This window comes from Notolepis coatsorum (assembly GCF_963971535.1).
Source record: "Notolepis coatsorum genome assembly, chromosome: 16".
In the NCBI taxonomy this organism is placed as follows: Eukaryota; Metazoa; Chordata; class Actinopteri; order Aulopiformes; family Paralepididae; genus Notolepis; species Notolepis coatsorum.
This window is the reverse complement of record NC_140180.1, coordinates 42,848,848-42,993,026: the sequence shown is the minus strand read 5'-3', so window position 1 is coordinate 42,993,026 and position 144,179 is coordinate 42,848,848.

The window sequence follows — 144,179 nt, the reverse complement described above, 5'->3', positions numbered from 1 at the left end:
CAATTCATGTTTTGTTGACCTCAAGGGTGTAGGTTTGATATGCTGTGTGATTGGCATGGTTAGGGAGTAATGGATCTGGATTACAGTTATTACACATATTATTTGGTAACTGTAATCAGTTACTGAGATAAACAGTAATCAGATTACAGATATGTTTGGAATACTAGTGATTACTTGTTGGATTACTCAGAAGCGTGTTTGAAAGGACAAATCAAGTTCTGATGGGGGCAACAGAGGATCTTTAGGTTGAGATAGCACGTCAACAGTAGATGCCATATAGAAGTGGTATAGACCTTCTGGAAGCTGAGCACCTGAAGATTAAAATGCAGCTCAGCACTGTGTGTCAAGTAGTTCTACTCATTAAGCTGTAATAAACATTGGACCTCATGATCGAACATGTTCGTAAGTATCTTCGTAACTATAGTCGTAGAAAGTTTGTATGAACAATTTACAAAAATCCTCCTCCGGATGCCTGGACGTGTGAAACGGTCTTCGTAAGTGGCCAAAATGTTCTATGCTGAATGAATAAAGTCACTCATTCTAAAACTGGAAACGCATTCTTTTACACCTTCATCTACATACAGAAACACCCTGCCAGCTCCATAAGGAGTGCTAAGCATTGCATCTGGTTCATGCTGACCCTTATGGGGGAAATATTCAACAGGTAGCGCGAAAGCAATTTGTGACTGATCAAAATTGTATTAGATTTGATTAAAATGTATTGTCATTATACAAGTACAATACAACAAAAATAAGTTTGGCATCCAACCAGCGTGCAAATGTTACAGTAAAGTGCAATAATAACTTTACTAATATAATGCACAGGTGATTAAACTAAAACTGGTTAAAGGCTTAATTTCTGAGAAATCATGGTGATTACGTTCACGTCGATTCTACAGACATCCTTTGAATTAAATAATTTTAATAATCATAAATACTACAATATTTGTATCATTAACAATTACGCTTTACATTTATACTATTTTATAGCATAGCTGTCAACATTGGGATTTAAAAATAAGGGAGATTTGCCAGCGAGGGAGGGTGGTGGGTGAAGGGGGGGGGTTTCCCACCTTGCTGGATTTTTTTGTCAAATCAGTTATGCAATAGTCACTTTTGGTGAGTTGTTTCTATACAATTCACTTATACATTTAGGTATGACACAGGACTACAAACGCATTTAGTATAGAAATGTGTCAACAGACTAAAGCAGGGAACCACAATATTTTGCATACAAATTATGCTGAGCAGAATGTAATATCATAACTGCAATTGAGCCAATTTTCATTAGGTACGGTTCTGAGGTGTGTGTTCAACAGAATGCAGTATCAAAAACACGTTCACAAAAAGTATTGCATTACTGAATGCTGAACTGCGCTGTTATAATCACTAAGCCATTGTAAGTCCTTACCTGTGTCCCTGTATCACTTGTCTCTGCTGCCCTTTGACTAAAAAACGTCCCTATGTCCATTGCCTTTTTTTTTTGGCATATTTGAGATAGTCACCTATAGTAAAAGTGAGATAATTGACAATATCAAAACATGCTAGGGCTGTACCGAATAGTTCTGTTGTGGAATATTTAAAATTAGCCATGACAGTAAGCTGTAGAAATTGAGATCAAGTCAGTTGTTATACAAATATAGAAACATAGTTTATTAACAGAGCTCAGGTTATAATCAGACATGCTAACATTATAATTTAGTGTCCTTGTCCTTTACAGTAAGCTAGCTAGGATAACTGTCTGAAAACAACGTGAGACCTATCTCACCCATTAATTAAGGCTATACCATTACTAAACAGTAGCTTTTATGCTCTACTTACCACTGTATTTCTTTATTGTATCCTAGGGCTGGGCGATAAAACGATAACGATAACTATCACCATAAATTATTTCCTCGAAATAAACATGAAACGTGGTCGCAAAGTTTCGATATATCGATTTTTCAAGCTTGGATATGAGCACACGCACTAACAACCAATCAGTGAAGGAGATGGCCGACAGCGAAGGAGACCCGCGCTGCACCTCTGGGTAGAGAGGTAGGACTCCAGTAGTAAACAAAGCTGGCTAGGATAATTAGCTTGCACGCCGCTATTTTATAGTTTACGTGTAGAGTGGGTGTGTGGCGTGAATTCTGAGGCCACGGTTAGAGTAGTGTGGGGTATGCGGTGGACGCTGTTGCAATGTATTGGGGCGGAACAGAGTATTTTAGGGTGATATTTAGTACATTGGAAACAAGGCTGGCTAGGATAATTAGCTTGCACGCCGCTATTTTATAGTTTACGTGCCGAGTGGGTGTGTGGCGTGAATTCTGAGGCCACGGTTAGAGTAGTGTGGGGTATGCGGTGGACGTCGTTGCAATGTATTGGGGCTGAATGGAGTATTTTAGGGTGATATTTTGTACATTGGAAACAAGGCTGGCTAGGATAATTAGCTTGCACGCCGCTATTTTATAGTTCAAGTTTCAAGTTTCTTTAATAGTTGTCATACAGAAGTACAGAATACTTTTGTACAAAATGCTTCTTACTGTTGCGCTCCAGAGACTGTGCATGACAAGATAAGTATGAAATAAAAACATAGTAAAAATTAGAAGTAAAAAAAGAGGTCACAGTGTTCAGTTTAGACATATGTACAATGTTCGTAGACGTAGTTACCATACAATATACAATACTGTGCAGTGTACTAATATACAATACTATATAGTGCAAGGCATAAATGGACGAGGTGCAGTTTAGGTACAATTCACAGTAGGTGTACGAGTTGTAGTGCAAATCCTTTATCAATAAATATAAAGTGTAAGTGTGTTTGTGTGATCTAAAGTGTGGAGAGTGGGTGCTGCAGTGTGTTGTTTGTTTGAGTGAGTGTGTGCTTGTGGGTGTGTGTGCTGTGTGCATTTGATGGTTGTTGCATAGTGATTATTGTTCGTTTAGCGATTATTGTTCGTTTAGCAGCCTGATGGCCTGGGGATAGAAGCTCCTTCTGAGTCTTTCTGTGCTCGCCATAAGACTCCGGTATCGCTTGCCTGACGGCAGCAGTTCAAAGAGGCAGTTGTTCGGGTGGCTCGAGTCCTTAATAATTCTCTTAGCCTTCCCCTTGCACCGCTTGTTGTAAATGTTCTGGAGGGTGGGAAGCCCCCCTCTAATTGTGCGTTCGGCTGAACGTGTCACTCTTTGTAGTCTGCTACGGTCTTGTGCAGTGCTATTCCCAAACCAGGAGGTGATGTTGCCGGTCAGGATGCTCTCTATTGTACATGAGTAGAAGTTCCTAAGGATCTTCTGACTGACTTGGAACTTCCTTAGGCGCCTGAGGAAGTAGAGGCGTTGTCGTGCCTTCTTCACAACACTGTCAATGTGTGTGGTCCATGTCAAGTCCTCGGATATGTGGGCTCCGAGGTACTTGAAACTGTTCACTCTCTCAACTGGTGCCCCGTCGATGCTGAGGGGGCTGTAGTCCTTGACCCCCGACCTCCTGAAGTCCACAATCATCTCTTTTGTTTTGCTGACGTTCAGGGAGAGGCAGTTCTCCTGACACCACTGTGACAGGTTCTCTACCTCTTCCAGGTAGGCCCTTTCGTCGTTGGCAGAGATCAGGCCCACCACTACTGTGTCATCAGCAAATTTGATGATGGTGTTGTTGTTCCGCTGTGCTACGCAGTCATGTGTGTACAGGGAGTAGAGGAGGGGGCTCAGAACACAGCCCTGGGGGGCCCCTATGTTGAGCGTTATGGATGAGGAGGTGCAGTTGCCGGCTCTTACCACCTGGGGTCTGCCCGTCAGGAAGTCCAGGACCCACTGGCACAGGTCATAGTTCAAGCCCAGGTCCCTGAGCTTGGCTATGAGTTTGGAGGGGACTATGGTATTGAATGCTGAGCTGTAGTCGATGAACAGCATTCTCACATAGTTCCCCTTCCTCTTGTCCAGATGTGATGCTGCTGTGTGCAGCACATGGGCTATGGCGTCCTCCGTGGACCTGTTGGGGCGATATGCAAATTGCAGAGGGTCCAGGTTGATGGGGAGGGAGGAACAGATGTAGCCCTTCACTAGCTTCTCAAAGCACTTCATGGCTATGGAGGTGAGGGCTACAGGGCGGTAGTCGTTGAGGCAAGCGGGCGTAGATTTTTTGGGTACAGGGATGATGGTGGACTTCTTCAGACAGGTGGGGATGACGGCCTGTTCCAAGGACAGGTTGAAGATGTCAGTGAATACCGGGGCCAGTTGGTCGGCACAGACTTTTAGGACGCGGCCGGGGATGCCGTCCGGTCCTGCTGCCTTCCTGATATCCACTTTTTTAAAGATCCGTCTCACCTCATGCTCTGTTACCCTGAACACTGAGTCTCCATCAGCAGACCCCCCCCCCCCCATTGCCGTGGTTTGTAGGCTGGTGTTGTTATTCACAGCCTCAAACCTCGCATAGAAGGAGTTGAGATCATTTGCTAAGGAGATGTCACTGTTCAGTTTGAGGGGGGTTCCTTTGTAGTCTGTCATTGTTCTGAGGCCCTGCCACATGCCTCTAGAGTCAGCCTGTTCAAACTGAAGTTCAACTTTATCCCTGTAACGCCGTTTTGCCTCTATTACTGCTCTCCTGACGTTGTATCTTGCCATCTTGTGTTCTTCCATGTTGCCTGTCACCAGCCCGGTGTTGTATGCTGATGTGCGCACTTTCAGAGCCTCACGGACGGATTTGTCTACCCAGGGCTTTTGATTTGGGTAGATATTAATTTTGGTGGTGGGGATTATTACTTCTACCTGAGTACAGACATAGTCAATCACCGTTTCGGTGTATTCGTTAATATTGGCTGTGTTATCACGGAATACACTCCGTGTATACACACCCACGTGCCGAGTGGGTGTGTGGCGTGAATTCTGAGGCCACGGTTAGAGTAGTGTGGGGTATGCGGTGGACGTCGACGTCATTGCAATGTATTGAGGCTGAACGGAGTATTTTAGGGTGATAGTTAGTACATTGTCATGGGATACACCGCTTGCTCTGGCTAACTGCTAACGTGCGTGGACTGATGACGACATCAACGTGAGACATTCGCAGCAGCAAAACAAGTCTATTTAATAGCCCATCCATCGGCGCCGGGCATAAGAAGTTAATTAAACTTGACAGAAATTATATTGACGATAATTATCGATATCAAGTTATATGAAAATAATTTTATAATTTTATCGCGATAAAGTTTTTGGCCATATCGCCCCAGCCCTATTGTATCCTCCTCATTTTTTTCTGCTCCAGATGGATAAATCCTCTTAATTTAGCTTGTTTATTATACGTAGGTATTGCTGGCTCAAAGTTTCATTTACACATGAATATTTTCTTTTTTTCCCCAAACACACGTGCCATGGGGCCCCTAAGGGGGTTTCCTACTGTCGTTTCATTGCATATCATCCATTTGAATTGCGGTCACTTTTGTTGAGTACAGCCATTATGTCAGTCCTTGGGGGGGGTCCCTACTGGCGGGGGCTCCAGGCAGCTGCCTGTCATATTCACAGCGGGTAATGTAGCCTTTTTAGTAAGAACTGAAGGGCAAAATGAAAATACGGGACATTTACGGGAAAATATTGAAACGGGAGGACGGCGGGAAAGAAGTGTCAAATACGGGAGAATCCCGGGAAAAACGGGAGGGTTGACAGGTATGATTTATAGTCATGACTCAATGAACCATCGTGATGTCAGAAAATAAATAAATAAGAACTAAACCCAATTGCGCAGATATAGCTATAGTGGAATAGACTGTATTAATATTCCATATACCGTCTTGTTCTCTATGATATTGTAGACACCTGAAAATGACTGACTATTATTCAATGTGACTAACGCTAATTCTTTGCATCCCCTGTGTTCGCAAGGACGTTGTGTAACCGGCTGACCGCTCTTGATCATCCCTATCCTGACATTGACATTTAACTTGCTGATCTCTTTGATTCTCCCTATCCTAACATTGACACTTCATAGTGGGACAGGATACAGGTGCCACCAGGGGCGCTGGTGGTCACGTTGGGCAGGGAGACACAGGTGAAGAAGGATGGGCTCAGAGTGCGGTGCCGAGGGAGGGGCTTCCTCTTCATCGTTTTCCACAGAGGGAGGAGGACGAACGGAACGGGAGCTCCGGAGATTCAGCACGCGAGAGATAAACTCAGTTACAAAGCGGGTTATTATAGAAGTATGCGATAGTTTAGCGTTTGGTTAATGCGGAAGAGACATTGTGAATGAACCAGCAGACGAGCGACTGCCGAAGACCAGGTGGTAGATATTGTCCACCTTGCGTTAGCTGTGTATAGGCGTCATGACAGGGGGTTCACCACGACCCACAGCTTAGCTTCAGTTATAGGCTAGCACCACAGTTTAGCCCGCGTGTCGGCCACCTCTTCAGCCCAGCAGCGGACGTCACTACACTGCACGCTCCTCCAGCCCCTCCAAGCCGTTACCCCAGCAGTCACCTGCCCAGCGTCTACCCCGCCCCGCTGCCTGTTATCGCGGGATCTCCCGACGGCCATCTTGGATAAGTACAGCGGCGCTCCGAGTGCTGAAACTTTATCGGTAGACATTTCCACTGTGTGGCGCAGGCTCTCTAAGGGCGAAGATAAACGGTGCTTTGAACTAACGCTGGCAGCAGTGTCTAGGGGCGCCCCGACCATTTATTGTTTTGGGGAAAAGCCGGCTGTAGATAGGACTTTTATTTGCTAACGTGGGCCCACTGTCAATTTCTTTTGAGTGTACTAATAACGTGTGGTTCTTTATAAAAATTGACCTCCACTTCAACATTCCTGGCCTACAGTCGGGGACCCAGCTGGACTCAGCTCTGCTGCGCTTCTGGCTACCAGGTGGCCATGTACAACCACTCCCATAAAGCAGGGATAATCCACCCTGCTACAATATTATTTATTGTTGGTTTTAATAATTTCTTACATTGCTTAGTGTGCACATCATAAGTGCCAGTGGAGAAATGGCTTGGTGAGGATACATAAGGCAACTGTATACATGCGTAATGAATCATTCCAGCAACAGTAGGCTTCTATTATTCTAATGACTTTTTATATTAGTGTAGCACCCTGAAAATATGGCTATTATTCAGAAGTGCTGACTTGCCTTATTATCTCCCCTGGTGCACCAAGACATTCTAATTAGTTTCCATTAGTATTCCCTCGAACAATGACGCAGGCTCCTCCTTGTTCTACCCGCTGGAATATGGATTATGAACAGTATCACTGGACCATATTCACTCACCCAGTTTCCCTGTGTGGCTAGTTGGCGACCAGCAGGGGGCGGTGGCAGGCAGAGAGCGTACCAGAGAGCCGGGGAAGCAAGTAAATGGAGGCGGAGGAGGGAAGACGAGCCTCTTCAAGTCTGGACTTTGTTGTGAACAGACGTGTCTCGGAGAGCCCCCGTTGTGAGTACAAGGCTTCAGTCTACACTCTGCGCAAGGCTGTTAAACTTGCTAAGAGGACATATGCTGAGAAACTGGAGACACAAATGGCACAAAACGACACAAGAGGCTTGTGGAGGGGACTGAAGACAATAACTGACTACAAAGTCAGCGCCCCCTCAATGGGGAGCGACGACGCCTCTCTAGCGGACAAACTCAACTCCTTCTACGCTCGGTTCGGTGTAGACAGTGTCGCCGCTAGCCCTCTGGCTAGTGACGTCACTGGCGCACCGGCTGTTGTGGAGGGGGGGGGCAACCGCGGGGGGGCGGGGGCGCTCTCTCGTTGTCGGAACACAGTGTGAGAAGAGCATTTATGCAGGTGAACACCAGGAAGGCTGCAGGCCCAGATGGTATAACAGGACGCATACTTAAGTCCTGTGCAAACCAGCTTGCCCCGGTGTTCACCGCCATATTTAATCAATCCCTGGCGGAGTCAGTAGTCCCTGCCTGCTTCAAGATGTCTACCATCATCCCTGTACCGAAGAAACCCTCCCCAACATGTCCAAATGATTACAGACCGGTGGCACTCACCTCTGTGGTCATGAAATGTTTCGAGAGGCTGGTCAAGGACCACATTTGTGCCTCTCTCCCCAGTGATATGGACCCTATGCAATTTGCATACAGGACAAACAGGTCCACTGATGACGCGGTCTCCCAGGTACTGCACAGCACTCTCTCCCACCTTGACCGTCAGAAGGGGGGCTATGTGAGACTGTTGTTCATTGACTACAGCTCAGCGTTCAACACCATAGTCCCCACCAGACTGGTGGACAAGCTGATCGAGCTAGGCCTGAGCTCCGCCCTGAGCGCCTGGGTACTGGACTTTCTGAGTGAAAGACCCCAGGCGGTCAGGGTGGGGGGTCAGACCTCCAACACCATCACCCTGAGCATCGGGTCCCCCCAGGGCTGTGTTCTAAGCCCCCTGCTGTACTCACTCTACACACACGACTGTGCGGCCAAGTTCAGCTCCAACTCCATTGTGAAGTTCGCCGACGACACGGTGGTGGTGGGGCTGATCTCGGACAACGACGAGAAGGCCTACCGAGAGGAGGTTGAGGTACTGGAACGTTGGTGCCAGGACAACAGCCTGCTCCTGAACATTGGTAAAACCAAGGAGCTGATCGTGGATTATAGGAGAGGACAGCAGGAGACACACACACCACTGACGATTAACGGGGCTACCGTGGACAGGGTGAGCAGCTTCAAGTACCTGGGGGTCCACATCTCAGAGGACCTGACATGGTCAACACACATAAACACAGTAGTAAAGAAAGCGAAGCAGCGCCTCTACCACCTGAGACAGTTAAGGAAGTTCAGAGTATCGGGGAAGATACTCCAGTCCTTCTACTCAGGAGCTGTAGAGAGCATCTTGACCGGAAACATCACTGCCTGGTATGGGAACAGCACGGCACAGGACAAGAAGGCCCTACAGAGTGTGGTGCGCTCAGCCGAGCGTACCACGGGTATTGAGCTACCTCCCCTGCAGGCTCTATACAACAAGAGGTGCAAATCCAGAGCCTGCAGGATAATGAAAGACCCCCACCACCCCAATAACAGCCTGTTCCAGCTGCTGAGGTCAGGCAGACGCCTGCGAACTCCAGCTACTAGGACGGAGAGGCTTAGGCTAAGCTTCTTCCCCCAGGCCATCAGAGCCTTGAACAATGAACATTGAGAGACACAGAAACTGAACTATCCACACACAAGCACATACACGACACGCACGCTGAGCACGCTCACACACTAGCAGCCACTTTAACACTCATGCCGCACACACGCACACTTATGGCCAGAGGAAAGGCCACTTAAAGTAGTATAGCATCAGGAACAGTGTATTGCACTACTAAAGCTACATGCATGTCCTATATGCTCTGTAAATACTAATGTACAGATACCGAGATGGCACACCATGTACCTGTTTATTGCACTGTTTTATTGGATTCTATTAATATGTTGTACCACTGTATTTTATTGGATTCTATTATATGTTGTACCACTGTATTGCACATCGTCGCGGGCAAGACCAGCCGCATTTCATTGTATACCTGTATGCCGTGACAATTAAAACTCTTGACTTGACTTGACTTGACTTGTGGAGCGCACGGGCGGACGAACTGAACTTGAGTATGTGACGGGTTATTTTAGCAAAGTAATCGTAGTGGAGCATTGCATGTTTTCCCCACTGAATAACCCTAGTGATATACAACGAGTTATCCTAGAAGAAAGGCGGTATAGCCAAGTGTGGCTTAAGTTAAAGATATTCCCTCTAGTGAGGTGCCCCGCCAGTGTGGCGTGAAGAGGACCGGTGTTTAGAGACACCCTGCGTTATTATATATCACGGCTAGCAGGAGGGCTGTTTGGGACCCAGAGTGTAGCTTCAGTGTTAGTGAGGGCAAGTGTATGGATGCGCGTCGACCCAGCACCGGCTGTCTACAACCAGTCTTCACCGGCGTCAACGTTGGCTCTGCACCGGCTGTCTTCGGGCCAGCACGGGAGTTCTTCCTTACCAGCAGAGGTCGCCATCACCCAGCACACTCTCTCAGCCAGCTACTGTCCCTCTGCTCCAGCCCCGCTTGCTAGCACCCGCGACGAGAGCGTTCGACGCCATCTTGCTACCTGGACGGTGGTGGCACGGCGAGGCCGCCATTTTGGTTGAGTACAATGAGAGCGTCGATGCTCTGGATCTATTACACAGTACACAGTGTGGTGCGGCCTACGGGCAAAGCTAATGGTTGCTAACTACAGTTCATAGGGGTACCCCATCAACAATATATGCCGGCATTAGTATAGGACTTTTTTTTGGTATTGTGGGACCACATTTTTGATTTCCTTTGAGTGTGATGACGTGTGATTCTTGTATAATAATTTCCCATTCAATTAATCCTTTCCCTTTGGGGGGGTTCTAGACCTGTGACTCCATAAGTATGCATTAGAGAGGTAATGTACATGGAACTGACCCAGACGTGGGTGATGAGTCAAACACATTTGAACCACATTATTCCTGATAGGAACCCAGAGGTGGGTGTACAATATAGGTGGTTATAAGGTGTTGAGTTACAGTCGGAGTAATAGTAGGGATTTATTCTAATTGACTATCCTGACTAAATCGTTGTACCTGCACCGTATTAATTAATATAAAACATTGACTGGGGTTCTGTGTGCGTGTCTCTTCTTGTGCCCAGTCTTAACCATTTTGGTGTGGGTAACGTTACTACGATTAACCCCTTCCTATTCAACCTTCCCTTTCCTACTGTAAGGTTTCTAGTGTCAACGAGGGAGGGTACTGTTTGCGGGGGGAACCAAGTTATTTATTTACAATTCAGTCACTAGGTGTGGGAGGGTTAGAGGAGTAATTGGGGAAAGTGAGAGCGTGTTGGGGAGTACTGCTGACCGCCCTGGAAGGGAGAGGAAGACCAGAGTACCGGACCAGGTTGGTAAATCCCGGGCCCCATCCACTCCCGCTGCCAGCCTCCAGTGGACGCTCCAGACCCAAAGACGGAGGTGCAGCTAGCCAGAGATCTACTGTGTCTCGCTACCCAGTGACTGTGCACACCCGTTCCCACGAAGCAGGGATAATCCACCCTGTTACATTCGGATATCGTGGATATGTGCTGCCCCCTTGGTTCATGACTGCAGATGGAGCAGGAGGTGGCCTTGTGAGCCAAGCGCGCAGTAGTTCCGTATTGACACTACTAAATAAGATGTCACGCTAACATGTCATGTTCTACAGTATGACGTACTACTATAGGACAGCGCATATCCGCGATCGGAGTTTGTAAGTCGAGTTATGAAGAAAATTGTTGGTAATTTTCTCATAAGTCCGTTCGAACATGAGGTTCATTGTGTTAGGCGTCCATTACGATTTGGAACATTCAGAATGTATAAAGGCTTAGAATATTATGATCGAAGGGTATGATGGCCATTTTCATGCTCAGTTATGTCTCATAAATTGTTGTAGCACTTTTTGGGTTGATACCATTTGCTACTCAGATTTGTGTGCAAAGTGTACATATAAAACAAAATTTTAAAAAGTATTCTATTTATTTTTGGGCTTTCTGTATTTTTTCACCCATTCCAATTTAGTCGTTATGCCAATTCCTTTCTTGGTTGTTGTGCGCATTGCCCCACTGTCGGCCTGGGGAGGGTGTAGAACTACCACATGCTTCCTCTGATACATGTGGAGTCGCCAGCCGCTTCTTTTCACCCGACAGTGAGGAGTTTCACTGGGGGAACGTAACGTGTGCAGAGGTTCACTCTTTTTCCCCAGATCCCCTCCCTGCTGAACAGGCGCCCCATCCGACCTGCAGGAGTCGCAGTTTACAATGGCCAGGACACATACCCCACCCGCTAACACTGCCAATTGTGTTAGTAGGGACGACTGACCAAGCCGGAGGTACCGCTGACAGCTGGATTCGATCCCAGAGTCTCTGCAGTGGTAGGCGAGTGCTTAGTCCAGCCGCACCAAGTGTAACTATTTTTGACGAATCAATCAAGAACTAATAAACATGGTAAAAATCCTTTCAAAATACCACATTAGGACACTAAGACCTTGAGGAACACCATAGAAAATTCATGCCGTGATTTGGTATCAAAAATTATTTGGAGATTTCTATAATGTCCCCCTTATCAGTGGTGAACATAGGCATTTTTTTTCTGAATGATGACAATCGCGCAATATATTTTCTATCACTCATTGCACGTCACGTCAGGTCTATTAACCTTGTCGGAGTGGGCCCTGTTTGTGACTGTGATCCAGACATGCAATTGCCTGGGAAGGTCCCACTCACTCCGTACTACATGGGGAGGGGGGTGGGGAGGTGTATTTGGGAATCAATTCTACTGTATCTATCAAAATAGGACACCTCTATAATGCAATTCGTAAAATGAAATCAGACAATGCGAAATGCTACCAAATAAACCACAGTTAATTCATAACACTGTAGACTATTGTTGCATTTCTTTTCTGGTTTGTGCAAAACCATTGACTTTGCATCAAAGGAAGGCAAGAAAGGTCAGGATTTAGATGGCAGTTGTGTACAGTCAATCAGTCAGATACAGTAAGATGAAGATACACATACAGTATGTTGTTTGAAATGCAATTATTTAATACAAATAATATTTGTTTGATTCAGGATCTGTCCAATGTAGCATTTACGGGCAGGATATAAGCAAGGAACGCCATTACCCCTTATGGTCAATAAACCTAGGAAATTCATACATTCCCTGAATGCTCTAGGCCCTAGTTTGTGGTTGTAAAGTTGTGGCTGTGATTATAGAGGTCACACTCACAATAGTTTTAAAAGTGATGCTCTCACTACAATGAAATGGCTACTATGGGGACTAACATCATGAATACAGTTGGGCTCATTGGATCCACAATAGTCTTAGATTTCCAGTCATGCCTAATTTATGCAATTCCGAGACTGTTTAGGGACCCCAGTATGTAGAAATGGATACACAATTTTTAGGATAAGCAAAACTGCATGGGGTTAGCATAAAAGTGTGCAATTGTGTAAAGGAGGGACTTAATTCAGATATCTTGAGGTGAGAGGTCTCGGGACCCATTTGAATATGGCCATGGGCCATACTTTGGAGCATTATTTAGGCCCCTTTCCGACAAGCTAGCAAGTCATGGATACCCTAGGTTGTCTAGTTTCATATGGTATCAGTATTGTCACTGTAAGCCCACCACCTTCTCTGAAAGACAGTCCAGGAAGGACACAAACGTAAAAAGTAAGTAAAAACAAAAACAAAAGTAAGTACGAGGAATATACAATATACATATACACAGTACTCAAGCTGTGAAAAAAAAACAGGGGGGGTGGTCAGAGCTGCAGATATCATGACAAGTTTGGGGGGGACACAGAGTAGGGGGGTCCGGAACATTTGAATGATATTTATACGCAAATGAAGCTTTTAGGAGTATTTTGAAACTAGAATTACAGAGCGGGAGTAGATACACTACTCTTGATAGCACATATTATTGGGGGGGACAATTCATATTTTTTCAAATTTTGGGGGGGGGGGGGGGGGGGGGGGGCATTTCCCCCCCAAATTTGAAAAAATATGAATCTGCAGCCATGGGGATGGTGGATTTTATCATATGGGGACATAATTTGTGCTGATAATGGCACAGAGGGTAAGATCGACTATGTACCGTAACCTTTGATTACTGTAAGCAAAAGATAATATACTTCTAAAACAACATGCATGATGTTATTATGGATGTTTGGCACCTCAGAATTGGAGTCAGACCCCGCCCGGGCTGCCATGGCACCACTGCTCTTACAGTTAGGGTCAAAAGTGGTTGTAATGGAAGTCTATGGTCTTGTAGGTTAACAGTCCCAATTTACCATTTTGTTCAATCCAACAAAGTCAAATGTGTTTCTAGAATATTTAATTATAGTGTATTTAAAAAAGCAGTTACTGGTATGATCAAAACTGGTATCTAAAGGGTTGATTTTCAATTGTGATTCATTAAATTATTATGTAAATTAAACAATAACCCCTTCTGAAAAAAGGAGGTAAAGAATGAGACAAATATTGATCCATCATAATTTTATTGCTGTTCAAATACAAATATTCAATCTTACCATTCCCAAAATGCTAATTGAAACTGCTTAGAAAAACAAATTCAAATATTCAAAAGTATACAGAAAATACAAAATAGGACCAATCTTGTCAATGGCTGCCAGTGCCTACCCCACTCTCCCCCATCTCATAGACGTTTCCAAAGATTTCCATAATCATGCTTTTTGTCCTCAAACTTTCTTTCGGTATAAAGATTCAGCACTAATACTAAACTAAATACAATACGAAATGAACGGAATACTAATGGTGAAAAATACTGTTATGTCTATGCCTTATTTCGGGTTTATTTTCCCCTTCCTGATATCTGCCAACAGTGCTGTCAGGTGCAGAGTGCTTCACGAGCCAACTGCGCTGGAGCATATCAGGAGCAAACTGCACACATTAGGGCATGTCTGCGCTAGTATCTCATCCGTGCAATGTCCTTTGTGGATAGCTCGCAAAGACGGAGCAGATACCGCACGCTAAACTTGCACAGTTAAGGGTGCAATTAGCACTGCGCAATCCATTATTTGAGCCTGGTTATTGAACCTTGATGAGATGTCGTTTTGTCTGAGACCTGGCAGGTTCAGTTCCAGGATCACTCTATTACATTTCAATTTCAGTCTGTAGTGGCACTGTGGAGCTCACATCAAAGAGGCATGGGTCTGTTGGCAATGCTGTTTTGAGGCTATTATGGGCCATGTTCTACATGCTCAGTTTGTAGTTTCATAGTATAACTGTTTAGGCATTTTAGACTCTTTTGGCAATGGGCTCTGGTTTATTCATTGAGCACGTATCTTCATGCTTATAGGCACAAATTTTTTATTATTATTATTCATTCTTACATTTAGCACGTCATTTTCTCCTTCTCCTGGAACACAGTCAGACACAGTCGTCTAAATGACCCACTGAGGACTGTACCAATCACACGGCCACTGAGCACTAATGCAAATGGATAGTTTCATTACTGTAAAGTGGGACAACCTTTTAATTAGTGGAAGCTGGCAGAGGTTTTGAAAGTGGCCCATGGAAATGTGGTGTGACAGACGTTGACATGTATCGCTGACTTCTCAATTAATGTGTCATATTGTCTTGTTAACTGTGATGAGATTTAGCATGGGAAACATTCTGCAAGGTGCACAAAGGAGTTGAAATTAGATCAATTTGCCCTCGAAACTTAATTTGGTTAAAAACCTGCAAAGTGCTTTTTAGTGGGCTAACTAATGGATGTATAAAATAATATATTTCACATCTCTGGAATCTTTCAAGAGTATAATGTGTACAATTTGCAAACCATTTGCATAATTAAAATGTCATAAACTCCCGGGTAAAAATACTCTTTTTAATTAGATTATTACAATTTTCTTTTTTTTAAGAATTTTGGAATTTCTAGCTCCATATCACCCACCATATTGTATACAGTGTAATCAGCAATGGTTACTTATTTATCTGAGAGACATAGTAATAAAAAAAAATGTACTCTCACATGTAGCTATAACCAACCAGTGTCCTCCGACCCGGCCGCACAGTACCATGTGACCTAGCTCTATTGAGCTATGTATGTATGTATGTATGTATGTATGTATGTATGTATGTATGTATGTATGTATGTATGTATGTATGTATGTATGTATGTATGTATGTATTGTGGCAGATATCATCCCCTGTCCCATGGCTACGTGGAGGAAGGGAGATACTACTACCACGGGCAGAGGAAAAAATGGAGGAGTTGATTGGGAGTGGGACTGATTGAATACACCTGTGCACCACGTGATCCCACGTGGTGCCACTTGTACCACGTGATCCCACATCCCACACACAGAGACACCCATAGCATAAAACCCTAGGAGAGACAGAGAAGAGTTGAGTGGAGGTGAGAAAGGAGCAGAGTTCGAGGAGAGAGTGTGAGATACTGAGTTTGTGAGGTGAGAGGTAGTTTGAAGGAGAGGTTAGAGCAAGAAGGTGTTCATGTTACTGGACCCTGGACTGGCTGAGATACCCCCTTGTGAAACTGACCCTGGACCGGACGACAAACCCTGAGTATTGAACATTTTGTACGAGAGCCTGGAACGTGTATTGGCCCTGGACTGTCATATGAGTACTTTATTGCCCATCGGACTTGTACTGCTGATCAATACATATAATTTGTTTATTGAAAGTGTGCTTGTGTGGACATTGGAATTGTTTGTTTTGGTCCATGTCGAGCCTGAACACCACAAGGCTCGTCACAGTATGTATGTATGTATGTATGTATGTATGTATGTATGTATGTATGTATGTATGTATGTATGTATGTATGTATGTATGTATGTATGTATGTATGTATGTATGTATGTATGTATGTATGTATGTATGTATGTATGTATGTATGTATGTTGAATTATGTACATTGGAGGTGGAGGGGGGGGGGGGGGGGGTTGGGGTTGGGTAGGGGGGGGGGACACTGGTGTTCTTTGAGAGTGTTTTTGAAAGTGGGTAGTGATTCACATTCCTTTACAGCTTTGGGTAGGGCGTTCCACATTGATGTGGCATAATTGCGAAACGTGTTTAGTCCCTTGTTTGAGCCGAATCTGGGTTTAACATGATTTGTGTAGCTCCCTCTGGTGTTGTGATCGTGGTATTCACTGACCTTTGGGAAGTATTTTGACATGTACATGGGTACCTTGGTCGTGTAGTGTATCTTGTAGACCAGGCCCATTGCAAGTTGCTGTACTCTGTCGTCTACTCTAAGCCATTCTAGGTTGTCAAAGTGGGCAGGGGTGAGGTGGGTTCTAGGAGTCAGGTCAAGCAGTAGTCTGACTAGTTTGTTTTGAGATGTTTGTAATTTGGTTTTTAGTGCCTTTGAGGTGCTTTGGTACCATGAGGTGCAAGCATAGTCGTAGTACCCTTGAATGAGTGCTCCTGCCAGAGTATTCAGGGTATTCTTGTTTACCAGAGAGGAGATCCGGTACAAGAATCGAGTTTGTTGGTTGACTTTTTTTATTACATTGGATGCCATTTTGTCACAGGAAAGATTAGCCTCTAGGATGGAACCCAGGTAGGTAATTTCATCTTTCCTTGTGACAATATTGTCACCCACTGTAACTGAGAGGCCGTCGGTCTTGCTGAGTTTGTTATTTGAACCGAAGAGAATGGACTCTGTTTTGCCCATGTGTAAAGGAAGCCAATTTTCTGTCTTGGAGGCAAGGTTGTCCACATGGAATTTCAATGTAAATTTATCATCGAGCCACACACCAAGATATTTATATTCAGACTCGCTCAATGATAGAACCACTTATGGTAGATATGTGTACACTATCATATTCAATGTTTCTGGCTCTAGAAAACAAATTTAGTTTTACTAGCATTAAGAACCAATTTAAGTTTAATAACAGCTTCCTGGAGGGTAATAAAGGAAAGTTGTAGGTTCCCAATGGCCAATTGTACAGAGTCAGCAATGCAATACACAACAGTATGATCTGCGTACAGATGGGATTGACAACCATTCAGCGAAGACACTATCATTCATATAAATAGTGAAGAGGACAGGACCTAGAATTGAACCCTGTGGTACACTTTTATTGTAATATACTATTGATAGAAATTCAGATTGGGCATAACCCGACTTTACACACTGACATCTCCCTGACAGATAATCTTTGAACCAATCACATGCATTTCTATCCAAACCAATAGTAGCTCATCTTTTTAAATGGTGATTGACTGTATCAAAAACGTTTTACAGATAAATAAAGAGGGCAGCACAGTGTTCCTTCTTGTCTAAAGCCAGTCTAATGTCATTAGTAACTAAAGAGATGACTGATAATGTACTACGGTTGGCTCTGAACCCGGATTGGTGTGGGCTTAGTACAGAGTGAATTTAGAGAAAGGACTTGCATTGATTATTCACTAAAGACTCCAAGACTTTTGCTAAGCAGGGTAACTTGGAGATAGGATGGTAATTATTTATTTATAAACACCACCTTTATGCAACGGGATCACATGGGCATATTTTCAGACACTAGGAAATCGTCCTGTTGAGATAGAAAGATTAACAATATGCGTAAATAGTCCACATTATCCTCACCAGTAGAGGTTGTGGGATCTATGGATTGATGATCTATGGACAGATAAAATATATGATAGAGAACTGTAGGTTACAAACACAAACACGTATTAGTCAAGTCAAGTCAAGAGTTTTATTTGTCACAGCATAGTATACAATGAAATGCGGGGGTCTTGCCCGCAACGATGTGCATAATACAATAGTAATATAGAATATTACACAATTAAACTAGGCACACTTAAAATAGAAAACTATGGCTACAACTCCAAATGGTGTGAGATGTTTGTGAGTATTTCATGTAGAAACGTTGCCAATTAAACACTGATGGGGCATAAGGGAATGCTGAAGATGAAGATCTCAGATAGCCTGCGCATTACCTCTGAGAAGTTGTGGACGTGTGGGCAGAGCCAGAGGGCTTGGGAATAATTATCTGTTGAGGTTGGACCATTACTTTGGCAGAAGCCCATACGGTAAAGTTTGTGGGTGGTAATGTGGGTTCTATGAAGGACTTTAAATTGTATTAATTGGGTTTGGAATTGCATGTCATATATGTTTTGCCAATTGATATATGTTGGTAGATTATTTATGTCAGTGGGGATTTTTTTAAAGGGTAAAGTGTTAAATAGCTCTACATTCTCACAGCCATCACTGATATAGAGTGTTTGGTCAGTAACATGGGTCTCCCAGTCCCTCCTGCTCTGCAGTAAACACAAAATAAATGTTCTGGTATCCCTTCCGCGTGAATACTTTCGGCAGCCAACATGCCCTTCCGCGTTGCTCTGATTGGCCGAGCGCGCGCATGAGCTGCGACGCGCTCCTCAGCCAGGCAGGAATACTAAACTCCGCTTAATGCAATTTATACAAATGGAAGTATTGATTACGCCGTAACGAATCATTAAAAAAATATACCGTTAACTGGAATATGTTGTTTCTTTACACATATGTTGGATTATGTAATTGGTTTGTCATGACAAACCAATCAAAAATTGTGAATTAACCGGTGGCTACAACAACACACATGCATCATTGTTTACACCCTCCAGAACACCCTCCAGAACATTTACAACAAGCGTTGCACGGGCAAGGCTAAGAGAATCATTAAAGACTCCAGTCACCCGAACAACTGCCTCTTTGAACTGCTGCGGTCAGGCAAGCGATACCGGAGTCTCAAGGCGAGCACAGAAAGACTCTTCTATCCCCAGGCCATCAGGCTGCTAAACGAACAATGAACGAACACAACACAACAACAACCACCAAACGCACATAGCACACACATCCACACGCACACACTCACTTTAAACAAACACACTGTAGCACCCACTCCACACACTTTATAGCACACACCCACTTTAAACAAACACACTGTAGCACCCACTCCCCACACTTTATATTTATTGATGAAGGATTGCACTACAACTCGTACACCTTACTGTAAATTGTACCTAAAATTGTACCTCATCCCATTTCTGCTTTGCACTAGATAGTACTGTACATTAGTACACTGCATAGTATTGTATATTATATGGTAACTCAGAACATTGTACATATGTCTATACCGAACACTGTGAACTCATTTTTCTTCTTCTAAATTACATGCTATATTATGTTATTTGATACTATCTTGTCTAGCACAGTCTCTGGAGCGTAACAGTAAGAAGCATTTTGTATGAAAGTATTCTGTACTTCTGTATGACAACTATTAAAGAACTTGAACTTGAGGTTTTGTCCGCTGCTCACCTACTCGCTCTGTTCCTTTAAGCCTGTTGCTCACCTACTCGCTCTGTTCCTTTAAGCCTACTGTTAATCAATTGCATTCTCCTCACCTCACTAGCCCCCACCCTCGCGTTCGTTACTCTCGTTTTCTCTTCAGCAGCCACACCCTTGGACTACCTGTCATTATGTGTTTGATTGGTCTGGTGCCGAACACACACTTTTAGTTCAAGTATCAATTACCTTCACGCACCTGATGTTTATTCTAATTAGTTCCCCTGTGGGCTTTAAGTACCTCGCTCTTCCCCTCTGTCCCTTGTCGGGTCGTGCCGTATCATTCCGTATCATATCTCTATCACCTAACTCCTTCGGGAGTTACTCTGTCTATAGGCTCCTATGGGAGTTCTGGTTCTGTCTGCTGTTTTATCTCCGGCGTGAGACGGGGTGCAAGCTTTGGCCTCCTGTCGCTGTTTGCCTGAATGGAGACATTGTTACTACGCTCTCTAATCCTCTACGGGAGGTATCCCAGTGTTCCACTTCAGACCTCCGCGCAGCAGACGTCCAGACGCGCATCCAGACCTCCGTGCAGCAGACGCCCAGACGCGCATCCAGACCTCCGCGCAGCAGACGCCCAGACGCGCATTCAGACCTCCGCACAGCAGACGCCCAGACGCGCATCCAGACCTCCGCGCAGCAGACGCCCAGACGCACATTCAGACCTCCGCGCAGCAGACGCCCAGACGCGCATTCAGACCTCCGCGCAGCAGACGCCCAGACGCGCATCCAGACCTCCGCGCAGCAGACGCGCTCATCACTCCAGACGCGCATCGCTTCCTAATACTCTACGGGAGGATGCGTCTCTCCGAGCCGGCGCGCTCTTCCGCGCAGACGCGCTCTTCACTCCTGACGCGCATTCAGATGCACTCCAGATGCGTCCTCCGTACCGGCGCTTACTCCAAGCAGTCGCGCACCACTCAGACCTCCGCGCCAGATGCGCCCTCCGTACCGGCGCGTACTCCAAGCAGTCGCGCACCACTCAGACCTCCGCGCCAGATGCGCCCTCCGTACCGGCGCGTACTCCAAGCAGTCGCGCACCACTCAGACCTCCGCTTGGACAACCCGTTTCCCGTGGTGACGCGCTCGCCCCGTTTTGATCCTTCTCTCTTTACGCACAGCGCCTGGGTGAGTTTTTATGACTGTCTTTGATCCTATTCGTTTTTCGTGTGTTTATGACACTGAAGATATCCTGCTTTTTGTCAGACAGTCACTCACCCAGCGTCAGCTTTTTGGATAGTTCATTGGGATAATCTTTGGCCTTAACATCGCTCACTGTGTGTATACTCACCGAAGATATTATTCACTTGGATTTGTATTTTGGGACTTCACTCACAGTGTGTATATACACAGAAGATTCTGTCACTTGGATTACTCTGTTTTTGGGACAAGTCACCTCTCCTGTCACCTGCTCTGTTTCCCAACTGAACTCTGAGCTAACCCGCTCCCTCTCTCCCTCTCGGTCCCGTTTACCACCCTCGGAGATCTGCCGAGAGAGATCTGCAGAGCGGTTCTGACGTCCACCGTTTGCTTCCTCAGACGAACCATCCCGGGAGAAGCTGCAGAGCAGCAACATTCATTATTGCTTGTGTTCCAAGGCCTTACCCTGTTTTCTCTGTCCCAGTATGCAGCTCCAGCCCTCGCCCTGTTCCAAGGCCTTACCCTGTTTTTCCCTAGTCCTCCCTATCTAGTCCTTCCAGTCCTTCCTCTCCCCAGCCCGCCTCCGCGGGCCTCTGTCCCTGTTTTCCCCACTCTAGTCCTCCCAGTCCTCCCTGTCCCCGGCCCGCCTCCGCGGGCCTCTGTCCCTGTCTCCCCTCTCTAGTCCTCCTAGTCCTTCCCGTCTGGTCCTCCTAGTCCTCCCTGTTTCCTGCCCCTTCCCTTGCCCCGGCCCTGTTCCGTTAGCCTTCCCTTAGCCTTCCCCTTAGCCAGCTCGCCTCTTAAAGGCACTGTGCCTTTTCCCTTTCTTGTTATCCAGTATTTTGTGTTCTCCCTTAAAGGGACAGTGCCGTTTTCCTTGTGTTTCAATAAATGCCCAGTTCTTGGCTTACTCTCATACCTGTCTTGTGTTGTGCGATTGGGGTCGGTTACAAACCATAACAACAATGAACGGTGGCGTTAATCGAAAGGACTAACCTAAAGTTAGTTGTTCACCAACAATCTACAGACACAAACAAACACAGAACCGGACTGTTATATTAAATTAATTGATTGCTGTTTAACGCGTCCGTGTCCAGTCCTTTCGATTAACGCCACCGTTCATTGTAAACAATGATGCATGTAGTTACTGTGTGTTGTTGTAGCCACTGGTTAATTCGCGATTTTTTATTGGTTTGTCAAACCAATTACATAATCCAACATATGTGTAAGGAAACAACATATTCCAGTTAGCGGTATATATCTTTTTAATGATTCGTTACAGCGTAATCAATACTTCCATTTGTATAAATTGCCCTAAGCGGAGTTTAGTATTCCTGTCTGGCTGAGGAGCGCGTCGGGCTCATGCGCGCGCTCGGCCAATCAGAGTAACGCGGAAGGGCATGTTGGCTGCCCAAAGTATTCACGCGGAAGGGATACCAGAACATTTATTTTGTGTTTACTGCAGAGCAGGAGGGACTGGGAGACCCATGTTACTGACCAAACACTCTATATCAGTGATGGCTGTGAGAATGTAGAGCTATTTAACACTTTACCCTTCGCGGGGCTCCGTGTGACATGTCTGTGCCATGCTGCGTTATGTGCAAATTACTGTTGCATAATGTAGGCTATGCATATATAATTTATATAGGCTATACCTAATACCGACAACAAAATAGATTGTATGCCTCTACAAATCATATTATAACCGGTAGCCAATCGAACAAAACTAATAAAGGCATTCATATTCCAGCACGGTTATAATGACATTGACAGTTTGACACCAACGCCAAACAGTGGTTAATGGTCTTTATTAGTATTTTGAGCTGTCCAGGCAGAATTGCAGCAATGGTCTTAGGGAGCCGTTGATATCTGACATCACTGTGTACAAGTCCGACAGCTTGTCGCGTATTTCTCCCATAACACGCGTTGTGTCTTCTTGGTTCGACAGCGCATTAAATTATTTGCTTAGACCTCCGTGAACAATCTCCCTCTCAGTGAAGTTTCTCAGAGTTCGCTCGGCTTAGACCATTATTTCACATCCCATGGGGGTGTTTCATTACCAAATATGGATAATCATGCACAAGCATTGACGGTAAGAATAAATGGTATTTATCAACACGGAGGAGCGTAGGACCCGTGTACGCACGGTTGATAAATCCAGATTTTTCTGTGCGTACACACATTCTAAATTCCGTGTGTATGAACCGAAATAGAACACTTTCTACGCATTGTTGATAAATGAGGGCCCTGGAGTTTATAACCATAAAATGCCGACCTTTCTTTCTTCCGAGGGAGTTAACGTCCATCATCCTGATCGGAGCGTATATTCCACCACAAGCAAACACGGGAATCACGGAGGTAAACAAACTCCAAACAGCTCATGTTGACGCTGCAATTTTGGTTTTGGGCGATTTCAATAGCGCCAGTCTTAAAAAGGTTTTGCCGAATTTCTATCAGCATGTGACTTGTCCCACCAGAGGGGAGAACATATTAGATCACTGCTACTCGCAATTAAAAAATGGGTACAAGTCACAGGCTCTTAGCCCATTCGTTCCTGTAGTAACGCGAGAAGTGAAGCATTGGTCTGTGGAATCGGGGGAAACACTCCAAGCTGCACTAGAGTGCACAGACTGGAGCATGTTCCGCGAGAACACAGACAATATAAATGACTACACTGAAACAGTGCTGGACTTTGTTTGTACTCAGAAACAATCCCCTCTACCACAATTAGAGTTTACCCAAACCAAAAGCCCTGGGTAGACAAATCCGTCCGTGAGGCTCTGAAAGTGCGCACCTCAGCCTATAACGCCAGGCTCGTGACAGGCAACATGAACGAGCACAAGGCGGCGAGATACAATGTCAGGAGGACAGTAATAGAGGCAAAACGGCGCTACAGGGATTAGGTTGAACTTCAGTTCAAACAGGCTGATTCCAGAGGTATGTGGCAGGGCCTCAGAACGATGACAGATTATAAAGGCACCTCCCTCAAGCTGAACAGTGACATCTCCTTGGCAAATTATCTCAATACCTTCTATGCGAGGTTTGAGGCTGTGAATAACAACACCAGCCTACAAACCACTGCAATGGAGGGGGGAGCCATTGCCGATGGAGACTCAGTGTTCAGGATAACAGAACATGAGGTGAGGAGGACCTTTAAGAAAGTGAATATCAGGAAGGCAGCAGGACCGGATGGTATCCCCGGCCGCGTCCTAAAAGTCTGTGCGGACCAATTGGCCCCGGTATTCACTGACATATTTAACCTGTCCTTAGAACAGGCTGTCATCCCCACCTGTCTGAAGAATTCCACCATTATCCCTGTACCCAAAAAATCCACGCCCGCTTGCCTCAACGACTATTGCCCCATAGCTCTCACCTCCATAGCCATGAGGTGCTTTGAGAAGCTTGTGAAGGGCTACATCTGTTCCTCCCTCCCCATCAATCTGGACCCCCTGCAATTTGCATATCGCCCCAACAGGTCCACGGAGGACGCCATAGCCCATGTGCTGCACACAGCAGCATCACACCTGGACAAGAGGCAGGGGAACTATGTGAGAATGCTATTCATCGACTACAGCTCAGCATTCAATACCATAGTCCCCTCCAAACTCGTAGCGAAGCTCAGGGACCTGGGCTTGAACTATGACCTCTGCCAGTGGGTCTGACAGGAAGACCCCAGGTGGTGAGAGCAGGCAACTGCACCTCCTCATCCATCACCCTCAACATAGGGGGCCCCCAGGGCTGTGTTCTGAGTCCCCTCCTCTACTTGCTGTACACACATGACTGTGTGGCACAGCGGAACTACAACACAATCATCAAATTTGCTGACGACACAGTAGTGGTGGGCCTGATCTCTGCAAACGATGAGAGGGCCTACCTGGAAGAGGTAGAGGATTTGGAGCGGTGGTGTCAGGAGAACTGCCTCTCCCTGAACGTCAGCAAAACAAAATAGATGATTGTGGACTTTAGGAGGTCGGGGGTCAGGGACTACAGCCCCCTCAGCATCGACGGGGCACCGGTCGAAAGAGTGAACAGTTTTAAGTACCTCAGAGTCCACATATCCAAGGACTTGACATGGACCACGCACATTGACAGTTTAGTCAAGAAGGCACGACAACGCCTCTACTTCCTTAGGCGCCTAAGGAAGTTCAAAGTGAGTCAGAAGATCCTTAAGAACTTCTACTCATGCACAATAGAGAGCATCCTGACTGGCAATATCACCTCCTGGTTTGGGAATAGCACCGCACAAGACCGTAGCAGACTACAGAGAGTGGCCCGTTCAGCCGAACGCACAATTGGAGGTGGGCTTCCCACTCTCCAAGACATTTACAACAAGCGTTGTAGGAGTACGGCTAAGAGAATAAGACTCTAGTCACCCTAACAGCTGCCTCTTTGAACTGCTGCGGTCAGGCAAGCGATACTTGAGTATCATGGCCAGTACAGAGAGACTCAGAAGGAGCTTCTATCCCCAGGCCATCAGGATGCTCAATGACAATAACACTATGTAACAAATCATCAAATACACTCACAGCACACACATCCACACAAGTACACACTCACTTAAAAAAAAAACTCACTGTAGCACCCACTTTACCCACTTTAGACACTTTAACACATTATATTTATTGGTAAAGAGATTTGCACTACTACTCATACCTCATTGCACCGTACCCTATGTTGTACCTCATCCCATTTCTACTCTGTATTGTATATTGTCGCTGCTGTTTGGACAAAACCTCATAACTCAATTTTTTTATTTTTCTTTTTTTATATAAATCAACTCCGTAGATCATCCTCCATATGTGTGTGTGGGTTTTACAAAGTTTAAACAATGGGAAAGCATTAAACCGATCATCTGTCTAAACCTCCTAACTCTATTCACCCTCAAATCTGTGTTATTTTTTTTCATCTGCTGAAAAGTTGGGTTTTTGGAGTTATGAGGTTTTGTCCCGACACCAGCGATATGTATATTGAACACTTTTGTTTACACTTGTTTACATACTTTTGACTTTCTATTTTATACTTTATCTATTTTTTTATCTAGCACACTCTCAGGAGCAAAACAGGAAAAAGCATTTCATATAAAAGTATTCTGTATTTTTGTATGACAACTAATAAAGAAACTTGAAACTTGAACTTAATTGGGGAGGAAGCCCCAGTGGATAGCCTATTGTGACAGACCAACAAATTGCAAATTGGTAAGACAAAAATGTACTGTGTTTTTTTTGGGGGGGGGGGGGGGGGGGGGGGGGGGGGGGGTCCTCATGCTAGGATGCAACATATGATTTGAGCCACTTAGGATAGACAGGCACTTAAAATATTTGTCTATAAACCTTTTCAGACAGAAATTGTTGTGTCTTGTTGGTGGTATTTAGAAGGTGTTGCTGTGGGGCAATTTAGTTTTGTGGTGAGATGCTGCAGTCTGATTTCAATAGCAAAGAAATAAATGTGTGTGTGTGCATCCAAAACAAAGGCAAAGGGGGGAAGCAGACTGGCCTGCTGCAATAGAGGCCTTGGCTTGCAATGCACATAATGTTTGTGTAGTTCTCTTCTGGCATGGCTGCCTGTAATATAGCAACCATTGTTTTGTACTGTACATGGCAATGGAAGAAACATGTGCAAAACAACAGTTGCTATGTGTTGAGAAATATATCAACAAAAACATAATAATTTTGTGCCGTATTACTGGATATTGTAAACAAGTCAGAGTAGAAAAATACTATGATTTTCCAGTGTTTTACCTACTACTCTACCTGCACTGCACAGAAATTAGACATTTCCTTTTAAAAGTATTTGCCTGTGGTTACAGGCAGCCATACTGGATGAAAAATAACTACACAGACATTCTGTCCAAGGCCGGTATGTGTGGGTCAATTTAATTTCTTGATACCTCGATCATCTCTCTCGTCCAGCTTCCCACTCTCTCTCTCACCAGGTAAAGGACAGTGTTGGGAAAGTTCACTTTCTGCATGAAAAAAAGCCCCCCCACTGAACACCCCTCCAGAACTTGCTGAGGAGTTGTTCTGCAGCCGGACATGCAAGGTGTAAGGACCCCATGGGTTCCTACACACCGTAGCCCTGCAGTGATATTACTACCACCCCAAATCACGCGTGCCTGCGAGACCACTGCCAATTTTTCAGGAGTGGGAGGCACCAACATGATACCTGGCCTGGCGAAGGCGAGGCCGGGGAAGCCCGCACTGTGTGCCTCAAAAGGTTTCGAGCCCCCCTGCTGACAACACTTAAGTTGACAGACGTAACACCAGGCTCAACCAACACAGCTTATGGTGTGGGAGCCGCTTGACAGCACAACATTCTCACGGACAGACCCAGGCTCAGCCATCAACTGGGTGTCAGCCCCTGTCCCCATGAGAAGCGAAAAGTGGGGCCGCCCGCGCTTCAACGAAGGCACGCGGCCCGCAGCCAAAGGAAACAATCAGAGCCCACTTTTTCCGCTGGTGTTGGGGAAGGGAGTGATCGGAGAGCGGGCTGCTCGCGACAGGACGGTGACGGCTTGTTTGTTCAAGCCGAACCCATCCAACATGGCCGATCCCTCGGCCGCCAAGGCTGTCGGCCTTGTGGACACCTGTCGAATCAACGCCCAGGATACCTCCGGCGGGGGAAAACATGGCCGCCTGTCGAGGGCCTCGTCATCGCCGCTGACGAGGCCGTGCTCTCTCTTCTTCTGGCTGCGCGGTGTGAGGCCTAGGACAATACCGCCCGCGCTCCAGCAGAAGACCAAAATCCCCTGCGGAGAGGGGAACCCTGAGCGGTTATAGCTTGCGGCTGGGTCAAAGCTAATAACGTCAACAACCTCGCGCGATGTGTCGACGTCGGCTGCACTCAAGGCCCCGCCACCAGACACCATTTTTTTTATAGAAAAAAACAGCAATTCGAACACAGTTCTAATCGCTGCCAATTCCATACCGTGGCGGTACAGGCTTTAGCAGCCCACCAGCCACTCGCCAGGCCGACCCACCCATGGCGTCGGCCGGGCGGGGCACTGTTTCAATATGTCAAAAACAAAGGACTGATGTTAACACGGAGTACCAGTGGTGGTTGCAAACAGCAACCTCCACTGTGGTGTGCACCATGAAAGGGTTAAATGAATAAAAGAACTAACCCACAAAATACTGTAGAATGAGCAAACCCATATACACAACGTTAAGGGGAGGCGGACCAGAGCAAACTAGTCCCGCCTTCATTCAAAATATTCACAACAGCACACCAGCCCTAGCTTAGCCCATTTACCAAAAAAGGTAAACAAAGCCCCCCCCGCACTACTCCCCCAGTAGACACCGATTGACCGTCAGCATAAATGGTTGAGAGGAGAGAAAGCTGTAGCAAAGACAGACCTTCTCATAGCAGAGTGACAGAACGAAACAGTAGCCCCCTACACTACTACAGCCTAGCGTGAGGCGATGTGGGACCCAGATCAACAACCGCCTGCGCACAGACACGCAACATGTTTACCATGTCGGCTGGACCCATAGCCCCACTACCCGACGCCAATGTGGATAGGAACTAGCCAGCTGAGCCATAACCCGCCGTTAAGTCCCATCCTGCAGTAGTATAGCTCTACTGCTACACCGCCGAGCTCACGCATCGGCCCCAGATGGGGACACCGTTCCACAGACCCCGCCGGAACACAAAGGTAGCGTACCTGGCTAGGCTACCTAGCCACGGCCTACCCTGTGTGAGGTAAATAGGACTCAGCAAAACCCCCACAACAGCTACCGACTGACCTTCATTGATGAACCGGGCAAGAGGAGGGAGAAGTGACAACATCTCACGGCGGAGACATTAGAACAGCGTAGCAGTTAGCATGTAGCAGTAGTGTTAGTATGTAGCATTAGCGATAGCATGTAGCATAGCATTATATGTTTAACAGCACGCCCAAGACCGTTTGGAAACCGTTCACTGCAGTGAAATGTTCAACAAACCATCCTGCCCCCGGCGCCAACACACAACATGGTTGTGTAACAAAACAAACCAGCATTACTAACACTAATACCCATGCCTGAAGACACAGGGCCTACCTGGGTACAAGCTGGCCCGACAGCCAATCTTGCACAGCTGAACCTTGGTCTGCTGCCATCAGACGAGGAAACATCAACATAGGCCCGTCGTGTCGCTGAAAACATGCTTCGAAGATGCCAGGGGCCAGCAACCTCCGGTAAGCTTTCAACATTACACAATTCCTCCAATCTTTTTCATACTACTAGTTACATACGGTGCACGCAGGCGATACGATGGAACGAAAATAGAGGAAGAGTGTTTGGTGACCATGACCATGGTCTTATAGGCTACGCCTCCATAGGGGCGGGGCCCGATCAGGTATGGGTGCATTAAGTTGTTCGTGTTGGTGTACAGTAGGTACTAGGAGATAAGGGGTATCTCATTAGGGTAGAGCGGGACGCGATAGCCATACGATATATAACTTTGCTTGAATTGTCTTTATTATGAAAAGAAAAACAGGACTTTTGCTTATTCTCAATGTGCCGTTTAAGGTTTGCTGTCGACGTTGTCGATGTACGGACTTGCTTCTTCAAACCGGGTGGACAAAGTTTACAGACAAACGTTCGATTTCTTTCCGTCTGAGTCAGTACTGACTTTAACGTTAAACTCTTTTAAATGCTCATGACGTATATTTTAGTGCGACAGCCAGGGGTGACAGGCGCGTTGCCAGATTGGGTGGTTTTCCGCATTATTTTTAAGCCTGTTTACGGTGTGTTTTATCTAGGTTTTTGGCTGAAAGGCATATGAAATCTGGCACACCTTTGAATGCCGTTATAATAGAGTGCTGAGAATGAACGCACTTTTGAACGCCATTATACAGCACTGAGAATGAACACGTTCTCAATTACGTTCATTTAGCGGATATACAGTACGTTCAGTTCACGTTCGCCCAAAATACGAACGCGTTCATGAACGATCGTTCATTGAACGCGTTCAGGTACATCACTGGTAAAGGAGTAACCAGAAGTAAATGCTCAGGTCTCCTTGTGTGTGTTTAGGAGTGGCTACCATTGACTGTTGTCTGACACCCTCCCTTTTTTGCCTCAGTGTAGTCCTTTGTGAAGCCAGAAGCTGGAGCATGCACAGTAGATTATGGCTATATTTCGGGCCCAAGGATATGTACAGATACGATCTAAATGCAGGACAGTAAACCGATTTTGCGGGACATTAAGTTCAAGTTTCAAGTTTGTTTATTAATTGTCATAGTAAAATACAGAATACTTTATCATGAAAGTAATTACATTAAACATTTAATAATAATAATAACAATGCAGGACCTCTTTAGAGACGTCTTTATTCGGCATGCAACGACATGGGACATGCAATAGGCGGCACATACACACATGCATTGTCTTTTTCTCAGGGTCGCTGATGCGATTGAGCTCTGCGCTTAACCCATCCCGGGCAGCCAGGAGCAGACAGGGCGTCGGCGAGGTACCGTGCCCGGGGACCAATCCAAGTGCTCCTGGCCATCTTCGTCAAGAACGCAACAGCGTCAGCGATCTGTTGTGCATGTTTTTCCATTGGGTTTCTCCTATCGGGGGGGGGGGGGGGGGGGGGGGGGGGGCATTGCAAGTGTAGCGTGATGAATTCTGCGTTGTGTCTGGTGTGAGGTGGACGTAGACACTCAGACAATGGTACCCATTTGGTGGTTGTTTATTTGGCAATCCTGTTAATCAAAACAGCACGCACACAAGACACGGCGGCGTTATCGACCGTCATCAAAGTGCAGTCCACCTCTGCTCTCGTACTCAGCCATACTCAAAGAGAGCGCGCGCGCACATTTAAAACAGCGCGCCGTCTACAGTCACGACCATTAGATACATTTAGCTCAGTGCAAGTTAGCTTCAGCAAAAACATATGAAACAACATGAAATAAAAGGCAGTGTGTAAACATTAATTAAACCAAAATACAAAAACAGCGGTTCATACCTGTTAATCAAAACAGCACGCACACAAGACACGGCGGCGTTATCGACCGTCATCAAAGTGCAGTCCACCTGGCATTACCAAACAGAATACCGAGTTAGTACACGAACGTACTATGGCTGTTTTACCCAGGGCGAATTAATGTCATTACACAACAGGGTATTTCAGTACCAAAACCAAACATAAATCAATTTTACAAGTTATACAAAGCAATTAAATCCAATATTAGGTAAACGACAGCGCCTACCTCTGCTCTCGTACTCAGCCATACTCAAAGAGAGTGAGCACTTCCGTCAGCGTGTCGCTCGTCAACAACCCGGCGAAACCATTTTGTACCTTAGTTGAACGTATTTACAATACAACAAATATTCAATGGAAAGATATCCTATCTTCTCTAAACCCATTATACAAGACCCAAAAGGGATTTCGTTTGGAGAATTGGTAACTCAATGTGAGGAAATTAATATATAGTAGTCCCCAAGACACCCCTCCATAACACTAAAGTGGGCTCGGTCCACTTTGTTCCACTTTGTTCCTTCAAAGTAAGAGTGTTTCCGTTTTGACCTACTTATTTAAGATAAAGTATAACAGTTTCTGTCCATGATTCTAGCATAACAACTTCACTCTGCTACATACTCCCCCACTGACTTATGCCAGATCATGGACAGTGTTCCCTCAATCAACTCAACAGCGTAAATATAAACCAAAGAAACAGAAAATACAAAAAAGATTACAATAAATCAACGCGTCACATGTAATTCAGTGTATTCCCTTAATTCCAAACCTAGAAAATAGGTTGACCAGCTCAAAAGCTATCCGATAAAGGATCAGGAAAAATAAAGGGTAGCGAGCCCCTCATCTAACCACAGGCAAAAAAACATGCCATGTACATATTTATACCATGGAATACACCAAAATTACCAAATCATGTCTAATGCAATAGACAACCGTAACTACCAGTATGACTCAAAGAAAACCAAACAGCAAAATCAATGAAAGAAAAGAAAAAAAAATTCCAGTAATAAAAATAATTACTCAAAAGAAAACAAAAAAATTGTGTCATCTTTTAGGATGACAGCAGAGCCCTGACCTGTACAGCCATCGTCTGAATGAGCCTGTTAACTGGCCTGATTAGTCTCCCCCGCCTAGTGTAAACCCCTTGAGGTACCTCCACTACACTCGGTGTGACATCGACAATGGCCGATTCAGGTTCACTCACTGGTACAAATAAGGATGCACTACAAGGGGCCTCCTCCAAAGCAATCATGTCTCCAGTAAATGATTCCACAGTTGTCGTGTCTGACGACTGATCACTATCCTGATAAACAATTACAGAGTACGACTCCTCTGATTCAACATCTGCATCTGGTCCCTCCATCCAAAAGTGGCGTGGTTTCTTCAGTTTACACTCCTGCTCCTCACCATTATGTGACTCAAGTGTAATTCTATGATGTTGATCACTACTCATGCTCCCCACCTGCTCCTCTGCTGGCTCTGATACACCCCTCCCTGTCATGGTATCTACTACCCCCTCCACACTGGACTCAGGAAGATGAGCAACCCACCGGGCAGTCCTCAGCTCATCCTCAACAGAATCATCTGTCATTTCCTCACTCGGAACAGTGCCAGGAATAGACGCCTCAATCTCTGGCTCATCTCATGACGGCAGAGGCAGGAAATTGACGGGCATAATCAAGTTCCTATGAACAGTCTTAATCCTCCCTGTGACAGGATGACGGATACTGTATACATTCAGCCCACTGTTTTTACACACTACAGTATAGACGGCGCTCTCCCAGCGGTCAGCTAGCTTTTTCTTGCCCGCTCCCCCTTATTTGCCAGTAAGACCCGATCCCCCTTCTCTACTGCATGTCCCTTTAACTGTCTGTTATACAACTCAGCTTGCCTGGTCTGTTGCTTCTCCGCATGCTTTTGAGCAAGTGCCATTGCTTCCCTTAGATCCTTTCCCAGTGACTGGACATACTTATCCACATCCACCGTATCTCCATCCAAAAGGACACTCTGAAACATGACATCGACAGGTAATCTTGGAGTGCGACCAAACATCAAAAAGAAGGGTGGGACCCCCGTGGTCTCATGCACTGTGCAATTATAAGCAAACGTCAAAGTGTTCAACATCTGAGGCCATTTCACCTTGGAACGAGGTGGCAAAGCACGGATCATACTACCTAAAGTGCGGTTTAGACGTTCTACTTGTCCATTTCCCATAGGATGGTATGGCGTGGTATGGGATTTTTCAACCCCTGCCATCTGAAGCATTTCTGCTATGAGTGCACTCTCAAAATTAGCTCCTCTGTCGCTATGAATGCAGGCTGCAAAACCATAAACAGAAAAAAAGTTATTCCAGAGCACTCTGGCCACCGTCTTTGCAGTTTGATTGGGACACGGATAAGCACACGCTAGCTTGGTAAAATGGTCAGTTATAACAAGCACATCAATGGACTTATTATTGGCATCCTCAGCCGACCAAAAGTCAATACACACCAACTCCAGTGGTGCAGTGGTGACTATAGATACCAGCGGAGCCCTAGCCTCGGGCTCAGGTGCTTTGCTCAGTACACACCTCTTACAATGACTCACATATTCTTTGACATCCTTTTCCATGGAGTCCCAATAGAAACATTGTCTAGTGAGCCACAATGTGCGCTGCTGGCCCTGGTGCCCGGCCTCATCATGTACCCCTTGCAGCGCCTGTCCTCTCAGAGCGCTCGGTACAACATATTGAAAGACCTTCTTCCCACTCACAACGTGTTTTGAAACACGGTACAACACTCCCAATTTTGTTGTGAGTTTTCCCCACTGTCTCAGTGTGCGGTTTGTTTCTTTCGACTCATGAACTCTCTCTCTTCGAGATGGGCGGCGGCCTCTATCTACAAAGAATTTGACTCTACCAGTGACAGGGTCCTGGCACTGTTTGTCGTACAATTCCTCATGAGTGAGGACAGGCAATGGGCTCTGTCCCATGGACACCAACCTTTCTAGCTGCTGCACGTGAGAGACTGCTCTCATAGCTGCGCCATCCTCCCAACAGCGATGTGTGTGGAGTACAGCAGATACCTCTTCACGAGATATGCTCCCACTGTCACTACCCACCTCACCACTGGCCTTAAGGGAACTCTGAATGGACAATCCTAGGCCCTTCCTCCTCACCTCTGGTTCCTCACAGGTAAGACGGAACATGTTCTGCACGTCATCCACCTCTAAACCTCTAGCCTCCCTCAACAAGACATCATACGAGGTCCTTGTCAGCCTGTGCATCACCCTAGGTTTAGCAAACGGCTCCCTGCTCAGTGCATCAGCTACTGTATTTTTAGGCCCAGGAATGTACTGAATGTCAAAATCAAAAGGTGCCAGCTTCGCCACCCATCTCTGCTCGCATGCATCGAGTTTTGGCTTTGTGAGGATGTACTTAAGGGGATTATTGTCTGTCCACACTGTAAATTTATGTCCTCGCAGCCAATGGCTAAACTTGTCGTGTATAGCCCATTTCATGGCGAGAAACTCAAGCCTATGAGCGGGATATTTAGACTGAGCATGATTCAAAGATTTACTAGCAAAAGCTAGGGGCCTGGCTGTGCTACACCCTTCCTGCACTTGTGAAAGCACAGCTCCCAGTCCACTAGTGGATGCATCTACGGACAATAAAAATGGCTGAGAAAAGTCAGGGTGAGCCAACAGAGTTTGTCCCACCAATGCGGCTTTTAACGCCTCAAAGGCCTCCCTACACTCCACAGTCCAGTCTGCTGCACTAAGCCTACGAAGGAGGGCAGCTCTCTTGCTTTTTACTTTGCCTCTCCGTGGCTTCTTCACACCCGTGGTCAACTGAAACAGTGGTCTTGCAACTACAGAGCAGTTCTCAATGTAATGCTGATAATACACCATCATTCCTAAAAATGACCGGATCTTATTGGCAGACGGGGTGACCCCATCCGACTCCATAATATCGCTCTCCGTCACACCCACTATCGCCTGCACCTTATCGGGGTCTGTGGCTATCCCTTCCCGAGAAACAATGTGTCCCAAAAACTTCAGTGACTTTCTCAGAAACTGACACTTAGATGGAGACAACTTCAGGTTGTGTTCTCGTAAACGCTGAAATACCATCTCCAGCCTCTGCAAGCTCTCTTCTTCCGACTTGCCAAAGACCAGAAGGTCATCTAAGTAACAAAGAAGACTCAGTGAGTTCTGATCACCAAAGATTGTGAGCATCATTCTCATGAACGTAGCTGGACTGTTACACAGCCCCTGGGGCATACGGTTATATTCATGTAAACCGAGAGGAGAGGAAAACGCAGTGTATTTCTTATCATCCTCATGCAGTGGGACATTGTAATACCCGGATGTCAAATCCATGGAACTGAAAAAGGCATTGCCTCCCAACGCTGCAAGTACATCTGCTTGATGAGGTAATGGATGTGCATCTTTCACGGTACGAGCGTTTAACCACCTGAAATCTGTGCACAATCTCAATTCCCCATTCTTTTTCCAACAAAGAACAAGGGGGGAGGCATACTCACTACTCGACTTCCTAATTATCTCCCTGTCCTCCATCTCGTCCAGAGTCTCTCTCAACTTTTGGTAATGGGCGGGGGAGAGCCTCCGGTAAGGTAACCGGAAGGGCCGATCGTCAGTCAGTCGGATACGGTGACAAAAGCCACCAGCCTCACCACAATCCAACCGGTGTCTAGAAAACACATCCTCATAGTTCTCAATTAAATCAGTCAGTCTCTCTTTCCAGACTGGTGAGACCTGACAGTCATCAACTGACAGGTTCTGGAGCCCTAGACTAGCCAGTCTATCGTTCCCTCTAGCTACATTGTTGCTATCACAACTCCTAGCCGTGAGAGCTGCCACTACTCACTCTACCGGCATTCTGGTGGACTGAAGTGTCCGTATCATTGTCAAAATCTTCTAATGCAATGCATGGATATACGTCAGCCACTTTTGCATTTCTTCTCAAGGTGATAGCCTTGTTAGTCGGATTTATAATCTTGACAGGAAGCCACCCATCCCCCCAGAGAGGTGTAACTACCCTGCCAACTAGTATGTTACGGTGCACACAACGAGAGGCGCTGGGCTCAACGATAACAGTACTTCCCATAGACAGTTTTGTCTTGGGTGGGAGACGACCCCACACTACATGCTCACTCATTGGTTCAAGTGTTACGGCCTGTTTCAACTTGACTGTTCCCACTTTGTCAGGAATTTCCTCCCCCCTCCATCTCTCAAGATTGGCCATGAACCTGATAAACTGACTGTTTTCATCCTGACATGGTGACTCAGCTTTTCCCAGTATGCGCCAGTAGGCCTCCGTGGATTTGAACTGCCTAATTAAGGGCTTCATCACATTGGTGCCTATAATGAGCTCATCTACCTGACCCTCCACTATTAAGACTGGTACTATGTATTCAAAACCGTAAAGCTTAAGTTTCAGCTCACACGTTCCCACCGGGCTAGTTTGTTTCCCACCACACCCCACAAGAACAACATTGGTGGTCGATATTAGATCACCCGTCACTACTCCTGCCTCCCTCAGCCGAGGAACCACATCAGCGCGCAGAGAAGTAGCCATGGATCCACTATCTAACATCCCCTGTAACTCAACCTTGTCTCCTGTCAATACGGTGGTGAAAAATAAACTGTCACTTTGGGATGTTCTGGTCACATTCTGCATAATTACTGTCTTGTCTTTGGGTGCTGCTTCACAAACAGACGTATATACAGACTGGATATCATCATTGCAATTGGAGGAAAAACCATAGGGGCCCACATTGTCCTCCTTTGAATGAGGGCCGGCTAGTTTCCCTGGGGAGGACCAACCTGTCTCTGACCAGTGGGCTGTCTAGGAGTGGTCTGCCCACAATAGATACCAATATGCCCTGGACTCAGACACTTGAAACACAGCCTGTGCGTCCTGCAATGTGTCCTAGTATCGTGCTCCGAACTGCCACAAACCTGACATTCTTGAGAAGGTCTGGGGAGCTGTCTATGGGGGCCATTTTGTACATAAGGACCATTTTGTACAGACTGAGTGTTGTTGCCTAACGCCATTTCTAACACTCTCAGAACCCTATCCATTGTGTTATTCTCAGCTACAGGCGTCAGCTGCTCTAGCTCTGGACTACTGACAGCCACAGGGGACGCGCTTTGTTCGTGATTAACAACCACCCTCTCCTGTGATGACTCAATGGCGACCACTTGTTGTGTCAACCGACCTCGACTCGCTCTATGTTCTCTCAAATATTCATCCAAATGTCCCTGCACCTCACCTGCTGTCCACTCACGAGATGGCTTACTCTTGAACACTAAGGACAACTCCTTATCGGGGCAGTTACGGATGAACATGAGAACTAGATGCTTGCTCAGGCTAGTCTGAGATTCCCCCTTACTAAGAAGACACTGCTCTGTGGCTTCTGCTGCTTTGTTAAGCCTAATCCAATAGTCAAGAGGATTCTCGCTTGTATATGCTTTGACTGCATAAAAGTCAGCTAATGGAAGATCTGAGTGAATAATATCACCAAAATGTTGTCTCAAAATGCTAAAAATAACACCCACCTCACTGACAGTTGAGTTACTACGCAGCCATACTTTGGTAACGTCCCGGGCCCTCCCCATTAGCTTGTTCATAACCTCCTCAACTTGTTCAGTTCCAGTACAGTTATTTTTCTTTCTGAGATACGTCCTCATGAGTTCCTCCCACTCAAAAACAGAACACTTATCCGTGCTGTCCCCTCTAAAATAGGGTGGGGCATTTGCATCTGAACGTAACACAAGGTTCATTTTGGATGCATCAATCACAGTATTCCCACATTGGTCAGGTTGGAACATCTGTTGGGGATTTTGAGAAGCTAATACAGGTGAAATCCCCGTGATTGTGTTCTGCATTAACGTCATCCTAATAGCTTCCCCTATTTCTGACCCAATGGATCTTATCAAATTGGCCATTTGACTGGGGGATGTTTCAACACTAGTGTTGTTGATTTCACCAGGTGAGGGAACAACCGGAGTGAAAAGTAACGATTGGGCATTTCCCTCTAAGTGACCCTCTACACTCCTCCTTTCAGGACTAGAGGAACCTGAGCCACCTTGACTCCCCGGAGTAGACTGCATAACCGGTGTGTAATCGAGAACCCCTCTCCCTCTCCCCACATTCAAGTCCCTTGTAGGAGTGTTTCCTTCATTCAAAGTCATTTTCAATATCAAATGGTACTTTTACCGTTTTACTCTTCAGTGTGTTTTGGGTAACACACTCGAAATCAATAAACTTGATTAGAGACTATCTTTTTCAAAGGATTCAGTGCTCTCCAGCCTCCTCAGGAACAGACCTCAGGACCAGGCGGCGAATGCAGCGTCCCCGTGACTAGGTCGCGCCAGCAGCATCCATGCGTCTAGGCCGCCCCTGAAGCCTCCACGTCTCTCCAGCTACGCCGGTGGTCGGCCTCTGCTGACCAGTTGATCCGGTTGTCTCGGCACCAGTTGTAGCGTGATGAATTCTGCGTTGTGTCTGGTGTGAGGTGGACGTAGACACTCAGACAATGGTACCCATTTGATGGTTGTTTATTTGGCAATCCTGTTAATCAAAACAGCACGCACACAAGCAGGGCCGCCTCAGGGGGTGTGCGAGCAGTGCGGTCGCACAGGGCCTCGCGGGAAGGGGGGCCTCGCAAAAAAAAAAAAAAAAAAAAAAAAAAAATTATTAATTTTTTTTATTATTTTTTATTATTTTTTTTTTATTTTTTTTTTATTTTTTTGCGAGGCCCCCCTTCCCGCGAGGCCCTTTTTCATCACAGACCTAAAATCTAGTTTTGCTTATATGCTTATATATTTCACATTAGACACGTTTGTAGAATGACTTGTTTCTGGGTCTGCACCTGGGTCACTATTGGAGCTCTGGTGCTCTGCAGCAGGCATTGGTTTCAATGAGGGGAGGGGTTACACTATTCTAAAGCGTCTGACTATTCCGCGCGGCGCGCGTGCACCGTGCAGCATTGTAGTTTATCCAAGCCAAGGTGAAGAGGACATCGTTCGGCAGATGGACTGAAGATGAAAGTTGTTGCATGTTAGACAGTTCAGTCAGGCTAGCCATCCCGGCTAAAGACAGGGACAGCTAGTTAGCTTTAGCTACGTTATAATATTGAGTGCTATCCCGTGTGGTTCAGTCGGGATAGCCATGATGCTGTCGCCGGCTAGTAGCTAGCTTAGCTAACGGCTAACTAACGAGCGAGCGAGGCGAGGCGAGTGGATGTCTTTTCAAAAGAAGCAATACGCCGAAAGGTGTCCAGTCTGCCGGAAAGTACTCGAAGAAGAAGAAGAAGAAATTACACCGTGGGGCCAAGAAAGTGTCCTTCCACGTTGATACTGCGTTATGGTGAGTGACCGTGAGTCAACATATGATTATTTACCCGCCGTGGATCTGTCTTTCTCTCTCTGGAGCCTGGTCGACTAGTTAAAGCTACTGTAGCTAACGCTAACGGTGTGTGCCTGGTGCTCGTGGTGAGAGCACCTGGCTGTATGCAGCTACATAGAGCCACGTGCCTGATTGAGCTAACTGTTAGCCAGACGCCATGTGTGGGCTGGCTGGCTGGCTGTCGGCCCACCACGTCCTCCCCACACCCAGTCTCCTCGGCCGGAGCCGTGGCCCCCCGTACTATACCAGGAGGGAGGGGTGGGGAGCGAAGGTGGAGGGAGGCGCGCTGAGGCCTTTCGTCAACGTGGAGACCTGTGTTGCGGCCTTTCGACCTGCGCCCTCGTGCAGGTAACTAAGATTAATGAAAATGTCATGACATTACCCCACTCTTACTTCCTTCCCCTCCCGAATGTTTTGTTAATAACGATGTTTTTTTCCAGGCAAAACATATGCTACTTCACAACATTTGGAGATACGACATGTGCTGTGTGTGAATGGTGTAGCTTGTGTAGCTTGTGTAGCTTGTGTAGCGTTGGGCCATTGGCCAAAGCTGTGTGTGGCCTGGTGTCACAGAGTACCTGGCTAGCCTATTTAGCTGATGTCGGCCATTGGCTCCTTGCTTTGGTTTCTCTGGTATACCCTGCTCTTCTTGTTGGATTTAAGTGTTGATCTTTGTCCTTTTGAATCTGTCATACATGCTCTAGTCTCTAACACACACACACATGACAAACACACATGTTCTCTCTCTCTCTCTCTCTCTCTTTCTAACACACACAGTCTGCCTATGGCGGCCTTTCTCGATGGCTAGGCTGTGCTCAAGGATCTTCAGTCACAGTGCTCAGGTATTCTGCCACTGTGTACTCTCTGTTTAGGGCCAAATAGCATTTCAATTTCTTTCCAATGTGTCTCTCTCTCTCTCTCTCTCTTTTGATCTTTGTCCTTTTGAATCTGTCATACATGCTCTAGTCTCTCTCTAACACACACACACATGACAAACACATGTTCTCTCTCTCTCTCTCTCTGTACACTGTATATTGACTGTAGAACGGGAGCTCTCTTTCGCTCTCTCTTTTGCTATATGTTGACTGTATCATGCCCCGCCTCGGGCAGCGCTATTATTTAAGAATATGTTGACTGTATATATAAAAAAAAAAAAAAAAAAAAAATATATATATATATATATATATATATAAATTTTTTTTTTTTTTTTTTTTTTTTTTACCTTTGGGGGGGGGGGGGGGGGGGCCTCGCGTTAAATCTCGCACAGGGCCTCGCATTTCTCCCAGGCGGCCCTGCACACAAGACACTGCGGCGTTATCGACCGTCATCAAAGTGCAGTCCACCTCTGCTCTCGTACTCAGCCATACTCAAAGAGAGCGCGCGCGCACATTTAAAACAGCGCGCCGTCTACAGTCACGACCATTAGATACATTTAGCTCAGTGCAAGTTAGCTTCAGCAAAAACATATGAAACAACATGAAATAAAAGGCAGTGTGTAAACATTAATTAAACCAAAATACAAAAACAGCGGTTCATACCTGTTAATCAAAACAGCACGCACACAAGACACGGCGGCGTTATCGACCGTCATCAAAGTGCAGTCCACCTGGCATTACCAAACAGAATACCGAGTTAGTACACGAACGTACTATGGCTGTTTTACCCAGGGCGAATTAATGTCATTACACAACAGGGTATTTCAGTACCAAAACCAAACATAAATCAATTTTACAAGTTATACAAAGCAATTAAATCCAATATTAGGTAAACGACAGCGCCTACCTCTGCTCTCGTACTCAGCCATACTCAAAGAGAGTGAGCACTTCCGTCAGCGTGTCGCTCGTCAACAACCCGGCGAAACCATTTTGTACCTTAGTTGAACGTATTTACAATACAACAAATATTCAATGGAAAGATATCCTATCTTCTCTAAACCCATTATACAAGACCCAAAAGGGATTTCGTTTGGAGAATTGGTAACTCAATGTGAGGAAATTAATATATAGTAGTCCCCAAGACACCCCTCCATAACACTAAAGTGGGCTCGGTCCACTTTGTTCCACTTTGTTCCTTCAAAGTAAGAGTGTTTCCGTTTTGACCTACTTATTTAAGATAAAGTATAACAGTTTCTGTCCATGATTCTAGCATAACAACTTCACTCTGCTACACAAGCACGGGGAGAACATGCAAACTCCACACAGAGGGGCCTGGGAGATACCCCACCTGGGTACCTGGCAATGCAGAAACCTGGTCCCCAAGCAGGAATTGAACCCTGGCTCTTCTTGCTGTGAGGCGACAGTGTTAACCACTACACCACCGTGCCGTAGTAAAAGTATTAAAGCATTAAAGTATTAAAACATTAAAGTAATACTGAATATACTTATGTAAGAATAAGGTTTACATAATCCATAAAGCATGAATATACTGTAAGCATTTCAATTAATTAACAAATTAATTAAGACATTTATTAAAAGGGCAGTAGGGGCCAGTAGGCCAAATGGCTAAGCTGTGGTATTGCTGGACCGTGCTGCTTAGTACGTAAGCCGAGAACAGCCACGTCTTTATTTATTATTGTATTGTTATATCGAGATAATAAAATAATAAATCGTTATCGTGAGAAAATGGACTTTGTTATATCGAGAGCTTAGAGCCTTCTGACAAAGAGCATGTTTATAAAAGTCTTGGCATGTCAGAGAGAAATTCTTTTGACCTAAATCTCACTCCTCACAAGATCCAAGCTGCAGCAATTTCTCTGGTCAGGAGGCATGACAGCCTCGATCTCCACAAAGGCATTTGTGTCAGCAATGCTTAGCATTTCATTTAATTTCAGACCTTTATTTGAACTTGTGAGACACTAAGGTTACCCTCATTTACAGCGACTAACGTTTGGGGTTCGCTCTGCCCAGTGAGCGAACCTCTAGCCTTACCTGGTGGGTAATAGCCATGTCTACCTGTCCTAATTACACTCATTGGTACCTGGTCTGGCTCATTAAATGTCTCTTCATATTCTCCCCTGTGTCACACAAACCCTGTCAGTCAATCACTAAACTGTCCGTGAGTATACCTACATGTGTAAGCCTTATCGCTCCTTGCCACGGAGGATAAGTTTGTTCGCTATGTGTCTGAGTTGCCGTGTCACTTTGATTGCTGATTGAATTTGTTGTTGAATGTTTATATTAGGGTGTGTATATGCAGCACCGCCGTTTGACATGTTTACCACTCAGCATGTTTTGGCTTTGGCTTTGGCTTTCTCCCCTTTACACAGTTATCAGGATGAAGGAGGCAAACTTGATATCCTTCAGTATAGCCTCCCCGGCTTCACTCATAATGTAACTGCCATTGCACCTGATGTGTCAATGGGACAGATCTGTAGGGTATACTATTAGTAGCTACATTTGCACTTCCTCTCTTTCATTAATGGCTGGTTATAATTATCAACTCATTAACCCTTCCTTTGCTGTAGAGGATCCTCCATCCATCTCCTCCTGGTCTTGATAACCAGAGAGAATTGTTTCTGCTCCCTAAACATGACTGAACATGATTTCTTCTTCATTTGTGATATGGTCTGGCAATACATCTCCTTCATCCTCCTTACTTGCAGGTGGCCTGTTGCAGGATAGCAGAAAGCTGTTTCGCTGGGCCACCTGCTGTAGCTCCCTATAGACCAACAGGACAAAATGATGTGTATTTGACTGCTTGGTTACAGAGTTGATGCATTACAGCAGTAAGTCTCACCAGATAACAACTGTCATGCCCCGACTTAATCACATAGCTACCTTTTCTGCGGATAATTTCAATTGACCATTTGGCAATGTTTCAATAATATTTAAGGTGAATACAAGGGTTGTAATGTAACTTATATAAGGTTAGTAGAAAATAGCCTACTAATATTCAACTAAAGTAGCTTCATGTTTGATTTAGAGTCTCTAACCCACTTTGTGTAGTTAAAATAAATTGTGGACCTCAAGAGATTTCAATAAAAGTGGTTAAAATTTCAAATCTGAACTTGCCAAGCTGTCCCTGAATGTGACTCAGTCATTGTGGGGGAAATATGCATTGTGAGCACTGAGCAGACATGCAGTGCATTATGATATTAGTGTGAAAGCATTACATTTTACTTTCGTAGCTGTTTACAAATGGGGCATTATGTGGAGCCTCAGTAGGTCTGACTTAAAACTTGGAATATGCTTTGACTGGTTCATTGTAATAAAAAAGAACATTGCTACTCTCCAACTTGCTTGATTCCTTATTAGGAATAGTTCTTAATGAAAATAACCTGGACTGGGATTTTCAGTTGAACTAACTATTTGGTGTAGTATGTGTATGTTTTTGAATGATTGTTTATTAAGAGGCCAACAAGATATCTTTATTTTGCCTTCACTGATATAAGCATGAATCATCTCAATAAAAATATGAAACAAGTCAGAAAATGGTGTTCTAGGAATCTAGGGCATCATTCTGAACTCAGCCTCCATGATGGCTTCTCTCTCCCATCAATGTCCCCAGTGATAATCGCCGGCTGAGTAAGATGGCTGCAGCCAATTCAATGTTCCACCTGGGTCTGCTTCACATGTGCAAACTACAGAGTGATTCTGTGCATCAGTCTTCACGGATGCCTCCCTGGTAGGCTGGGGAGGTTGAGAGATAGCACTTGTTTTTCACATGTGTATATAATGTAAATAACCTATAGATATTAGATATTATAACTATAAACGCTGATGAGGACAGCTGCAATGTATTTATGTGTGTGTCTCCAGTCAGATGGCGCAGACAGGGGCCATTATCAGCTGAGCTCCCAGCCCTCAAAGATAAGACATTGTAGGCGGCTGAGTGGCGCAGTGGGCAAGGCGCTCGCCACTAACGCAGGAGATGCTGGTATCGAGCCCAGCTCTCGGCGTTGCTACCGGCTTGGCCGGTCGTCATACTAACACAATTGGCAGTGTTAGAGGGTGGGAAAGCCGGTGGGTGGGGATTGGACGTTGTGGACAGCGACTCCTACAGGTCGGTTGGTGCACCTGTACAGCAGAATCAGGAAGTATCGGGGGCAGCGTGAGCCTCCCACGCGTTACTCCTCGCCACTGATAGATTGCGCTGTTCAGTTGAAAAGATGCGACAGCTGCCTCCTCGTGTACCGGAGGGGACACGTGATGCAAGCGGCTTGGTCCTCACTGCAGCTGACCAGTGGGAGGCATAGTCTAGCAACGGTCGAGACAGGGGAGGGGAGAATTGAACGGAGAATTGGCGAGGCGAAATTGGGATGGGAGAAAAAAATTGAAAAATAAGAAGAAAAAGTGGATCAAAACAAAAAGATAAGACATTATCCAGGGTCATCCACAGAGGCGCTTTATATCAACATTCTGGAACCACACAGACTCTCCAGAGGGGGGGGGGGGGGTAGGGCAGAACACTGGCTGGCATCATGTGTCACTTAGTAACGAGAGAAAGGGCGCGGCTACGGGGATGGCCGCCGTTGCTAGGGAAAAGACGTTATAGCTGTGCGTTTCTTCCGGTTTAAAGAGAGACTAACCAGACTAGGAGAAGCAAATGCGTAGTCAGGTTGACAGAGAGACTGCAGTAGCTGGAAGGTGGGGGATGGGAGGCCCCTCCACCCTCCGGAGCTACGAGACAGCTAGCTTCGGCTAACAGGGAAGGCTTTTGGCTAACCACTGGGCCGCAACAATCATCGAGCTGATAGCAGGAGAGATCGGTAGAATTAATGAATTTAATAGACTTTTCAAAGACTTTCAGAACTGTTTCCATCTTGTACAAGTCTATGTTTATGGAATAAACATCAACATCAAGGAAAGAGATCATGTTTTAGAGTTAATTCTTTGTACGGATGCATTAACCGGGTGAAACAGTGTTACAGCCAGTACGGGGGAGGTCGATTTCCAAGTAAGATAACCATCATTCAACAAAAAAACAACAACGCAGAAACTTCACAGAACCACAGGTGACGAGTTGATTACAGGCTGAAAACACTGATATATATCAGGAGGGACATGTCGGTCATAGGCAAAAGGGGGCAGGTGGACAACAGTGGAGGCTGCTGACCAAATTTTTAGGTGAAGCACAAATTATTATATTATATATTAAATTATATATAATTATACCTATACCAATACCTGCCACTACCTTTAAAAGGTTAGATAAACTCCTATCCAAATTTATCTGGCAGAGGAAAAGACCTAGAGTAAGGCTCAAAACACTATGTTTGCCAAAGAACAAGGGTGGTCTTGGTCTGCCAAACCTAAGAAACTACTACTGGGCAGCTCAATTACGCATACTTGTGCATTGGATACAAAAGGACCTAGACTCCGGATGGGTACAGATTGAGCAAAACTCAATTCCAAAGACTCCTCTCAGATCCATAATATTCCTGGGGAAAGCATACTGGAAAAAAATTAAGATTGGTAACAAATGGATTACAAATACATTAAAGGTGTGGGAAAGTGTAAGGAAAAGGGGGGGAGGTCCACGATCAATATCTAGGGCCATGCCAATAGCAGACAATACAGAATTCCGGCCAGCTATGGAGGATGGGGGTTTTAAAAAATGGGCGGATTTGGGCCTGGTTACTATCAATCAATTAATGGAAGGAGACTGTTTTAAATCGTTTGCACAGCTACAGCAATGTTTTGATCTACCTTCGAAAGACATGTTTAGATACTTTCAAATAAGACACTATGTAATGACTCACAGTGAGTGGGAAGCAATTAAGAGACTGCCAACAAATGTGGAGCGGTACTTTATTAACACAATAGAAAAAAACTTGATGGAAAGAAAGCAGATATCCAATATTTACAACATGTTACAACTAGACGATCCAGGAGACACCACCTATATTAAAGAAAAATGGGAGTTGGAAGCTAATGTGATCATAGAAAATGAAGAATGGGAGGACAGCCATTCAAGCAATCATAAAATCACAAATAGCCCAATGTGGAAGGAGTTTGACTGGAAGCCAAGGTCAAGGTCAGGTACTTTAGGACTCCTCAAGTTCTCTCCGGATTTGCTGGTGGGTCCTCACCACTATGTTGGAGAGGATGTGGAATGATCGGAGATCATACACATATTTTCTGGGACTGTCCAAGGGTGCAGACATTTTGGGTGAATATCAAAAAGGAGATTAAAACCATTCTAGATTTTGACTTACCTCTGAATCCATCGTACTATATCTTGGGATGTATACCGAAAGGCACATACTATGGAGATACGTTATACATCTTGAGAGTGATACTGTTAATAGCAAGGAAAATGATAACTATGGCATGGTTACAAAATCAACCACCGACAATCAAACAATGGACCAAGAGACTGAGACAGATGTATACAATGGAAGAAATGACTGCACAATTGCAACTGAAAAAAGATATGTTTATGCAGAGATGGTCACTTGTAACCTTGTACCTGGAGATACACTAGCATGAGTCTGACCCTCCTGACTCCCTCTCTTTTTTTCTTTTTTTGTTAAATATTTTTTTTTCCTTTTGCTAAATTTATTTTTCTATTTATTTTTTCGTTTCGTATCCTACTGTATGTCCTATACTACATACTACTCGGATTATACAGCTTATTTTGATTATGCTGAATACTTTGAAAACAAATTGAATAAGATGGAAGAGCCTGAGTAACAAATGTCATTGACTATGTGAATCAAGTATATTATACTGTATGATTAATGCAATGTGATGTTCATTATGACACAAAATAAAAGAAAGTAAAAAAAAGAGGACGGTCGTTCGGCAGATGAACTTCGTCAACTCCACGGTTGTCTCCTTCCTCTTGGACGTTTGGTGAGTTTTTAATGCACTCTATTCTATTCCCGCCGTGGAGATATCTCTCTCTCTCGGGCCGGCTAGCTATCGTGGCTAACGTTATGTTGGCTAACGTTATGTGGAGCCAGCGGGCCGGCTAGCTGTCGTAGCTAACGTTATTATTGAGCCAAGCGGGCCGGCTAGCTGTCGTAGCTAACGTTATACTGAGCCAAGCAGGCCGGCTAGCTGTCATAGCTAACGTTATATTGAGCCAAGCGGGCCGGCTAGCTTGTAACAAGCTTGATAATAATAAACAAACCTGTTCAGCTATAAAGAATGAGAGTACTGGAACAGTGTTAAATTCAAAGTGTTGTATTAACCAAAAGAGGATCAAAATAAATGGGGCACCCCATAGCAACGTATGGTACAACAAAAATCATCTCAAACCAATAAGAACGGTCCTGTCAGCTTTACAGTCCATTAGCCCCAACATAAATGTTACCATGTAAAATGTACCGTGTATGATGTTACCATGTATGTTTACCATGTATATTTACCATGTTTACCGTGTATTACATTTACATATAATGTTACCATGCCTATGTTACCATGTATGTTTACCATGTATGTTTACCATATATAATGTACCGTGTATGATGTTACCATGTATGTTTACCATGTATGTTTACCATGTATAATGTTACCATGCCTATGTTACCATGTATGTTTACCATGTATGTTTACCATGTATAATGTACCGTGTATGATGTTACCATGCCTATGTTACCATGTATGTTTACCATGTATGTTTACCATGTATAATGTACCGTGTATGATGTTACCATGTATGTTTACCATGTATGTTTACCGTGTATGATGTTACCATGCCTATGTTACCATGTATGTTTACCATGTATGTTTACCATGTATAATGTACCGTGTATAATGTTCAGGCCTACCAGACCATGCAGCCTGCATGGTAATTAGTAGTGTCCAATAACACTCAAACCTTTGAGTGTCCAAAAGGTGATAAGTCCTGGGTTGATCCACATCTTAGAAAAGGAAAGGCAAAAGAAGTAATCCACTGGGAAGCACCACTGCAGCTGACCTGTCCTTGGTTACTGAAGAATCTTTTAGGAGGCATGGCAAAATCCCTCCTTCCTCTCACAATAGCAGTAGCAAACAAAACTCCATGAGGCCATGATTCCAATCCAAGATGGCCCCCCTGATGGTTGGGACCGCCCCTAACCACACCCATACCTGGAATCTTAAAGGTCAAGTGACCCAAATATGCTGACATTGGCACATCCTAACATATTGGGCCCACACTTCATTTATCAACACATTGACATCTTCTTCATAAAGTAACGCATGTTACAAGCTGTCGTAGCTAACGTTATATTGAGCCAAGCGGGCCGGCTAGCTGTCGTAGCTAACGTTATATTGAGCCAAGCGGGCCGGCTAGCTGTCGTAGCTAACGTTGTATTGAACCAAGCGGGCCGGCTAGCTGTTGTAGCTAACGTTATATTGAGCCAAGCGGGCCGGCTAGCTGTCGTAGCTAACGTTCTGTCGAGCTAGCGTCAGTACCTGGCCACTCTATTTGCAGTTAGCTCGCGTTTAAATCTCGCACAGGGCCTCGCATTTCTCCCAGGCGGCCCTGGTTGCACACAATTAAACAGTTTCTTTATTGTGAACACAAAGCATAATACGACAAAACAAATACTTTGAAATAGGGAAAGAAAAGGGAAGACATTAGTCTCCAAAACGAGGAAGCAGTTTTAACTCAAACTGAGAAATGTTTGCAGGGCAAACATCCACACGATAAATACATTAATGAATACACGAATACTAAATGGGTAAGGCACAACACCAACCGTGGTATCACAATTATGCTCCCAGCATGAGCTATAACAAATGCTTTCAGGTAGAGTAGGCCTACTCACGTCTGTGATCAGGGAAGAACTGACAAAGAACAGCATACCAGGGGAACATTATGAAGGGGAGTAAACTACACACAGCGGGCGTTAATTAGAGCAATCAAGACAATTTTGGAAAGAGGAAATGGTGAAATACTCCATGGCGACGCCAGGGCTTTTGCTCCCAGGTGAGAGCAAAAAGCCCAAACGTCACAGTAGATACTACTTACTAGTTACGCTGCTGGCCAGTATGACTACTACCATATTGCCTTTATACCTGTATAACTGTACATTATATTACAACTCTGTACATATATCTGATTAGCACTACACTCAGTAGTACTAATTTATATATTTTGTACCCAGTTTAATCACCTGTACATTGTATATTACTATTGCACTTTACTGTTACATTTGCACTCTGGTTGGATGCCAAACGTATTTTCATTGTACTATGCGTGTGCTGTATAATGACAATACATTTGCATCTAATCTAATACAAATTTTAACCCAGCCCTAATTATAACCCTAATTATATTAATACTGGCCTCTTGCTTTGTCCTTAGTTGTCCTTTTTCATGAAATAAGCTATGTTAGGGTGATTAGCAGGAGGCACACCTGCTTATTATGCAAGCAGAGGAGTGTCGTCCTGTTCAGTGATACTGTAGGTGCATTAATAAAAATTCAGCAGGCGCCAATAGGCACACAGAGGAGTCCAATAGGCGAAGCAAGATACTACAACAGTATTAATTAACTAGGGTTATTATAATTCATGACCTTCATTTAGGCAGGGATATGTCAGTGAACGTGGTAATTTAAGCCTGATGCAGACCTCTTTGCTCTTTGTTTAGTAGGGACAGATTTTATAATGGTGATGTTAAATTATTTTACCATGGGTGTCCGTGTCTTATTTCCAGAGTAATAATAATAATAATAATAATAATGATAATAATACACTTTGTTTGTATAGTACCTTTCTTACAATAATTGCAGCCCAAGGTGCTTTAGAGCAGTAAAATATACATAACATGAGCATAAAATAGACTAGACTATAGAATATAAGTAATGCCAAAAATAAGAAAAAGGGTCAAAGAAATGCAGACAATAATAATACAAATATTGATTTATAGGAACCAAACTGACAATGAAATTGACTCACACAGTTTAAAACCTGACAGTCTTTCTTCGCTGTTTGATACCCACACAATTTAAAACCTGACAGTCTTTATTTGTATTCTTCTTTTGTACTGAGACAGTGAAGCAGAGGTATTGCTCCTGGGGAATGGGATGGCGGTTCCCAGTCCGCATTCAAAACACCACCAGCACAGCTTTAGAGCTCCAGCTATTTATCTAAATGGGTTACTGGGCTACTGTACCGAAAAATAGACACTGTGCTGCTACAGCATATTCCATATATATCTGTCTGCGAGCAGCTTTCATTCTACATCTTTTAATATTTCCCTTTAGCTGCTGCTTCCAGTCTACCAGTCACAACAAAGAGTTTTCCCCCCATTTTCTTTGCAGGGAATAAAGCCCTGCAATTCATGAAGTCATGAATCAGATCACTGATGTCGTCCGTCACTTAAAAATGCTTATGCTGGCAGCAAAATCACATTCAATTATACAGTAATACATTCATGATAAAATCCTACCATCTGTAATAGTACTGAAAACATTGTAATCATTGACTGTATTGTGTCTATTGTTTCATTGTAGTAGAAAAGACTCACGCACATCCAAAATGTAGTCACGGGTGCTTGACTAAAAAATAGATATGTAAAGTTGTGAAAAGAAGTCAGCACACCGTCTGCAGTGTTCCCAAGTTTAATTCAATTTGTGTCACTTGTGACACTTGAAAAAGGCCACAGGCCGAAACGTTGTGTTAAATTAGCAAATTTGCACTAGTACCACCAAGTCAAAATACGAACACACATTTCCCAAAACATGGTTGCATATGCAACCATTTTAAGCAGTCTAAAGCCCTGAATTAAGGTCCAGAATAAGCTACTGCTGCCTACAGGGGCGTAGCTGTAGATTCTGGGCCCCATGAAAGAATGTATTTGTAGGCCCTCAGTCAATGCGAGGGCGTGACATTTTTTTTTGCCATTTATTTATTGATGAAAACGCATAATATGTTTTTTACCTATACATTCGGATCAGCAGTTCAGCACCTGCACTGTTGGTGGGTGAGCCTAGTAAAGGATGTCGCATTGCGTTCATCTTCAATGAATGGACCAATGCAATAGTCTACCAAAGCCCCCCCTCTCTCTATATATATCTCACACACACACACACACACACACACACACACACACACACACACACACACACACACACACACACACACACACACACACACACACACACACACACACACACACACACACACACTTCAGAAACAAACATAGTATCAATGAAAGCATCAATAATACACCTGAGTGATGTCTAGTAAAAAAAATGGAATCATCCTAAGCCCCCCCCCCCCCCCCCCCCCCCCAACTACGCCCCTGGCTGCCTAGTCCAAAAACAAAAAAGCTAACAGATGTTGGTGTCACATATTGAGAAAGTTGCACGACGTTTGGTGATATACCCGTTGCTGCTTAAACGTGGTATAGATATAGATGACATTCAGCCACTAGATGTTACATGTTACACTAGTGCACCAGCGTGACATCTATATCGAATCAGGTGCTTTCCACGTGGGGACATGGGAAGTAGGGAGGGGATATGTGCCTGCAACATGTAAACAATAACATTTATTTAAACGTTCTTTGATGAATTCTGATGAATGATGAATTCTGATGAATTCTGCACACATGCAAAATGGGAAAAAGAACATCAATGTAGATGCATGCAATGCAACCACACAATAGTATATTCAAACATGCAATGTTTCAGATAGTTTAAAAGGCAAAGAGCCTGTTGAACTCTCCTGGGTCCCTGAATGCCTTCTACAACAGAACTGCATTTCCGCGTCTCTGATTGGCCAGGTCATTTCTGGTCATGTGACATGTACGCCCAATCGTGGGACCGCAAGTTTCTACACTGGTTAGGCTTAGGCGCTCGTTCGAAGTTGGTTAAGGTTAGAGTTTGTCTTAGAGCATGGCGATAGAACGCCTTCCCTGATTCTGACAGTTAAGCTTAGGCACTCTTTCGAAGTTGGTTAAGGTTAGAGTTTGTCTTAGAGCATGGCGATAGAATGCCAGGTAGTTTTCAGGCTGTTAGACCCGGAAATAGGCGCAGAACTTGCTGTCCCACGATTGGCGCACATGTCACATGACCTGGCCAATCAGAGCGCAAAACTCGAACGCGGAAATGCAGTTCCGTCATCGAAGGCATACACGCCTCCTGGGTAGCGCCTTAACTTTTACGCACCATGAGTGTCAGTATGGCGTTCCCCTAGCCATGTGAACCTGACTCTGTGCTACAAGGAATGTATACAGAGTCTGGAACTGGTTCACTCAAAAAAACTGTATCGACCTGCTTGGAGGCACTTAATCCATTCCATTCTTGACCCAAAGACTCACCAAGGACAGTCCAAAGTAAGTAAGTAAGTATTTATTTATAAGCTTTTTTATTATTATTTTTTATTTATTAAGCTTTTAGTCCATAATGACTTGTTTGTTCAACAGCTCTGTGTTTTTGTGACATGCTTTAAAATACAAAAAAAATTATAGGTGGAATTTATCAATATTTCACAGCGTGATAACTAACCATAGTTCTTTATGGACAGCAAGAGCCTGAGATTTATTTGACTTTCATGAATTAAAGACCTTTTCCGGGTGCTTGCATGGGTGAATATGCGGAATAGCGCTGCAGCATTTCCGTGGCAGGTGTCTGCTGAAGTCACGGGACTTTCACAGGAAACTGATGGTTCAGCGAGAGACTGGCTTTTGATCAAAGCGAAGTAACTGACAGCTCGACATATGCTGGATGAATTATTAAAAATACAAGTGACCCCTTCTGAAGAAATAAATTGCCTCTCCTCCTGCGTCCCCCATATGCAGAATGTCAGCTCGCGAGGCGAGGTGGAGGTTATTTAATTTTTTTATTATTATTATCCTAAATCAGACTGGCAGTCTCTCACTCAAAAGACGGACATGCCGCGTGGCTCAACATCTGTAAAGACAAGCTCCCATTAAATGACTGAATATAGGAGAGTATTTCAAAAGGGATCATTAAACCACCTTTTTTGTTAGCTTAGATAAATACGATCTGAACTTCCTGAACCAAATTTAAGTTTAATGTTATGTTGTGAATGTGAAATAGCACAATGTGTTTTGTTAGAAGTCATATACATGCCTTTATTTATACCCCTTTCAAATGAATAGATTTGATGCTGTTTCATTCTACTCCATTCTGACGTTATTTGGTGTCAAACAAGTCGTGATCCATACCGTTTTACTGTGTGCTGTACTAGGAGTGTCCAGCTTTTGAAAAGTGACCTTTCATTTGCTGAGTATGATATCTGATGCTCGCCATAGTCTAGAAATAAAAATGTATTGTACCTCTGACCTCTGTGGAGTTACTGTAGATGTGTAGTCATTGCCTAAATGTGCAAAACACAGCTCAGTAAGTTTTATATTTAAACCTGATGGAGATATTCAGTACATAGATTTTTTTTTTGATCTCTAGCACTAATAGGCAACAATGTAATTCATGGTAATTGAAGATTTCCCCATATGTCTGCCACATGAGCGATGTTGGATCCTGAACTTGCCCACAGAGGGAACTGATTGCCCGTCTGTTGCTAGTCAGCAGTTGTTTTAGAGGTTGTGTCAGATGGCACAGTCTTCGGCTTCCTGCTGGATAAAATATGTGCCTCTGTGGATATAGATGGCTTCACAATCCCAACTAACTGAACCTTGCAAGTAGATGAAAGGCAGCAGCTGGTTTTAGGGATGGAAGATCAGTAACTCCCGGGCCCCGTCTCGTCGACTGCCTCAAACAGGGCTGGAACACTGATGACACACCACAGAGAGCTGCCATCATACCTCTCCCAATCAAGCCCAACAGGCTCCTCAGAGACAGTAGACTTAGCAACAATGTAATGGGTGCTATTTGTAGCCTGGACATCCATTAGTCTGAGGAACTCTTTCACAATTGATCCACCGCTCATCATATCTGCTTCATTGGTTGTGAAACTGACGTGGGAATTGTACACTTCTCCCAGCGTCTTTCAGGGGGCCTCTGTGGGAGGCCGGGCACTTCAAGAAATAAGACATGCCATAAATTGTGAGGAGAAAAGGTCTGACAGACGAACAGATGGGTTTGGTATATTACTCTCTCTCTCCCCGTCCACCTTCAGCCGACGAGCCGAGGTGAGGAGTGGGGGAAGAGGAGGAGGGGAAATGATCTGTGTCGATGCATCACACCAAATTGCTCCTTCACCTGAACATAAATGAGGGCCAATGGCGTGAGCAATGTCAGAGTAATTCCAGATCCTGTGTTTAGAGGTTAGCTCTCTTCCTGCCTTAGATCCCTCCCGAGTGCACACCCTGAGCCACAGAGACGCAGACGTGAGGCAATCTTTAGTGTAATTTATATTAGCTTATTATTAGCTAATAGACTTGCGATGAAATGAAATGAAAACAAACAAATAAAATGAAGGGTCCGGAATACAAATGAGGGGTATATAGAGAGGAAGAAGGAGAGTTTGAACTGTGTTTGAGGCTATGGAAATTATTTGGAGGAAATTGGTAGCTTGTTTTCTGTTAGAATCTGGCCCACCACAAGTGTTGGTTACAGTTGATTTGCCTTGCCAGCATCCCCCAAAACTGGGTTGTGTGAGTTTATCTGGGTTCTTCTCTATTTTGGTGATACAACTGGATTGTGCGGTTGACTGTAGCCTACATTGTTGTATGGATAGAAGAAATCCCTTCCTCCAATAATAGCCAGCTGCAAAAATCTTTTTGAGAGACATAACAGCTTTTTCACCAGTTAAACCTTTGTAAATTGTGCAACCATTGTGTGGGTGGGAACTGTCACCTCATTCTTCTGCTTCTTCTTATATCAAGCCATCACGTATATAGCCTCCTATGATAGGCTGTACAGTATGTATGGGATAGGAGTCCTATCCCATACATACTGTACAGCCAGTGTTTATATTTCTCCCCCTTCCTTACACAGAGGTAGCAAGACTGAGATGGTGGAGGGCCCTTGTGCATTAGGAGAGCTGTCTGAGAGCTGAGCTCTGCATCATACCTGTTTCAAGGGCTTATTTGCTGTCCACTAACTCGTCTCTCTCATGTGCAGGACTAAAATCACACAGTATTTCAGTGCCTCTGCTTGTATAGCTTTTAGAGAAAATGTTGTTTTTATTACCTACAAAAATACTTGGAAATATATTCTCCAATAAGATAAAATATTACGTTTGGCAGCTTTCAAATAAGACACAACATGAGAAAAGACCACAATGCTGTTGCTGGCAGACAGCAGGTGTATCCCTGAAAAGCCCAAATCAATGGCACCTTTGACGTGATGGATAACTAAATAGTTTTTTATTTGAGTTGCTATCATTTATAATTATAGAAACAAATTATAATAACAAAAATACTATGTATATGTGAGAAGTGTGGATTTAAAAATGTTTTCACACATAATGGGAATGACAAAAGATGTGAAAAGCTTCTGTAAATTACGAGCAATTTCTCTTAAACGGGACATAATTATGAAAAATTGGTGTGTATGGAATTGGCTGTCTGAAATGTTATTTAGGTGCCGGGGGAAATGTATAAAATGTACTCTGCCGACTGGCCAGGGTTTGAAGTCTTCAGATTAACTAACCTAAACAAGCTGTTCAGAATCGCTTATTGTTAGGGATGAGAGGAATGTGATCTCCATTACCCTTCTCCATATTTCTTTCATTCACATTTTGCATAGTCTGGTTTTCATTGAGTTCCTTGAGAAAATGATTGGTGTTAAGCTGTTGGTAAATGTGTGGGAATGAGTGTGCATGCTGGGAGCCGGAACCAATCACCTTAATATAGTTCAGGTGGGGGTTCCTAGAGGAGTGCGAAGAGTGGAGCGTGAAACGTGTTAAACGTGGGAGTGGTACAGTACACGTGGGAGTTAGATGGACTTGCCTTTGCCATATTCTTACACAGAGGTAGGAAGACTGAGGTAGTGAAGGGCCCTTGTGCATTAGGAGAGATGTGTCCTATCTGGGAGCTGAGCGCTGCATCAGACCTGTTTCAAGGGCTGTCCCTTAACTCTCTGGAAGGACTGTTTTTTTGTTTTGTACAGGACAAAAATCACACAGTATTTCAGTGCCTCTGAAATGTATTTGATAGCTTTTAGAATAAAATGTTGTTTTTGGACTTGAAAATATGTTCTCCCGAAAGATCAAATATTATAACAAGGATACATTTACTGGAGTACACAATTACATTTAGTTATTTGCTCCCGTTCTGCTCTGCTATGGGAAATATACCTCAGTATACCATGTTACTTGAAAGATGCCGCTACATGCACTTGCCCGGCCACGCCCCTGTCCGCCTACATGTATATGCGAGGGGTGTGACTGTACATCCGCCTTCCCGTTATTTTACTCCAGGAAGTGTGTTTTGCTACAGGCACACGGCAAGCTAGTGGCATTTAGCTTAGTTCGTTTTTGTGGTTGCTATTTTTTGGATCCCAAGAATGGCATCGCCACCCAGACCTGGGAAGTATTTTTCTTGGCTCCACCTGTGATTCTCCGTCGCGACCTCCTCTGTGCGCCGCGGGGGTTCCCTAGTCCCATGTTCGTGGCGAGGGGGTGAGCCCCGGCGGCGGGCGGAGCTGGGTGTGCATCGCCCGGAGACCGTTGAGCGCCCCTCTTCGGCGTTCCCTCCGGGGATGACTTGCGGCGCAAGCTCTCCGCTGCTGCTCGCTCCCACCATTCGGAGCAGGCATTAGAGGTGACGGGCGAGGGGCTACACCTTGGATCTGTTCCCCCTCCCTCTGCCCCTCTTCCCCATTAAAACTCCTGGTTTTCACTCGAAAAGGAGAGAACAAAGGAAAAGCTCTCTCTCCTGTCTTTTCATCTAACCCCCTATCCCCCCCCTCAAAATACTATGTTTTTGAATAAAAAGTCCCTTTAAAGAGGTTTTGTAACAAGCGTGTGATCCTTCACTGTGTATTTTGGGAATGCCTCGTACGAAATAAACAATGGGGGCCCACTATCCCTTTCTGATACAGTTAAGGTTGGCTGCAGCATTTTCTTGTTTGTGAAGTGGGGCACAGGATTCATGTGAACGCATTTTTTAAACAAACCGAGACCCTGAATTTGTGACTGGTAATTTGCTACTGTGCATGGCCAAGGGCACTGCCCCTCTCTTCATCCCGTGTGTTGTTGCTTTACGTGGTAAAGTGTAGCATCGCGGCGGCAAGTTTTTTGCTTATGAAACGGAGCCGTGGGATCTCGGGTGGACGCGTCTTTTAAACAGGTGTGGTTAGCTGTTGTGTTTGGTTGTTCAAAGCAATGAAGCGAGCACACGCTTGCTTATGTCTTTCATTTGTAAATCAACTCACGACTGGTAACGCCACTCCTTGTTTCGCCTCATATGTGTTAGTTTTTACGTGAGCTTGGTTGGGGGGTGGGGATAAATCCTTGATAAAATGCTGACAGCGGGTGATGAGGACGTGGCTCAAAACGAGTGTTCCCATCACTCTGTGTCTCTCGTACACATTAGCGTACGTGGGATTCCGCCGCATGAGCTCCCTCGACGTCAGGGCAAATATTTGCATATCCTGCTTGTTGCAGGAGAGGGGGGGATTCCCATACCCACCAGCTTAGAGGGTGGGGCTGGGGTTCCCGGCCATTGTAAGCGTCACAGGCTTTCGCATTTTCTTATTGGCCCGAGAGATATGTCCGTGAGTTGAGGTCTGCGTGGCAGGTCCCAACTTGCGTTGTCAATTGAGAGGTTTCTCCGGGATAAACCTGGCGTCTTCCCCTCTCGTGTGAGCGGAATTGTGACTGATGCTTTTTTGTATGTAAACCCTGTGTCAGTGTCCTTGCAAGGACCGGTCTTCCCCCGGTTTTACCCAGACAGGGGGGAGAGACGTTGTGTCGGGGGCTTTTCCTTGTTAGAATTCGCTGCCACCGTTCTTCGATATCAGCGCTTGGTCTTACGGGACCAATATCAGCGCCTGGCATGTTCTCAAGTGTTTATTTGAAACAGCCTTTTTTGGCCGGCGTGCCCTGGTCTGTCTAATGCCATAACAGCGTTTTATGCGGTCGGCCGGGAAGGAGTTTTTTCTCTACCGAGCGCCAGGTCACTGCCAGCTTGAAGGCTTGCGTGCATTTCCGGGGGAACTAGCAGGGCAGATCAAGGGGGGTTTCACGCCCATTAGGTGGGCCACCGGGAGCTGTGCGTTCGCGTATACAGACCGTCTTGGTGGCACCTCCTGTGGTGTTTTGATCGAAACGTGTACCTATCCCCCTCTCCTTTGAAGAGGTGCGGCAGCGTGGAAGGACACAGGACTCATCCTGGTCGCGCCCGACCGGATCAGTCCAACCCGGTGTCCGCCGGGTCACATATATATTTTTTGTTAACCCGAAGGGCCCTGGGCTTTTCCGGGGGGAAAATGCCAGGGCGGGCCGGACGCCACAGGGGCTGATGTCATGAATGTTGTATGTGTCATAAATGTCACTATGAGTTGAAAATGGGGGACCCCGATGTAAACAAGACAAACGTCTTCCTCTGGTCTGCATCTTTCACTCATTCATTCACCCCTCCCTCCCCGCTCTGCTGTTTATTAGCAGTCAGCCCCTCTAAGCACTCCTGTGTAGTTCCCGGTCCTCCAGGGGCAGGTCGAGCCTTGCTCTTGTTACCTGTCGGCCTGGGTTAACCAATTTTAAACCTGAAACGCCTTAAATGCATCGTATAGCCTGTATATACGCACAGCTGTGTTTCCCGGATTCAATAGGTTAAGGGAGCAACCTTTCTGTTTTTTGGGGTGGTTGTCTCCCCGGTTTGCTGATAGCGGAGTCAACTCTCCGACAGGGCCCGGGTTCGACCCCCGCATGTTTTGTGACGTCTGCCAATTGTGTCAAACTCTTTTCTCTGAACCCCGACCCCGCAGGATTCGTGGCGGGGTCGGTTTACTGGCGGGACCCCAACCCTGTGAGGTTATGACCCCACGGGATTGTGACATTGTGCACGGCATTCCGAACCCCCCCCCCCTCGGGGTACTGTTTTTACAGTCAGCCCTTCTAGGCGCTCCTGTGTAATTCACAGTCCTCCGGGCGCAGGTCGAGCTTTGCTATTGTTACCTGTCGGGCTGGCTTAATCAACCTCCTCTCTTGGAGTGCTTGTCTTCCCGGTATGCCAGCTGACCCCACGGGATTATGGGGGAGAGCCTCCTCAGAGATCTTCGGAGCCTCCTCCTCAGGGAGTTTTCAGAGCCTCTTCCTCACGGGGTCCTCGCTGCGTGCCTTCACAGTGCCCTGTCCGATGTGCTGGCGGTGTAAAGAGTGGTGTCATGAGTAAACACCTGGAGAGGTCTTGATGCCACGGCCACGTTGACCTCACCAGGTCCCTTTTGTCAGGTCCCGGCTCCTGGACTCTGCGGTATGCCTGCCTTGAGTGGTCCATGGGGCTGGGACCTCCTCTGCGCTCCGCTGCTAAGGCTTCGCCTGCGGGTCAGGGTTCAACTAACCCGACCCCATGAGGTGTGGGAGCGATAACACGGGCTTATGCTTCGTGTACATCTCCCTGGTAGCAAGCGGGATGCGCGGTGGGGTAGACGCAGGGCCTCCTGTCCCACAGTCTACTCACCTTGTGCGTCTTTTGGGTGCTGCCCCCTTTTTCCGCACAGTCTGCACAGTCACTGGGCCCCCCCACCCTTCCTAGTGTTCTGATGGTTGTAGGGGACCTCAGCGGGTGCATTTGTCGGGCTCTCCGCGTCCTGCTCCGGCCTATGTCCCATAGCAGGGCAGAACGGGAGCAAGTAACGAAATGTAACAAATGTTATCCTATAACCCTAGTTACATGAGTTATTGCGAGCGTTCTGCTCTAAACTCACTGAGGACCCCTGACTGTCTTCCTAATGAAGGTCAAGACTCTGGAAGGCAGATGTACGGTCACACCCCTTGCATATATACTTGTAGGTGGACAGGGTCGTGGCCGGGCAAGTGTAAAGTGCATGTAGTGGAATCTTTCAAGTAACGTGGTATACATTTGCATACAGACGCGCCTGTCCAGCTCATTATAATGCGAGGGCCGTGTGGAAATGGTAGCGGATACAGGTAGCGGAAGTGCTTTGCGACCGATCAAAATTAGATTAGATTCAAATGTATTGTCATCACCAGTGATGGGAGTAACGGCGCTATAAATAACGGCGTTAGTTTTTTCAGTAACGAGTAATCTAACGGATTACTCTTCCAATCTTAATAATGCCGTTACCGTTACTGCCAAAAAATGCGGCGCGTTACTATGATTGAAGCTTTTTTTTCATCAGACAGATCTGTCCTTCCTTGGTTAAAGTGGGCAGCGTGCGATTGGGTGAGGTTGAGTAAAATGTCATGGTAAGCCAATCAGAGGTAGAGGTAGAGGTGGGCGGGTGCCTCCAGAGTCTGACACACAGCGACACAACACAAGCGACTCAGTCAACGTGAGACCGCGGGTCCGTGTACGTTTTGATAGTTGGTTTGGCGAGCCCAAATAATCCAAAACGAATCCAACGAACAACACAACCGAGCAGTCAATTTTGTTCACTCTTCTGTTAGTTGTGTTGCAGCGCAGGGCACTACACAGTAGTGGAGGCTACAGCCTTATCAACATAGTGCTGCCCTCTCTGGTTTAATAGCACAGTCTTCAGGTGCTCAGACTCAGAGATATACATATCTGTATGCCATGCATGTATTAAATGTCATGATTAGATTAGTTTAGATGATTATATTAGATTCTTATATCTGTATGTTGTGTATGTCATAAATGTCATGAATTGAAAATGGCGGACCCTGATGTAAACAAGACGAAAGTATTTCTCTGGTCTGCATCCCCTTAACAATTGTGTGTATTGAGCTGTACTGTACTGTACCCATTCTGCAATCTGTTAATACAAATGTTCAATCAATCAGTATATATTTGTTATTTATTTTTGGTATAGTGCTTAACAAGCATAATTTAATGTTGCCCAGTTGTGGCCTGTTGAGGGGCAATACATATCAAAAGTTCCAAAACATCCATTGTGTTTGTATTTGTATGATCCACTATATAAACATAGTAATTATAATATCTACATAGATGGCATTTGATTGGAGGCTAATCTCACTTTGTCCCACAGAAACATTAAAATAGTTTAGATTTGTGTATGTTGGGGGTGGCTAGGTGGTGCAGTGGGCAAGGCGCTCACCACCAATGCAGGATCAAGTTCAAGTTCAAGTTTATTTTATTGCCACACGGCCAGGCCGGTGGAATTTGGGCACGGTACAGGTGGTAGCTGCGACAATACACCACATGGAACACAACATAACATCAACATCAACATAACATAACATAACATAACATAACATAACATAACATAACATAACATAACATAACATAACATAACATACTAACATAACATAACATAACATACATAACATAAACAGCAGGGGGTGAAATTAGGATGAGTTGGAGTTGAGTAATTGTATGGCCTTGGGGAAGAAACTGTTGTTGAACCTAACCGTGCGACTACCTAGTGACCTAAACCTTCTACCAGAGGGGAGGAGTTGGAAGAGGTGATGAGCTGGGTGCAGGGGGTCACTGATGATTTTGTGTGCGCGTGTGATGGTGTGATGTTTGTGTATGGAGTCCAGGGTGGGGAGTGTGCAGATAATGATTTTGGATGCCCTAATGATGATCCTGTCTAGTCTGTGTAGTGTGTGTTTGGGTGTGTTGCCGTACCAAACAGTGATGGAGAGTGAAATGATGTTTTGTATGATGGCTGTGTAAAATTGAATCATTAACGTCTTCCTAACCTTATACTTCCTGAGTTGTCTTAAGTGAAATAATCTTTGGTTGGCTGTTTTAAGTAAATTAGTGGTGTGATGATCCCAGTTGAGTTTGTTGCTGATGTGTGTTCCTAAGTATTTAAATGTGTCTGTGGCTGAAATGGGTTGGTTATTGATGAGCATGGGTGTTTTGGTGGGTGTGATTTTGCGAAAGTCAATAATGAGTTCCACGGTCTTGCTTTCATTGAGTATGTACGTGATGTAAGGCTTCGTCCACATTGCAGCCGGCTTGTGGGAGGCATGGCCTAACAGCGTTCGAGACAGGGGAGGGTAGAATTGGGCGATACGAAATTGGGGATTGGAGAAAAATAGAAAATGGGAGAAAAAGTAGATTTGTGTATGTTGTTTATGTAAAAAAAGATTACTTGAAAGTAACGCAATAGTTACTTTCTGAAGTAACTAGTTACTTTTATAATTTGTAACTGAGTAAGTAATTTAGTTACTTTTTGGAAGAAGTAACTAGTAACTGTAACTAGTTACTTTTTAAAAGTAACTTGCCCAACACTGTATAGTCTACGTGCGTAATGAATGAACACAATGAAGGCTTATATTATTCTAATGACTTGTTTTATTAGGAGATCACAGATACTGCGCTGCCATAGTAGTCATTTTCACAGTTTGACTACTGTACAGTACAGTACACATCTTAGCGTTACATCTCCACAGAGTCCAGTCCGCTCACAGTATGCCCGACTCTGGCGGCCTTAATATGTGTACTGTACTTACTGTACGTATAGGGCAGAGCATGTAGTATCTACTCAATCCTAATGAAACAAGTAATTAGAATAATATAAGCCTACTGTTCATTCATTAGACATGTAGGCTATACAGTGTATGTGTGTGTGTGTGCGCTGAATAGATGGCCAGGAGTGCGCAACAAGACGGTATAAATATGGAATATTAATACAATCTATTCCACTATAGATATATCTACACGATTAGCTTTAGTTCTTATTTATTCATCCACTGTCATTTGCAGTGTTGGTGTAATGCTATTATTTATTTTCGGACATCAAATGCATCGTTGAGGCATGACTTTAATATAAAACTTAATTTGTTATCATACAAATATTGTCATATTTATTTTATTTATGATTACTTAATTCCAAGGAGGCCTGTAGAGTTGACTTGAACGAAATTAGTTAGGACTGAATCCAAGACAAGGGACCGTTGGTGAATCCCAAAATTGAAATGCCCGAACATTTCTTAAGTGGCGCTAAGACCAAAATCTGTCAGATATTTTGTCCTACGTCCGTTGGTGAATGAGACCCATTGTGAACAGCCCATGGAGTCTCACCAGACCCACCAACCAAAACACATACAACAACTTGGACTTAATTAACCACCAGGGCTATATCCAGATATGCAGCTACTCGTGGATAACAATGAGCTATGAAGTGTGCCATATTGGACTGTTCATTTGATTCTGACAAAACTTGATATATGGGGACCAACATCTTCAAATGTGTAATTTACATAATTGATAGGCCAACACCATTATGATCGGCAGATCTAATAAAAAAAAAAGCATGATTAACAGGAAATGATGTGTTACATCTTTTTCTGATTTGCACCAAACTATATATTAAACTATAATAGCAAGGAGGCCTGTGAAGTTTTTGTTACGAATGGGCTTTGGTGGCATGATGAAATTAACCCAAATACAGATTTAAACCCACGGAGAACTTGGAGAGTTCGATAACAAAAGGCTTTACTTGCAAGAAGTGGCAACATAGGATAAAGTGAAACACAAAACACGAACGAAAACAAGGGTAACAGCAAACAATGACCCAGCAATGGATGCTGGGTCCACAACACCTAAATACACACACTATTTAGAGACAGAGGGTGATTGTTTAACAGGACACAGGTGTGGTAAACAGAACTAACAGAAGACTGAACACACAGGGGAATAACTAGAGCAAATGTACAAACTGAGACACACAAGACTAAAACACATTTACAAAACAGTAGGAACACAAGTCTAACACAGTGGAAATAATACAGACAACAAAGACAACAAATATACAAAACATAAATGGAGGAAAATAATGTTACACAGGTGAGTGACCTGACTCAAGAGCTGCCACATCTGAATCAGGCCACCATATGGCAGTGATGTATTATTATTGACAGGGGGTATGAAATGAGATTGTGGAAGTCCAATGCTTGGTCCAGCCGAACCGGGAGGAAAGTTACCGTCTGGTCCAGCAGGATCAGGGGAAGCGTTACACTGACCATGTGGTACTAGAGATGATCGTTGTATCCTTGTGTCCTTAAAACAATGTTGGCCCATGTAAAAAAGTGTTCAAGTTTCGTCTGCCCCTTAGTAAGACCAATCATTTACAAATTCTGTATTGGCCTATTCAAAATGTGTTAAAAGAGAAAATATTAAAAACTAAAAGAAATAATGTTAAAAACGGTTTAATTTCTAAAGCTAGGAAATGGAGGCAAAGAATTACATGTATGTATTATATAAATATAAATGTATACAGAATATACTACTTTTTTATATATATAATTGTATGATGTTTGGTCACACACCTGTGGATGGATGTATAATTCTGATAGTGTCTTGTATGCTTGTGTGGGCTTTTAAAGTAAGACACACAAATGAGTTATTCATTATTTATTCATAAATATTACAAGTGTAGTTATTGTGGGTGCAATCTAATCTATTCACTTTGTCTACCCAGTGGTTCTCAACAACTAGCACTGACATCACCAGCATACTTTAACTCACAGCCCCGTTTTGCTCCCAGTAAACAAGTGTCCCTAACGGATTGTTTTAACTGATTGATGGCGGCAGGAGATGGTGAAATTGGATTTGGATTTGGTATTTCTCACGATGTCGACCTCTCTCTCGTGACTGTTACTATGGCAACGGCACTTTTGACCCAAATCACTATAGCAACGGCGATGTTGATATTACTAAACGATGTGGCCACACCACCATGTGAGAGCCCAGTGACGCTGCATACAATGACCTTGGCTCGCTTGAGAGCTCAGCTGATAACAGGCCCTCGTCTGCAGCCTCACTGGAGCCAGACATAGTGACTGATACTGTCCTCTTACAACTAATATCTACGAGTAGATGCCGTCATCTGCAGATATTTACATTATAATGCAGATATTTACATTATATACACATTGAAAAACAAGGATTCCTTCAGGGTGGAGCACCCCCCATCGACTACTTGGTGAAAACCAGGGTACTACTAAAGGGTATTACTAAAGCTGGCTTACTATGTATGAAAATGCCCACACTTTTGCTCATAGGTCCAGGTCCAAACTTCCTAAACTAGCAAAGGGGTCCAAATACCCTGATAAAAAATTATAATAAGCAAAATCCAGACCAACCATATGTCATACAGTAACATTTCCCAGTTGGCTCAAAATGTTCATGAATGAGCTGCTGTTGGTTGTGAGTTCACGTCCTAGATGGTGCATATGGATATATGACATTAATGCAATTCCCTATGCTGACTTTATCATGTGGAACTAATTATACCTACGTACTGTAGCTGAATGCTTTTAATTTTCATAAATTATTTGGAAATGCCATGCCCAAACATAAATATTCTGATGTTCAAATATTACAGGGCATGGAGTAGGAGCAAGACTATACCTATCTACAGTCATGTTTTCAGCATACACCAGAATACACTTGATAGACACTCAATGCAAATGAGAGCTTCTTCATCCTCTTTGCCCGGCCTCATCTCATTGCTGCAAAGTAGCATTACGTGATTGTTTCAGCAAGTATTGTAGTGTTGAGGTAACAAGGTCAAGTCAAGGTCTACAGGCTCTATTGTGGTTTCAATGACACAGGTGGTAAAGTGGCGCAGTGTTTAAAACGGTTGCCTCACAGCGAGAAAATCTTGGTTTCAAACCCCAGGGGGCCTTTCTTTGTTCAAGTTTCTTTAATAGTTGTCATACAGAAGTACAGAATACTTTTATACAAAATGCTTCTTACTGTTACGCTCCAGAGACTGTGCAAGACAAGATAAGTATGAAATAAAATAACATAGTATAGCATGTAAATTAGAAGTAAAAAAGAAAAAAAAAAAAAAATGAGGTCACAGTGTTCAGTATAGACATATGTACAATGTTCGATGCAGAATAGACGTAACTGAGTTACCATATAATATACAATACTGTGCAGTGTACTAATATACAATACTATATGTAGCCGGTGTGATCTTGTCTGCGTTGTGTTTTAAGTCGATTCGACCCCTGTTAAGGGATCGCCCTGAGTGGGAGTTGAACCCCGGACGCCCGCATCGCGGGCGGCATCACAGACCACTAAGCAAGAAGTGAATTCACTTCTTGCTTCCGGGTCTGGATGCCTCTGGGGAGTGAGTTTACTTGCAGTACCGCTTACCATCCACAGCCACGTCACTACTTGTACCCGTGACTGTGGATATACTGCGGTACCTCCGTTACACTCACCCCCCTAAACTCACTCCACCCAGGGCATCCGGGTCTAACGGCACCACATGTAGCCGGTGTGATCTTGTCTGCGTTGTGTTTTAAGTCGATTCGACCCCTGTTAAGGGATCGCCCTGAGTGGGAGTTGAACCCCAAACGCCCGCATCGCGGGCGGCATCACAGACCACTAAGCAAGAAGTGAATTCACTTCTTGCTTCCGGGTCTGGATGCCTCTGGGGAGTGAGTTTACTTGCAGTACCGCTTACCATCCACAGCCACGTCACTACTTGTACCCGTGACTGTGGATATACTGCGGTACCTCCGTTACATATATAGTGCAAGGCAGAAATGGGATGAGGTGCAATTTAGGTACAATTTACAGTAGGTGTACGAGTTGTGCAAATCCTTTATCAATAAATATAAAGTGTGTTTGTGTGATCTAAAGTGTGGAGAGTGGGTGCTGCAGTGTGTTGTTTGTTTAAGTGAGTGTGTGCGTGTGGGTGTGTGTGCTGTGTGCATTTGATGGTTGTTGCATAGTGTTTATTGTTCGTTTAGCAGCCTGATGGCCTGGGGATAGAAGCTTCTTCTGAGTCTTTCTGTGCTCGCCTTAAGACTCCGGTATCGCTTGCCTGACCGCAGCAGTTCAAAGAGGCAGTTGTTCGGGTGGCTCGAGTCCTTAATAATTCTCTTAGCCTTCCCCTTGCACCGCTTGTTGTAAATGTTCTGGAGGGTGGGAAGCCCCCCTCCAATTGTGCGTTCGGCTGAACGTGTCACTCTTTGTAGTCTGCTACGGTCTTGTGCAGTGCTATTCCCAAACCAGGAGGTGATGTTGCCAGTCAGGATGCTCTCTATTGTACATGAGTAGAAGTTCCTAAGGATCTTCTGACTGACTTGGAACTTCCTTAGGCGCCTGAGGAAGTAGAGGCGTTGTCGTGCCTTCTTCACAACACTGTCAATGTGTGTGGTCCATGTCAAATCCTCGGATATGTGGGCTCCGAGGTACTTGAAACTGTTCACTCTCTCAACCGGTGCCCCGTCGATGCTGAGGGGGCTGTAGTCCTTGATCCCCGACCTCCTGAAGTCCACAATCATCTCTTTTGTTTTGCTGACGTTCAGGGAGAGGCAGTTCTCCTGACACCACTGTGACAGGTTCTCTACCTCTTCCAGGTAGGCCCTTTCGTCGTTGGCAGAGATCAGGCCCACCACTACTGTGTCATCAGCAAATTTGATGATGGTGTTGTTGTTCCGCTGTGCTACGCAGTCATGTGTGTACAGGGAGTAGAGGAGGGGGCTCAGAACACAGCCCTGGGGGGCCCCTATGTTGAGCGTGATGGATGATGAGGTGCAGTTGCCTGCTCTTACCACCTGGGGTCTGCCCGTCAGGAAGTCCAAGACCCACTGGCAGAGGTCATAGTTCAAGCCCAGGTCCCTGAGCTTGGCTATGAGTTTGGAGGGGACTATGGTATTGAATGCTGAGCTGCTGAGTTTGCATGTTTTATGTGTGTTTGTGTGGGTTTCCTCCAGGTACTCCTGGATTCCTAACACACCAAAAGACATGCATGCTATTTTCCTTGACCAGGGTAGGCCTACTGGCATTACAACTGGAGTTGGTCCCCGGGCGCTGCACTATGTGTGGCTTCCCACTGCTCCTAAATAGTTAGGATGACTCAAATGCAGAGATTGAATTTCCTCAAGGGGATTAATAAAGATTTTATTTAACTTAATGGCCTGAAGAAAGAAAAAGGTTACCAGTTCAAATGTTGGTGAAATAACCCCTTCATTATTGGATCATCGAATAATAATGTTGCTACAATATTTGATGGATTTCCTATGTGGATTTCACCAACATGTTCAGTTTCCAAACTCAATTTGCTAAGGAACCTGAGGATGCCTCCATTTTCAGATAAAGCGTCCACTCTAGTAAATGTTGAAAAGTAGTGATCATGGCCATATTGTCACTCGGAAATAGGAACATGCTATCTCTGCCGGCCGCATCACCAGAATCACATTTGTATAGTGCTGCAATGATGTTTCTCCCAATGATTAAGAAGGAAGTGGAGAGAGAAAGTGTAAACATCAAGTCAAGACATGTGTGTACAGTACAAGTTGTAAACATTGTACAAATCAATATGGAGTCAAAATCCTGCCATTTTCCATTCTTAATGTTTGATTTTCAAAGTACTGTTTTAAAAGTATTTAAACCCATTTTAGAGTAAGTAGATCATTACCTCTACAAAATGTGCTGTGCCATCCCAGGCTATATTTATTTATTTGTATAAATTCAACATGCATGTGCATGCATGTGTGTTTTGTCAACCATGTTACCGATTATAAATTACTGTTTGAGAAGGTTTTAAATCCATATTTAGAACAAATCTGATATATTGTGAAAGATAGTCATAAGTTGCTAAGATCCCTCTTGTTACATGTGTGTTTGTAAAGTGAGGATTGAGGAATTACCTTTTTTTCCATGAATGAATCTGCTCATTTACAACTGACACTTTCACAGCATGTTCTGTTTTAAGAAAAAGTTATGAAAACAAAATAATAATATCCACATTTATTTGAGTGTATTACTGGTCTCTTTCACTTAACATATACAATTAGTTTATTTAACATTTGTCTTTAATTTATTTTTATTATATTAAAATTGTATGCAAGTAACAGGGTTGACACCTCAGTAACCGGGTTGACAACAGTTACTGTATTGGTTATGCTGCTTGTTTAAGTTACAGTTATGAGTGTAATGGAGTTATAATGGAACATTCATAAACCTTTAATTCAATATTACTAATCAGAATTTGTTGGAGACAGATGTAAATGTAAACCAATTGTTTTATTAAATGATCTATTCAACATGTTTGGCCTTAACAGAATAAACAAAAGCATAATACTGTATCTGCTGTGCCCCCTCAAACCCAAATCAGTGGTACTTGAACTTGAAAATGTTTTTAAATTGCCTTTCTCTCAGCATGATTTTACTAGCTATCAAGGCCAAACTATCAAATAAAAACCTAATGCAATGTCTGACAAGCTCATTGTGTTAGCCCTGTTACCACAAAAACATACATTAAAAAGTTATTTGTTTGACATTTTAAATCTACATATATAACAACATTTAAGCCTCTCATGAATGCACATCATGTGGTGTCATGACCTTTACCACATGGCTAATAATGGCTGCCAATAAAAAAAAATGTCAACCCTGTTGCCGTCAACTATTTTTTTTATTGTTTATTCAGATTTACAGAACAGTTTTGTCCGAGAGACACAAAATGTCCTGTTTTCGTATATTGACCAAAGTAAGTAAGCCTCCAATTTTCCATAGGTGAAAAAGTAATGAGCACAATATTATATGTGTTGATTTAATGGGCAAATTAGGAAGTGACATGTACTTGCGTATTGACATGTGGCATACATAATGATCATTTCTAAATAACATCCCATATTGCCATCATTTAATTCCACTTTGTCAATGCCAAAGACAATTAGCATTTAATAATGTCTGGCTTTGTTAATGTACTTAATTAGTATAAATGTGCACTGTGTCATTCTGCACTAATGGATTAGAGAATGTGGATGTGAGATGAAACACTCAGGTTGTTTTCCCTTTGGATGACATTTACCTAAATGCTACACATCCTGGTTGCCTCAGCTATGAGACACAGCCTCAGCTGTGTGTCACAGGTCGACCTAAATCTACCTGGATATAAAAAACACAGTAGTAAATTCCCAGACAGAGTGAACAGACACACCTGAGTGCAAAGGAAATAACTAACTTTATTTGCATGAACAAATCACATTACATGTAGCATAAAACTAGGGAAATGTCCCTTTTGTAACTTGTGGGAGGCACAGCCAATAGCTCTCTCCCCAGGTTGGAGGTGTCGGGGGGCCCTCTGGCACATACGCGGTAGCAGTACAGGAGTACCTTAGCTCCATTAGGCTGGACACACTGCTGTCTATACAGCAGGGATTAGTATTCTGTTAGTATCGGCATCACAAATACACGAGCCCTCTGCACTAGACGGAAACATACATAAATCACTACGTTCTAATTGCGCGCCACAATAGGCCACTCTGGTAGAAAGAATAAGGCTCAAGGGAGCTAGGCTAATGCTACTTAGCAAGCTAAACTTGGTTATTCCACAAATCCATTGTGATATTTAGACTTTGTCCCCAAAATGAATGGAGGTGAATGAGGAGCCTGACACCTCGGAGGAATGGTGGTGTTGACAGCGGACAACAGGGACAGTAGTGGTCCCTAGCTTATAGGTAAAACTGCTGAAAGTTCTACTAAAGTGAAATATCCCTTTAATACTCAGTATAAACTTAAAACACTCAGTGACAAGATTTGGTGCAATGCAAATCATCATAAAATTACCCAAAATGTTAGAGCTGTTGTTGTGAAAAGGATGACTAATGCCCTTTGATGTCTACCCCCTTCCTTTGAAATATTGCAGAACATACACCGATTAGCCTGATTGGCCGATCAGTCAGTTAATTTAGGTGGTTCAAAACCACTAAAACCACTAAACTCCCATAGCAACCAATCACACATTGGTCTCATGAATTTGTTTACATTTGAAAGCTTCTTGTATTATGATACTAACTTGACATCTCCTCGCCACACCCCCTCAACATACTGATTCAGAGAGGGTGCACTAAAACAGTTATCAAATTATACACCTGAAGCTAAAGAAATTATACTCATGACATTAACATGCCACAATAAGCAATTTACGACTGAATTTTAACACCAATGTAAGGGAGAACGGGGGACGTTGTCACACTTTTTACTCTAGTGTGAATTGCTCATCATCAAAACATCTTTCAATAGTCACTCCTACATTAAATTGAAGCATAAGATGTTGGCTTGAAATGTGTATCCCTCTTATTTTCCAACGTATTGTAACAAAGAGTTAATCATGCACCTATCAAAGACACTCTGACACATTGTGACAACCAACCCCATCATGGAATGTCTTGATAGCATTAAGGCTAACAGCCATCTAACAACTAGTTAGCTAGCTAACAACAATCTAAACTATAGCTATCCCTTCACACTTTTTAAGGGTAATAATTGTTTCATTATAAACCAATTGTGTAAAAGCCTAGAAGAAAAATACTGAGGAGCGGAATATGTACAAATGGACAAAAGTCCTCTCACCTCAAATTCAGTTGTTTCACTCCAAAGATGACAATGTAGGTGAACTCTGACCCCAATTCTGGACATTTAAATACCAAAGTATGGGAGACAGGACCCTCTGGTAGTGAAATATAATGAATGTGACAACCTACCCGTGTGACAACGTCCCCCGTTCTCCCCTTCTGGATCTTTAAGATGGGAAGGTTTTGCAGTATTCTGTTCTGTGACAAGGAAATGACCAAAGGTACTGTGCTTTGCCATACGACCCAATGAATGTTTTTTTCTCATTCTACCCCCTAGCCAGCCCAATAATGCATGGGTAAATGAAGTAATCATTTTCACTGGTGCCATCACTCACAGAAAGATAACAGGTAGGTATATCACTTCCCACCATATGGTCATGGCTGTTAAGCGCGGGCCAATCATAGTGCTGCAATTTGCCACAGTGTTCCATGTTGTGATTAAATAGTTCCAAGGACAGCGCTGGCACAGTGGACGGCTCTCTGACAAGACAGGTAGTCATCTCCTTCCATAGATTGGAGCTGGTGGTGGCATTGGCAGGCTGGCTGGTCCACTCACTCGCTCACTCATTCACTCACTGTGCTGCGTTCACTGTGTGATTTTCTCTTTTCTTGTTTATTTCCCTCAGGCTCATTGTGTCATTCTCTGTTATTTCTATCTTCATGAATATAGAGGGGATTTGTTCACTTGAGTTTCAACTGCTCAGTGTAAACCAGGTAAAGCATAGAGGCATAAATCTACTCATGATTCAATAACGAACCATGAATGATGAAGTCTCAAAAAATACTGTCCATAGAAAATAGGTATGCAGTTACTATGAAACATTGACCTTGGAAAATATCATATCGTGAGCATAGATGATTGTGGTTTTACTGAAATAATCATCGGTGTAGATTATGTTGCAATATCCGATCTTACGGTAAAATCTATTTTGGAGCAGCAACTCTAAGAGAAGGAAGCAGCGTGAGAAAGAGAGAGAGAGAGACATGATGCATTTTTTGTTTACATTATGTTTAGTCTTACAACATACTCTTTATTGGACAACCAAAAGGTTATAGCAATAGACAAAGTGGCATATCATATAGATACTTCATTCTTTATTCATCGCCACCTTTATGGAGACATTCTGTTAAATATTAAAAATGTCCTCAAGGTCAATCGCTTGTGAATATCTGGCACTTCTTGTATGTAATATCTGCAGGCCTGTATAGGCTGATGTCTCTCCATGCGTAACTGCACACGCACACAGCTTGGACGACAGCACATCGTATTGACAGTCTCGTCATATTGAGCAAAGAGGTTACAAGTAGATAGGCAATAGGCTAATGTCCTCATTAAAGAACTGTTACCTCCCACAGTAGATATGCCGTATGCATGTGTCAGACATATCCAAACATCCCACGAATCCAAGGAACCGCTCTTGAATTTCCAGAATGTGTCTTTGTGCTTCATCAACCAAGAAGCGAAGCGGTGGCTTAAAGATTGCTACAAACGTCTGAGAAAAACCTCTTCTAACTTTATAGCCACAGGCAGGAAGTAAGAATGGAGCCTACCTAACTAGGCCTAAATTTGAATAATAAGCAGAAGAACACATGGATATTTGGCAGACACAACTCACGTAGCACCATAGAAGCTACCATCATAATGTTATGAACATGTGTCCTTTAGGTGCAGGTACACTAGGCCACCTACACCACTGCACTTCATTAGTACAAATCAGTGGCTGGCTGTGCTGCAGAGAACAGACTTAAGTTCAAGTTTTGTTTTATTTGTCACGTATAAAGTACATGTACATCAGGGGCGGAGCTAGGGGGTGGCTACCTGGGCTCAAGCCCCGGATGTATTCTGAAAAGCCCCGAATCTATTTAAAAATAAATTAAAAAAAAAAAAAAAAAATTAAAAAAATGATTTTTTTTTTTTTTTTTTTTTTTTTTTTACAATTCATCATTGTTACATGAAAATATGTTTGCACCAGATTTAGCAGAAGCTAATTTCCATCTGTGGTCTATCCAGCTGCTAACTGTATTTGAGTGAGTTAAGTCTTGGTGTTATGGTAGACTCAGACCTAAGCTTTAAATCACAATCAACAAGTTGACAAAAACGTAATTCTTCCACCTTAGAAACATAGCTAAAGTACGGCCATTTATAAATCAAAAGGACGCTGAAAACCAGATCCATGCCTTTATCTCAAGCCAACTTGACTCCTGTAATGCACTCCTTACCGGCCTCCCGATTAAATACGATGATAACTATTTTATTGCAATGCACTATTGCATTATTTTATTCTATTTTACTAACTATTTTATTGCACTGCACTATTTTACTTTGTATCAGTGAATCATAGACGCCTGGCCATAAGAGCATTCGGAGCATCTCTGCTCTCCCACTATTGAACTTGGGGGAGCAAAGGTATAATCTTGCTCCACCACTTTTTGATTATATGAAAAATATGATATATCCCCCCCAATATATAAATCTAACCATAACTACGTTATGGTTAACTGAGTTTTATAGTGAAAAGAGCAGCTTTATTGGTCAAGATAGAAGGCTCTATATTGCAGAAAATTGCACGTACAGGTTCATTAAATTCAAATAAAATCTGTCATGGAGGGGGTCGTGCCTGAGCCCCTCCAAACCACCCATTGTCTGCAAAAAAAAAAAAAAAAAAAAATTAAAAAAAAAAAAAAAAAAGGGGGGGGGGGGGGGGGGGGCCCATCTGGGCTAAGCCCCGGATCTCCTACAATCCTAAATCCGCCCCTGATGTACATTACAGTGTACAGTGAAATGCTTGGTTCTGTATGAGCCCCCTGAGAATGTGCTTCATACAGTAAAAAAGTTAAGAATAAAACCCAAACACTATACAAAATATACAATATACAAACTAAAGTACAACCTAAAGTACAAAATACAAACTTCGAAAATAATGCTAAATGCTAAAATGAGGTATGGATGTAGTGAAAATATTTGTCTAACAAACAAAAATAATTACGGTGTAGTGTTTAAAGTGTCTATAGTGAATGTTAAAAAGGTGAGTGTTTGTTTAAAGTGAGTGTGTGCATGCGGATGTATGTGCAATGAATGTAGATGGATGGGTTAGTGTTGCATAGAATCATGGAGCAACCATTGTATTATGCCGTTATTAATTAACCACTGTTTTTGTCACTCTGGATTTAATCATGGGTCAACTAAGATCCTAAATGTGATTTCATTACATCATTAGTGTTGTGATGGGGGGTGTTGGCAGAGGGTGTGTAGGATTCAATCGCAGGACAGAGAAGGGTGAGAGAGACGAGGCACGAGTCGACGTTCAAAATAACAGGCTTTACTAAGCAGTAGCAAACAATGATACACGTTAGAACGGTACAAACAAAAGCGAACTGCAAAACACGGAAATCAAACCTCAGCAGAGCTGGAAAACGTGGCTAGGCAAGTAGGAACAGACTCACTGGGAAGCACGAGATAAAGAGCTTTCACGAATGATGAACGGAGTAGCACGACAGGATAACAGAGTACACAGAACACGGGGTGAAACAGAACAATGGCGCCACAAGGAAGTCAGGAAGCGACAGGGTATATATGCAGACACTAATTATTGACAAGAAACAGCTGGGGGCTGACAGGCTAGGACACATGCATATCAATACACGCACAAGGAAAACAGGACTAAATAACAAGGGGCTCACTGGAACTTAAACAACCCCAGACAGGGGAGGACATTAAACTAGGCAGGGCAAGATCACAGACAACATGAACATAGGCAGTACATTAGTGATTGCAACCCAAACCAGGTACAAATGCATGACCGGAGCCAGCAAAGTCATTAACCCCATTATTCTGCCAGGGGGCAGCAGAGCACTGTCTATGTTCAGAAAGTTCAAGAGTCCATACGGAAGCTGAGGCAGATTGTGACAATTACACTATTTCATTGTGAGGTGTGTAGGCTATATGTGCGGTCTATTGTGCTACGCAATCCGGATCCTACTTTCTTAAACGCTATCATTCATAAACCACAGCTTTTGAATGTTAAGTGAATTTATCGTAAATGCCCAATGAAAATGTCCCAGTAATGATATAATCACATTCATGAAATTGTAATATTAACAATAACATTTACTACATCGAAACAGGTGTAAAATGCCTATAATTAACAGGTTAATTGTCTGTTGTATTTGCCATTTACTATTTGCTAACTATCCTTTGATATCGGGCTATGCTTTGTAACACCCACCCACCAAAACACACCTTCTATTGCAGGCACATTTGCAGGCCAGTGATGCATTTTCAGTTCATCTCATCTCAATAATGTTTTTGTTTTTGTTAATTTACATTCAACTGGCCTTTTGTGGTAAAATGAATATAATTTTGAAACGTTATTCTGACAGCCCTATTAGGCAGTCTCACACGCACTGTGGCACAACAGTACAACACTTTGTATTCCTTTCTCTACAAATGTTCCACTAAGACCGTTGAGGCTTGCCACGTTGCATAATTCAGTATTTTTTATCATGTATTTATTTTCTCAGGAGCGCACTGCAAGCAGCCATGGCACATTGCTAATGTGTTCAGTGAAGTAACTGCGAAAGCAATACTTGAGATTTAGGGAGAATTTTTAAGGGATGTTATTGAAACTGTGCACACTGTTGATGACGGCAACGTGAATATAGACCGAGAACAACATACAGAGAGATATGCTGCACCCACAAACATGTTTTAATTATATTTAGCCCACTCCTCATCCTAGGGGGGGGGGGTGGGGACGACAGTGGCTCAGGAGGTAGAGCGGTGGTCTGGTAGTCGGAAGGTTCCCGGTCCGATTCCCGCTCCTAACGGGCAGCATGTCATTGTGTCCTTGAGCAAGACACTTAACCCCTAATTGATGTGCAGGTCGGCATCTTGCATGGTTGCCTCCGCCATCGGTGTGTGAATGTGAGTGATTGGGTGAATGTGAGGAACAAAATTGTAAAGCGTTTTGGATAAAAGCTGCTATATAAATGCACCATTTATCTTGGCCAACACTTTTATGACATGAGCTAAATCCAAGGGTCAGTCTGCATTAACACTTTGAGTGCCGGGACCCGTCTTTAGACGTCTTTGCTGGCCATGCTAAAGTTGCCGGAGGACGCGTTACGTCGTCCTTATATCAATATTTCAAAAATCTGCGATCGGATTCATATGTCCCCTCCGCTGGCCTGAGATCCACCAGCAGGACCCACTGAGCTCTCTGGCGGTTCAGGAGCGCCATCTGGTGGCCGATCGGCGCAATCGCCAAACAGGATGTTGAATAGAGGTTGTCATGACGACCGTAGTACTTCCGGGCGCTCGCTATAGGTCATGGGACTCTGGCTCGTCACGCTACACGGTGATCGATTGGCAATAACTCGATAAACAACATGATTTGGACGTATATACCATTATACAAGCTGGAGATGGACCGGGTAAAAATATATCCCATAATGATAAGATTTCTACTCGACGATGATCGCCCAACGGCGCGCGGAGACTGGGGTGAGTTTCAGCGTGTAACGTTACCGTCTTCGATACTAACTGCTATTATCAACATTTGACCCACATTAGATGATTGTTCTGTTTTTTTTTTTGTTTTGCCATAGTTTGTCTCTCCTGCCCATGTAAAGCGTCTTTGAGCACCTGGAAAAGCGCTATATAAAATAGATGTATTATTATTATTATTATTATTATTGGTATAACGCTGCCCACATAATTATAAACGCCCCCTCGCCCATCCGGTCAACATCAGATGACGTGTAGTAACTTCTAGAAGTACGTCTAGTTGGAATTTTTTATATCGCGCTGATTGCCATCAAACTGTATTTCATCATCAATATAATGCATTTGGGGCTATATATCACGTTCTGGAGAAAGCTGCAGAAAGAGATGAAAACATACTTATACATTAGACCATACTTTACTATGAATATGTGAATGAAAAAGTTTAACGTTGCTACACAATGAACAATACATATAGGACTTTGAATGGGCCCTAATAATGGCAATGTAGCAATAGAATTTAAAAAGTTATAGCCCTGCAAAGAAGGGGACTTTCTCCATAGACAAATAGTGCTGGCAATCTATGGTATATCATGAATTTAACCTTAGGCAGCCAAAGTGTTAAAGGGGCACTTCACCAAAAACGATGCAGATTAATTTTACACATAATCTCACACATCCAAAACCTCTGCACAGACTCATTTAGTTTGACAGTTAATGAGAGTAAATGAGTTTGAATATGGCCACCAGTCATTGAGGACATTGAATCCTTATGTCATGTTAATTACAGCACCATGAAATTATGTAGATGAGGAAATAGCAATACCTTGTCCTATGGGACTGCTACCTTATAGTTTCATTGAGATGTAATTAACACAACACAAGGATTCAATGTCCCCGATGACATGACTGGTGGCTATATCCAAACTAATTTACTCTCAGTAACTCTATTCAAACTAATTTACTTGATTATCAGTGGCCTCGGCAGATGTTAATTTCCAAAACATATGTCAAGCCTTAAGTCTGGTGTAAACTGACACATACCAGTGGACAGAGTGTATCAGTTTGGGAGCATGCTCGATATTTACTACTCTAAGGCTTCTAAGCAGTTAATCTCTACACAGTTACACAGATCTATCCAAACATTGCCACCCACATGGAATTAGTAACAACTAATTTAATTAAAATAAAAGACAATGACACAGGCTTTAGCACAGTGCAAGGTGAAAAGAGTGGAAACCACAGGTGTTTTTAACAGGTAGCATTTTCACATCGGGTGTGCAATCATGTGTGTGTGAGCGAGAGAGTGTGTGTATGTGTGAGAGAGAGGGTTTGTGTGTGTGAGAGAGACATGTGTGTGTGTGTGTGTGTGTGTGTGTGTGTGTGTGTGTGTGTGTGTGTGTGTGTGTGTGTGTGTGTGTGTGTGTGTGTGTGTGTGTGTGTGTGTGTGTGTGTGTGTGTGTGTGTGTGTGTGAGAGACATTTGTGTGTGTGTGTGCGTGTGTGAGAGAGAAAGGGTGAGAGAATGTGTGTGTATGTGTGAGAGATGTGCGTGAGAGAAAAAGGGTGAGAGAACGTGTGTGTGTGCTGCTGAAACTTCGACCTGCTGGGTGAAAGGTTGCAACAGTGTTCATCTCTCCATGGTTACCAATACAGCTGCCCACCCCATGTCATTGAAGGCACGTACAATAGCTACAGCTCTCACTCAAACATCAAATCACCGTCGTTGACCAGCCTCTTGTTTTCCTCACTTGAGATAAATGTTTGACCGGGAGGTGTTTCAGTAGGAGGGCAGCTCAGACATACTACTGTAGTTCTCAAAGGGGAATACCTACTTAACCCCGACATTAACCCTGTACTGCCACGTGTCCTCATCAATAGTTAACCCTTTAAACTTTCACCTATCTTAATGTCCCCATAAGCAGTTCCAAAGGCGATAAAACGATGCATCTTTATCTGTGTCCTGGGTCAATGCCGGGCACATGTCCTTTACCTGCTGTCTAACGCTTTATTTGAGCTACAGCATGTCTGCAATGAGCGACATGTTCTTACCTTGGACTCCATTTTGTTATACAAATGTCTTTACATTACATTACAAATTAATCCATAATAAGTCCCTTATTATTCACATATCCCTGTTAGTGTGTAGTGTGGGTGCCATGTTTAATATCATCACAGACTTTGGAATCTCTGATTTAAAATTAGATGAGAGCTAAACCAGGCAATACATTAATATTATAATTGCACAATTTAACTAAGGGGTTTAGGAGAGTTTAATAGTTTAACACATCAATATCAAGTTCATTATTGAATCCAGCTCAGACGCGATTCACTTCCTTGATCTTTTCATTAAAAATAAGCCATAAAAGGCTGTTATTTCATTCATTGAAAACTAGAGCTATCACGCTAGCACAAAATACATGTTCTGGTATCCCTTCCCACGCCATTCAATCAGGAGGGAGAACCCTAGATATTTTTACTTATTACAATAAATCTTGCCTAGCCAAATGTGCTCACTGCACTGGTTTATTTTACTTGTTATTATTACTGGTTTCATGGACACATTTGCTTAAAAGTAGTTCTTATTTTTGTCGGACCATGTTTGCAGTGTGGAGTTCTCTCTCTTGATTGGATAAAGTGGGAACGGGATACCAACAAATGTATTTTGTGTTTACTGCAGAGCGGAAGGACTGGGAGACCCATGTTACTGACCAAACAATAGCCTATCAGTGATGGCTGTTGAACACTTAAGTAAGGGATAATGTATGGCTACGAGGTCATTGTCGCAAAATAATTGACCGACACGGAGTTTAAAATACCGAGGCGCCGCGCCGAGGTGTTTTAAACGTAGTGAAGGTCAATTATTTTGCGACAATGACCGAGTAGGCTATACATTATCCCGCTTATTACATGGCTAACTTACTAACAATATACCTAATTCATTTGACAAATCGCAGTTGGCTCTGTCAGCCCAAATAAAGTGATTATTATTATCGCGGGCAGCCTCTGTGTTCTGGCTCCGCTGTGTTCTGGTCCGCTCGTCGCTCCGCCCCCTGTCATCGCCGGCACGGCAGTGTCTAATTGCACTGATGTCAGTGGGCTTGATTGCGAACAGCTGCGCTCTGCGGTCATTATTGAAAAATCTGCGGTCATTATTGAAAAATAATGACCGCAGTCGGGGGGCTATTGACCAATCACAAGCAAGCATTTCGGCGAATGTGAAAACGCCATGTAATAAAGAACCAATAATGGCTGAACCATTACGGTACAAGAGAGAACCATTACTGTTTCTAAATGGAGTAATTTCAGTACTTGTTCATTTGATGAGTGAGAACCAGATCATGAGTCATGTAGTGAAATCTCTTGCAAACAGTGGTGATATTTCAAGTATTGTGACAGACCAGCAATCTAGAGTATCGGAAGGTTTCTCGGTAGGCCACAAGCCATCAGTTTTGTTTGAAGGGGTGCATAGTAGGCAAATTTTAATCCAGGTGTAATTTGTTTCTAAACTTGCTCTAGTGTGTCAGTTAGCATAGCTATCTGCAGTGTCAGTTAACATAGAGCTCTGCGGTGTGTCAGTTAACATATATCTCTACAGTGTGTCAGTTAACATATATCTTTACAGTGTGTCAGTTAACATATAATATATGTTAACACACTGACACACTGCAGACCTCTATGCTAACTGACACACAGAAAGACTCAGAAGAAGCTTCTATCCCCAGGCCATCAGGCTGCTCAACGAACAATAAACACTATACAACAACCATCAAATGCACACAGCACACACATCCACACGCACACACTCACTTTAAACAAACAACACACTGCAGCACCCACTCTCCACACTTTAGACCACCTAAACACACTTTATATTTATTGATAAAGGATTTGCACTCAGTGGCGGCCGGTCGGTTTTCGCCACTAGGGGCGCTATACCAAATATTTTGTACAGTACAGTACAGTACCACGCAACACTTGTGATTCGACTCACGCTCACGGCAATGAATCGGCTCTTATGAACGAGTCGCTCAGCTGTTACTACAACAACACACAACCAGTCAAATAAAGTATAGTCTAGACTCTAATTCACAACTTGAAACACAATATATAAATAGAAAAGTTAGAAACAAAACTCGCCCGTCTACAAACACAGGCAGATCTCTCCCTCTCTCCTTCTCTCTCTCACACACAGCGTGACGTGGAATCGATTCGTTACACAATCAGACCTATTATATACCAAGAATAACTTCAGTATGAGTACAGGGCTGTACACATATTTTGCATATTGTTAAACGAGCCAAGGCTAGCTATTAAACTATCGATATGAATCGAAATTCTGGGACCCTGATGTAAACAAGACAAACGTCTTTCTCTGGTCTGCATCCCCTTAACAATTGTGTGTATTGAGCCGTACTGTATTGTACCCATTCTGCAATCTGTTAATAAAGTTCTCATTCATTCAAACATAGACAATCTCTCTGTCTCTCGGATCAATCAAATCAAATAATTAACACATGTATGTTGTCATTTTAAACAACTCACCATTCATTAATTATGCATCAGCAGCATCAGAGAGCATTTTAGTAGTTACATTTTCAACAAGATTGCTGCTATTTAAACACTTCATGGAAACGGGGTAACGTTAACCTTATGTCGACTGTAGTATTGTATGACCTCGACATAACGTTTAAACGTTAACGTTACTCCGTTCCATGCACTTCTAAGTGGCCAGCTAAGCTAACGGAACTAACAGCTAGCAGTAGCTGTAACGTTAGGCGGCATCAGTAGACAACGTATCATGTATTAAACTAGAGTTAAGATCGCTAATCTACCTTGTTGTTGGCTTGTTGATAAAGTATATCCACTCCATGGCATTGTCCATCCAGCCTGTGTTGATGTCCATCCGGATCTCAGGTTGGTGTGGTCCAAGTAGTTTCAAGTCTTTTTTTTCTTGCATTGTCCGTCTTTCAAACGGTGTTGATTTGATGGATTTAACAGAATTATCCAATTCCATGGTGGTAGCTTTAGCTAACTATAAATCGAAATGAAAATACTCAGTCCTTGAATAAACCGAAGGCGTCTTTTCTTTTTCTCTATTGTGAACTGTAGTAGTGTAGTTGCTGTTGTTGACGAGTAGACTGAACTTGCTGACTTGCTGTGATAAGATACCTCCTCCTGGCGCGAGAAATGCGGCTATGGAAAAAAACTGGCATCGCGTCGGCCAATCAGAGAGCGTCTCCGCGAAATGCGGCTATGGAAATTCTTCACGGAAGTTCACTTTTGCTGCCTAGACCGCTTCAAATAGCGCTCGGATTCCAACATAATAGTCATATTTCAACGCACAACGCCGTATGCACTGATTGGCTGTGACGGAGACAGCGATCAAACTGTGACGCGCAGTCAGAGCGCTATCGCTTATTGCCCGGGCGAGAAATACGAAAAAATTAAAAAAAACGTCACTTCCTGCCCATGAAAACGCTGTTTTTTTAATTTCGATAATAACGTTATATTGTGCATTGGAAATACAAACATACTTAAAACGAGTAAATATTATTCATTTTAAACATGTTTATATTATTTATAGGGCTATAAAACAAAAAACAAAAAAGTTTTTTTTTCTTCTTATTCTCTCATTTAACAGGTGGGTCGGCGCCCATAGCGCCACCAGTGGCGAGCCGCCACTGTTTGCACTACAACTCGTATACCTTACTGTAAATTGTACCTAAATTGTACCTCATCCCATTTCTGCTTTGCACTATATAGTATTGTATATTAGTACACTGCATAGTATATTGTATATTATATGGTAACTCAGTTACGTCTATTCTGCATCGAACATTGTACATATGTCTATACTGAACACTGTGACCTCATTTTTTACTTCTAATTTACATGCTATACTATGTTATTTCGTACTTATCTTGTCTAGCACAGTCTCTGGAGCGTAACAGTAAGAAGCATTTTGTATAAAAGTATTCTGTACTTCTGTATGACAACTATTAAAGAAACTTGAAACTTGAAACACTGTAGAGATCTATGTTAACTGACACAAGTGTGTCAATTAACATAGATCTCTACAGTGTGTCAGTTAGCATAGAGGTCTGCAGTGTGTCAGTTAACATAGATCTCTACAGTGTGTCAGTTAGCATATAGGTCTGCAGTGTGTCAGTTAGCACAGAGCTATGCAGTGTCAGTTAACATAGAGTTCTGCAGTGTGTCAGTTAGCATAGAGCTATGCAGTGTGTCAGTTAACATAGAACTCTGCAGTGTGTCAGTTAAGTTAACATAGAGCTCTGCAGTGTGTCAGTTAAGTTAACATAGAGCTCTGCAGTGGGTCAGTTAACATAGAGATCTGCAGTGCCAACTCCCTCTGGTTCTTGAAGTATTTTGTCTATGGCCGTAGCCTCTGGTGAAAAGAGGCTTTGTTAACAGAATTCGGCTATAGGGCGACAATAATGTGGTCAAGATGCATGGTTTCTATCTTGAGCCCAAACTGGCGTGGTTTATTTATTTACATGTTCAGCAGCAGTTACTATAGGTCTTCTCTTACTGAGAGACATGGGGGAGAGAAGGAAGTGGGAGGATACATTTTATTTTATACTCGCCACAAGGTGGTGTACCTGAGTGGCTCCGCCTAGAGCGCCCTCTAGTGGAAACAGACATATATGCAACTAGACAGTTACTGGTGGAGACAGTTATATATACAGGTAAACAGGTACTAGTGTAAACAGCCATATGTACAGTTAGACAGTTACTAACAATCCTACACAGAATCTCTGATCTCAACAGGCTTGAAAATATATTGTAAAGCAGTTGCATATGTTTCTGTTGTGCCTGTTGAAACCTGTGATTAAATATGATATTGCCAGGTTGAAACTACTAACAGAATGTTAATTTCAAATAAGATATATAATGTAAGTGTTTTACAATCTGAGACCAGTGGATTTCTGTTGTGTTGTAACTAAACATCAAAAGTGTACCTCAGCTTTGAATGGTAGGCTACTCCAGATTCACGGCAGTCCCATTAGTAGTGTGCAAGCCTTTGCTGTGTTGTCACATTTTGTCAAAACCTCATTGTCCTCAACAATGATGGTAACATCAACTGGATCTTCATCTCTGGCAGCCTGGACTACAAGGATCAGGACGTGCAGAGTAATGCAGGGATATTCAGTGTAGTCACCTTGATTGTCCTCCTTGTTGAATCACAGCAATATAAGTAATATAGAAACATTATACACATATTCATTTTTTTATACATTTTCTTCTTTTATGTAAAACTGTAAACTGCTCAATCATTGCATTATTAACTACAGGACTACTATGGTGGCAGCATTATCGGGGTACAGTATAGGACCATGATCTACTTATGGAGGAATGTGTGTAGTGTGGAATTGCAAGAACATCTACGATGCAAACTAATTTAATTGCATTAAAGACGTCTTCCCCCATGTTTGACTTCATTTGATTATTTTGGCCAGAAATAAAACAATTTCATTACTCAGGCATTCCTTTGTGTTTGTTTGTGTGTAGTGTATTTATAACAGCATTGTATATCCTTGAATATCTGTAAGTGTTATAAAAGTGTAATAATTATTATTATTACATGGCGTTTTCACATTCGCCGAAATGCTTGCTTGTGATTGGTCAATATCGCTCGTCAGAGGTCCGATATTACTCGATAACGGACCTCTGTGGAACAATAATGACCGCTGTGCGCAGCTGTTCGCAATCAAGCCCCACTGACACACACTGTTTCAGTGCAATTAGACACACCTGCCGGGCTGCCGGCGATAATAATAATCACTTTATTTGGGCTGACAGAGCCACAGAACAACTGCGTCTGCATTTGATCTCGTCTTGTCGATTTTGTTAAATGAATTAGGTATATTGTTTTGTAAGTTAGCCATGTAATAAGCGGGATAATGTATAGCTATACTCGGTCATCATCGCAAAATAATTGACCTTCACTGACGTTTAAAACACCTCGCCGAGGCGGCTCGGTATTTTAAACTCCGTGTCGGTCAATTATTTTATTTTGCGACAATGACCTCGTAGCTATACATTATCCCTTACTTATGACCCTGCCTGTACCTCCCCTCCTCCTCTCCTGTGCTGCTACGATCCCTGAATTTCCCCAAGGGGATTAATAAAGATACATATTATCTTAATTAGGCTGAGGTTTAACAGCAAATGTTGATATTTTCTTTACAAAGGGGAATACTGCACATTTCCAACTGTGAAATATACATTTGACTTACCTTCGGGGAAATACTATAATGATAAACAGAATGTTCCATAGGCCCGCTGGGTCAGGTCACATGAGCAGCTTACATACCTCAGATGCTACTTTGGTACTCTCTCCTCTGCTAACTGCAATGCATAGTCAATGGAAGTTTAGAATCCATATGTGAGCTGTGCGATTTGAGGGCAAACTGAGAGCTTATTTGAGTGTTTCCAATTGAACAAACCACATACTGTACATCCAAAGTGTCTGATTGGAGTCGTGTCTGATGAGGATCCTATATTGCTGTGGGAATGGCTGGTTTGTGGCTGCGCACCTGTTACACATTGCGGTAATCGGTGTAGGCCATAAGGTGAACCCCGTTTTAATTTCATCCCGTTCCCACCATGGAACTACGAATTTGTCACTCTGGGTGAAAGATCTATTGGTGTAGATTTAGGAATAAAAAGTTCTCCATCTACAATCCTGCCGGTTTTTCCCAATTATACTTTTAAAGTCGGGACTAGATCTTTCCTCGCGAATGGATACTTTGGTCATTGCGTAGTTATATTTGATGTAAGTGATGCAAGTTCTGTCACGTGTCTTGCGCTCGACCAATAGCAGCCGCTTTGTTGCCAGGTTACGGACAACAACAGATTTGTGTAAACAGTCTAGCATGGACGGTGTTCTGAAGGTCCAGATTAACACTGAAAGTCTGCGTTTATTATTTTGTATAACTTGTATATTGTTTATATATATAAGATATATATCTTTACGCCATCTGTTTGCATAACAGTATTCTTCGCTCGCCTTATTGGGTCCCATCCTTGACGTTGTAGGCGCCAGAGACGCGCCCCCTAGACATGGTTTCTAGACATGTTCAGACACGTTCAGACAAGCCCAGAGCAAGCGCATTGATTCTGTACAGGTGAATAGGCTGAGCCCAATAGGGATCAGTTTGAGTATATATTGTAGACGGTGCAAGCAGCAGCGCGGCAGTAACACCACAGGAAAACTAGCAGAGCGAGAGTGTGAGACGTCCGGTACAGTTGTACACAGACCGATAGCAGTGTATCGTTATAGAGAGCTAATGGCTACTTAGATACGACTATAATATTGTCGAGCCATTATTGGCACAGTACAGTGACTTGTGTAAGCGAAGTAACGTGGAGAGACTTATAGTTAAACCCAGTGCCGTTTGGATATAACTACTCATTGGAGACCGTCTACGGGTTAGCTTCAAGTACAAACGAAGCTAGCTAGCTACCATCTATGCCAACGGGCTTTTGGATTAATAGCTATTAACCCTGCCATCGGGCGCTAGGATTACAACGACCGGTTCCGTACGAGACCCCTTCTTCCAGCGGCGACAGGATTATCCGACCGGTCTACAGTTCCTCCGGAGCAGGAGCTCTAGAGAGAAACCATCGTCTCCAGCCACCATTTGCTTTTCCCTGTATTGCCTCGTTTCGTCTCACTCCCTTCAGAGCTCCGGTCGAGTATCCGTAATCTAGGAACTATTCATTACCGCTGACTTTGTTGCACTGACATTCTATTATTAAAGGAGAACCGTGATAACTAATATGTATGTTGCTATGACTATTAAAATACTGTTAACTTGGTATCCCTGTCCCCGCGCAGTCAATTGAGTGTCCGCCATTTTGTCTAACTGTACTGTCTGGCTATTAATATTCTTTAGCAGTGGTTTAATCTAAACAATCTTTAATACAGTCAGGGTTGTGTAGCCCCTTAGCTACAGACGGAGTACATCTCGACGAGTACAGAAGAGGATGAAAATGGACAAAAACCACCTTCTAAAGTTTACAAAAAGGTTTCCAAACAATGTTATATGCATCTCACGTCCGTTCAGAAAGAAAGTGTACAAGATTTTACACAGACACGGTGGGATACATATAGAAACTGCGTTGAATAGTGGCTTAACTTGCCAGGCCAGAATCGTACCATTGCGGAGACATACTATTGATTGATTGATTGAAAAGTTTATTAACAGATTGCAGAATGGGTACAGTACAGTACAGCTCAATACATACAATTGTTAAGGGGATGCAGACCAGAGAAAGACTTTCGACTTGTTTACATCAGGGTCCCCCATTTTCAATTCATCATAACATATATGACATACATGACATACAGATAGACAGTACTGCTACATCTATACATTTATGACATATCAGATTTGCAAATACAGTACTGTTTGTGATACAAAAGTGTCCAGAAAAGGAGTGTATATACATTTGGCATAGAAACTGTACATTGGAGGAGGTTGGTTGGGTGGGGTGGGGTTGGGTGGGTTGGGTGAGGGCTGTACATTGGAGGTGGGGGGGGGGGGGGGGTTGGGAAGGGGACACACACACATTTTACACTGTACATTGGAATATTGACAAAGCCTTACTTGGTCATTTACTGTACAACTAGGTTAGGACATTTGTAGGGGCCAGTTTCGAATTGCAGTCTCACGTAGGTGTTTTTTGAGAGTGTTTTTGAAGGTGGGTAGTGATTCACATTCCTTTACAGCTTTAGGCAGGGCGTTCCACATTGATGTGGCATAATTGCGAAACGTGTTTAGTCCCTTGTTTGATCCGAATCTGGGTTTTACATGATTTGTGGAGCTCCCTCTGGTGTTGTGATCGTGGTATTCACTGACCTTTGGGAAGTATTTTGACATGTACATGGGTACCTTGGTCGCGTAGTGTATCTTGTAGACCAGGCCCATTGCAAGTTGCTGTACTCTGTCGTCTACTCTAAGCCATCCTAGGTTGTCAAAGTGGGCAGGGGTGAGGTGGGTTCTAGGAGTCAGGTCAAGTAGTAGTCTGACTAGCTTGTTTTGAGATGTTTGTAATTTGTTTTTTAGTGCCTTTGAGGTGCTTTGGTACCATGAGGTGCAAGCATAGTTGTTTAGAGATCGAGTTTACCAATGTTCGTGGAGATGCTGGTTTTTACGCTACTTGCTATAGGCGTTTTATCAACAAAAAACGCTTGGATACAGCTGAGAAACGGGCCACAGCGTGTTCTGCAGCTCAATATGTGGATGTAGGGTCTGAGCTTATAGAACATGGTTCTACAAGTGAAAGTCCTCTGAAAGTCCAGCTTTTGCCGGCCCTGTATTTCCAGTCTTGTGCATAATTTGCAAGAAAATGGACAAGTATGTGACTGTGAAAGGCAAACGCAAGAGGGACCATCTACAGTATCACTGGCAGAAACCTTGTCTGCAGGTATGAAAAATAAGCCTAGCTACACTAATATGAGAAATACACTATTTGATGCTGAGCTGAGATACAGTTTAGCTGTGTTTTATAGTTTACATAACTAGCATTCTAGTTTTCTTCAGATACTGTATGCCATCTAGTTTTATTGTTTTACAGTGATGTTTATGCAGCTCTGCTAGTTCATAGTGATGTTTAAAGTATGCATAGCTCTATTGTACTAGTCTGTGAGTTAATTATCAAATACATTCTCACAGTCACAACACACACTCATGTCATTTTCAAATTTTATTTAAAGGCTGGTTGCTGAAAGCTGCCCAGATGAAGCAAGACACCAGCATTATTTTGTATATCCAAGAAAAAGATTGTGTGGTCTTGGAGGTCAAGTCCTGTTACAGAGAGTACATCAGATTCTTGACTAAATCAACTGCAACAGCTACTGGGACCTTAGAAGAAATGGAAGCAGTGTGTGTGAGTGAGTTATTATACTATTATACCATGAGCAATTCATAATCCCTGCACATTGCACATTTTAAAAGTAAAGCTTGACCACCTATTCTGTTTGTCTGTAGCAATAATGACCCAACCCTTGGCACATGCATTCATTAAGTGTGTGTGTGTGTGTGTGTGTGTGTGTGTGTGTGTGTGTGTGTGTGTGTGTGTGTGTGTGTGTGTGTGTGTGTGTGTGTGTGTGTGTGTGTGTGTGTGTGTGTGTGAATCCGAAACTAACCACATTTTGATGTCAGCTACAAAATCTTCTGTGAGAAGATCATCCGGCAAAGAATAATTGTCAAACAAGAAGAGCTGAAAATGAACCACCTGAAAAAGCAGTTTTGTAATACAGTGAAGAAACATGATCTTGATGCTTCAAGCTACAGGTAACTCTCTATGCCCCTGACAAGTGACACCTTGTACCAATACTGCAAAAGGGCAAATTACCAAGCAGCTAAAATGAGACATTCATTGAAAGCTGTAATGTGTGCCCCTTCACCCATTGGCAATGGGTGGCACGTCAAGGATGGGGAGTTAACAGTGACCTGGATGACTACGATATCGGCCCCTGATAGTGTGTTGCAGGTAGTCCACTGCGGTTGCAAACAAGGCAAATGTGAGACAGGAAGATGTTCCTGTGTGTCTGCAAAACCATGTACAGATCTATGTCAATGCCAAAACTGTGCAAATATTTCTAAGGAAACTGAGGATAGGGCGACATGGGATGATGACTCGGATGATAGTGGTGAGGATGATTAACATCAGTGTTGCCTGGGAAGTGTGGTGGTGGATGAGGGTGTGGACTGGGGTTGGGATGTATAGGGTAAGGGGATTAGGGTTATACAGTAGGTATAGTGTGATTTGTCTGTATTTTTGTACCTACATTCTATTTCGTTTTTAAATGGAAAATAAAAAGGTTAATGAGTAACTTATTGATTTGTAAATGTTTTGACATTATTCCAAATTAAGGGGATGGTGTAGTGTTTTGATTGATTAACTCATTCTGCGCCGTCCACGCATATATACGTGTTTGCCCGCCAATCGAATAACGCCAACCACGTATTTATACACGCTATTGAATCGTTATTTATTTTATTCGCTATTTCCATTCATAAACATGCAGGCAGCTGTGTGTTATCACTTGGGATGGGTCTGAGAACGCAAAAGTCCAATACCGCCACCTAACGCCTTGCGACCGCTATTGCATTCCATTTGAAACGATGTGGCTTAGTGTCTGGGCCGAGCTGCGGCGTGCGGGCAGGGTCTAAATACTCAGGCAAGACAAGTGGTTATAACGGATGCATCGTCGAGGGTCATCCCCCCCCCGCTCATGTTCAATGCTGGATTACGTTGGAAACACGATCGCGATCAGTACTTGGAATGGCGATCAGATAATTGGATTATTCTTTTTGCAGTACATCATAGACATCATATCAATGTTGCGTTGATCCGATAATTCTTTCCCCGCGATAGTAGCATGTGTCTGTGGTGTGTGTGTGGCGTGTTCCGTTGGTTGCGATCAAAGCGCGGAGGGGCGGCTCCCCCCCCCCCTTTTCATGCATCCATGATGAAGCATAATACTGATAATCTGGCGTTGATTTCAGATTGATTATTGATCCAGGCGAGGAATGGCACGATTTATAGTGAAATGCAGTAAAACGCTGTTTGGCAGAGTTTCCTGGGATTACACAGAATTACTCTGAAACTATACTCATATTCACCACGGAATAAAACGGGAATGTATTGATGAAAAAATCAGTTTTTTGCATGTTGACCGGAAGAAACTCAAGGACAATCGACTATATCATTAGATCCATAGCTATAATATTTAATATAGTTTTAGCACTACAAACACTGGCATGTACCCCCATTTCATTACAGCCCTGGCACACACGGCCATATGCCCACAGCGACCTCTGGCGTCCAATGAGTTAACCATCTTGATAAAAAATGTGTGGGTCTATTATTTTTGTCATTATACTCTCCACTGAACTGTTTTGTGTACAACCTTAATCTTTAGAAAATTGTACCAGCATCTTTAATATTGCAGTTTGGGAATCACAAGGTAAAGCGTTTTTGATATAAATCTGCTGCATATCATATATATATATATATATATATATATATATATATATATATATATATATATATATATATATATATATATAATTTATATATATATATATATATATATTAACACTTTGACTGCCTAAAAACGATTTACAACGTCTTTGCTGGCGATGCTAAAGTTGCCGGGGGACGCTGTACAGCGTCCTTATATCAATATTTCAAAAATCTGGAATCGGATTCATATTCCCCCTCCGCTGGCCTGAGATTCACCAGCAGGACCCACTGAGCTCTCTGGCGGTTCAGGAGCGCCATCTGGTGGCCGATCGGCGCAACTGCTTAACAGGAAGCGCAGTAGAGGTTTTGCTGGTCGGCCCTATTGCTTCCGGCCACTCGGGATAGGTTCCGGCACTCTAGCTCGTCACTCTACATAGCGATCGATTGCCAATAACTCGATAAACAACATGATTTGGACGTATATACCATTATACAAGCTGGAGATGGACCGGGTAATAATATATCCCATAATGATAAAATTTCTACTCGACGATGATCGCCCAACGGCGCGCGGAGACTGGGGTGAGTTTCAGCGTGTAACGTTACCATCTTCGATACTAACTGCTTTTATCAACATTTGACCCACATTAGATGATTGGTATAACGCTGCCCACGGAATTATAAACGCCCCCTCGCCCATCCGGTCAACATCAGATGACGTGTAGTAACTTCTAGAAGTACGTCTAGTTGGAATTTTTTATATCGCGCTGATTGCCATCAAACTGTATTTCATCATCAATATAATGCATTTGGGGCTATATATCACGTTCTGGAGAAAGTTGCAGAAAGAGATGAAAACATACTTATACATTAGACCATACTTTACTATGAATATGTGAATGAAAAAGTTTAACGTTGCTACACAATGAACAATACATATAGGACTTTGAATGGGCCCTAATAATGGCAATGTAGCAATAGAATTTAAAAAGTTATAGCCCTGCAAAGAAGGGGACGTTCTCCATAGACAAATAGCGCTGGCAATCTATGGTATATCATTAATTTAACCCATGGCAGCCAAAGTGTTAAGGCTGTCAAATATATCGCGTTAATATCGCGTTAACTCCCGATTCTATTAATGCCACTAATTTTTTTAACTCAAGATTAACTAAAAAAAAAAAAAAAAAAAAATTTTTTTTTACTAGACTTCACTCAGGTGTATTATTGATGCTCTCATTGATACTATGTTTGTTTCTGAAGTGTGTGTGTGTGTGTGTGTGTGTGTGTGTGTGTGTGTGTGTGTGTGTGTGTGTGTGTGTGTGTGTGTGTGTGAGATATAGAGAGAGAGGGGGGTGAGAGAGATGAGGAAGGGGCAAAAGAGAAAGAGAGCTGGGAGAGTGTGTGTGTGAGGGAGAGAGGGGGGTGTGTGATTAATCAGCCCTTGTGTGTGTGAATGTAACAAGTTCCTAACGTTTTCTTTCCCCTATTATTTCATGCACACTTTATTCATTGTTTTAAATTATTATTTTCTTTTAAGTTATTTTGTGCATCACTCTGTTTTGAATTTGATGCAAATTTGCAATGCATGAGGGTCATCCTTTTGTGTTAAATGGCTGCATAAAGCAAGCATTTGTTGACTCGCATGTTGATAAGAGTATTAAAACTTGGAACTTGAAAAAGATCTGTTTAAGGTGTAAAAAATAAAAATGCGATTAATTTGCGATTAATCGCGAGTTAACTATGGACAATCATGCGATTAATCGAGTTAAATATTTTAATCGTTTTACAGCACTAATATATATATATATATATATATATATATATATATATATATATATATATATATATATATATATTATACTAATGCACCAATATTTGGATGTTTAGGTACATGTGTAAATGTTCATTTCAGATGAATTTTACATTTCTTGTTTTTTTTGTAATTTCCATACATATCTTGTGGAGAACCTTTAACCCAATATCCATGATGGTGTCTATGGAAACGGAAAAAAAATTCTAGCCACTTATCAGGGTTCACCTTATCGCCTAGTGTGCATGTGCACAGGTTAAATCAGCCATCCTGGGGAGAGCCTTTGTCATGACAACATTTTATCTGCTCCTGGCTATTTGTCACTCTCTTGAATAAACCGGTTTGTATTTACCATCATTTCTGCCCGTGTCTCTGGGTTGGAGAGCCCTATTAAAAGCCACTTAGTGTGGCAGGGTTAACTGCTACAGCCTGTCTTTAGAATCATTTCACTGCTACAACACAACTGGGGCTGATACATCCTGAGTCATGGCTGAGTCACAGTGAGAAAAATATTCATAACAACCTGGCTTACCTGAGCTTCAGTTTCTCAAAGTGGACGGGGCAGAATAAAGTTTAATCTCAGGCTTTTTGGACCAGGCGAGAGAGACACTCAAGAGAAGGTGACAACAAAACGCTGTCCTTTGAGGTAGACAAGGAACCATCATCTGTAGTAGACTGATCCAATGACATTTGAATGGCGTTGAACATGCAGCAGCTGTAACAAAGACAGGAAAAGTGGAACACCATATTACTGTTTGTGATGGACCAAGCAGCCAGAAGATGAGGGCACAGAGTCCAGGCAAAAATAAGGTTTTTATTTACCCAAACAAAGGGTTAACAAATCCATAATTTTCAAACGGAATATAAATGGGCCCAAAAAATAGAAGGCAGATCAATACAGAGTGAACTGAAGGGAAGCAAACTTACAAATGATAAACTCAAGCTATATATAGGTCCTGGCCATGCACATTAATATAAGGGTAATTAATACAATTCACATTTTACTCAAATAACATCTTACATTCAGATTAATCGAATAAACAATAAACATACAACATCTCTAGTAAACTGAACAACCAATAATAATTTTTTTTACCAAATCTTTTTTATTTAAATTTTTTTCCACAACAAGCTAAACACAATACAATAATACATAAGACACCACAAGACAATACTTCAATAATATTAATATACCTACTTGTTTTTTTTTTTTATCCACTTTTTCTCCCATTTTCTATATTTTCTCCCATCCCAATTTCGTATCATCCAATTCAACCCTCCCCTGTCACGAACGCTGTTTCTTGCCTCCCACAAGCCGGCTGCAATGTGGACTAAGTCATACATAGCACAAGTCCCCTCCGGTACTTGAGGTAACAGCAGTCGCATCTTTTCACCTGCGCAGCTCGATCTCTCAGTGGCGAGAAGTAACGCGTGGGAGGCTCACGCTGCCCCCGACACTTCCTGATTCTACTGCGCAGGCGCACCAACCGACCTGTAGGAGTCGCTGTCCACAACGCCCGATCCCCACCCATCAGTTTCCCACCCCCTAATACGGCCAATGTGTATTAGTATGAACGACCAGCTAAACTGAAAGCAATGTGGAGCGCTGGGCTCGAACAGGCAAGCCCAGCGTCTCCGTCATTCGTGGCGAGCGCCTTGCCCACTACGCCACGTAGCCGCCTAATATACCTACTTGTTATAAATCTGCTCACCCAGAACAGTCTTGCTTTCCTATCATACACCCGCCACGATCTTTTGGACACTGGATTACAACACTCTGACAACTCTATCAGCGATCTGCAGCTCCCCATTGATGACGTCTGCCCTGGTGCCCTCACCCCCATCATCATCATGACATGCTTCTAGAGGCTGGTCCTTTGCTCATCTCAGATCTGGCCTTTCACCCTCACTGGTTAACCTCTTAACACAATGGGGACGAACAACCTATATATCCGTGTTTCGATTCCACCCGTTGTGGACAGAAGCACGGATAAATCCGTGGCAAGTTGTTATTGCTTTTATTCCATTTTAATAACCTATTCAAGGTCGCCGAGCGGCACTGCAGATATACCCTACTCTTTGAATTCGAGAAGGTGCAATACCAGCCAGATCCTCTTAGGGGCGCTATCGCGATAATGCAGTGTTCCCTGTGGCCGAACGGTGGACTATTTTTTTTTTTACTTTCAATGGAGTTTTATGTTAGCTCGATTCTGGATCTGCAGCCTGTAGCTTGGATTACGTTTTGCATCGCAGATTTCACCATGCAATAAGGGGATTTATCATCAGCCAATGGACATATCGATCTACCAGATGGCGATCGATAACGGGGAAATGCTCAGGGGCATCCCACCGGACCACGGTAAGATCTTTTTCACGTAAAGTACATCCCGATCTGGCCTTGTTTTGATAGCCATCCAGGCGTTCGGCCTATGAGGCTAATGAGGCTAACGCGGTTATTGGTAATCAATAATCAGAAACGACGTCCCCTGCCCCCCCCCCCCCCTTTCATGCATACATGCGTGAGGATCGTGCCGATCATATGCAGTTTGAGTTTTAACTGGAGAGTATCTATAACCGAAATGCCATTGAATTTAACGTTATTAGCTATTAGCCCATTATCTCGGCTTCCAGGAAATATACTAGACCAAATCCGGTGTAATGCTTATATTCACGGCGCTATAAAATGAGAACGTATTGATGATTTTTTTTTTTCTTTAAGCCATTTTGAAGGGACGGTTTATGGTCTCAATTCACAATGAGAATGGACAGATAGCAATACTATAAAGTATAGATTTAGCTCTACAAACAGCCCCACGTCTGTTTACATATCCCGGTCCTCTTGAGATTAATTAGACTCATCCCAGTGGCCGCGAAAGTGTTAAGCCCTAGCCATATTTTCTGAAAATTCGCATAAAAATACATACCTAAGTAAATGGAAAATTGCTCCACTTCTACAAGGTCCATTTGCATGTTCTTGGTATCTAGGGACATCTATGGATCTCATATTCCTGATGTGTCTGAAATATTGTGTCTGTTACTAGGCTTGAGTAAATTGTAATGAACCAAAGGAGAATATAAATGTTTTCATCTTTGACGATGAATAACACCATGCTAACATTGACTAGACGTGAAAAAAAACAGGACGTTCTAGATACAGTACTGAATGTTGCCATCCGGACACATGCAATTTGAAATATGAATATAGAATATCAGGCCTATAAATTACCCTATTATGGCCAAGTCACACATCTATGGATCGGGCCAAATCTTATCTTTCCAATGGCAGAGTTCAATCGGGATCTGCAGGCGCCCCTGACAGGGCAGCAAAAGTACAGTAACTTTTTTATCATGTAAATTGCTCCGCCATTTTTCATCAGATTGCAACATGTTTTTTGCTAGACGTTCACGGAGAGTTAGAGAAACTAACTGTTCTATTTTATGCAATAACGTTCAGGTTTGTTCCCCGAAGATATGACCCCGAAAATAACGAGAGAAAAAAAAGCTTCACATTGGATGTCAGATGATTGACAGGGGCTGGCGTGAGCTGGGAAGTGTAGTTTTATGAAAATCGAAAGCCCATCGAAAGCCCTAGGGCTCTTCTCTCAAAAGACTACACTCAAGTTAGGTTGCGCCAAGTCCTTGCGTCAATATGCGCCTTTTTTCTGACTCGATGCGCTGAGATTTCTATGAACTCATATTTCACTAATAACACTTAAAATCATTGGTAAACAAATGTAGTGCTGAACATATACACTTTGACTGCTGTTTTAACCTCTTCCACCCGGAGCCTATTTTCTGAAAATTCGCCTAAAATACATACCTAAGTAAATGGAATATTACTCCACTTCTACAAGGTCCATTTGCATATTCTTGGTATCTAGGGACATCTATGGACCTCAGTGAATGTATTCCCAGTGTCATATTACTAGGCTTGCTTAAATTGTGATGAAACAAAGGATAATATGAATTATGATTTTTCTTTGCATCTTTGACAGTGAATAACACCATGCTAATAATGACCAAACATTAAAGACTGCCACTGGTCTCGTTCAGTACCTTCTTGAGATCATGTGTACAAAAGATCTAAGGAAATGAATAAAGGGAAGATAAATAAACAGAAGGTTCTGTAGATACAGTACTGAATCCATCCGGACCAATGCAATTTGAAATATTATTATACAATATAGAATAGCAGGCTTATAAATTACCTTATTATAGCCAATTTGCACATTTATATATACATATATTATCTTTCAAATGCCCGAGTTCAATTTGGATTTAGTATCACCAGGCGTGCATAAGAACAGATAATGAAATCTACTGTAATCTACTGTACTTTTTTATTTTCACCACAGTGCAACCGGTTTGAAACTAATTTCAGATCTAATTGTTGCTATTGTTGAAACTGCGTTTCAATATTTGTCAATAACGTTACATGTTGTGGTATATTATCCTGAATAATACGAGTTATTAATATAATGCATATATAACTATGAACCTTGAACCCCATAGAACCTTTCAGGAAGTGTAGTTTTGAAAAATTCCAACGCAGATCCAGAGCTCTGGATGTCCGCTACAAAATGGCTGCAAAATAACTACAATTACCATGATTCAAGGTGTTCCAAAATGGTCGCCTCTCGCGAAATAACATTGACATTTCGAGAAGGAAAATCTATCTAATAACACTTTAACCTATTCCTAAACTAACGTATTGATGATAATATACATTATAAATGCTGTTGTGACATGGTTATGATGTTTATACTTGAATACGTTTGAAATAAAAAACGCTACTTTTATAGAACAATCTGGAGATTATTGATTTATGACCAGATGTCATTTGCAGTCTGCCGATGGACCGCATGGGCGGAAGAGGTTAACAGGGTTTGGGTCTTTACTATTGGCTACATTAAAATAAAAAATAAAAAACATTAATGAATACGTTCTGTATTGATCGAGATCTGTCTCGTAGTGATGACCGGAGTGTTGGACGTCCCGTGATGATGACCGGGAGGATGCGACCATCTCTACGACGCCCCCTTGCCTCAAATAGATCCGCCATCAGCTCTATTTTTATCTTTCAAAATGTTCAGTTGCTATCGCATGCACTTATCTGTGTTTCATTACGCATATGAGTGCATGCTTACCATATGTTTTGCCTGTTTTATTGCAACACTACTATCACAACATCTAAGAAGGGAGATCCCCCCTTGAACGGCCCTTCTAAGGTTTCTCTCCTCCACATTGCCTGTGGTGCATTTTTTCCTATTGCTAGGTTTTAGTGAGTTTTTCTTTACCTTCGCATGGGAGTGTTGCATTTATTAGATTTATTTTAGATTTTTGGGACTTTATGGTGTTTTTGTGTTAATTTATTATGATGTTTCTTCTTGACTTGTTTAACACTTTGAGTGCCAGCAGGGGGAGCCCGATTTAGCGCTTGAGTGCCAACGCTGTAGTCAATGAGAGGGCGAGCACATTTGCGAACGCATAAACTTGTAACGATCCCATACACAGCCCTCTGTTGGGCTGTGATGGGAGAAGAAACTTTGGAGTCCTACCTCCCTCCAGTCTCATGGCACTCTCTAGTGGGTACCATCAGATGGTCCATCAGATGGTGCAGGCGGCCATCTTGCATGTTCTGATTTATGTAAATAATGTAATCAATTGTTTGTTTAATGTGATTTCATTATGTGTGTTGACGTTCCCTTCCCTGGTGTGATGTTTCACCTGTCTGGTTGTGTTTTGTAATTATGCTTATGTATCTAGTGGTTAAATGTTTGTGTTTTTAGACTGGCCTGGCCAGCTGTTGCCAATCATGATTAGTCTGGTATTTAAGTGTGTCTTCCTCTCCTTGGCGTCATTTCCTCCAGTTACCTCCGTGTTCGCCTACCCGTCGTGTCTCCTGTCGTCTCCCTTGCCTTGCTGTCTTTGTATTGAGTCATAGTAAGTAGTTTAGTATTCCGTTTTGTGCATCTTTGTTTTCTCGTGTTACCAGTTCGTTTTGTATATAGTGCCGGCGCTGCTGTGCCTTTTGTTTTGTTTGTTCCTTTACTATTATTCATGGCTCTAGTGATTCTCTAATAAATAGATCAGTATCTGAGAAGAGCAAACTGTCGTCTCCGTTTCCTCCATTCACCAGTCATTCTGCAGTTTCGGTGCTCTCCGGTCTATCCGCATATTGGGTTCTACTTTCCTCCCCTCTGGTCGTAACAAACTATATCTTAAATTATGCGTCTAATACGCCCGTCGCTTATCAATTACTTGTTTGCAGTCAACATTGTCGAAACGGATTGTTTTTTAATCGTTACATTTCCGTTTTATACCATTTTGCAAAAACGCTCGTTTTTTTTAAACTTCCAAAAAAAAGATTCTGCAGGAATCGCGCTTTACTAGAATACACAAAACACGTTGTCATTTTTCGGCCTATTTATGAATCGTTTTCAAATAAATGCTAGACTATCGGTAGTATATGTGTACTTATGCACGCTAGAGAAGCGGGCTGAAAAATCGATTATCTTATTTCCTGATCAGCACACACACACTCACAGCCACACACTCGCGCTCGCTGATAACAAACTATGATTACACATGGGCAAAACAGAGTCCATTCTCTTCGGTTCAAATAACAAACTCAGCAAGACCGACGGCTTCTCAGTTACAGTGGGTGACAATATTGTCACAAGGAAAGAAGATATTACCTACCTGGGTTCCATCCTAGAGGCAAATCTTTCCTGTGACAAAATGGCATCCAATGTAATAAAAAAAGTCAACCAACAAACTCGATTCTTGTACCGAATCTCCTCACTGGTAAACAAGAATACCCTGAAGACTCTGGCAGGAGCACTCATTCAAGGGTACTACGACTATGCTTGCACCTCATGGTACCAAAGCACCTCAAAGGCGCTAAAAACAAAATTACAAACATCTCAAAACAAACTGGTCAGACTACTGCTTGACCTTACCCCTAGAACCCACCTCACCCCTGCCGACTTTGACAACCTAGGATGGCTTAGAGTAGACGACAGCAACTTGCAATTGCAACGAGTACAGCAACTTGCAATGGGCCTGGTCTACAAGATACACTACACGACCAAGGTACCCATGTACATATCAAAATACTTCCCAAAGGTCAGTGAATACCACGATCACAACACCAGAGGGAGCTCCACAAATCATGTTAAACCCAGATTCAGCTCAAACAAGAGACTAAACACGTTTTGCAATTATGCCACATCAATGTGGAACGCCCTACCCAAAGCTGTAAAGGAATGTGAATCACTACCCACTTTCAAGAACACTCTCAAAAAACACCTACGGGAGACTGCAATTCGAAACTGGCCCCTGTAAATGTCGTAACACAACCCCCTCCAATGTACAGTAAAAATTACAAAGTATGGTCTTGTCAATATTCCAATGTACAGTTTTGCTTGTACAGTTGTACAGTGTCCCCCACCCACCCCTCCTACCCACCCCCCCCCCCCCACCCAACCACCTCCAATGTACAGTACCCCCCACCTACCCAACCTCCTCCAATGTACAGTTTCTACGTCAAATGTATATACTCTTTTTTCTGAACTCTTTTCGTATCACAAACAGTACTGTATTTGCAAATCTGGTATGTCATAAATGTATAGATGTAGCAGTACTGTCTATCTGTATGTCATGTATGTCATATATGTTACGATGAATTGAAAATGGGGGACCCTGATGTAAACAAGACGAAAGTCTTTCTCTGGTCTGCATCCCCTTAACAATTGTATGTATTGAGCTGTACTGTACTGTACCCATTCTGCAATCTGTTAATAAAGTTTTCAATCAATCAATCAATCAATCAATCACACATATGGGACACGCTGAGATATAGGTGAAATAAACTCTGATTATCCCAAGACTGGTAAAATAGATTCCTTACCTCAGATCAGATGTTCTCCAAAAAGATTATTCCAATTCCTGATCGCCATTCCAAATATCGATCGCGTTTATTGATCCAATGCTGGGCACTGGAAACACATATTCCACGCTGTTCTGCGGCTCGGCAATGAATGGGATCATCTCCGGTTACATGCCTGACAAGTAAAATGTGGATTCCGGACTCTTTTTTTCCCATCCATTTCATTCAGTCCAATCCAATGGGTGCAATACCATCCGGAGAGATGATAGGGGGGCGGTATTTTCCCTGTTCGAGCTCAGATAGATCCCCACTGGTAACGTGAGGCTAGATTGATGAAAAATGAATGGAAATCGCTAATAAAAAGAAATACGATTAAATAACGAGATTTCTTGTTCTTGGCACTCAACGCATGGCATGAACTAACGAGATTCTCGTGGCTGGCACTCAAAGTGTTAAAGAAGACGTGTCTGGCCCATGGGGACATTGACGTGTGTTGTTGGGCCTTACAAATAAATTGTATTTGATTGATCCACTTGGGGAAATGCAGGCATCATAGCAGCATGGGGGGTACAGATATGGGCATGGTAATAGTAGAAATAGTAGAGTAGAGTAGTAGAATATAGGCCATAAGGTGAAGCCTGAGAAGTGGCTAGAAAACTATTCTCGTTTCCACCTCTGTGGACTACTCAATCTTCACTCTGGGTGAAAGGTCTATTGGTGTAGATTTAGGAATAATAAGTTCTCCATTTAGAATCTACCCGGTTTTGCGCAATCATAATTTAAAAGTTGGGACTAGATCTTTCCTCGCGAACGGATGCTTGGTGGTCAGGCAGTTTTATTTTACGTATTTGTGCGAGTTCTGTCACGTATCTTGCGCTCGACCAATAGCAGCTCTAGCTTGTTGCCAAGTTACAGACCTGTATCGAATCGCTTGCCTATAGCAAGTAGCGTATATGCATATAACATTGTTTAGAAACCTATTTTGCGAACATTAGAATGTGTTTTTTGTCCATTTTCGTCAAGATGTACTCCGTGGATGACATGCTAACGTCACGTTACTGTTTACCAGTGTTGGGACTAACGCGTTACAAAGTAACGCGTTACAGTAACGAAGTTACTTTTTGCCGTAACTAGTACTCTAACGCATTACTTTTTAAATTCAGTAACGCTGTTACCGTTACTAAATGGTTTGTTAGTTCGTTACTGCGTTCTTTTTATGTAGATTCATAGCGAGCGTCCTCCTGACTCCTGTTTGATTTCGCCTGCGTTTGTTTTGTTTAATAATAGAGAGCGTCTGGTTTCCGCATTTCTGATTGGCCACTGACTGACGTTCTCTGACGTTCTCTGACCAGAGAGCGTCAGTCAGTGGCCACTGGCCAATCAGAAATGCGGAAACCAGAAATGCGGTTACGGAAAAGTAATAGACGCTCTCTATAGTAAACAAAAGTCAGGAGGACGCTCGCTATGAATCTACATAAAAAGAACGCAGTAACGAACTAACAAACCATTTAGCAACTACTTGGAGAGATAATTAATATACAACATGGAAACGAGATAAAGAACATGTTTGAGGGGCTACTGGAGTCAGCTGGACTAACGTTACATCTCGACCTGACCACCGCAGACTTTGGTGAGTGCAATGTGTTCACTGAAACTCAAGTTGATCAACGGATTTTGACTGTACGAAATCTGCCAGGGAATCTCATAATACTAATCAAACAATATAAATATAGTCCTTTCATGCACAATTGATATCCTAACTATTCTAACGTTAAGATTGATATCTTAAACAACGTTGCAAGATGGTTATAATGAAACGCTCCGGCGACATCAAGGCTGTTCCTTCAACCGGCGCACTTCTTATTATATCGACTCGGGACAACATTTGTTTGTGTCAGATTTGTGTTTGTATCTAGACCACATTGATTAGCAGAGTTCAGTGATGTGAATGGAAACTGTCAAGTTGATCAACCGATTTTGAGTATCTGGGGCATGGGACTCGGGAGCAATCTTTTTTTTTTTTTTTTTAAATAACTAAATAGTTACTTTTCACAGTAACTCATTACTTTTGGGTGTAAGTAACTAGTAAAGTAACGAAGTTACTTTGAAATGAAGTAACTAGTAAAGTAACTGAGTTACTATTTTTCAGTAACTAGCACAACACTGCTGTTTACACAAGTGTATTGTGGTCTGTAACTTGGCAACAAAGAGAGCTGCTATTGGTCGAGCGCAAGATACGTGACAGAACTCCCACCAATACGTCAAATAAAACTATGCAGTGACCAAGTATCTGTTCGCGAGGAAAGATCGAGTCCAGACTTTAAAATGATGATTGCGCAAAACCGGGTAAATGGAGAACTTTTTATTCCTAAATCTACACCAATATATCTTTCACCCAGAGTGAAAATTGCGCAGTCCGCCAAGGTGGGAACGGGATGAAACGATACAGCCTTCACCTTACGGCTTAATAGTAAAAAACAGGGTCTTGAAACCAAAAGTTTGAATCCACACCACAACAGCAGGTAAAAAGGGTTAACTATTTCTAACACAAAATCAGTATCCTCCAGCATTTTGAGACAGCTAGTAAAAAAAAAAAATACAGATTAGATGGGTAATTCAATTACTGAGATGTTATCAATGTTTAACCTTGTTGTTATCACTACAGTGATGATAACAATCTAGAGTGTTACCATGTTGATGAGTGGGTTCATTTACATCTTGCGTGAGCTTGAAGATGTCTAGTAGTAAGTTGATAAGCTCAATAGCCTTTGGGTCATTCTTCTTATTAATATGAATATTCAGATCTCCATGTAGGATTAATCTTCACATCTAATGATACCAACTGAGATCAGCTCTGAGAATTCCTGTAGGAATTGTGATGAGTATTTTGGTGGTCGGTATGATGTGATGACGAGCAAAGAGTGTTACAGAGGGTGTCGAGCACTCAAATCTGGTAGTGGTCTAAACAGGAACAGCATGGTTTGTTATTAGAACAGACTGATAGCCAGGCTGTCTTCGGTGTGTGTGTGTGTGTGTGGGGGGGGGGGGGGGGTAGCTATGATAGAGTGTGGTGTAAGTTTGAGACCAAAATTCACTAATTTGTTCATCCTGTGGTTAAAGGGAACTAGGGAAGGGGAGAAAATGAGCAGGATGAGGAGGAAGGGTAGTGGGGAGAGGTGATGGGGCTCCTACTCACGCTTTGGGTTTGTGGACTGAAGGTCAGGGTGCGAACCATGGGGGAGCCTAGATGAGACATCAGCTCCCCTAAAAACATGATTTGTGAATTTTTGGGGGGTCTCTAAAATACTGACAATAAATGCTATTTTTGCCATGCATTTCTCATTCTTCTGTAATTTTCTGTATCGTCATCATCGTGTATAATGCGTAAAATTTGGCTATTTTGATGTATGATTCATGATTTGCGCACTAATTCACCGTAATAGATAATAGATAATAGCATAAATCTATGGGGTTGCGGCACTGCAGATATACCCTACTCGTAATAGATGGCAACATGCATGCTATTCTTGCGTTTACCATTCGGAGAGTTGCGGCGCTGCAGCCTCCAGGCACAAATCAAACTTCACCCGCCGTTTTAAAAGAAAAAAAATACAGGTATTCAGGATAATGTCGAAAGTTAAACGAAATATCAAAGAAGTAAGCCTTCTAACCAATTTTGGTTTTACAAAGAAGGCGAAGCAGCCAATCGACTCGACTGAGCAGGAGCCGACTATTTTAAATTGACTGCTGGCGAAGCTAACAACGTTACACCTGCTGCAGGGACTACTTCTGTGACATGCAGATTTTGAGAATTGGGCAGATCTTCACCATCAGGTGGGTGGCGAGTAATTTTTATACTGTAAAAGCAGTCTGGAATAACTACCCTGCTTTAGCGCGCCACTTTAAAACCCGTCGTAAGCCGTTTATGGCGGTGGATGTGTTAGGGTAAGACCTACTTTTCCTAATTACAGTAACTGTATTATTATCATTATTGCTCATTTATAAAATGTCTATCGTATGATTGTTGTGCGTTGGTTACATGCGCAACTGCGCTTGTCTTGTGTGTGGGTGCGTCACTCTTTGTCACTCTTTACTGACCAGGGTGCCACTGCTGACTGGTGTGATAATGTTGCATTTGCCTACTATAATAATGTTAGACTCGATGTGTTTGGTCATGGACTTGTTGTTCGGTATTGGTTCATCCGTGTGTTTATGTGCAAATAGGACTGTTGTGTGTGAATTTTAGTGTTGGATCAGAGGGGTTAATCTGATGTGTATTTCAATATGTGCGTCTTCATCATGCATGCAGACACCTGTGTGGTGTGGACTATGTGTGGTTCTGTAACGTTACTCATACCTATAGCCTATATGTCAGCAAGCGTCACAGTAAAGTCCTCCCTGTGAGGCATGCCCCCCCCCCCCCCCCCCCCCCCCCCCACCCGAAGACCATTGTACGGTTCGCACACTGCTGAAGGTCCATTGGAATGCAATGTTGTCGTAGCCCGTCGTAGCAGTTCTGATACTGGAGTTTGATGGCCATTTTGTTTTTCTGGCCTTGTTGGAGTTTTCCGGAGTGCAGGGCCTGTTGTGGCAAGGTCATTGTCTGGTGTTGTGGAGGGTGGTGTCAATTATTTTACATTTTACACAATTGGGTGGCAGATGGTGTAATCCATGTTGGAGGTGAACAGTTTTTCCCCAGATCAGTTTAGGGTAAATCCATTATTTCTGAAGAGGCTTTGGCGCTCCCTCACTTTGTGTAGGGGACAGGCAATTGAGAGCCATCTGTTTAGAGCCATCACTCTAATGAAACGCTTCATTCATGGCCTAGTTGAAGGGATGGGCCTACTGATGAATGATTCAAGATCTTTGGAGCCTAGCAATTTTAGCAGTTCAGTGATGTCCATTTTTAGCATTTCTGTCTGTTCCTGTTGGAGATATGATTTCCTCCAGCATGAGTAACAATCTTGTTCACAGTTTTGTGGGCAGACAGCATTTCCTCCGATAGCGAAGGTGCAGGCTCACGTTTATCTTGCTGCTGTTACAGCCCTCTGTGCTGTGCATATCCTTGGTGCCACGTTCTATTTGAGAGGCGTGAGATTTGAGCTGGCGATGTAGGCTTGCTATGTTATGATTGGAATCTATTTTCTAACTGTATGGTCATCAGTGGTTGGAGGGAGTTATTCACTCTAATTGTGTTCTTTGCAACCATCCATGGTTGTTTTTTGTTGATCGCTGGGGTAGATGTTAGCCTAGTTACTGTAGCACCGGCCAGACAATATCACTCTCTCTCGCTTCGAGTGCTCCTTTTTTGTTGGGGATGGTTTTAGTTTTCAGTCTTGCTCATTATTCGTTTCTGTTATCTTCTTTTGGCAAATTTCCTTTGTATCTGGGGCCCATGTTAGGTTAGTTTCTTCTGTCGTTTCTGGGGCTAGTGTTAGCTTAACATTGTTGGTTTGCTGCGCTTCTGTAGCTGGGGCTAGTGTTAGCTTTGCGTCTAGTTTTGACAGTCTTGATTGTCTCACCTGTGGGGTCCATGGTAATGTTGTCTCATTCTCTTCCAGATGAAATATCCTCATCTCAAGTATGGCAATCGTCTGTAAAGTAGATGTACACAGCAGTCTTAGCAGGGGGACATATCTGTGGCGAGGGAATATCCATGTTTTAATCCAAAATTACTTATGGGGCTAGGCAGCTAAGCTAGTGATAGCTAAGCCAAGCTCTATACCAGGTTAATGATGGGTGACGCTCCGACTAATGATTGTAAAATTAAATAAAATTAAATAGAGGTAAAAGGAGGTGCTGTAGGAACTATAGACTAGCGTAGCCGGTCTTAAACGTTAAAGGACATTAAAGCAGCAGTTGAGCAGCATTAGTGTAGCATGTGGAGGACAGTGATTTTGTGTTAAATATATATATAATATAATATATATATATATATATTATATATATGTATATTGTCTTACACCCTTCTCCACCAGGAAGTCTCTACAGAGTGATTATTAAATTAGCCGGTAATACCCTATACCCCGGGAAAATCTGGGGAAGGTTTAACAGTGTCAAAATTTACATAGCACCAAACCCTAATCCACACCACAACATGCAGGCAAAAGGGTTAATAATATATAACCCTTTTGCCTGCATGTTGTGGTGTGGATTAGGGTTTGGTGCTATGTAAATTTTGACACTGTTAAACCTTCCCCAGATTTTCCCGGGGTATAGGGTATTACCGGCTAATTTAATAATCACTCTGGTGGAGAAGGGTGTAAGACAAGGATGCATCTTCATCTTGTCCCCTGTACTCTTTAATATGTACAGTGAATCACTGATGAATTTCTGAGAGGAGGGAAAGGAGTAAAACTTGGCGAAGAGAACATCACTAATATAAGATACGCTGATGACACCGCTATAGTCTGTAACTGTCAAGAAGATATACAGGACATGATGAATAAGCTGACTGTCGAATGTAAAAACTATGGAATGTCGCTAAACACAAAGAAAACAAAAGTAATGATCATTGAAAAAACACCAGGAACTGTTTGTAAAATACAGGTGGATGGAGAAAAACTTGAACAAGTGAAGGAGTACATGTACCTTGGAAGCTGGATCAGTGAAGGTGGTAGAGCTAACATGGACATTAAGAGAAGAACCGGAATTGCAAAGAGGGCATTCTGGAACCATAAAGAATTATTGAGACGAAACATAAGTTGGAAAACGAAGACCAGGATTTTGGAAACGTATGTTATGTCAGTCTTTTCATACGGAGCAGAAGCATGGACGCTGAATGAAGAGGCAAAGAGGATGATAGACTCTTTTGAAATGTGGACGCTGAGGAAGATGCTGAAGATAACATGGAAGGGTAAGATCAAGAATGAGGAGGTACTGAGAAGAGCGGGTAGGAGGACAGCTGCTGGAGAGGTTGAAAAAGAGAAAGATGGAGTTGTGCGGGCACATTCTGAGAGGATCCAGCGGGGAGATGTTCAAGGAGGTGGTGATGGGGAAGGTGGATGGAAAGAGAGGAAGTGAAAGACCAAGAAGAGGCTGGGTAGACGACGTCTGTGATTGGAGCGGAGTGAGAGGTGGAGTCACGGAGTTGGAGAGAAGAAGTGGGGACAGAATGGGTTGGAGAGTGATAGGCAACCTTCGGAATGAAGAAGCCACCTGATGATGATGAGAATACCAAATTATGGATTTATGTAGTCACTGCTATACTGTACAGTAAACGGTTCTCTGAACAACAACAGAAATGGAATAGCAAACATTACATATTGATAACAGAATATTGAAACAATAACAACAAAACATCCTACAACATTAATGTCACAGGTTGACAGGACAGTGGTCCCCATATTTGCCCCTTCCCTATATAATAAACTGTAATTTTAACTTGTACTTTTTGGGATACCCACATGGATATTATTATTATTATATTTATTTTACTGTTGAAACTAACCCTGGAATATACTGACTATTGGAATAACATCAAATGTATGCCTATGGATTACTGCGAGTTTGAGACGCAACTCTGAACAGCTTGAACTACGTGCTGCAGTATGTCTCTTTTGCCGCTTCTTCCACTGCATGGTACCTACTCAACCCCCCCGTCAGTGTAGCTGGTCGTCATAGGGTGCCGTGACATCATCTTCAACGCGACACACACTAATGTTTAGTATTCGCGAGGCTATGATCGCAGGTTTGTGTTTTTGTGCAGGACGATCCCTGTGTAGTGCAATGATGATGTAGTGATGATTCTCTCTTCTGACCAATCAGTGTTTCAGGTCACTTTTTGGTCCCCGTTCGACCCGCTTGGAACCTTGACAAAACAGGTACTAAAAAAAGTACCCAGTACCGCAGGTACCATCCGCAAATTTTGGCAATGGAAAACCGAAAAGGCAGAGTCGAGTCGAGTAGGTATAGTGAAGTACCTTTTCACAGCTATTCCAGAAACATTTGGACATTATTGACTAATTGATAGGCGATTGGGCACAGCTGTGAGCGACAGAACTTGCCAGGAAACAGCCTGATGCCTCTCCCAGATCTCTTCAAGTGTTTTACTGTTTCAAAAAACAGATGAGACAGTAGATGAGTTATACAGGTCTACTCATCTGGGGTCTCCTCAAAGCACCATCTCCACCCAGTTATGTTCCTCTTGTTAACTTGTGTGTGGTTGTTAAACCAAAAACGGCAAGCCACTGATGGAGGTCTCCTTTCCATTAGGTGTTTTGACTCTGCGGAACAACCAGATGTGTCCGGAACCGACGGAGGGCACATGAGATTTTTCACGAATGTACCACACAAATGTCTGCCCTTCTCCCCAGTTAAGTGTATTTTGTTAAACCATCGTGCTGGTTGGGCTTTGTTCTTTCCCCACGTTCATCCCTCTCCCCACGTTCATCCCTCTCCAATGTTCGCTATCCACTGTATGTTTCTAGCATAGGTATAGGTTTGTGCCAGGTAGCATATTTTAGTTCCTAGTGTGTCTTCCCTCATCTTCCCTTCTCATCTGCTTGCTCAACACACTGTGTTCCATTACAATGGTGGTCGTAGCAACCATACCATGTATATACATGTACACACACGTATTACCAGTCGCAAGGCTGAGCTTTGTGTTATTTGCCATTGTGTAATCATGGGCACTTTGATTGAGTGCATGTTCAGCCCTGTGATTTTCTGTAGCCAGAGTGTCAATTCTGCATGGTTCATAAGTAAGAGCGTGAGTAAGGATGTGCCTTGCACCCAAATAATTATGTATATGTGTCGCAGCGACAACCAGAACCTGCAGATTCCTCCTGAGCAACGTCAGAAGGATACGCCCCTTCCTGACAAAAGAAGCCACCCAACTCCTCGTCCAATCAACAGTCATCTCCCGCCTCGACTACTGCAACGCACTGCTAGCTGGCCTCCCGGCCACTGCCACCAAGCCTCTTCAACTCATTCAAAACGCAGCGGCCCGCCTGATCTCAAACCTACCGAAGTCGGCCCATGTCACCCCACTTCTTAGGGACCTGCACTGGCTCCCCATTGCTACACGTATCCGCTTCAAGGCCCTCGACCTAGCATACCGTGCAGCAAAGGGAACCGCTCCTGCCTACCTCCGGTCAATGGTCTCTAACTACACACCCTCAAGACCCCTACGCTCTGCATCTTCTGGCCGCCTCAGATCTACTCCTATCCAAGCTCCCAGAGGGTCATCAAAGAGAAGCCGCCTATTCTCAGTCCTTGCCCCACAATGGTGGAATGAACTACCCATCCCAGTTAGGACAGCCGAATCCCGTCCAATCTTTCGCCGTCGACTAAAGACTCACTTCTTCAACCATTATCTGAAATGATATAAAAAAAAAAAATAATAATAATCTAACCCCGACTAACCTTACTGTCATGCACTTGTCCTAATAAACTAACCTACACTGTAACACGCAACACTTTGATGAACATTGTTACTCAGCTGATAGAGTTATACCCTTCTTGCTGTCTTGTCGCACAGAACTTGTAAGTCGCTTTGGATAAAAGCGTCAGCTAAATGACTAAATGTAAATGTAAATGGTGGCCATTTGGTGTTATTTTTGTGTGTACAATTTGGCCATTGTGGCAAATACTACTGTTTGTGTGTCCATTATTTTGGCACCTCTCTTCCCCTCGCTCAGTGCTGGAAGGCCAAGGTATCGGCCAGTCCATCCCATAGGCTGCTACGGCCACGTGGGGTTCTCCGTCACCAGGCCATGCTAAAGTAGGTTCAGGCCACTAGTAAGCGGTCTGAGAAATGTGGAGATTGATTTGATTTGAAATCTTTATTTCGTACATGTAAATTAATACAAACCAAATAAATAACTAAACAAAATCAAAACATAACTCAAACAAAATAAATAAATAAACAAAAGCAAAACATAACTCAATTTACATGTTCGAAAAGGAGTAGGAAGAAGTATACACTTATTTAATCCTACCCCTTTTCCACTACTCAAATGAGTGTACTAATTTAAAACATTTCAAAACAAATATATATAATATGCAAAAAAAAAACGATATATGTAAAACATGAAAGAAATTAAATAAATATGTAAACACCCGTGAATATCAAGTCCCTTCCTCATACCTGTACCTCGTGAACATCATTTCCTTATAAATCTGTTTGAATTGTCTCATATTTGGACATTGCTTTAGTACCACATTCAGACTGTTCCACAGTTTCACTCCACATATTGAGATGCAGTGTCTTCTCATGGTAGTGCGTACACTAAGAACTTTAAAATTGAGTTCTCCCCTCAGATTATAACCCCCCTCTCTATCAAAGAACAGTTCTTGAATGTTTCCTGGAAGTACATGAGATGTCCTACCCCTGAATCCCATTGTGTTTTTGCACACCGTAATACATTTCCAAATAAAGATTTACCTCTGTTACCCCTCTGTTGTCTTGCCTCTGACATAAACAGGTCTATGTTGTACCGTAATTATTTCCATCCTATCCATGTAAGTGTAGCTGGATAATTAGTGTGGGATGGAGTGTTTTATCCATCCAACTCAATGCATCTTTCTTTAACACCAGGCTGAAATTGGACTGCTCGAAGCCTAATTGTGTAGCAATTAGAGTGTCTGCACCCACAACTTATGCAGATTAATTGCATGTAACAGAATGAAAGGCACATAATGGCAGTCAAGTCCAGTACAGCAAAGTAACTTGCTTTTATTGAAATGTCCAGCTCTTGAGAAGGTCAGATTGAGTGCATCGATGAATATGTACTTTCAATCATGTTCTGTTCCAAAAGTTGCATTAGTAACTGAAAATCCTTTTGAAATGAGAGGATTTTCAACTAGATCTACTGTATTCATCAATCAAACCTTTATTTAACCAGAAATAAAAACCCATTGAGACAGAGGTCTCTTTTTCAAGGGTGATCTGACCAAGAAGGCAAGCATGAATAACAACAATACATATACATAAAAAACCTACCATATAACCAACATTTTAAATGAAAAATAGTATTTCAGCTTAATAAAATACAAGAACAATAAAACCATAACAATAAACCTGTAGAAAGGTGCTACACATCCAAGCAGGAGCAGCAGGTGGCAAGGATTTATTTAAGCTTATTTAACATCTTCCCTGCAGTTAGACAAGAAGATACATACCTTTTTCGTCTCTCTGCATGCATTGGGCTTAGGGAACGCCTGGACTGTTAGCCTAGCTTAGCTTCATCACTGGAAGTGGGGCAGACATCTAGCCTAGTTCACTAGAGTCAGGAAATATACTCCAAATACAGTCAAAATACAACTCCCAAACCAGTGATGGGCAAGCTACTTGGAAAATGTAGTAAGCTACACTACAAGTTACTCTCGATTAAATATAGCTCAACTACAATGGAAGCTATCCCCAGATAATTGTAGCAAGCTACACTACAAGAACATGGCAAAAATAGCTAGCTTTTTTACTTTATGATCAAGTTTCCACCAAACAAATAGGCAGGCAAAAAAAAGGTTCAGTTTGATTGTTTATTAGAAAACTGAAACAAGCCCTCGGTCTGGCTTTTTGTGTCATCATTTTAACATGAACTTGTATTATGTACAAAATGTTAATAAAGTATGAGGAAAGAACTGTGGAAACGCAATAAATAAAAGGCCAAATCAATCAAATAAACACCTAAATATATACTCTCTCTATTGGAATGGAGACTTTTCAGCACAGGATAAACTGCCCACTTTATCAACCAAAAACACACTTCTTCAATATCAGAATTTTAACTAATAATAACTGTCTTACTGCATTTTACTATTATGCTACCATGTCTATACTACCACCAACTATGCTAATATGTCTATACTACTACAGTATGTACTCAGAGTATAACACTCAAGCTCGACACTGCTAGACAAACAATACTACTTATCCTTGGCTGCTAGACTTGTTGTACACAATTTGTAAGTTGCTTTGAATGAAAGCGTCAGCTAAATGACCAAATGTATTTAAATATGTAACTCACAAAACATTCCATGGCCCCAAAATCATGTGGGGACCCCCCCTGGGGGTCCTGACCAACCCACAGGTTGAGAACCACTGCTCTAGGTGATATTTTCCCTCTTAGTGTATGTATTATTTATGTTAGTTTGTTTTTTCTTTTCTCCACCCCCATAATATTGTTCATTTTCTGCCTACAGTGAAACATGATAACAGCTATCTGTTAGTTAAAGCTGTTGACAAAAAGTGCACTGACTTGTGTGCTGTTTGGGAACAGTTGACAATGTTTATGTAAAGCTTTTCATCAGCTCACCTGAATATGTGTTCTCAAGTTAGTGCTGGCCGTGTGGGAAGTTGAGAGCAGCTTCGTTTTTGGCTGACACAATAAACCCCTAAACACATATGTTTTAGGCGTTTTTTCAGTCAAACTCATAAATGTTTTCTGATAGGGCCATGGAGAGGCATTGTTGTTATTGACATCATCTTCATCAATGCCATCAGCCCTGGAAACATCGAATCCCTCTGCCATTTCGCGCGGACTGGTTCATTCATTCATTCATGGTCTGTGTTTTGATTTTTTTACTTCCTGATTTGCGGAGCTGGAGTGGCATGTCCCGCCATATCCTGCCTCTGATTGGCCTACCCATAATGTTTTGGCCTAACCTTACCCAATCGTGAGTCGTCATACTCATATCTAAATCAACCAACCAATCATAGTGGGTTTTCTCCGGTCTGTGTGTTTTTTTTGTTTTTTTTTGATAGTAGCGTGTAGCGTTTTACTCGCGCTACGTCACTACTTGATTCTAAAAATAGCTGCACTACAGAGAACGCTACTTGGTTCAAAAGTAGCGACGCTACCATCACGCTACTGAGAAATGTAGTTAAGGTATGTAGCGTCGCTACTTGTAGCTAGCTACTGCCCATCACTGTCCCAAACGTTCCTGTAAACATATTGTGACCTGTGTATTTACCACGTCTCCCAGTCACACAAGTCACCCGAGTCTCTCAGTCACACAAGTCAGAATCATATTCTCCAGATGTAACACAGTCAGACAGAGTGACCAAAATTGTCAAAGTGATCATGTAGCACTTGTGTCACTAACAGTAACAGCTGTTCGCCACGGACCAGTTCTAGGTTCGAATGAGGAGAGGAGTGATATGCACAGTAAAATGAATAGTAGACCAGAGACAAGGTTATAACAGTGACCGGTAATTTATTCAGTTTAAACAGCAGCGCTAGTAAGACAATGACGACAACATACAATGAGTAGGTGACGTAAAGTGAAGTATCCCTTTTAGGTTCTTTCATTAACCATTCCTTCTTTCAGGAAGGTTAATTCGATATCAAGTCCTAGGTTGATTGGATCAACACATTCGGTTCAGTTCGACCCCTTCTCTCAAGAAGGTTAGTTCGGTAGCAGGTTCTAGGTTGATTGGATCAACACATTTGGTTCGGTTCAGACGTCTCTGAAGTTATCACTAGCTAAAAGCTAGGTTTAAGGTTGGACATTAGATGTATCCCTTTTTCGTGAGTAACTCATTATCTTTTCTTCTGCAATTGCAGATCAGTAAACTCTATATCAGTTTATCATTTCAGTAAACTCTATATCAGTTTATCATTTCAGTTCGGTAGGTAAGTATTTAAACATATTAATTTAAACCTTTAAGTGTGCAGGGAATGCAAGTACCTTATTAGGTGCAATGACCCTTTAAACTCTTCCTTTGCATGTGTAATACCAACAAAGTACCAATGGAAATATTCAAGGTTATAGGAATGCAAGTACCTTCTTAGGTGAAATTACCCTTTAAACTATCTTTCTTTACAGGAGAACCATCAGCGATTCAACTGTAATCAATATGTTATCAATGAGATTCAAGTATCTTACTGGGTGCATTGACCCTTTAACTCTCCCTCTTTACAGGAGAACATCAGTGGTTCAGGTATCTTATTGGGTGAATTTACCCTTTAACTCTCCCTCTTTACAGTTGAAATATCAGTAGTTTGAGTATCTTACTGGGTGCATTGACCCTTTAACTCTCCCTCTTTACAGGAGAAATATCAGTACCCATATATACAATGTGCATCAATCAAATACAAAATACAATATCAAAATACAATATCAAAAATACAAAAGGTGAAACGGGGTCAAAAGCCTTTTGGAAGTCCTTGTGTTCAAGTTCAATCAGTTCGTATCATAGAAAAGGATATGTCATAGTCATACCGTCCTTGGAAGTTATTGTGACTCAAGTTCAATTCGTTCGTTAATTCCTGATCCACTTCATCACTGGGAGTGAGGAAGGCAATTCACAATCCTACCAGATTGTTGAGGCAACAGGGTTTAACAGATCAGGCTCCTCGGTATAGCCCTGATCTAGATCTGAGGTTCTTTGGGTTGGCTCGCCATCTTGTGTCGGTCCGGTACACCGCCTCGTGGGCACACGTGATGAGTATTGGTCGGTCGGGACTCCTGGGAACTCTTCCCGGGGGTGGAAAAACCTGGCCTGCATAACAGGCATTCAGAAAATAAAAGCTATTTATTTATCATCTTTCATTGCTTTAGAATGGATAATCAATCAGACTACTTTTGGCTATGCTAAGCTAAAGTAGGCTACAATATCACAGTACGTGGGAACATCCATTTGACTTATGCTAAATTAGGCTAAAGTGCACTAGCACATGGACACATTCCTCACATTCCATATTAAACTCTCAAAAGCAACCGAAATGTATATAGACCATGTTCTTATCATACAGCATATCAATACAATTATAAGTACTTCTGAAATGGTTTCTTTCTAGTTTTCATTTAAACAAATTGAGCTTGGAGCTTCGCTAGCATGACTCAGGATGAAGCTACATTATTAGCTAGCCATACAGTTTGCCGACGTAGCTCGTGTCGTGCGGATAACGTTGTTAGCCGATTAGCATTGTAAGGATGTGCCTTGCACCCAAATAATTATGTATATGTGTCGCAGCGACAACCAGAACCTGCAGATTCCTCCTGAGCAACGTCAGAAGGATACGCCCCTTACTGACAAAAGAAGCCACCCAACTCCTCGTCCAATCAACAGTCATCTCCCGCCTCGACTACTGCAACGCACTGCTATTGATGAAACTCACCAAAACCGTCTCTGGAAGTGGTATTGTTCTTTGACAGCAACAACCTCTTCGGTTTTGTAACTGGGGGAATCTTTTATAACTGTTTGATAACTATTCCGTGGTGCTAGTTCATTCCGGTTCTATCAGCATTCAGTATCTGCGTCAGTCTCCGTCAATCTATGATCTTCATCTGTGTGAGGCGTGGCGCAAACTGTTCACCTAACTCACGTTCTGAGGTAACTTAAAGGGGCAGTGAGGCAATTCAAAGGATTTGGTCAAAACGTTGTTAACCTCACATGACCCTTTAAACTCTTCCTTTGCATGTGTAATACCAACAAAGTACCAATGGAAATATATATAACCCAATAACATTAACTCTTTATGTTCTTACACAATAGCATTAACTATTTATGTTCTTATTCAATGGCATTAACTATTTATGTTCCTATAACTAAATAGTTATGAATCTGAAACCTGGGTTACAATCACTTGGAGGCAGACTGTCAGAATCATGGCACGATAGGAGCGCAAAGTTCAAAAAGAGGGCAGTAAAAGCCCTCGACAACATAGTTAAAAGTCAAAGAGGCCAGTAGAGTGAGACAACAGGTCGGGTTTGGGTAGGTGAGTGCAGCTATGTTAACAGAAATGGCTATGGGGAGAGGCGGTTAGGTGGCCGAGCGGAGATTGCGTTCGTCACCAACCCCGGAGCTGTGAGCTGGATTCGCAGCTCACAGCTCCGGGGTTGTCACCAGCTTGGCTGGCCGTCTGCACTAATACAATTGGCTGTATTAGAGGGTGGGAGAAGCTGGCGGGGTGGGTCCGGGTCGTTGTAAACAGCGACTCCTACAGTTCGGTCGGGGCGCCTGCTAAGCGCGGATAGGACTTGAGGGGGATAGTGTGGTCCTCCCACACGCTACGCCCTCTCGATGAGAATCCGCGCTGCCAGGTGAAAAGAAGCAGTGATTGGCTGGACGTGTGTCGGAGGAAGCACGTGGTAGCCTCCACTCTCCCAGATGATCTGACTGTGGGGGGTAAGTGCGCAGCGACCAGGAAGGGACTGGGAATTGGCATACGACTAACATTGGGATGGGAGAAAATCGGAGGAAAATGGAGGGGGAAAAAAGACCAATACAAAAAAAAAAAAAAATGGCTATGGGGCGACAATAATATGTACAAGAGACACGGTTTCCATCTGTGGCCTTGCTCTGCTGGCAGCGGTTTATTCATTCACATTGACTCATACCACAACAGCTCATGTGTTCTCCTCTCCGGGAGAGGCATGTGTGGGAAGAAGAAAAAGTAGGAGGGAACCAAGACTTATATACTCCCAACCTGGCGTAGACAGTAGAAGCTCCGCCTATAGCGCCCTCCAGTGGACACAGATATATATGCAGTCATGGGAGTAGTAGAGGACAGTTACAGTTAGTTACAACCATACATACACCCTCTAAATTCAACAAGCTAGTTGCTGAAGAGCTGAAAGCTAACAGCTGGTGGATGAGGCTAGCTACGGCAGCGCTGGTGGAGGCTAGCTGCTGCAGGGCTGGTGGAGGCTAGTTGATGCAGGGCTGAAGGAGGCTAGCTGCTGCAGGGCTGGTGGAGGCTAGCTGATGCAGGGCTGAAGGAGGTTAGCTGCTGCAGGGCTGGTGGAGGCTAGCTGCTGCAGGGCTGGAGGAGGTTAGCTGCTGCAGGGCTGGTGGAGGCTAGCTGCTGCAGGGCGGTGGAGGCTAGCTGCTGCAGGGCTGGAGGAGGCTAGCTGCTGCAGGGCTGGAGGTGGCTAGCTGCTGCAGGGTGGGTGGAGGCTAGCTGCTGCAGGGCTGGAGGTGGCTAGCTGCTGCAGGGTGGGTGGAGGCTAGCTGCTGCAGGGCTGGAGATGGCTAGCTGCTGCATGGCTGGTGGAGGCTAGCTGCTGCAGAGCTGGTGGAGGCTAGCTGCTGCAGGGCTGAAGGAGGCTAGCTGCTGCAGGGCTGGTGGAGGCTAGCTTTTGTAGGGCTGGTGGAGGTTAGCAAGCCTCGACTGAGACTAGTTACTAGTAGACCTCAGCCCACAAAGCAGAAAAAGCAAAAAAAAAAAAAACAATAAAAAACAATAAAAAAAAAAAAATCTAACCCTAACTAACCGTACTGTCATGCACTTGTCCTAATAAACTAACCTACACTGTAGCACTCAACACTTTGATGAACATTGTTGCTCAGCTGATAGAGTTGTGCCCTTCCTGATGGCTTGTCGTACAGAACTTGTAAGTCGCTTTGGATAAAAGCGTCAGCTAAATGACTAAATGTAAATGTAAATGTAGAGACTACAGCTTATAGAGCAGATGGAGTAAGCCTCAGCTCACAGAGAAGATAGAAAAGGCCTCAGTATGCAGATGGAGCCCACAACACCAAAACAGATTAAATAATCCACAGCCACAAGAAGTTTCTTTAAAAAGCGAGCCCCTCTGCAGCAAGAGCTAGAGCTCTGAGTAGGCTCAGCTTGTACCTATAGCAGTTCCCCAGAAGCAAAAAAAAAAAAACCCCAAACTGTCCACAAATTCACAGCACAAAATCCTTACCCTGATTGGAAATAATGCCAGGATGAAAAATTAACTACTGGTTACTAAAAAGAGTACAAAAAGTCTTAAAAACTAATAAAAAGACAAGTTACAAACAAAACATGAGCAAACACTGAACAGAGACAATAGACGTGCTGCCACATCTTTGTCCCCTGTATTTTATAATTTAACCCTTGCACTGAAGGACCATATATCTATGTTTTTACATTTTAAAAGTAAAGCCAGTCCGAGTCATAACACACATCTTACCATATTTAGATAGTTATGTTTGAAAGCACTGTTCCTCTGGAGTTATGTGGTTATTTATCTGAGGCAATACATTTATTATGATAATGAATACTGATGATACTATTAGTATAATGATCATATGATAAGTACACATCTAAAGCAAGGTAAATGGTAAATGGCTGCATTTATATATAGACCTTTTATCCATTATTTTATTTATTATTGTTGATTTGATACCATGAGTGATCACCCAAGGGGATCAATAAATTAACATCTTATCTTGTCAGAATTGTACATGTGTAAAACCTGTGGTCTTGTCTACAGTATGTTCAAACATGTAGGCTAACCCCTGTGTTTTGTAATTAGAAAGGTTCAGCATGTATCATACCAATTGTAGGTAGGCTACCATATATTTATTCATCATCATCAACCTTAACCTATAGGACCCTTTTGTGCCCCCCTTAGCATGCACGGTTTCCACGGTGCTCCACTAGTAGTGAAGGGCCATGGCCATGGCAACATATTCCCTTGCCCTAGCAACTACTGAGCGAGTGATATTATTACATGCTGAGTCATTGTTTACAGGCCATCGAGTGTGTGTCGGCCTGCTTTCTTAGCATTAGCTTAGCCCGTGTAGCTCTTTGTGTTTGATGTGTGTGTTTCCGCCTTGTGTGAAGGGCCTACACATGTGATGCCATTAATTGAAGTGTGTGCTAACCCCCACCATTCAGTGTAGCTGTCGTGGTCACGTTACCTCTTTCCTACAGTGAGACACAAGAGAGCCCCAGACACCAAGTTCGGCATCTGGCAATTGATGGCTGGGATGCTAGAGATTTAAAAGGTGCATTTCCCAATTCTCTCTGCTGTGACTATAAAATAATACTTTTGTGCAATCAAATCCCCTTGTTATTCATTAATCTGATGTAGGGGCGACAGTGGCTCGGGAGGTAGAGCAGTCGTCTGGCAATCCGGAGGTTCCTGGTTCGATTCCCGCTCCTCCCGGGCAGCGTGTCTATGTGTCCTTGAGCAAGACACTTAACCCCTAATTGCTCCCGATGAGCAGGTTGGCACCTTGCATGGTTACTTCCGCCGTTGGTGTGTGAATGTGTGAGTGAATGGGTAAAATGTGAGTAACAAATTGTAAAGCGCTTTGGATAAAAGCTCTATATAAAAATGCAGCCATTTACCATCACTGTTTGGGGTTATTTTTCGAGTCCAGGTCGACTTGTGACATATGCACAGGGACTTGTTCTTTATTCCCCATACCTCATTATTAATGAATGATTGTGAGTCGGTGGTGTTTATTTGTTTATTTATGGATCCCCATTACCATTAGTCTACACCCATGGGTGAAAGACTATTCTTCCTGGGGTCCTAACAGGTGTGATCACCCTGTTGACAAAACATTAATATAGTGCATGAATGTTCTGCAACAGGAATCTCATGTGGGAGGGAAACGTTATCTTGCATTCCTAACCAGTCCACGTGAGCGGATCGGCGCGGCCGAGAAATCCGCTCTTCGCTCTTTAAAGCTTGGTCCGCTCCGCTAATCACTCATGTTGACCCCGCCCCCAAGTCGCTCTCCGCTCGCTCCCCGCTCACCTTGAATCGAGCGCTCCCCGCTCCCCGCGCCAGATCGCTCGGCAGTTTTTTTTCTTCTTTTTTTGGAGCATGGTGTAAATGAGCTCAAACTACAACAGTCTACACCCCCTGGGCCCCTTAACAATTGTATTGTTAACAAATGTATTGAGCCGCATTGTAATTGTAGCCATTCTGCAATGTTAAATAACGTTGTTTATCCATTCACTATCTCTATTAAGCGATGATAGGCTAGCCGAGCCACAATGCTATGGTCGCTGCCATTAACGTTAGCATGTAAGCTAACGTCAACAACAATGGCGTCGATATACTTTTTCTAACTGGAGTGAGTGTGGGCGTCTCTACAGTGACAAAGCCTGAACGAACAGCCTATCACAGGTTCACCCTTCTCATTGGTTGAAAATGGCCTTCATGTTTGTACATCGCCATCTGTTGCTTTGGCATTGTACTGCATGTATATATTACATCAGTGTTAAACCACTGTGAGCGGCCTGGAGTGGATTGGAGCGGAGGAGAACTCTCGCTCCGGACGTCGCGCCGACTCATTTTAAAACCCACTCCTCGCTCACGTCAAAACCGGCCGTTCCGCTCCCCGCGCCGCTCACGCTCCGATCCGCTCACATGCACTGTTCCTAACTATTATAACCATAGAACTCATGTGCTATTCTGATGTATTTCTCATCATTTTCATGCCCAAATTGGAATGTCCTTGCATACCCCCAGGCAGGGGCGTAGCTGGGGGGGGGGGTAGCTTAGGATGATTCCAAGGGCCCAGCCCTAGGGGGGCCCCCCAAATTTTTTTTTTTTTTTTTTTTTTTTTACTAGACATCACTCAGGTGTATTATTGATGCTCTCATTGATACTATGTTTGTTTCTGAAGTGTGTGTGTGTGTGTGTGTGTGTGTGTGTGTGTGTGTGTGTGTGTGTGTGTGTGTGTGTGTGTGTGTGTGTGTGTGTGTGTGTGTGTGTGTGTGTGTGTGAGATATATAGAGAGAGGGGGGGGGGCTTTGGTAGACTATTGCATTGGTCCATTCATTGAAGATGAACGCAATGCGACATCCTTTACTAGTGTAACTGAGGGGTACAATTCCCTGACTGTATTGATAAGTATGGTATCATTAAACCACTACCGCTTTATGTACTTACTACTGGCCATACAGTACACGATATCTAAATATGATGAACACTTTCCACAATGAAATCGGTTCCAGTCAAAGGTAATAATCAAATATTTAATGGAGCAAAAGGTACATAGAATATTTATCTTACATTTATCATTTGAATGCACTTGTAAGGCAAATGAGTACTCGTAGGCAAATCAACACTGAATGTCCAATCTCTGGTTACGCAGGAAGCAAGTATACAACCTGGCTCTTAGGGAATTATATCTATGGTACACTTAATGATATAGCGGGATATTCTGGAGGGGGTCCTCCCGGTTGTAAGCCGGTAGGGGGGGTAGGAGAGCCGTCGGTAGTAGACCGTCTGGTCAACGATATCTATGGAGACTTCAAGTACAGAAGACAGTGCAATAGACTCTTGATCCGCAGATGAATACACCTTGGTTCTCTTGTAGGCTGTAGCTCCACAATGAAGAAGAAGCTAGGCGACCTCAGTCTCTCTGAGCGCCGACTCAACTTGACTCCTCTCGGGGGTAAATCCAACACTCACAGGCGTCGGCGATTATCCGCTCCACAAATCACAGTACCAAAGCAAATATATATTCCAGCCGCATAGGGCTCAGCAGTCGTCGGGTAGGTAATCCAGTGTACATGTCCCTCGGTCCTCGCCTAGATCTCCTCGGATGAAAGCGCCATGTGGTCGGCCCAACCTGGATAAGACTCTAGATAACACGAGGAAGCGTTGGAGATGCTGGTCACTTTAGAACTCTAACCGCACGATGCACCATACACGATAGACTATTATTACTTGATAGAAATACGTCGCACTCGACGGTACAGTGCCAAACTCTGACAATTCAGTTATTAATTCGCACGAGGTCTCAATGCTATTCTAAGGCCAAACAGGCCATACTTCACCGCACGTCGTATCGTGGGTGAGGCTTCACGTTCTGTTACTAAGTTGGGAAGAAGGGTAAGGGACCTCTACATTTACTTGCGCCATATTTATATGCACGGTGAACAAATAGTGCCACTCTCATTTCGGTAGCCGTATCCCTGAGCGGAGCCGGGGCTAGTACGGACATGTCTCGTCGGTACCTTTGAACTTGACGCCAGGGGCTGGTCCCCTGGCGCCTGGTCCTTTGTCCAATAAGAGAATGAACTATTATGGGCTATAGTAGGCTAAAGGGATATTCCGTGCATATGTACAAGGAATATACAAGGGATATCAAACGACATACAAATACTATTCAATATATATCCATAAATAAATATATATATTCGGTTTAATCTGATCCTTCGTAACAACTAGGCTCACCCACCAACAGTGCAGGTGCTGAACTGCTGATCCGAATGTATAGGTAAAAACCATATTATGCGTTTTCATCAATAAAAAAATGGCCAAACAAAATTCCGCTCGCGCGCTTACGCGCGCTCGCATTCACTGGGGGCCAACAAATACATTCTTTCATGGGGCCCAGAATCTGGAGCTACACCCCGGCCCCCAGGAGCTTTCTTTGCACACTAGTTTGAGAACAGCGGCCATGGGGCATAATGAAGGGAATACATCACAACAATAATGTGACAAATTAAATTGTATTGAACGCTGTGTCTCGCATACATTTAGGAATGTTGTGAAACAACTTTGCATCACATCATGGCTAATGTGCTTAATGTGTGAAATAAGCTCCAGTGTGCTGTGTTTGTGATATTTCCAGTATACAAAGAAGGACATCCATGCTTTTTAATGTGTGTTACACATACCAACACAGAGTGCATTCTTTCATATATAATCAGCAGTGATGCCACAGATTACTTGTAAAAGTAATCCGATTACTGATTACTGATTACTCCTTTAAAAAGTAATCCAAGTTACTTTACTGATTACTTGATTATCAGAGTAACTTAGTTACTTTGAAAGTAACTAGGTTACGAAGTCGTCGTCGTTCCCCCAACAGTTTTTTTTAAACGCTTTATTGAAAGTGCATAAATTGTTTTTAACTTGTTTCTCTGCACATAACGTAAATTGTTAAACTAGTGCTTCAGCTTCTGTACCATCAAGTATGGTAAAGCAACAGTCTATGATGCTCACAGCATTAGAGCAGCCAGCCAGTGGTTGTACAAAACCAGTGTATCTATTCACATCTAACAAATGCAGGCTGAACTATTCAATTATATCAACTGTAACTATTAAATTGTTTTTATAAATGTCTCTCTATAAACATACAATCAGTCTCTCTTTAACATGTAAATTAACTGTAAATCTGGCAAATAAGAGCTTTTGCTCTGCCACCATCAAATATACATTAAGGGACTAAACACGTTTCGCAATTATGCCACAACAATGTGGAACGCCCTACCCAAAGCTGTAAAGGAATGTGAATCCCTGCCCACATTCAAAACCGCCCTTAAAGAGCACCTACGGGAGGCTGCAATTCGAAACTGGCCACCATAAATGCCCAAAACCCCCACCACCTCCTAATAGACAGTCTCCTCCCCACCGCATGTATATATTCCCTCCCCGCCGTATGTATATTTCCCTCCCACCCACCCACCCCCTCCTAATGTACAGTCCCCTCCCCATCATATGTATATACTCTGTCAGGATCTAGGGGTAACAGTACTGTATATTTGAATACCGCCTATGTCACAAATGTATCAGTACTAAATACCTATATGTCCCTATGCCATAAATGTCATGTATGTTGTGTATGTCATAAATGTCTATATGAATTGAAAATGGGGGACCCTGATGGAAACAAGACAAACGTCTTTCTCAGGTCTGCATCCCCTTAACAATTGTATGTATTGAGCCGTACTGTATTGTACCCATTCTGCAATCTGTTAAATAAAGTTTTCATTCATTCATTCATTCATCAATAGGGAAAGTCCTCCTGTACCTGAATGAATGAATGAATGAAAACTTTATTTAACAGATTGCAGAATGGGTACAATATACAGTACGGCTCAATACACACAATTGTTAATAAGGGGATGCAGACCAGAGAAAGACGTTTGTCTTGTTTACATCAGGGTCCCCCATTTTCAATTCATAGTCGAAGCGTCGGCTAGTGTTGTGATTCCAGATGCTTTCAATGCAATTGGATGTGCTGTTTTTAGCGGTAGACAGTATTTTGACTGAGGCTACGTTTAAACGAGCGTTTTGGGGTGGAAGTCTGAACAGAAACCGCAAAAGTCTTCTTGCGGTTTCACTTCGTTTAGACAAGCGTTTTGTAAATGAATTATCAGACGAACATAACAACGGAGCCCTGCTGTCACACGATTGGCGCATATGTCACATGACGTGCTGTGAAGACCCGCCCTACTCTGCCTCTGATTCGCAGACTGTGGATGGGGAATGTGATTGGGCCAAAGCAGAGTCACTCACAGACAGAGAGTCCAGTCACGCCGCGGGGACACATTCTTGTGTAACCCTTTCACTGCCACACCACGTCACTCCATAATAATAATAAGAAAAACAGCTCAAAATGTATTTTTGACTGTCGAAAACGAAATAAAATACTGCATTCCGCCTGCATTATGAATCTGCATTATGAATTTATGATGAGATAGTAACGAAATAGTAATGCACAGCCACTTGGACAAGTAACTGCAATCAGATTACTGGCTTTTAAAGATTAACGCGTTAGATTACTATTTTCGGGGGAAAGTAATCAGATTACAATAACGCGTTACTTAGTAACGCGTTACCGGCATCACTGATAATCAGTGACATTATATTGCTTTCCCTGCTTGGCCAATATATTATTGAAGCAATTCTCCCACAGGTCCACTCTGGCCACAGGGTCCCTATATGGTTACCAACCATTATACCAGGGTTTCCATTGAATAGAATTTTGATTGGCCTGTAAATATAAATCTTGATGGCCATCTTATTATATTTATTTATTTATTTATTTATTTATTTATTTATTTATTTATTTATGTTTATGTAGTATGTATGTATGTATGTATGTATGTATGTATGTATGTATGTATGTATGTATGTATGTATGTATGTATGTATGTATGTATGTATGTATGTATGTATGTATGTATGTATGTATGTATGTATGTATGTATGTATGTATGTATGTATGTATGTATGTATGTATGTATGTTGTATGTATGTATGTATGTATGTATGTATGTATGTATGTATGTATGTATGTATGTATGTATGTATGTATGTATGTATGTATGTATGTATGTATGTATGTATGTATGTATGTATGTATGTATGTATGTATGTATGTATGTATGTATGTATGTATGTATGTATGTATGTATGTATGTATGTATGTATGTATGTAGTATGTATGTATGTATGTATGTATGTATGTATGTATGTATGTATGTATGTATGTATGTATGTATGTATGTATGTATGTATGTATGTATGTATGTATGTATGTATGTATGTATGTATGTATGTATTTATTTATTTATTTATTTATTTATTTATTTATTTATTTATTTATTTATTTATTTATTTATTTATTTATTTATTTATTTATTTATTTATTTTATTTATTTATTTTATTTATTTTATTTATTTTATTTATTTTATTTATTTTATTTATTTTATTTATTTATTTATTTATTTATTTTATTTATTTTATTTATTTTATTTATTTTATTTATTTTATTTATTTTATTTATTTTATTTATTTATTTATTTATTTATTTATTTATTTATTTATTTATTTATTTATTTATTTATTTATTTATTTATTTATTTATTTATTTATTTATTTATTTATTATTTATTTATTTATTTATTTATTTATTTATTATTTATTTATTTATTTATTTAATTAATAATTAATTAATTAATTAATTAATTAATTAATTAATTAATTAATAATTAATTAATTAATTAATTAATTAATTAATTAATTAATTAATTAATTAATAATTAATTAATTAATTAATTAATTAATTAATTAATTATTTAATTATTTAATTATTTAATTAATTAATTAATTAATTAATTATTTAATTATTTAATTATTTAATTATTATTATTATTATTATTATTATTAATAAATAAAGTAACACAACATTGCAATACGAAAATATAACAAAAGAAATCATATTTCTTGTTTCTTATGAGCATACAGTGAATGGCGAATTGTTAGTGATATTGTTAGGGTTTGAAACCGACCTCAAACGCACGGCACAGACAGGTAGTTCAGAGTTAGCCAAATACTAGGGCGTATTTATTTTCAGAGTCAAAAAGGAGCAAGTAACAATCTTGAAACAAAGGGAGACTGCCTTCAGCAGAGTTATCTGCGGCTCTGCAGATCCTCTTGGTGTTCGAGGTGGGGAAACGGTGTTGACGCCGAAGCGGCTCTGCAGATACTCCCAGCTTCAACTCGAGGTGGAAAAGAGCGAGAGAGAGAGATCAATAACAGTCCACATCACACAGAGGCAGTGCGGTCTCCTCCTCCCTTAGCTGAGTCCAGAACAAACAAAACGATATCTTCAGTGTTCACCACAACACACAATTTAGCTGAGGGTCAGTGCAAAACAAAAACGATAATCTTCAGTGTCTCTTCTAAACACACACCCCAGCTGAGTCCAGTGCAAGCAAAATGATAATCTTCAGTGTCTCCTTTAACACACAACTTAGCTGAGTCAAGTGTAAGCAAAAATAGAACTCTTCAGTGTTCTTCAAAACACACAAAACAGAATAGTCCAAAAAGGGTTTGGTTCAAACTCACCAAAGCGTAAGAGTAAAGCGGGTAAACGAGGCGCAGCTCAAAACGGGGGGACAAGGTCTTCACCAGCGGCAATCCACAGATGTCCTGGAGGGAGAGTAGACGAGGCACAGCAACGGGGAACAACAGGCAGAAACAGAAGTATTCAAAACGACCCGACATCGATTGAAGGGAAGTCCCAGTATAAAAAGCCTCTGGGGCGCTAATCAAAAACTATGACAGGTGCGTGCTGGAATTGATACTTGCTCCAAAAGCGTGTGGCGGGGAATGCACCAATCAACACAGTACCTTAAAGGAGCGGAGCGTGTGGCGGGGAATGAACCAATCCTCACAGATATGCGCGCATGGCTTACTTAATGCATAGACTACGACTGCCCACCTGTGACACACAACAATCACACAAAGCCCTTTGTTGCAGCAGGCTACAGTAATGGTGAAAGAGATGTTCCTTATGAATAAGTTCTTTAAAAACCCCACTACTAATGTGTAAAGAGGAGACCTATGAATAAGAAAAAGCGGAACAAGCAGAAAACATTGAGGCAGCAAAACATGCTTTAAAAAAAACACCAATCTTTCAGACCTGAGGGGCTGGAAATAATACACATGGCTGAGACATGACACTGTGGACGGTGTTGAAATAACGTTCTGCAAATTTTGCGAGAAATCTGGACAGACCAAAGGATTAATTACATATGGCCATTCAATTTTACATTTGGCCGGTAAATTAGAATCTTATTGGCCATGTTGGCTGGTCAAAAAAATTCTAGCGGAAACCCTGCATTGTATACCGATAGCATTTATGAGTTCTGTGGACAACACCTCATACCATAAGTAACAGCAGTGCACAGGCCTTCAAAGCAAATCCAACCTCAGCCTAGTCCTTATCACTTAGAGATCATCTCTCTCATCCTTGAAGTAGATGTGATCAAAGGTGTGGAGGAATGCACTCGGTACAGCACATACCTCCATAGATACTCCACAATCTCCCCACTTTGACGTTACTTTCACACTAACCATGTTACTGGTAGAAGACAGAAGTGAGAGTTGCCTAGAATTTGTATATATTTTGTTAAGATAGCAAGCTGGTTCTTTCCAGCAAAGGGTTAGCCAGTAGATATACAAGATACACATATACCAGTAAAGTATGACATACAAGATCTTAGCTGGTGTTGCGATCTTGTTTGGTTTGACCACAACAACTGTCTATATGATATTAAATGTTGAGAGCCTTCCTGAACTGACCAGCTACTGTATGATAACCATGGACAATGTGGGAAATTCAATTGGTCAATGTTTAAAGGGGACATGCATTGCTATTCCTTTCACTATTTGGGCAACTTTACACAATTCCTGTGAGTCTATGGAACACATCTGTAAAGTTTTATTTTTTTTAAATCATTGTTTTATATTTTTAATCAATTACTCAAAAGCAAACATTTTCGACTTCAAGATTCCAAGCTGTTTGTGCTGGGCTCCGCCCATAAGCGCTTTGAGTGACAGTCACCCACAGTCTGCGACTGGCAGACAGATAGAGAGAGATAGAAAGATTGAGGGGGATACTAATTAATTTCACCGCGGGGGGGCATAATCCCACGGGACAATGTATTGGTAACTTGTTTCAAATGACAATATATACCGCTGTGAATATTATTGCATGGATCGGAATATGGGCGTGCGCGTGGGAGTCAAAGATATTTTGACAGTGATATCCCAGGGAGAAGCCCCACACCAGCCCTGCACGCACACACATTTACACACACTCCTGCGGGCGGCCCCTCTCTCTACCAGGGAGAAGCCCCACACCAGCCCCGTACGCACACACATTTACACACACTCCTGCACGCGGTCCCTCTCTCTCTCTACCAGGGAGAAGCCCCACACCAGCCCTGTGCGCACACACATTTACACACACTCCTGCGTGCGGTCCTTCTCTCTCTCTCTACCAGGGAGAAGCCCCACACCAGCCCCGCGCGCACACATATTTACACACACTCCTGCGCGCGGTCCCTCTCTCTCTCTACCAGGGAGAAGCCTGCGCGCCGGTCAGGTTGTGTGTAAAATGTGTTTGTTTCCCCGACAGAAGCTCCTGTCTCTCTCTCTATCTCTCTCTCTCTCCCTCTCTATCTCTCTCCCTCTCTCGTTCTCTGCCTCTCTCTGTCAAAACCCGCTTGAGGAAGTGCAGGTATTTCCAATATGGTTGCACTACAACCATAGAGGGGGCGTTAGTTATGCAGTGCCTTATTCACGTTAGCAAAACAGTTAAATAAGAATGACCTAATTCACTGGAGGAGGAGATTGTTTCAACTGAATTAGAGCAATCCGCCAAAATGGTAATTAGAGACACAGACCACATTGATATAATCCCCCAGGGAATGCTAGGAAACAATGCTAAACACTGGAAAGGGCCATTTATAAGTCATGGGACCTTTAAAGAAGATGACTTCTGGCATTACAATTAGCTGACTGATAAGAGAATACGAGTAATATTGATATACCACTTGATGCTATTCTGTGTAGCAATGTAGAAAAAACAACAACAACAACACAATATTGAGCCATGTATAATGTATGATAAAATTGTGAATGGTCTAAATGATGGCAGTAAATTATTCTGTCAAAAAACTGTCTAAACAATAATTGAGATAATGAATTGATGATTTGCTGGCTAACTTGGACTAAACATCCACTGAGAGCACATACACAGATTGAGTGGTAGTTGTATTGTTGTTCTCTGAATTAAAAGGTTGTTACAGGGGTGGTTGATAGACAAGGCAGTAATAGTAGCAACAGTGTTGATGTATGGTTTTTAGGAGACAAGAGAACTGTATTATTGAAATGCAAATGTGACAGATTACATACCAATTGTTTAAATGTGTTACAAAATACAATAATATATATATATAAGCTTATATAGAAATGCATATATATATAATGCTTATATAGAAATGCATTATATAAGCTACATCACAGGGAAGTGTGGCTAAAAAATATGACATGTTTTATAATTCCTTCAATAAACTATTGAGTGCTTATACAGAAAACAGTGGAGTGAAAACACAGTACTGTACGTTTAGAATAATCTGTTGGAGAATCTAGGAAAAACCATTTCTAAATGATATCAATTGCAATTTGATATAAATTGAAACAATAGACCACTACCACTGGACTCAAAGGCATTGACTTTGAATGGCTGGCGATGCATAATTAATGCTTTAAAACAATAGACATAATAAACTTCAAAGATACTTCAAATAAATAGCCATTAGGTGGTATGTGCGGTGAATAAAGATGGTGATTGGTCGATATAAAGCAATAGGACGCACTGATGATGTTATTACATTGAGATGTAGTGCATTACGTTTGGCGCTCAATGAGCGTACGGCTCCAAATAGAACAAAGGAGAGCAGCGCACGTCAGTCAGTTAAGAGGGATATCAGTCAGTTAAGAGGGATATCAGTCAGTTAAGAGGGACATCAGTCAGTTAAGAGGGACATCAGTCAGTTAAGAGGGGCATCAGTCAGTTAAGAGGGACATCAGTCAGTTAAGAGGGACATCAGTCAGTTAAGAGGGACATCAGTCAGTTAAGAGGGACATCACTCAGTTAAGAGGGACATCAGTCAGTTAAGAGGGACATCAGTCAGTTATATATCGTACTTGGCTTATCGCGTCCCGCTCTTAAGCCTATCGAGATATACCTCATCTCATGTACCTATTGTACTCCATCACGAATAAAAACAAGTACACCCACACCTGCCGGGTCCCGCCTCTATGGAGGCGTAGCCTATAAAACAGTAAGCATGGTCACCAATACACTCTTCCTCTATTTTCGTTTCCATCATAACGGTCGCAGTGCACCTTATGTAAACTAGTTGTTATGAAAAGATTATGAGAAATTGCGTAATGTTGAAAGTTACCGGAGGTTTGCTTACCCGTGGAATCTTCGGGGCATGTTTCAGCGACACGTCGGGCCTATTCTGATGTTTCCTCGTCTGGTGACAGCAGATCCGGAACAGCGTGCAAGGTTGGCTATCGGGCCGGCTTGTACACAGGTAGGCCCTGTGTCACCAGGCATGGGTATTAGTGTTAGTAATGCTGGGTTGTTTTGTTACACAACCATGTTGTGTGTCGGCGCCAGGGGCGGGATGGTTTGGTGGACGTTTCACTGCAGTGAACGGGTTCCAAACGGTCCTGGAAGCGTGCTGTTAAACAACTAATGCTAACGCTACGTGCTAATGCTACATGCTAACACTACTGCTACGCTGTTCTAATGTCTCCGCCGTGGGATGTTGCTGCTTTTCCCTCCTCTTGCCCGGTTCATCAATGAAGGTCAGTCGGTAGCTAATGTGGGGGTTTTGCTGAGTCCTATTTTACCCTTTTTACAGGTAAATGGGTTGTCAACAGGGTGTGCCATGACTAGGTAGGCCTAGCCAGGTAGCGTTAAACCTGTGCCCCGGCGGGGCTTTGAACGGGGTTTCCACCCGGAAGCCGATGCTTGAGGCTCGGCGGGTGGCAGTAGATCTATACTACTGCAGGACGGGACTTAGCGGCGGCCCGTGTTGTGGCTCAGCTGACGGTTTTCTGTCCATAGTAGCGTTGAACGCTATGCTATAGTAGTGTAGTGGGCTACTGTTTTGTTCTGTCTCTCCGCTACGAGAATGTCTGTCTATGCTACAGCTTTCTCTCCTCTCAACCATTCCTGCTGATGGTCAATCGGTGTCTATTGGGGGAGTAGTGCGGGGGGGGCTTTGTTTATCTTTTGGGTAAATGGGCTAAGCTGGGGCTGGTGTGCTGTTGTGAATATTTTGAATGAATGCGGGACTGGTTTTCTCTGGTCCGCCTCCCCTTAACGTGTGTATATGGGCTTGCTCATTCTACAGTATTTTGTGGTGTTAGTTCTTTTATTCATTTAACCCCTTCATGGTGCACACCACAGTGGAGGTTGCTGTTTGCAACCACCAATGGTGCTCCGTGTTAACATCAGTCCTTTGCTTTTGACATATTGAAACAGTGCCCCGCCCGGCCGACGCCATGGGTGGGTCGGCCTGGCAAGTGGCTGGTGGGCTGCTAAAGCCTGTACCGCCACGGTATGGAATTGGCAGCGATTAGAACTGTGTTCGAATTGCTGTTTTTTCTATAAAAAAAATGGTGTCTGGTGGAGGGGCCTTGAGGGCCAGCCGACGTCGACACATCGCGCGAGGTTGTTGACGTTATTAGCTTTGACCTAGCCGCAAGCTATAACCGCTCAGGGTTCCCCTCTCCGCAGGGGATTTTGGTCTTCTGCTGGAGCGCGGGCGGTATTGTCCTAGGCCCCACACCGCCTCACACCGCGCAGCCAGAAGAAGAGAGAGCACGGCCTCGTCAGCGGCGATGACGAGGCCCTCGACAGGCAGCCATGTTTCCCCCGCCAGAGGTATCCTGGGCGTTGAATAGACAGGTGTCCACAAGGCCGACAGCCTTGGCGGCCGAGGGATCGGCCATGTTGGATGGGCTCGGCTTGAACAACAAGCCGTCGCCGTCCTGCCGCGAGCAGCCCGCTCTCCGATCACTCCCTCCCCCAACACCAGCGGAAAAAGGGGGCTCTGATTGTTTCCTTTGGCTGTGGGCCGCGTGCCTTCGTTGAAGCGCAGGCGGCCCCACTTTTCGCTTCTCATGGGGACAGGGGCTGACACCCAGTTGATGGCTGAGCCTGGGTCTGTCCGTGAGAATGTTGTGCTGTCAAGCGGCTCCCACACCATAAGCTGTGTTGGTGAGCCTGGTGTTACGTCTGTCAACTATAAGTGTTGTCAGCAGGGGGGCTCGAAACCTTTTGAGGCACACAGTGCGGGCTTCCCCGGCCTCGCCTTCGCCAGGCCAGGTATCATGTTGGTACCTCCCACTCCCGCGAGATCGGCAGTGGTCTGAAATGAAGAGGTGCGCGTGATTTAGGTGGTAGTAATATCACTGCAGGGCTACGGTGTGTAGGAACCCATGGGGTCCTCACGCCTTGCATGTCCGGCTGCAGAACAACTCCTCAGCATGTTCTGGAGGGGTGTTCAGTGGGGGGGCTTTTGTCACCTAGATTGATGTCAGCTTCCCCCGTATCAAACCGGCCCTTTCTGTCGGGGTCCCCCCTTGGGTGCGATTGCCTCGTGGGTAGTGTCAGGTTCCGACCCGACTCCACGGAACGCTCAGCTCGCAAGGGTCCAGGGTTGGCTACACACAGCGGGTGGGACCGGGCCAACTATCTACAGTTCCTGGCGGACCTGCGCCACATGGCGGCGGGTGTGTTGGGAGTGTCATCACATATGATACGGCAGTACCATATGTCGAGGTGGATGGAGAGAACGCTGAGGCGGGGACTTGTGTTTACACAATCCCACCCGTTTTCGGGTTTGGTACAGACCCTATTGTCAGGGTCACCAGCAGTGACAGCTCTGGTCAACGAGATCCAATCTCTGTGGACAAAGCAAGCCATCGTTGTGGCGTTCTCCTCCCGGTGTTCTCTGGTGCCTGAGAGATCGGGAGGGGGGGGGGGGGGTGTCAGACCCATGCTGGACCTGTCCCATGGGAAGGTTCAGCATTTTTTGGATCGTCTCCTACCTGTTGAACACTGTCAGGTGGGGGTCTGGTTCTCCTCCATAGACCTGTAGGATGCGTTTTCACATCTCCAATCTTCCATCCTAGGGCTTACCTACGCTTCCTTTGCAAAGTTAGCGTATGAGTACCAGAGGCTGCCGTTCGGTTTTTCTCTGGCTCCCCACATCTTCACCAAGTGCGTCGTCAGGGGTTATGAAGTGTATTCTGCCCTGACGACGTTCTGGTCCTTCGCGGTCAAGGTGGATCGTCGGGTCTCGTACCAGGCAGGTCCCTACCAGCCTGGGGTTTGCTGTAGACTGGAAGTAGAGTACTCCTCTTCCCAGTCAACGGTTGGAGTGCTATGGGCATCCCTCTCAGAGCGTGTTGTCGACACGCTCGGGAGGTTCCGTCCTAGGACGGTTACGGCGCTGTCTCACGTCATGTTTTTCACCGACGCCTCCCTCGCTGGTGACGCGTCGGGCCAACGCAGTAGGGGGCAGCTGGCAAACCATGCTGCCCGGTCTGCGCTACGTTCAATGTGTTGGTATTGAAAGCGGTCCTTCTGATCAGGACGGACAATACGACGTCAGTGTCGTATATCGACAGACAGGGAGGAGTACGCTCCCTCCGTCTGCACCAGGCGGCGGGCGGCTGGCTATGGGCGTCCTCCATCTGGGCGGCCTGAGGGCTCCCCACATCCCCGGCAGGGTGAATGTGGGTACAGGTGTACTGTCGCGGGGCGGTCCTAATCCTGACGGGTGGGGATTACGTCCGGACAGAGCCAGGCAGGTCTGGGACCGATGCCGTGCCGCCTGGGATTCTTCCCCATACATCTGTTAGGTCAGTTGTTGGGATGGGTACGTTGAGGGGCGCAGGTTCTTGATCCTGATGGTGATACCATCCGGAATGCGCATGCTCCCTCCACTGTCACGCTTTACGCGGGCAGATGGCGTATGTTCCAAATGTGGTGTAAGGCGGGGGGCTGGGACCCAGTCTCCTGCCCCCTGGATGCTGTCCTTAGTTACCTCCAGTCTCTCCTTGATAGACTGTCGGCTTCGACGGTGAGGGTATATGCAGCAGCTATATCCTCCTATCATGAGGGATTTGAGGGGGATGTCTTGTTCAGCCACCCTCTTGTGAAGCGTTTCCTGCTTGGCGCTCGACGTGTTAAGCCGGTGCAACGCTCTTTGGCTCCGAGTTGGGATCTTCAATTGGTCCTCGGTCGGTTGTCCTTGGCCCCGTTTGAGCCTCTGGAGCAAGCGCCGTTGGAACAGCTGTCGTTCAAGACTGCGTTCTTGCTGAACGCGTGGGTGTGCTTTGTGCTCTCTCGGTACGACCAGAGTGCCTGTCTTTCGTTCCGATTGCGGTGCCACTCTGCGGCCTAATCCTGCCTTCGTGCCTGTAAATATCCGGAGTTCTTCCGCTCCAGGGATTTTGTGGTTCAGGCGTTTCGTCCGCCTCCTCACGCTAGTGAGTTAGATGCGGGCCTTCACCTGTCATGTCCGGTCCGTGCTTTGGGAATTACCTCAGCCGTACTCAGGACCTCGGGGTCACGATCAGCTTTTTTTCTGTCACGGTGGTTCTCAGGCCGGTAAGGCACTATCGAACAACGCCTGTCCCATTGGTTGTGCGAGGGCATTGCCCTCTGCTACACGTTGGCCGGGCTGGATCCCCCTGGGGGCGTCAGGGCGCACTCCACTCGTGGGGTGGCTGCCTCTGCCGCTCTGCTGGGTGGGGCCTCGGTGGAGGACATCTGTGCTGCAGCTTTATGATCCTCCCCGGGCCCCTTTGTAAGGTTTTACCTCATGGACATGACCGGGGGTTCTGTCTCCCAGGCGGTTCTGGGGTCTGTGGCCTTTCCTGCTTCCCGTCCTTTGGTAGGGTAGCAGGAGTGTGTGGGTATGGGCCACAGTGTGTTAGGTCACACGTGGTTCCGCCTGTGCTGTGTGTTCAAGGGGTTCTAGTTCCTCCTTGCTCGCACTCCGGTGGAGTTGACTGCGCCCCCCTTCATTAGGAAGGATGGGGTGACGGGACTCCCCAAACCCCTTGATGTGGGCTTACGGGTCCTCAGGGGGTACATTTGTCGGGCCTCGCGTCCGCTCTAAGCCATATCTCGATAGGCTTAAGAGCGGGACGCGATAAGCCAAGTACGATATATAACGATAGTTATATGAGTACTGGCTGAGCGTCCCGCTCTTAAGCGGCCCTGAGTCCCCTTGAGGGATCTTTTACTGGAAACAAGATCTTTGCGAGGAAGAGTGTATTGGTGACCATGCCTACTGTCTTATAGGCTACGCCTCCATAGAGGCGGGACCCGGCAGGTGTGGGTGTACTTGTTTTTATTCGTGATGAAGTACAATAGGTACATGAGATGAGGTATATCTCGATAGGCTTAAGAGCGGGACGCTCAGCCAGTACTCATATAACTAGGTTATATACATAACCTATCGTTAAAAGGGGCATCAGTCAGTTGAAGGGGACATGCGTTATAAATGGCTTTTTTCTGTGTTTAGCATGGTTTTATAGTAATAGGGGTTAGTATCAATGGGTCTGTGTCTCAATTACCATATTGACTCATCAGTCTAGTCTAAAGTTCACGAGATCTTCCCTCACTCAACTAAGCTGTTCTGATTTGACGGTATTGTTGACGTGAATAGGGTACTGATTTGCATAACTAACGGCCCCTCTATGGTTGACAGCGACAGCAGAGCGAGTGGAAATATCACTTCCTCAAACAGAGCGAGGCAGAGAGCGCATAGTGTAACCCGACACTTCCTCAAATGGGTTTTGACCAGTGGCGGCTCGTGAATTCTTCACGGGGGGGGCGGAATTAATTAGTATCCCCCTCTATTTACATTTACATTTACATTTAGTCATTTAGCTGACGCTTTTATCCAAAGCGACTTACAAGTTCTGTGCGACAAGACAGCAAGAAGGGTATAACTCTATCAGCTGAGTAACAATGTTCATCAAAGTGTTGCGTGTTACAGTGTAGGTTAGTTTATTAGGACAAGTGCATGACAGGTTAGTCAGGGTTAGATTTTTTTTTTTTTTTTTTTTTTTTATCATTTCAGATAATGGTTGAAGAAGTGAGTCTTTAGTCGACGGCGAAAGATTGGACGGGATTCGGCTGTCCTAACTGGGATGGGTAGTTCATTCCACCATTGTGGGGCAAGGACTGAGAATAGGCGGCTTCTCTTTGATGACCCTCCGGGAGCTTGGATAGGAGTAGATCTGAGGCGGCCAGAAGATGCAGAGCGTAGGGGTCTTGAGGGTGTGTAGTTAGAGACCATTGACCGGAGGTAGGCGGGAGCGGTTCCCTTTGCCGCACGGTATGCTAGGTCGAGGGCCTTGAAGCGGATACGTGCAGCAATGGGGAGCCAGTGCAGGTCCCTAAGAAGTGGGGTGACATGGGCCGACTTCGGTAGGTTTGAGATCAGGCGGGCCGCTGCGTTTTGAATGAGTTGAAGAGGCTTGGTGGCAGTGGCCGGGAGGCCAGCTAGCAGTGCGTTGCAGTAGTCGAGGCGGGAGATGACTGTTGATTGGACGAGGAGTTGGGTGGCTTCTTTTGTCAGGAATGGGCGTATCCTTCTGACGTTGCTCAGGAGGAATCTGCAGGTTCTGGTTGTCGCTGCGATGTGAGCAGAGAAGTTCAACTGGTCGTCGAGGACAACACCAAGGTTCTTGGCGGTCGGGGACGCGGTCACAGCTGCATTCTCGACTGTGATGGAGAGGTCGGTCAGGGGGGAGGATTTGGCCGGCAGGTGGAGCAATTCTGTTTTGCTTAGGTTCAGTTTGAGGTGGTTGGTCGTCATCCAGGCGGAGATGTCGGACAGACAGGCCGAGATCCGCTCAGAGACGTGGATATCTGAGGGAGGGAAGGAGAGGAAGAGTTGAGTATCATCGGCATAACAATGATATGAGAAGCCATGAGACGTGATAATGTTACCCAGTGATTTAGTGTAGAGGGAGAAGAGAAGGGGTCCTAGGACCGAGCCCTGGGGGACACCCGTCCGGAGGGGGCGGGTGGCCGACAGAGTCCCTCTCCATGACACTTGGTAGGAGCGGTCATTGAGGTATGATGTCAGCCATGTCAGCGCAGATCCAGCCACTCCCATTCCTGCGAGGGCTGCGAGGAGGATCTGATGGTTGACTGTGTCTATCTCTCCTTCTCTCTCTTTCTCTCTCTCACACACAGCGCGATGTGGAATCGATTCGTTACACAATCAGACCTAGTATGTGTAGTAGTATATACCAAGTATAACTTCAGTATGAGTACAGGGCTGTACACATATTTTGCATATTGTTAAACGAGCCAAGGCTAGCTATTAAACTATCGATATGAATCGAAAACGGGGGACCCTGATGTAAACAAGACAAACGTCTTTCTCTGGTCTGCATCCCCTTAACAATTGTGTGTATTGAGCCGTACTGTATTGTACCCATTCTGCAATCTGTTAATAAAGTTTTCATTCATTCATTCATTCAAACATAGACGATATTGAACAATAATCCACTTATTTTCAATCCAAACGAGAGAGAGAGAGAGAGAGAGAGAGAGAGAGAGAGAGAGAGAGAGAGAGAGAGAGAGAGAGAGAGAGAGAGAGAGAGAGAGAGAGAGCGTTAGTTAGTTAGTTAGTTAGTTAGTTTAGCATTAGCTGAGTGGCTAACAGCGGCTAACGTTAGCTGAGTGGCTAAGAGAGAGAGAGAGAGAGAGAGAGAGAGAGAGAGAGAGAGAGAGAGAGAATTAACTCACTTTGTTTAATTGAAACGTGGTCCAGCCGGAGGGCTTGATAAAGTGTATGTCCACTGACTGTCCCCCAGACTGTTGTCGATGTATATCCACTGCCCACTGTCCAGACTAGAGACTGCATCACAACACACAGCATCGAACATCCTGCAAACTACCTGGCGTTCTACCATCCACTTTTAAGCAAAACCGAGAAATGCGGCTACGGAAAAGTACTGTCGTCGCCGCGTCGGCCAATCAGAGAGCGTCTCCGAGAAATGTGGCTACGGAAATTATAGACGCCTCTTGCTTAGACCGCTTCAAAACGCGCCCGTGTTCCATCATAATACATCATATTTCAACGCACAGCGCGTTACGCACTGATTGGCTGCGACGGATACAGCGATGAAACAGTGCACGGCGTGCACGCGCACTCAAAGCGCTATTGCGTCTAGCCCGAGAGAAATGCGGCGAGGAGAAATGCCGCTACGGTAACGGAACGTATTCTCTATCAGACAGTGAGTCACTTCCTGTTCAGGAAAACGATTATTTATATTTGATATATTAACGTTATATTGTGCATTGGAAACACAAACATACTTAAAATGAGTAAATATTATTCATTTTAAACATGTTTATATTATTTATAGGGCTATAAAACAAAAAAACAAAAACTAAAAATTCTTATTCTCCTCTCTTTTAACCAGGGTTAACCAGGGGGGGCGGCGCCCGAGCGCCCCTAGTGGCCAGCCGCCACTGGTTTTGACTGCGAGCAGGGAGCGGACGAGTGAGAGAGAGGGAGAGATAGAGAGGGAGAGAGCGAGAGGGAACCGTCTTCTCTCACACACACGCAGCGTTTACACGGTGCTCCGTGCCTCTGTGTGTCCCTCTCTATCTCTCCCTCGCAGTCGAGCGCCAGCATATCACTGTAATATCTTTGCGCATGCTCCCATGCGCACGCCCGTATTCCGATCCGTACAATAATAATCACAGGGGTATATATTGTCATTTGAAACAAGTTACCAATGCATTGTCCCGTGGGATTATGCCCCCCGCGGCGAAATTAATTAGTATCCCCCTCAGTCTCTCTCTCACTCTGTGCCAGTCGCAGACTGTGTGGATGACTGTCACTCAAAGTGCTTATGGGCGGGGCCAACACAGCCTGAAATCCTAAGTGAGAAAAATTTGGCTTTTGAGTACTTGATTAGAAATATAAAACAATGCATTTATTTTTTTTATAAAAGCTTACAGATGTGTTCAATAGACTCACAGGAATTGTGTAAAGTTGCCCAAATAGTGCTAGGAATAGCAATGCATGTCCCCTTTAAGAGGGACATCAGTCAGTTAAGAGGGGCATTAGTCAGGGGTCATCAGTCAGTTAATATATTGAAATTCTTTATTGGGAAAACCACATTGAGATACAGTATCTCGTTTTCGAGAGGGTCCCACATTTTGTGCAGTGTAATTCAGAATCAGAACACATAACACAGAACAAAAAAATTAAATAAAGGACACATACAAAAACACAACAGAACAAGTACACATTATAAGAGGATATGTCTCATTATAAGAGGATATGTCTCAATCTCCATCATAATAGGGTTACACCCTACGTGACGGTGCCACCGCAGGGCACACAAATATGCTTACCCCGCGATGACACCACCAGGCAGCCGCCGCGAGAAAGGCCCAACAAAACATTCAAAGGGTTAGTAGAATACAGGATGTAATAGATATTGAGCTCCAGGACTGGCAGGAGAAGAGGAGCAATCAACCTGCCCAACGAGCGCCCCAAATCAACCAATCGGCCCCCCCTGCCTAAAAATAGCCAACTAGCCAACTAGCTAACCCGTAACACCTGCATAAAGGACGGCTATGCCCCACGTCCCCTCACCAGCGCAGGAGCCCCACCAAGGAAGCATGTACAATTGACCATAAAATTAGAACAAAGAGCATTTTTTAAAAGGTAAAATGAAGATATGGATCGAATGGTCACCGGAAGGTTGTTCCAGTCCGAAAAGGCTTTGAACATGGAAGATTTCTTGGCCATTGCTTTTGAAAATGGAGAGACTGTGAAAAAATACTGTACAGAGTGTCTTAGACGATAAGTGCAAGAAAAAGGGACTATCAACTGTTTCAGATAAGCAGGATAGTCAGAATGGATACATTTGAAAATCAATTGCAGCCAATGTCTCTGTCTTCTTAAAGTAGGAGAAGGCCAGTCTAAGGTTTGATACATAGTACAATGGTGTGTTTTGAACGGACAGTCAAGAACAAATCTGCATAGTCTATTGTAAGCCACATTTAGAGGTGATAAGTGGGTTTTGGAGGCAGCTTGATAGACAACATCAGCATAGTCCATTAATGGCAAAATAAGTTGTTGTGCAAGTTTCGTTCTAACAGTGAAGGAAAAACAATGTCTAGCTCTATAAAGGACTCCAATCAGGGAACAAAATAAGTACCCGCCAAACGTTAATGGCGGGCAGATTTAAGGTTTGGCGAGTAACAATGAGAGGTCTGCCCGCCACCTGGCGTGTAACAAAATAGTTCATATCGATACTCTTATTTTGAAAATCCTGTGGCGGGTCTCATTTCCGCCCCAAGCGCAGCTCCAGCTATAATATCTATGGCTCTGGCAGCTAGCAACGTTCAGTTCATATCGATACTCTTATTTTGAAAATCCTGTGGCAACTCGACGAGTCATATCCGCCCAGTCCGTGCTAATGTCTGTGTGGCGCAGGGCGGTCAAGCAGAGGAGCAGGGCTACACAGCAGTGCGCCTAATTTGCGACCCGAAATAAGTCTGTGGTGTTTTTTTTCTATCACAACGGGTCAAATGCATCTAACATGCTTTGCATCGTCGCCATTCCTTTATGCCCACATCGCCCGAAATTAACGTTACGTTACGTTAGCGTAAGCTAACAAGCTAATCCTGATCAGAGGCAGAGCCATAGAGAACAGCAGGGAGGGCACTCTCCCTTTCTCTGTGTGTGTGTGTGCATTTGGAAAGACGATGTAGTCACTAGTCAGGACTCAGGACAGGAGTATATTATAGTAAACTGAGGATTACTGAGGATGGACAGATAATGTTGATATTCAAGTATAAAAAAGTTTCGAGAGGAGTGGAAGTTTGAAGACAGACTAGACTACAATATGATGCGGGGGTGGTGAGTTGAAACAGTGTGTGTGTGTGTGTGTCCCGACCCCACTTCTATGTTTCAAAAAATTCTTTGCATTTAAAACTATTAACGCTGACTCATTCCTTCAGTCCACAAAAAATTATGCTAATATTCCTTATGTTGTTTATGATATTAATTGAAAATAGCATATGAGAGTATTATATAGTAATAATAACACATGGTGATATACTAAAAAGCGATTTATAATTTTTGGTTGGTAAAAAATCTGCCTGGCTGGTAGTTTTAAAAATCGACCAGCCAAATGGCTGGTAAGTCAAAAAGTAAATTTTGTTCCCTTACTCCAATGCTGCGATTCATTTTAATAACAGTAGAGGTAATATGGAAATTGAATGAGAGTTCAGGGTCAAGCCATACTCCCAAATACTTGATGCGTTCATCTTTTTGCAGAGGTGTATTATCGGCACATAAAATAACGCATGCCTTAGATTCGGTTGCCTTCAGTTTTTTCCGAGTACCAAAAATCATAAAGTGCGATTTGGTTTTGTTTAGTATTAGTTTATTTTCAGCAAGCCATTTCTGTAGTGTCTTAAAGTCAGATTGTAAGGCTGATTGAATCTGTGCTACATTATTTTTGGATGTATACAACACTGTATCGTCTGCATAAAGATGAACGCTGCAATCAGAACAAACAGAAGGTATATTATTCATAAATATTGAAAAAAGAAGTGGACCAAGGGTTGAACCTTGCGGCACACCATGTTCTTGGACCATTGTATCCGATTGGAACCCTTGGATGACAACACATTGTTTTCTATTATGAAGGTATGTATTGAACCAGAGTAATGCATTGCGTGATAGGCCAACAGAGTGAAGTTTATCTAGAAGTAGGTGGTGGTCAACTAAGTCGAAAGCTTTGCTCAGATCAATAAAAATCGCACCAGTTAATTTACCATCGTTAGTTGCAGAGAAGATGTCATTTGTGAGCTTTAATAGAGCTGTTGATATTGAGAATTTTGACCTAAAACCAAATTGATGAGGTGATAAAATATTGTACTTGTCAAGAAATTTAGAGAACTGATTATATATCAATTTCTCAAACACTTTGGCAATAGAACAAATAATTGCGATTGGTCTATAAAGTATGAGGTTGCGGTTGGAATATGAGAGAGCACTGGGCGATGAACTCACGACACCCTGCTGGAGCCCCTCCATAGCGATCCGGCGGCGGCAGGCGTGGCTCCCGGTATTCCTCCCGATCCACAGGATACGCCAACTCTCCTTCCCCGCCGATCGGTGAAGCTCCCGATGCTGATCTCCTCGTAGATGCCGCACCAGCGGCTGCAGAGCGGGCCTCGTTAACCGCAGCTAACGCTGTATCAGCTGTTTCTTGGGATACAATGGATAGGTCTCCCAGTCGACCCAGCTCGACTCCAACCGCCATCTGATGATCCAGCAGAATCCTCAGCTGGTCCTGCAGCGCTACTACCTCGTCCCGCATCTCCTCGGTGGAACTCATGGAATGGCTAGAGCTTCTGTTACGGTTAGCAGGTAAGTGGGAGTTCCAGTTGTCGAGGGAGGAGACGGAGAAGTGTTTTACTCTTCAAAACAGGTTAACTCTTTATTTAAGAGAACAAGAGTAAATGATATAGAACAGAGAGAGTTGGGTCAGCACTTGTTGTGGCGGTCCTGCTCGTAGTATCAAGTGAAGCTCTAGCAAAGAAGAAGAGACAGAGCAGACATTATAAGGGCACATACCAAACATTCCAACGTGTCAATTAGTGACAGCCAGAATGACAGCCAGTGACAGCACCCAGATGTGACAGACAATTAGTGCGAGACAGCAAATCAGCAGTGACATACAATGTGTAACCCAAACAACAGGAAGTAAACCAGACAGACAGTAGGGTACTATCCTAAGGAGGATAGGACCCAGAACGTTACAAAAATGGGATAAAGGCTAAATGTCAAGGCTCAGAGCTCAAAATATCAGAGTCATATTCCGTTTGAACATGAGTATTCCGATCGGATCCATTTGAAGTATCTCCCAACGTAGAGAGGATTGCATCATCTTGGCCATCACCACGGGGCATCCACCACCTTGGTCATCACCACGAGACATCCACTGACAGAGAGACAGGGAGACGGGGACAGGCATTAGACAGTTTGCATGTTTGTGGTGGACGGACATAGCAATAGATACATGTAGTAAGCATTTATGTGTCTGGTTACAGCGCTATTGACCAGAACTCGGCCGTCGGCAAATTGCGTGAGACAGGCTTGAAAGTTTCTTTTCTTTTTTTCTTTTCTTTAGTGTGGCTGGTCTGCCGTTCTGCAGCTGGATACTATTGGTTTGTTTTGGCAAAATTCTTCTGCTCTGTGTGACAATAAATAAATGAATGATGATATGCAATTTAAAACCAAAACTAAGGCCTCAGTATGAGTTTAGGACGTGAACATGGTCATGTTTGTTGAATAAAAAAAATAAGTTAAAAAAGAAAAAAAAATCCATATTTTTTTTATTTTTTTTTTTGCCGATCCCGATCTTCGGAAAATCACGTGATCGGCCCCGATCCCGATCACGTGATCGGATCGGGACATCCCTTATTATTATAGTATACTTGTTGTTATTACACACACACACACACACACACAGCCAAGCTGGCAGAAGACGAGCCAAACTAACTTCAATTAATATCTGAAACTACTAAC